Source organism: Sinohyriopsis cumingii, chromosome 1 (genome assembly GCF_028554795.1).
Source record: "Sinohyriopsis cumingii isolate HCF-2022 chromosome 1, ASM2855479v2, whole genome shotgun sequence".
Classification (NCBI taxonomy): domain Eukaryota; kingdom Metazoa; phylum Mollusca; class Bivalvia; order Unionida; family Unionidae; genus Sinohyriopsis; species Sinohyriopsis cumingii.
Genome location: NC_142961.1, coordinates 158,465,670 through 158,590,352, shown reverse-complemented (window position 1 = coordinate 158,590,352; position 124,683 = coordinate 158,465,670). Strand labels below are relative to the sequence as shown.

Below are 124,683 nucleotides of genomic sequence, written 5' to 3'. Positions count from 1 at the left end.
TGATTGAATATACAAAAAAGTGAAATTCACGAATAATAATGTAATGACAATTCAGTCCAATAATTAAAATTTCCCAAGTATTCTCCTTCCACTCGACCCTGTGATAGCATATTGCATCATTTGATTAGTAGTGTGAGCTAGCTTTCCACCTGTCCTATTCCTCCAATTCCTTCTCCTCCTCCTGAGTTTCTCTAAATTCATTCTCCTCATCGACTTCTCTATATTCCTTTTCCTCCTCCTTCACTTTCTCCTCCAGACTAATTTCCTCCTCCTCCACCTTCTATCCACCTTTTCTCCACCGGCTAGACTTTGTCGACTTCGACTTCTCTGCTAGTCTCACTTCCGTCTTCCCTCTTAGAGACTCGGGACTCGGGACCCGAAAAGCTTCCTATGAAAACACAAGGACGGTGCACAATATCTTCCTTAGCTCTCACATCTCACACTACACCCAACCTATCATAAGATAACGGATATCACATTTCATCGGTCACGCATTCATTTACATCGAAATACTCATACATTCTTGTATGATAAAACAACGTCGTAATAAAGCACGTATCAGTTACTTCGTATACATACATCAATAAATTGCGTCACATCAGTACATATTCCTAATCCCATTATACTAAACAATAGCACAGCAATCAGACGCATTTCTTTACATTACAACTCATATAAAGTACACAAATATTCAAATATCCATGCTCTGGTACATCCATACATCCATACTAACTAATCTTACACACACTTCAACCATTTTCCAAATTCACAATTCAAGTATGTGTAAATTCTAACATATCACGTGAATAAATGCACTAGTTTACTACGAAGTAACCTAATAGCGAATAACAAAATTAATTCTGACCACAAGCTAACAATCTACATAATTTTCTATATAATACTCAAGCTCATTTCTCAAATAGGCATTTAAATTAAACACTACAAAGGTAATTGTACGTACTAAACGATCCTAGTAATTAAGTATACATACTACACATAGTTACAATTACAATGCCGTAATATTCTGCAAAAACTGAGCAAATAAATTAATGATCTTTACGAAGCTTTATCTTTACTTAGAATCTCCTCTTTAAGTTTTACCGCCAAATTACTAGTGGCGTCCTCGGAGTAACCCTATATTGCTCAGCAATCTTCCTAGGCGAGACTAAATTTTCGCTTGCTAGTTAGAAGTTATAATTTGAATCGAAATTGTTATCACAATTCCAACTGGATGTTGATTTGACCCGAGCCAATCAAACTTAGCGGACAATGACCTTCTCGATGTCTGTTCACGTGGGAATGGATCTAGAACACGCCCCGTTTCCCCCCTCGCGGGATCCTCTGATCTTTGGGTTTAATACATTGGCGGGATGTCGCGCTATCTAACGTCTGTGCCAATTCAGGATGCCGGATCTTCTCTCTGGTCACAATAACCTTGCATTAGATATTAACTCTAGCCTACGGAAATGTTTAGACATCAACCCATGGCTCGTAATAATGCCTTAGTTTATACACGACTTACGAACTGGGTCTGAGTACGTGACAAAGGTCTTTGACGTATTCTCGGATCGTACTGTTTTTGTTATGGTTTTCATTGGGGGTGGGTGTAGTTCTTGCTGGTGTGGGATCTAGACTGCAATTTTCATACATTCGTTTCACAAATATTCGAAGATAATGCACACCATCAACATATTTTGTTTCAAGTGTGACATTATAATTTGAAAGCATTTGTTGTCGTAAAATTTCAATAAAATCTATCGAAACTATCGGAGTACTCGTTAGATTAAATTTATATTTGTAGAAATTTAGCTTACATATACCGAAATTTTAACTGTGTTGTAAATTTCAAGTGATCTGTCTAACTTTGTGGCTAGCTGCTTAAGAGTTTGCCCCATGAAAAACTAGTACCGTAAATTAAATAGGTATCCGATATATAAAAACAATTGTTTGTGATATTACACGCTTTAATTGATGTAATGTAAACAATTTCCAGTCAGTACAAGTGAAAACAAATCTGTATTATAACTCTTTTCATCATTTGGCCACTGAAGAATTTAACACATTATCAACATCAACACGATATTCTTTCTTCTATTATCTCTTTTATCACTGTAAAGGATGTTATTCTTCAGTACTACCTGTGCTAATCTACGTGAGTTTGTCCCACATTCTCTGGGAGAAAATGTGCATTGATTCTTTGTGTTTTCATATTATTCCACGCATCGCAGTCGTCGAAATATGCATATCTGTTTCTTGAACCTTGCTTGTTAATGTACATCTCCTTATTCAACACAATGAAAACGTTTTCGTTTTTCCAAGTTGGTATATTTTCTTACGGAGGAATCTCTCCAACGATAATATCTGGTATGTCCGAGAGAGTATTTGGATTTAAACATGCGTGTAAACGTATTGCTGTTTCTGCATGCAAATAAGACTGTATTAATTTTTGCCAATTAAAACAGACATTAATAAGATTCCTAATTGTTTTTTCTTTCTTTCTTTCCTCTTCTGATTAATGACTAACAGGAAATGGTAAACATATTTTACAGTCCATTCAATACTGTGTAATCTAACTTACCTCCTGCAATCTGGGAACTGCACTGTGATAGTTGTACAAGCCTACATCAGAAACTGATTTAGGACAGTGAGGACAATGCCACCCCACCCCCACCCCCAACATAATTTCTATACCACTGAAGAAGTTCTGTGAAATATTCATGGAAAAATAGAGGGTTGTTTTCAAAATGAAATTTATTTTTAAATAATCTGCTCGAATTATAAACTGCTTTAAACAATCTAAAAACATTTTCTCTCTCTCCCCCCCCCCCCCCCCCGGGCGGGCTCAGTGCTATTGTACCTTTGGAACCTCGCTAAGGCCACAACTGCCTCCATCAGCATCCAGAATGCACTTATTACACTTCCCCGAAAAAGACCTGTCACTGTTCGTCAGGCCATTGCACGAAGCGACCATTTCTTAGAAGCATCAGATTATACTGAACCTGACAGGCGATTTTCTTACAAGACTTCACATGGACATGATTCCACCCTGGCTCTTTTACCAACTCTGCCAGGCATGCTTATGCTTACACAATTTTATATTAGTCTTTAGCTTGGAAAACTAACTAAATTTATCGTTGAAAAATAACAAAAAAATTATTATATCGCACAGATTTCGTCTATACAACGACTGACAAATATTACTTAGAAAGCTACTATGAAACGTCTATGACGGTTCAGTTTATAGTCTGATTACAATTATAAAGAATTCCGAAGCTTGTAAATGATTAGTATTTGATCACCTCCTTTGCGGACTTAAAAAGCAAAGTATTATCAAAGTGTTAACGTTATTAGTATTTGATCAATTGTTTAGCCATCTTAATTTGACGGCCACTCACCTCTAATCATTTTACGTTAAACTCTGGCTTTCCTGAAGTGTGAGTACCTGCATACAGTTAATTGGATAATTATCTCTTTCATGTAATGGTTCATTACAGAGGAGTTTGAAATTGTTAAACAGTATATAAAAGCACGATTGGGAAAGCATTATAAATAAAGGGGAAATCTAATCGAAGATTAATAAACATTATATATATGCATTGCATAATAAAAATTGTGAAACTGTCATTGTACTTCCACTTTGTTAATTGAGTTAAAGACAGCGAGTGTTTGCTCTGCTACCTGTGATTATGACACGCGTTAATCGGAATACAGGAACACTTTACTACCAGATACGATACATTTTATATCAACAATAAATATTTTCCAGTATTGTAAGTTTAAAAAAGCTTCTGCCCTTCCATGGCCGCTATGTTAAGTCAAACATATATTAAAAAAGAATGATCAGAAGGTAGACGAAACAAACGTCTCTTATTCTTATTCTTATATATTTATTTATATAAATTGTGTATCAACAGCAAATATTTTAAATATTGCAAGTATTTCCCTGTCTTTACCGGTCTTTGCGTGTCCTACTCCTTCTCTCAACATTTACCGTAAGTAAATATTTTTAGAAAAATTGACACGATGATATTTAATGGAGAGAGAGAGAGAGAGAGAGAGAGAGAGAGAGAGAACAATTAAGGTTTAAGAAAATTCAAGTTCCACATGCCCGAATCTTTAATTATATAAAGAAAGAACAACACATTAACAAAGCAAACATTTCTAATTCTTATATATTTATTTAACTTTTTTTTAACTCAACAGCAAATATTTTCCAGTAATGTAAGAATATAAAGTTTTTGTGCCGTCTTTGCTATGTGTTTGCTCTGTCTTCGTGGCATTTTTTGTATTGTTTCCCTCATCACTTATCATATTTAAATATTGTTAGACTGTTACAAGAGGAGATTTTATGGTCAGTAAGAAAAGGGCGAGTAGAACTAACTCAATATGTGAACATTTTAATTATCTAAAGAAAAGAACGATAACGATCAACACATTAATAAAATCAAATATTTCGAAGTCTTGTATAATTATTTATATAAATTTTATATCAACTGTAAATATTTTCCAGTATTGCACCGTCTTTACGTTTTTTTATTTTTCTAGTACTTACTGTATGTATATATAAAATAAAATAAAAAAAAGGAATATAAAACAAACATTTATAATTTTTACATATATATTATAAATCATGTATCAACATTCAATATTCTTTGCCCGTCATGGACTATCTTTGCGCGCATTTGTCTCTCTTTGCGCGTCTCTGCTTTGTTTAGCACGACCGTTTAACAACAACAACGATGGAGGTTTTGGGAGTTGTTGAAGACGAAGAGGAGTATATCGACGGGCTTAATTTACCACAAGCCGGAAAGAAAGCGAAAGAACATGATATTGATATAAAAAGAGTAAAAAGCGTGGACGAAATTAGGTTTCTATTGAAGTACAAATTGCTTTGCCAGGACAAACCTCGAGAAAATGTAAGGGAGCTAAAAGTTTAGCATTGCCCTGAACGCTGTATTATCGCAGTAGTTAATGTTCTCATCGGTACACATTAAAACTGTTTTGCTGCTTATTTATAATTTTTAAAGTTTAAAAGACTTTCCCTCTTTCTATTTCTATAAAAAAATCGTTGTCAATAGAAGATCGTAAATGTAAATAAAACGGCATATGTGCTTAGTCCTACAATGTAAGACGTAGTTATGTAAGGGGTGCATAGAAACACCGAAACGCCGGAACGCAATAGAAACACCGAAACGCTCTTCAATTATATCGTATATACCAAAGTGTATATTGGTTGTAAATGTATAATTCATATCTGTGACATTTAATATTAGTTATATAATAAATTAATATATACTTTCTTTTCTTTTGATACAACATCAAATTAAAAAGAAGCTGGAAACTGCGCATTTCGGAGACGGTTCGTAAAGGAACAAAATTTAATATTAACATCGTGTATTGCAATTTATACACGAGTTTAATGCTTTAGCTATTAATAATAAACACATTAATATTGATTTCTTAAGTTGATTATTATATTGTGGTTATTAATAATTACATTTTTCTTATTATATATATATATATATATATATATATATATATAGAGAGAGAGAGAGAGAGAGAGAGAGAGAGAGAGTGTTAGTTGGAATATGAAAATGCTTTGTTAGATTTATGAGAAAGTATCCTTATCATGAATATTTTATTAAACACTAATAGTGTCCAACAAAACCTACATATTAAAAAGCATGTCTTCCACGTGCTACAAGAAATGACTGTTTCATAAATCCTATTATTATGTTCACTTTCTTCCACTAATCACGGAAATTCAACCTTTAAAAATCAGCCAGCAATCATTCTTGCCTTTCTGCATTTAAATAAAGATTATTTAGCCAGTACCCATTGGAGTTCAATAAACTATCATACGAATTTAATCCGCTAATAATGCGGACTTGTACTGCACATCGTTTTACTCAAATACACTTGAATATACTCAAAAAATGTATCCATTAAGTATATCTTTGGTGGTATGTTTTTTTCTTCAGTAATTGATGAATATAAATCGGCCACTTTCCCTGTTGTAGACCCTTAGTGTCATTTGAATTCTGGTCCTACTAAACACCGTTAGACAAAGTCTGTATAATTTTTTATTATTTGTATATATTTGCATGCATCTATACATTTATGTAAAGAAATTGATGTTCGTTACGCTTAATGTAAAAAAGTAGTGAATTGAAATTATACATCTTTTTTTACATTATACATTTTTATTACAACTGTGCAAAAATTAACTATTAAAGAAATTTGACGGGAACTACGCAGCATTAAAACATCAACCATCTTATAGAAAGCGGGTCGTGTGTGGACGGTTTAATGGACAGGGATGTTGCCATTGTTGAGTCTACTGGACAGTATGCTACATTACATACTAGCCCCATTATATGATCGGTCTTTTCTTTCGGTCCATGATTTCAATGGTAGTAAGGTTGACTTTTAATATTAAAAATGAGTCTTTGAGTGTGATTGAGTGTAACTCAATATATTTGAGTGTATTGGAATGAAAAGACACACACGGCCTCCTATACATTATTATAAAAATAATGAAAATGCAATGAAAATAGTGTTATTATTTATGTTGATTGATTTTTTTTATAAGAATATAGTTTAATTTTGTTTATTGCTTGAATTAAAGAAGCAGTTGTTGATAACTTCGTTTGAGGAAAATATTTTCTTGTACAAATGGAGACCATAACTTGTAATGCAAACTACAGTTTGAAACTTAACTTCATTGAAAACATTTACTAAAATGAAGACTAATAACATAGTAAATAAAATTATTTAAATCTTCTTACCTTGATAAAGCCGCTCCTGCATCAAAGTCATCACCTTCAAATTCACCGGATTTGCAGAGGAATTGTAGTGATTTTAAAGACCAAGATTTTAGTTCTTGTTGAGACATATCAATACATCTCCTATGGTACCATGTACAACAATCTGAGCACTGAATGATATCATGGTCACATTCCAATTTACACTTGCCACAGGGAAATTCAGCCATCTATCTTGATTCACTAATGAACATAGCCAACTTACCAAAGATTTACGGAATTTAAACACTTTTATATGAAGAAACATGCCATTGTCATCAATTCATATTCAGAAATAGCACATACATGTGCCCCGATTGCAAAGTAAACATGCCAATAGGGCCATATTATCCCCTGCAATTGCATCTGGATATGCCTGCATATCAGGACACTGGAAATGTGTTTGGGAGAGGTGATTAGTGTAAAGAAAAGACCGGTACCAAAAAGAAAATAGCGTAGGTTACTGAATATGAGAAAGTTAAAAGAAGGCAAATACTAATTGTGAAAGAAAACATTTGAAGTAAAGTGAATCATTAGTATCTCAGTTATAAATTTATAAAAACTCTGGTTCAGCAGGCCTTAATCATTTTGGCCTTTTGTGCTTACGAATACCAAATGGTCATTGATTGCGTTTATTAGGAAAATGTATTGATTGCTGTATAGTAACTATGAATTTTATAATCAAAACTTAATGAATAATGTAAATAATTCAACGATGTTCATTTTTAGTGCATTATAAATGTAAACAATAATAATCTGCACACCTTTATTCATAATTTCCAAGTCGGCGTTTCTCTAGTGTAGATCAAAAAATGTACAAAAAAGCTGGGTAGGCAAGAATGTTGAAACAGTGTTACAACTCGAGATTAAATATGTGGCTATCAGAAAGTCTCATAAGATCAGAAGCTTTTATTGGATATTCAAAAAATAAAACAATCACATGCAGATCTTAAATTACATGCATAAAGACAAGTCCAATTATGGAATTGAGAACTGTTAACGAAATGTAACATCTGTAAGAAAACTACATGAAAGCAATCGAACTTTCTTTCTACTGTTGGTCCAAAAACCATAATGTGAGATCTATGAATAATGTGCATTCATCAGACAGCATACATTTTCTCTGTGCAAAAAAACTCATTTAGACAGGTTTGATATTTTAAACACCAGTTATTTATGTTGAAACAATATGGCCAAGTGTTCATCATATAAGTAAGTAATTAAAGGTATTTATTTTCAGTATCCACATCTTTAGATGACATGTGAAATTTTTTCAGTACAAACAGTAATTAGAAAGATACATAAATTATCCATGTAGAAGTTACTCAAAATATCAGAAAACTGAAAATAATAGTTCATTAAATGATATATGGATTTGAAATAAAAGTATAAACGATGATGGATAAAACATTATGAGTGAAGGGAAGAAAGCGGCACAAGTATCACATATCTCAAGTTTACCGATTATTGCTTTGGGTAGTTCAGTCAGGAGTGTCTCAGTAATCGCTACAAAAAATGTTAAAATCATATGACACATCAAGCTGTGTTGAGACTGGATGCATGTGAAAGCGATGCAATTGCAGACTTGTATTCGCATCTCAAATGGGATTATCAGATTGTTGTTACGTAATAAATACTAATTATACAAACAATAGGTAAAGGAAGTTTGAAATTCACAATGTGATCGCTGATTCTTTCCTGGTACCGACACTGCAATCTGTATAATCTGCAAAGCTCTGATGTTTTTGCTATTTGTGGTTCACTGGAATCTTAGTGTAAATCTTCACTGACCAGTGCTTCATTTTTTGCAGCTTAATGTTTTGGCAGTATATGCAAATAATGCCATTGACAAAGAAGTGAATACATGTGGGTATTGACGAAAAGCTGTCATGAAAGGAACACTGCTTGTACTTTTTATTATTATTATCATTGAACAATTGATATGGAAATTGTAACCACTCTGAATCACGGGACCAAAAATTGTTTGTGATGTAAATTCCAAAATAAATACAGGAATGATTTGACATGCCATTTTTGCATCTTTGTATTTAGATCACTAAAATAATTGTTCGCGCATATTTCTTGATAGTTACACTTACACTGTATGGCTATTTAAATTGCTGATTTTCACGAAGTTCATTCAGCCCGGCATTATTAAAAAATCATTACTAATATATATTTATTAGTAATAGATTAAGTATTAAACTTATGTAAAAATTGTATTAGACACTATTAATAGTAAATGTTATTTTGTTTATAAAAATTGTCGCAAATTTCACAATTTCCAGCTATGGTATATACGATAATGCGTTTCGATGTTTCTATTGCCTTCTGGCGTTCCGTCATTTCGGTGCATTCCGGTGTTTCTATGCACTAACATGTAAGACTGTGATGCTGATATTTATGTTGCGGGTGTCAAGGTCTTACAGCCTAACTAATGGTGCTGTGTAGCGTGTTTTGATGTCGACTAACATCATTACGAAAGTCATATTTTCAGGAATATTTCAAACAACTGACAACTAAAATAAGGACACTTTTCTACACAGTAAAGTCATAATGTTTTAGTCAGACTTTACTTACTCTGATGTCTTTTCTCTAATATATTCAAATTCTCAAAAAAATGGACCTACTTTCAAGTTTCGTTGGCCTACATTCCAGTTGGCTGGAAAGCAATGAAAGCTGGGAATGCCAAAATTGGGTTAAATTTAAATATCATTCTTTAACGAAACGAATAAAAAATATATTTTGCCTATTAGAACTGTAAGCAATGGTTTGTTTCGTTCAAAAAACTTAACCCCAATATGTACCTACTTGAACTTGCTTTGGCATTCCTCGACTACTGTTGCATTGCAACAAATTCAGATGTATGTCAACGGAATATGAAAATGCATCCATCTGCTAGTATCATATTTTCATTCCACCAGGATAAAGACAGCACAATAAGTATATTAATTACACATAAATTAGTGGAAGTTTGTCGATATTGGCTACCAAGTGTTTGAGATGTTCCTGAAACTTTGATTACTCATTCCGATGTCAACAACATCGGAACACGCTATACAAGGCTGTTATTTGGATAGTAAGACATAGCACCTAAACAAAATCAAATAAGGTTGTCTATTTTTTTTGCCACTGCTAGTGGATTAAGTACTGTCTATTATTTTTCTTTGTCCCTTTGAAATTGTGTTCCCAAGAATTTAAAGGACAAGGGGACACAATGCCCCCTGTCCCTGTGACCCTATATGCAACACTGACATTAAGAATTTTGATCTTATCCTGGGGGTAGGGCTTAGCATATATATGTATGTGAACTGGAACTAGATATGGCCATCCCTTGGATACTGCAGAAATATCTAGGATACCCTGTAGCCATTGATACAGTTGCATGGCAAGAAAAATTAAATTCATATTTGTGAATATTCAGTGAAACTCTGGACTGAGGTTAAGAGGTCAATTTGGAAGATGGCCAAAAATGTTAATATTTTTGGTTTCAGATGGTCAGTGTATGTGTTTTTTATGATCATCATAAAGCGTATACATTTGCTGTCATAATCAAGCACTCATCACTGGACTTATTAATAGTAATTCCTATTGTCTTTCATTGGTTTTCCTTTAATTAAAAATGTCACTACATAATGAGGGATCGATTATATATCAATGAACCCTTACACACGCTACATAATCGATGAATGCTGATTGCATAATGGTTTTAAGTCTATAATTGGGAAGTAATCAAGGTGATTTGAACTGAAAATGGCTTAATTGTGGGTTGGTCACAATGGGGATGATTGAATTACATCTAAAATAATATAAAATAATCTGGGCTGCAAAAAGTAGTTGTAGTTATAGTGTGGCATCGTTTTAGATTTTACTATACTTCAGGAAAGCAAATGCTAATCTGTCATCATAGTATTATATCACAGTGCTTAGAATTATATAGTTGTCATTTATGAGGATTTGTGCATGTTATTTCAGTTGTATTTTATGTAGTCGATGTCATCAGGGGAGATTAGCTTACAAGATAAGTCCATCTGCAAACTGTCTAATGTATAATGTACCAGTAGATTTGGGTCTCTGCCCTTTGTTAGGAGTAATCAGTTGGACAAATATGGCAGACTCTGATTTGCAGGATCATGAAAATGTAGGAGGATTGTGAAAGGGATGATTGTACATGCAACTCGGGGAAACAGCTTCTAATCCACTTCCCTGTCCATCCTTATATAAAAATCAACGATTTGTCTGTCATTATTTGACCCATCCTTATATATGAATCCACAGTTTGTCTGTCATTATTTGACCCATCCTTATATATGAATTCACAGTTTGACAGTCATTATTTAACCCATCCTTATATATGAATTCACAGTTTGACAGTCATTATTTGACCCATCCTTATATATGAATTCACAGTTTGACAGTCATTATTTGACCCATCCTTATATATGAATTCACAGTTTGACAGTCATTATTTGACCCATCCTTATATATGAATTCACAGTTTGACAGTCATTATTTGACCCATCCTTATATATGAATTCACAATTAGTCTGTCGTTATTTGACCCATCCTTATATATGAATTCAGTTTGACAGTCATTATAACTAATATTACTCACTTCACGTTAAAATGTTGCCAATCTAAAAAGCTCTTTAAAATATTCTTTTTCAGATCGAGATAACTTTGTCAAGATTTGCTGAAGTTAATAAGCAGACTAGTAATGGTCTCTGTGATATTTTTGAAGACACACAGAGGAAAGCAGAGAAGCTGGTTATAATGAAAGATCCAGTAGTGGAGGAAATAAATATTAACATTCCAAACTTCTGTGAGCAGATACAACAACACAGGGAGCGTCTGAAACATTCTAAATGTCCCATCTTAGTCCTAGGTCCTGCATTTATTTTGTGTAATGTACACTTAGCTATATATATATATATATATATATATATATTAAAGACCCAGATCTACTGCTACAGAACATCCTAGTAGATAGGGATCAATACTATATGTTGTATTATTGGTTTCAAACAAATGGCATAGACCCTATAATCTGGTTGTCTTATAATTTTTTTTTGACACACTGAAAAGATCAAAATATTAGAAAAGCTACCCCCCCACCAGACTAGGGTTCCAGAAACAAAAATCTTGACCACACTTATCACTGCATAAGATAAATTGTGTATTGATTACATGGATTAAAACAAATTTCATATTTGCTTATATCATTAAGATCTCGGACACATTCAGTAGTGAGTGAGATTTCTCCTTATTAATGGGGTTTAACAACTTCATTTCTGATCATTGCTTTTATCAGAATTGGTAAATAAGGTTGTATCATTGAGACATATATTGATTTATTATAAGCGAAATCTACACATAAAAAAGAGGTGATCTTACATATGATTGGCTGGCTTTCTTTACACTTCAGGGTCTGTATTTCTGACCTGATCTTAATTGCCAGGTAGCTTATATCATCAGGATGTTGGATAATTGTTATTTTGTGTGAAAATATATGCATTGATTTTGCATCAGATATGCTGAGCTTTGTACCATGCTACAAACTGTATGGACTGCTCCGGTGGCCTGGTGGTTAGAATGTCGTATCAGAGACATCTAAAAATGGTATTTACAGCTGCCTCACAAGGTGCTCAGCATTAAGAGGCTAGTGTTAGGACTTATTGGCTTTGTGTCAGGATAATATTACTGGGTGGGATATGATCCTACATGTCTGTGGCATGATGCCCCAGTGCTAGACATAACTATAAACTCCCACACTGCAGACATAGCGATATGACTGATTCTTTTTAAAGCTACGTTAAAAATCCAAATCATACACACACACACTCACTATCAGACTTAGTAAATTATAAAAACAAGGTTTATATATTAGTAAGGTATTTAATGACTTTGATTATGAGCAAGAGACATTATATCAGGATATAGCAAAATAAGTAAATTCAACATCATCAAATAAAGAACAGGACATTATATATGGGGTCCCTCATGTGTCCATGATTGGGCAACTTCTTTTCTCATTTAGCTCACCTCTGTGAAGTAGATTTATACTATATTATTATATGCTCATTTTTTTCCATGTTAACTTTACATTGTCAGAATTGTGCAGTATTACCCGATATTGAACCCACGCACCAATACACTTATAGCATTCACGTTCATAAAGGAACTACTTTCTACTGTAAACAAACAATGGATGCAGACGCCAGCACTTTTGATTTGTAAATAAATCATGTACACTCATGTAGAGGCGCTTTACGTTGTGGTTGTTTAAATTTGTTTCTGAATGAACTCAAACAGATGTTTTGTGGACTGCCAAATACCAGCTGCTTTGGCACATTCCACGTTGATACAAAGTTTCGGATTTAGGCTAGCTACAGTAAGTATATAACAGATGCAAGATAAGGTCCTTACAAATAATATACAAGTGACAAGTCATATATTGTCTTCTTTAGCTGGTGATAAGAATGGCAAAAAAAATGTACTTACAGTTTTACATCCTGAATTTCCTCAAAATGTACTTTCTTTGTTCTACAAATCCGAATTACATGAGCCATGTCATTGGTTCTCAGTCTGGATTATACCTTTTGAAATTGTACTGTAATTTCGATGATAAGTGCAATTACATCCTCCTTACTGCACTCAAAATGAAATAAGCATTAAATTCCATAGCGTCTTTTTGATAATTGCAATTGAAAGACTTCATGTTTTTCCCACATTATGATTTCAGACATTCAATGACAGAAACAGAAACACATTTGCAGATGTCAACATGCTTCTCCCTAGCTTCTTCACTCCAGTGTATTTCATGTCGAACTGTCACATACAAATCCAGTCCATAATCACAAAATTTCCAAGAATTGAGAAAAATACCAAAATCTATTCATTCCAGATCAAATGGAAAAGTTGTTGCAATGCATATTCATTCACAATATGACTCCAAATTTCAATTTTAACTAGACACGCCTTTTTCTTTCGAAAGTTATGTCGAGCATGCGACTAAGTTCAAATTTATCTGGGCGGAGTTATGTGTGCAGTAATAAAGTTGTGTAATGATAAATATGCGCTTGTATATTTAGTTTGGAATACGGCATACATTCATTTACGTTGTTTCTTGTAGTGTATTTTGTTTATATAATTAAGCCTTAGGTAGAATAAAAAAATGAGCATATAATAAAAAGGTTACTGCATTTGTATGGGAAAATATGATCTCGTTTTGTCAGGAGGATATACTGCACTCCTAAGGTTGTGCAGTATTCCATCCAAAAAACTTGTTCATATTTTCCCATACAAATGCAGTAACCTATAAGTACTACCCCCAGCATCGTTATCAACACATTTACTATCATACACACATTCAGCCTCAATGAATGTCAACCATTCTTTCTTCTTAGGTCATAGGCAACAGTTTATGATGGATTTCATATCACCTACCCTATGGGTAGATGGTTGAGGGGGATAATTTTGCACATGTACATAATTTATAAACTTTTGCATTTAGCTCAAGGTTTTTACCCTTTTATATCAATATATTGTGAATCAGGAATCATGAACTGTGATGAGTACTACACCCTTGTCACAAAAGTGAGTTGCTGTCACCAATATTTATAAAACTTGGTGAGTGGATGCATCTTGAGGAATCATTCAGACATATCAGTAGTTTACCTTGTCCCATAGTTTATGCTTTAATGACTTAGCTTATTTTTGTGTTTTAAGTTTGTTTCTCGAGCTGTGTTCATGCAAAAATCATCAACTAGATGATTTTATGCATATCCATTAGTAACACAAATACAATGAAAGAAGGTCACAGTGACCTATATTTAACATTTTACTGATTTTAGTGTGTGTGTGTTTCACGTGTGAACAAATATTTGTTTGCACTTGTAAATACATACTGATATCACGAGATTCATGAAACTTGGTGTAACCATTGATGACAAACTATCATGGTGTGAACATCAGTAAATGCATGGCTGCTCAGTTATGTGAATATCGGCTTAATGAATCTTAGTATTTTAGTTAAGTTCTCAATTAAATTTCACCCCACCAACACCCAAGAATTGAACAATACAAAAAGTGTTTTCTTATTCACGAGTGTTCTCTAATCACCCTTTCTTTAAAGTCAACTCTTTGGCTAAACAGTTTTAAGAGTGCATTGTGTTCTTTGCTGTTATATAACATAACATAATGCTCAGTCAAGGTAGAAAAAAAGAAGAAAAAAGAAATAGCAATAACTCTGCCTTTCTGTTGTGTGTGTGTGTTACCAAACAATTAGTATACATGTTGTATATGTTGTAAATACTGTAAATTAACTATTAGGGGGTCACAAGGAGAGATTAGCATTTATTGAATGCTGAATATGTTACCTTCATTAAATAAAGTTATTGTCATTGATGTTATTATTATTATTATTATAAAGTTTTGGAGATAATTTGCTTCAGCTGTGTTATTTCAATACTGCATAAGCCTGCTTAGTGACATGAGCAATTGCTAAATTATGTTAGCCAGAGGAGCAGTTCCATGCCCACTTCAGCCTCTTGTTTAACCTTTCTTTTTGTACCTTATAGGAGAGACTGGAGCTGGAAAGAGTTCTTTCATCAACCTGCTTCTGGGACAAAACATTCTACCTTGCTCCCTTTTGAGCAACACCCACATTATTTGTCAAATTATGTACAATTCTGGAGCAAATCAAGCCTACGCATTTATTCATTCTGCAGGAAGTTCTGATCCAATGAAGGTGGTACAAGAAGTAGATGATGTAAATATGGACGCTTTCTGCTCAAAGCTGGCTGATTTTATTGAGTCTATTGATACGAATACTGGAAAACCAATATACAATAAAGCGGACATTTATCTGAATAATGATCTCTTAAAGGTATGTATTTTTTATAGCTCTAATGGTCATAGACCAGAAGAACTTATGGGATAGTGTGTTGTCTGTCTGTCTGTCTGTTGGCACAAGTTTGTTATTGCTACTTCTCCTAAATTATTTGGAGAATTGCATTGAAACTTTACACACATATTCATCCCATGCTTTTGTTGGCCCTTTTTGTAATTGGTGCTGCTCAGGCATCTGATGTTGCTGGTACTGCAGCCATCTTGAAAATCATGTTATCATTACTCCTTATGAATGGTCTTTTCACTAAAAGACATTTTCTGCTGAAATTTTTTCTGATCTGACACCCAGTCTGACCACCATGGTGGCCATCTTGAAAATCTTGTTATTATTGAAAGTCATATTGAATCAGACATGATTTTAACCAGAAGACTTCTTTTGATGTCTGTTTGGGCCTTGATAAAATGGTAACAAACTGATGTCTTATATGGCCACCATAGGTGATATCTTGAAATTCTTTTTGCTATTGATGAATGGATGATGAAATCAGTATTGGGTTTTCATTTGAAGACTTTTTCTGAAGTCTAGTTTGTTCAGAATGAAAATGGTGCTGCTTCCGCAATCATTATGGCTGCCAATGTGAATGGATGGTTGTATCAACATGGGGCTTTTGCTAAGACATCTTATGATGTCTAGTTGGTTTATTTACAAATGGTACCACTCATACATGCAATATCATACATACCAACCATTACTCATTTGGCATAATCATTATGCCTGTATATGGATTTTGTTTTTTCGTTATATTTAAAAAATTAAGCAATAAAATTTGTTTGTCATTCTTGTTGTCATCTCTTTAATCTCACACATATAAATTTGAGAATATTCTAAAAAAAGAAGACGGCTGCATTTGAATTGTGTAAGAGTACTTTTGTCCGTTGTAGATTTTCATCTACTTTCATTATTAACTATTTATAGCAGCTGTATATGAAATTTCCAAGAACACAGATGGGTTCATCGGGTTGAAAACAAGTTCATTATATTTTGATAATATATCTAGTTACTGAACCAGTATATATTTTAAAAAAATGGTGCCAGATGTTAAGCTAAACAGGATTTATCAATGTGACTGATAGATGTCATTTGACTGAAAAATGTTTGAAGATAGATTTTTAAACTTCAAAACATGTGGGTCAGAAAAAGGACATATCAGTACAGTAGTCCCCCTCTTGAACGGCCCCTGACCAGCGGCCACCCGCTCCTTACGGCCAGAATCCGTTGGCACCGATGAGTTTGTGTTTAAAAGTATCCCTCGCGAAAGGCCACCCAGCTAACACTACCAGCGGCCAGCTTAATAGTGCAATAATATAGAATTTATCCCTCAGAAGTGGCCGCATTTTATTTGAATATGTATCCAGAACCATTATTTTATTCATAACGTGTGTTAAGTAATCCGATTTCTGTTTCCCAATGTCAGGTTTTTGTTACTGAAAGAAGTGTTGAATAAAGTACGTGTACGAGTAAGGTTAATATTATATCATTTACACCTCACGAGAAGCCAAATGTATTCCATAAAAACCAAGAAAGATTCAAATTTTAATCCATACAAAAGGGTAAGTACACGTAATCCAATTAGCCTAACTGCTGTGTTGTCATAAGATGTCCGGTTTAGTCACTCTGATAATTGTTAAGATTACAATTATTGAACAGTAGTAACGGCTGAGAAGTGGCAGTATCGATGTACAATACCCAAGTCAGCAGGAAAATGGTTTGATAGCCTTTATGGCTTCCCTTAGTAAGATGTTGAGCTTGTTCACTTTGATAATTAGTGGCTATTACTACTGATAATAATTGTCAAAATTACGAATCCTAACGGCTGCAAGGTCAAATCTGCGTGATGTTAATGGTACATATTGAAGCCGTTTTGGCTTCTCTCACTTAGTGTAAAGAAATATATAAAAACAATAGGGTACCAGACTGCGACTAACAAATCGCATGACAGGATTACTTCCTTTAAAAACACACGGCAATTTGTTTAGATGCATACAAAATTGTTTTATCAGTATTGTAGTTGGCAACATGAATAACTTACTGCAAAAAGATCAACATGTCATCGAGGAAAAGAATAATTCTCAGCTTAGAAGAGAAAGTGAAAGTAATTCAACTGACGGGTGGGGGTGTCGAGGATCCTTGCAGAAAACTAATGTCGGGAAGACTCGGATAAACAGTATCGTGAAAGATAATGAAACAATTCTGCAGAAGTGGGAAGGTGAAATGGATGGAGAAGGGAAGATTGTTTGAGCCAGGAGACGTTTGTATCCTGATTTGAATGACAAGAAAAAGCGACAGTTTTGTCAGTTGAATTGGGATATGACGACTTTACCGCAAGTAATGGATGGTTGCACATATTTCAAGTGTGACACAGTATTAAGTGTTCTGTCATTAGTGGAGAATCAGCTGATGTTAATAATGAAGTTGTCGAAGATTGGAACAAAAGACTAAATGATATATGCAGGGGATATGACAGCAAGGATATTTATGATTGTGACGAGACTGGTTTGTTTTTTAGACTGTTACCAACAAAGTGACATGATGTGATCTGTAACATAATTATAAAGACAGTTTTAAAAATATATCAATGGTTATTCATAGCATTCTTTTGAAAATGAAGACACAGTTTGTTTTACATTTATTTCACAACATGCGTGTAATTTTTTTAAATGAAAATATTAAATGTTTTAGAATTAAATGTACTTGTGACTTTCTTCATATGTATTTACTATTTGCATTTGGACCAGCCAGGCACCAAAGAACTCTTCTGATTAAAACCCAATGTCAGTATGACCATCCACTGAAGAAAAGTATCAAATTAAAACAATTTGAAGACACCAGATCAGCACCATTTTAATTTAGGACACCCTCATTATAAGGCCACTTCCCTGCTGCATTAGGGGTGACCTTATAAGAGGTGGACTACTGTAGTGCTTTTCAAATTTAAAAAGAAAAAATATTATTGCTATGTAATACAATACTCATATTGAGTACATAGTCATTGCGACTAAGAATTTTAAGCAGGTTCAGGTTCAGGTTAGTAGCAAAAGGTTTCCAGTAATTATGGCATGTAATGTAGGTTGCACTTTTGGTACTCAGATTACACTTCTCTGACACTTTATGTATTAGTAACAATTATGCTTACACCATTCAGTGGGTTGGCATGTATGCAGTATGACCACCACATCTTCAATACCTTGTTATCACTATTTCTCCTGAAAGACTTCTTACGATGTCTAGTTGGTCCTAAATATAAATTGTGCCAGTCACGCTTCCAGTATGGCTGTAATAACGGCCATCTAGAGAATCTTGTTGATGCCATTTCTCCTCGATGACTAGTCATATTGACATGATGCATTTACCAGAAGACTTTTTGCGATATCTAGTTGGTCAAAAATGGAAATGGTGTGAATATGATATCCAGTATAGCCCTTTGGTGGCCTTTTTGAAATACTTGCTTCTCTAAAATGGAAAGTTGTATCCACATGGGGTTTTGGACCAAAAGACTTATAATAACGTTATGTTTGTCCTAAATTAAAATGGTGCTGATCTGGTGTCTTCAAATTGTTATTGATACTTTTCTTCATTGGACGGTCATATTGACATTGGGTTTTAATCAGAAGAGTTCTTTGGTGCCTGGTTGGTCCAAAATGAAAATTATGCAATATCATCATCAGATGACTTCTTGTGATACCTGGTTGGCTCTAAATGAAAAAGGCTGCATGTTGTATATACATCTAATACAGCTGCCATGAGGACTGACTTGAAAATATTGCTGTTAATATACTTCCTAAATGGATGGTCATATTGCCATGGAGTTTTCAGCAAAAGACTTATAATGATGTCTGCTTGGTCCTAAATGAAAATGGAGCCAAGATTTTATCCAGTATATCCACCACAGCAGCTAATTTGAAAATCTCATTATCAGTGAAGAATATCAGAGATAGTTTCAGCACTTGGCAGTTAAAAGGAAGAAGTGGTCTTATCTTGAATTCCAGGAAATTCTTTTTGCCCAGTAGAGCATCAGTTCTGTCGATGGACTCTTGTTTTTTCATGGGTTTCATCTTCTGTTGTTTACATACCTTCGGGTAATTTCTTTGTTAAATACTACCTCACTTGTAACAAGTTATGAATCATAGTCTAGGCTTACAACTATTGTTAAAAATTAAGAAAATGAAGTTGCAGGAATATTGTATGGTTCATTCAAAGTACCAGTAATTACTGTAAAAACTGGAGGTCTCATGCAACTATCAGTAACTTTTGAGATATTTGATACCAAAGTTTTGAGTACATTTAGTTGAGAAGGGAGGTTAATTAAACCATTTATGTTTTTCAAATATCAGAATGGAATATAAAAGTATTTACTTGTTTGAAAATGTTTTGTGATATATTACAACTCTATGGTCTTAAACTAAGTAACAGAAAAAGAGTGAAAACCAACAAGTTTTGTAAAATTAAACAAATAATTTATGTCCCTAGAATACAAGGTGAAAATTTTAAAGAACTTACAGTAATGCAAATTAAATCCCAGATAGTTGAAACCAGTCCTAATGAATAAAGGTTTATTTAAATTCTGTTGGTATTCAAAATTGGATTCAATGCTGAAGATGTTGATGTGCCTGTGGTGGCCAATGACATGGTGTTGTCACAACAGTCTTTTGATGAATCACAATAATATAATCCAAGATGTCCTTGTTGGAGTTCACAATAATTCCAAGTTAATGTCTCTGTCCAAGAATATTATTTGAGAGCACTTTGTAGTTCCAGTGAATAAATAATCTGAATAAATAATTTCAACCAAATCAAATACAGTACTGTAAACAGCAGTACAAATGATTAAGCAAGATCATACAGCACAAATAAATAATTTCTAGATAAACAAGATTATAAAGCCCTCTATTTGACCTAGGTCACAATTTGCATTTTCTGAAAATACTATGACTTAATGGAATTCTTCCATTCTAGAACATTCTGTTACTAAAATTATAATATGGAATATGGTAAACATCGCACAGACTTAGTATTTTTGTGGGGGGAATTTCAAAAACCTTGACCCACACCCAAATAAATATGTTTACTTTTATTGATAATGATCTTAATATTAAACCTACACTCCTATTAAAATATTAGCTATCTATTACCTGCTTACCAAATAAGAATTACTGGTCAGGTAGGGAACTTGATTTTGGAGAAGGTCAAGCACAAAATACAGTTATAACTTATAATAATAGAGAGAAACTAACAAATATAAATTAAATATACATGGTAGATAGAGATATTGTATTGCTAGTGTGGCGCAAATTTAATCCACCTATTTTCAGTACATAGTCATTTGTAATTCAAGACCAGAAAATTTCAGTAAATTCTGAATATCAGTATCTAAGTCATATATTTATCATTTGTGTAAATGGTAAATACAGTAGACATCCATGCCAGGCCAGAGTTTTTTCATCTTTTGTCTCATTAGATAATTACATGTACATGTGGAAAATGCAAACATACTTTAATGCATTGCTGTTGGACCAAATAGTGGCACTTGAAAAGGTATAGAAAAAATCTGGCTTGGATCTATAGATTAAAACAGCCACTATCATATTCCATTTGTTTGACATAAATCCATTTCCAGATAACAAAACTGATTAGACTTCAATTAACTGAGATGCCAGCATCTTGTACACCCAACATTCAGAATATTACTGGATGGCCTAGAGACTTCCTTAAGTTTTACCTGTATGCCAGATAATATACTGCTGTTTTCCTAATTGTACTGAAAAGCAACTTATTTCTGCCAACTTTCTGTGTGTGTGTGAGATTTGGATTTTTAACATAGCTTTAAGAATTGTCCAGTCATATTTATGACATCATTACTATTTCATTGTGACTCCTAATTGATTTACATTTTCCAGCAAAGCATGTCATTTCTTCATTGTCACTGTTATCATGCAAACCTAGTATGGACATTAAAGGATATCAAAGAGTACAAGGTACAGTGTGATTGCACTGTAGCACGCTCCATTATAACACAAATTCGGATAGTTCATATGCATGTTTTTTTTCTTGTATGCGAACAAATTTGTTCTTCTTAAAAGTACGAAAATTAATGTGTAAAATGTTTACAATCATTTTGAGGAAGAGATCGTGTATGAATTCTAATATACGGCAATCTCATTGTGGCTCCTGAAATTTTGTATACATGTATTTTTCTCATACGTGAAAAAAATAGTTTTCTTCTTAAAAGCATGTTTTTCCCCTTATTGGAGACAAAATATACCATCTGGCTATTTTTTTGTTTGGGGTGGGGGACAACATTGTTTGTTGTTTAAATCTTGGGTTCGGAGTGGAGAAATTTAAATGTACCATGAAAGGAAGCTGACTTGGATATAAAATTCTCTGGAATCTATCTGTTGTTATGTAAATGAAATACTTTGTTCATATTGAAAAACCATCTTAACCGTGTGCATCGTTATGTGATAGTCCACTTATGCTGTCATCTGGCTTGAGTACTAGTATGTTGTGATACACTCAAATAGTCATGCTACCGGACTAGCTACAATCAACCAACCTTTGAAAGCAGGAACAGAACAACTACAATTCACCAAATGATGGCTGGTTTTTTTTTTTTAAGTAGCTAGAAAAATGTAGTTTTGTTGAAACTTCAAAGAAAACTGATCACCTTTGAAGCACTGATCATTCTGTATAAATATTAAGCAAATGAAAAAAACTCAGTTTTATTTAAGTTTTACAGTGCCACCAGAATAACAAATGGACAGTTGTTTGGTTCTCCAAAGTTCTGTAGTGGTGACTTGATAACACATGCACCTTCACCAATGTAAGCTGACTATGATCTTTATTAAAAATAAGCACCTTCCGTCACAGGAAGTCAGCACCATACTTAAATAAATGCAATGGTATTGGATGGATTGTTGCATATTCCAACATGACCAGAAAACATTTATTATGTTGTGAAAGTTTTCTTTTTGCAGAAAGAGTATGTATGCTTATGATTGCTCCCATTGGCAGCATAAAATGCAAATTCAATTTTCAATCTTTTGAAACCATAGATGTCTGGCCATCAAGTTACTTTTTAATTTGTTCACATGGTTTCATTTCCCTTTGAATAGCTTCGTCGATTGGGTAGCATCGGCATGATGATAGCTGTTTCCAGCTGATCAGAATCTAGGTTATTTTCAGTAAATGTACATGTAAAATGTGAACAACTATAGCCACATGCTAATGGCAACAATACTGTAGTGAATTGTTTAGTGACACATGTATGTTGACAATGGGATATACTTCAAATGAGGAGTACCATTTTTTATATACTTGTATGTGTTACTTGTGTTTTCTAATGGGATGTGACTGATATATTAGTTTTGTAATGTGATCTATACTCTTATTCATAGATTTTTTATATACATGTACAGTACTTAACACACTATAGACTGTGCTACACATTGTCAACATTCAAGTGTATTTCAGCCTGTTTTTTTCTTCATTAAATCAAAAGCTGTATTTTTGCGCCCACTTTCATTAACCATCTAGCTCACACTGGCATCTAGTTTTGGTATATGCATCATTTTCTTAGCTAACTGATTTGGTTGGTTATAAATGGTTTGATCTATAACACAGTCGGGTCCTGTAAGCTAAATTCCAAAATTTCAAACTTTTCAGCTTATAGTAACAACAATAATATTTGCATAAATTCTCAAACAAGCAAGGTTTGATGTAACTGGCACTGCTCACAAGTAACGAAAATGCAAAGGATCTTTCTGTATAGTAAGATGACAAGCTCGTATGAAAAACATTTAGGAGTCACACTTGATGACACTCATAATGGAGCAAACAAACTAACTCTGCATGTAGCAGGACTGCATTCAGATTATTTAATTTGAAAAGAAATGTTCGTTTTTAAAACCAAAATCAAGAATTTCTTCATACAGTTGTTTCATTTTGATTATTGTTCCAATATTTGGCAAGACTGTTCATCTTGTCATTTCAAACTCATTGAAGGCCTGCAAAAGAATGTGTCTAGAACTTCTTTGGATGAAGAATGTTCAACACTCAGTCACACATTTTAAAAAAAAACAATGACTCAGTCTCATGTTCAAAACAGCCTGGCACCATATTTTCTGAGTTCTTTTACTCCATTTTCAGAAGTGTATTGTTGAATCATGTGCTCATTTACTAGAAAATCAACTAAGTATCCCAAAACATAAGATGGAGCTATTTTGATGGAATTTTACGTTTGTATTTTCAGGAGGAATAGCTTACTTAATGATATTAAATTGTGTTCAACCCTTGCTGCTTTTAACCGCAAATATTAAACATTCTTTCTCACCCAAAATAATATTGTATACATATAGCTGTTTTTTGTTGTTGATTTTTTTATGAACTGCTTAATTTTATTGGATTCAAACACATATTTAATGTAGTGTATCTTTTGTTCATAATATGAATACTGTTCAGTTTATTACATCTTCACTCTGTATGAAAATAAAATCTAGAGTAATAGTAGTAGTTGTAGTAGTTTGTAGTGGTGGTAGTTGTTGTAACAATAGTAAAGGCAAAAGCCTTGTCAGATCTCCAGGAAGACAAACTACTTCTGCCAAAAATATAAAGCATGATGCAATTGACAGAGATAAAGATATGATGAACATTACTTGTATAAAATATGGTAATCAGGCAGACTAAAATACAGATATTCTTGGTTTGCTAGATTCATCTATATCGGGGATTGATGTATGTTGTCAGATTTTTAAGAGTATACTTATATAGATACAAAAAAGTTAAACTTGATAACATTTTCAGATGGGGTAATATTTGATACTATTTTCAGATAGGGTAATATTTGATACCATTTTCAGATAGGGTAACATTTGATACCATTTTTTAGATGGGGTAATATTTGATACCATTTTTTTCGATGGGGTAATATTACAAGAAAGATGTATCTTTGTCTTCATATTCTAATCTCTTATTTAGTATTCAGTAAATATTTAGATATCTTTCATGGAGTCAGAAAAGTGGAGTTACAGGTTAAATTACTTTTTTTTAATGTTGTGCCTCTTTTATTTATTATTATTTCAGTAGATATATTTCTAGTCTGTTTTACTACAAATAAACACACATATAATCATTCCGATCCTTTAAATTCTAATATCTTGCTACACTCACCTGTTCTTAGAACTTGTTTTCTTGTGTGAGGTTGTGGAGAAATTCATTTTTTCTTCCCACTTTATTTCTGTTTCACACACAATAACTAGATCATTTAAAGTGCATTTTCTGAATGTTGAAAACATAGTGCCATTTAAAGATGTGTTCCAGTATTAATTTGTTTATAATGATGTTTGCTATAATGCAGAAATTTCTTGGATGTACATATATATGTATATTTCTTTTGCGTGGTCATGACAGGCTGGAAATATATTTTACTAAACATTTTATATTTTCTTTCATTTAAATATAACAAACTTAGGCTTTTCTTTATATGTGTGGCAACTACTTTTTTGCACATTATATTTTTCATTTCATTTTCACAGAATCAAGAAGACTTTTTAAAAATGCAAGTGTAATAGTACAAGGGAAAAGTCTCACTGTAGTAAAACCTGTCATGAGATATCACTTGTCTTGAGAGACCATTATAGATTGGGCAGAAGGGACAGTCTTTCAAGACAGCTCTCCTGTACTTGTTTTGGGAGAAGTATAATTGATTTTTATAAACGCTAGTTTATGGGTTGTGGGCTTTCATTGCATCTTTAACACATTGTTGGCTGTAGCATTCCCAGGAGTGGGAGCTAGGTGTCCTTTCAAAAGGATACAGTGAGGCAGCTAACCCTGGCTGGCTTGGGCGGGTATTAAACCCATGACCCTTGGATTGCAAGTCTGACACTTTAGTAACTGAGCCTAATTGATTTCCTTGTACTTGTTGGTCACTGATGATCTAGTTGTGTGTCATTATGATAATGTGCTGAACCATACCATAGTTGGATAGCCTATCATGTACACTGACAGGATCACATGGTAGCATCCAGCTGTACTTCTGAGGTCATGCATTCCATGAGGAATGATTGTGTCTCACTGGTTCATTATTTCTGATGCAATATTGTAAAACCTGTTGGTTCTATTAAACCCAAAAGTTTTTGGGATCAAAAGAGAATGTGTTTACTTATTATTTCTTGGAATGACTAAAAATAATTAATATTTTTGACCATTTTTGCTACTCTTCACCTCGTCCTAGAACTTGTTATATTTTATCAGATTGTGGAGAAATTCATTTTTTCTTCACACTTTATTTCTGTTTCACACACATTCACTAGATCATTCAAAGTGCACAATTTCTTGGTCACAACAAGTTCTTGGTGACAGTCCAGAATATTAAATTAACCAAATTCAAGAATTCTGAACTGAAGTACTTGTTGATAGTAAACCTGATAAGTGGCTAAACTAAGAAAAACATGTGAATAAATAGGTCACCTAAATGCACTGATTTATCATCAGTGTTTGGTGTAACATGGTCATGCATACAGCATGATTACATTTAAATGTGGAACACTAACTAAAAGATTCTTTTCTCAATCCATGAAATAAGAAAAAAAAAAGACATTTGAACATGGTGCGTTCATAACCGTTTTTCCCAATTTTCACAGTTATGACGTTTTGGTTTTGAAATCTCAGAATATTGGTATGGTACTTGTTATATCCGAACATTAGTATAATTGGATCAGGTGCACATATAGTGTTACCCTTTTCCATCTGTCTAGTTCAGTTTTTTATTCAGGTCAGTTTCTTAGGCACAAATGGGACCTACATGTTTTGGTGAACACATTTCTACTTTTTTGTTTTTGTTTTACAGAGTGGCCTTGTAATTGTGGACAGTCCAGGAATAGGGGATACACAGGAGATGACAGATTTAGTGTTGGACTTCATCTTAGAGGCGTATACGTTTATCTACCTTATTAATAGTACTAATGCTGGTGGTGTTCAACAACGGGTTGGTAAAAGTATGGTTTAACAAAATTTGTTTATTGTGTGTGTGTTTATGTCTTTGGGTTTAAATATATGGAGAGACCCACCAAAACTGATTGCTTACTTTTGGAAAACCTGACTTTCGTTTACATTTCCATTTTGCTCCAAATGAGCAATAGTGGGAGGCAGTGATAGATGATGACAAATATTGTAGAAAATGGGGCCATTAAATTGGGCCTGTTTTTTCCCATCGGTCAATCCTTCCATCCATATGACTATCCCACTTTCATTCCAAAAAACAACCCCTTTAACTATTATTGGATTCCATTGTTTGCAAAGAATTATTCTTTTATTGAATTTCATCCAAATGTTATAGGTAACTTAATATTGATAAGGCTTTAGCTGGATTCGATTGTAAGCTTTCTTTGTGAATTTGTAGACCCTGATTTTTAGACCCACCTACCATATATGCTTGTTTAGAAGATTGGTCCATCTGCAAACAATGTAGACCCTGATTTTCCATCCCTTAATGTGCTGGCAAATCAGGGTCTGTGTTGTTTGTTTTACTTTTTAAACTGCAGAGACCTTGATCTGTAGTCATTATGTGATGATATGACTGGGTCTGTGCTGTTTGCATTTGGACTAGATGTTGTTTTCATTTCAGCCCAATTAATTTCAACCGAATTTCAGTATTCAAGAAAATTTTACATCAAGCTTTGTATTAATAATGACTTAGAATTTGATTTTTAGATTTCTAAATGATTTAGAGGCACTTAGGCCACGGACTGTTTTATACTGAGGTGTGATGTGATTTGGATTTTTAACATAGCTTTAACAATTGTTCAGTCATACTGCTATGATGTCTGCAGTGTGGCAGTTTATTATGTTGTCTAGCACTGGGGGGCATCATGCTGCAAATATGTAGCATAATGTCCGACCCAGTCATATTTCCCTGACACAGGCTTACCAGTCCTAAAACTAACCTTTTAGTGCTGAGTGCCAAGCGAGGCAGCTGTTAGTACCATTTTTATAAGTCTTTGGTATGACTTGGCCGGGGGATCAAACCTGCAACCTTCCTCATCTGAGGTGGGCGCTGTAACCACTAGACCAACGGAGTGGTTTATCTTCATGAGACTGCACCATGGCTTGATTGTTGGTATTTTACATCATAAATATTGTCTTCAGGTCCATTTCAGATATAATGTTACTCATTTATTATCACTGTTGTAACCAGGTATCCATAAATTTTCTGTTGAGCAACCAGACATTTTGAATTAATTTTAGGCACACATGAATGTACTGTTTACAGTATATAGTATGTTCTTTGAAAACTGTTTTAATCCCTGCATAGGTGTCATCAAGTGGTAACAGAAAACCATATGTTTTACCCCAGTAATTTTGCTATTGGTATCCAGAATTAAGGACCTTGAAAGGTTAAAGACTTTCTTTCATCAAGGGAGCTTCAGGTGCCACTAAGAAGGTAGGGAGGTCTTGTTAACCAGTGTTAAAATACAGACTGTTATTGAAAGTCACTCTTCTCTCATTACTTTGTCTCTATTTGTATCAATATTGAAGGAGTGGTGACTCACCACAACTCTTTCAGTGACTCAGACCCAGTCATTACTTAGAACATTACCCAGTTGACACAGAATATTATCCAGTTGGCGATGCAAGACATGATCCAGTTGGATACCAAGAATATGATCCAGTTAGTGTCTCGTGATGTGACATATTCAAAGACAAGAGCAATGCATGAGAGTTGGGAAATGACTTAGATGGGAACCAAACAGTGAGTGGAACTGAGAATATGACAAATCCAAATGAGGATGAGATCTGTCACATTGCCATTTGTCAGACAGATACAGCAAAGCTTCACTCCAACATAAATTCCTATCCCAAACATCCGCAGATGGCAAAACTGAGTATAGTATGGCTGAGCAATTGAATTCTACTGCAGTATATCCCTATCACCTGTCATGATGTTGCCACACCAAATTTGACATTGATACAGATATCTGTTTTATTTTCCCTTCCACTTCTGACATACCCAGATGAACAAGATTTATTGTCATAATATTCAACGTCATAACGCATCCTACAATTTTGACTGACTGTAATGAGTGATCAGAGGGTCTGTGTGATATTTACCAAACTGTTGCTTCAGTGGCATAGTGGTTAGAGCAGCCACCTCGGATGTGGGAGGTTGGGGGTTTTGAATCCCGTCAGAGTCATATCAGAGACTTCTGAAAATGGTACTAACAGCTGCCTTTCTAGGCCCTCAGCATTAAGAGTTTAGTGTTAGGACTGGTCGGCCTGGTGTCAGGATAATGTGACTGGGTGCGCAACCGGGCATTTTGAATTAGTTTTAGGCACAAACATAATGAATACATTAAAAATCATGTAGCCATTGAATCTATAATGTATGTTTGCATGAATAATCCATGCACACTGTACTGCACTGGTTGGCAAGTCATTGTCATGTGACAAACACTTAAGTTCTATCCCATGGAAGTAAACACTGTCGTGTGTGGCTTTAAGAAGCTTATTGCAGAAGGACCCAGAGTGGGGTGTATCTCTGAGGATCAGCAGTGTAAAAAGCCATCAACATGTTGCTTTTTGGTAATGTAGGTCAAAAGTGCAGCAAAACGTGACTTTGTATGATGTTATGTTTCAGTGAATTTGCCATAATGTCTCTGTTGGTCTAGGTCATCTTCACTTACTAAGGTTCTGATATGTTAACCCAATCTACGCCTTGGATGAATTGATAATATATTTCAGTGCTTTGTCCAAACAACATCAACTGGATTTTGATTTCATGAGTTGTCTCCCATATGTTATAATGCCAGTTAACCAATATGTAACAGCGTTGCATTGTACATTGGCCAAAAATGGTGGAGGCAATTGTCCTTAGAAAGATACTCGGTTGGTTTAGCATTGAAAGTATGATTATATACAAGATAGAACAACATGATTTTGATTGGATGTGGTGGCTTGCTGCTGCATTTAATAAATTCACAGACCTGAAGCACTGAAATATCTGATCTATCCGCCAAGGTATAGATAGGATTAACACATTGGAACCTTGGCTAGCAAAGATGGGTCTTGGTATGAAGAGAGCTTAGGATGCTTTATCTAACAGTGTCACTATCTTCCTTTCCTTAGCTGTATTTCCACTTTCACTGAATTTGCATAATCATTACAGGCATCATGAATCACTTATGCAGATTTCCAAATTTTTTTAGATCTAGTCATTACAGCATGGGTTTTTTATGATGCTTTTGGCTACTGTCATACTACAGCCAGTTGAATAGCTTCTTCTTTTTTGTAGTAAAAGTTGTAACCTTCTTAGTTGGGTTGCTGTTTTTGTAATTTTTATGCATGTGCGTACTATGGTGAGTAGTGCTCTTTCAGTCGTAAAACTGAGAATAATAATTATAATTGCTTGATTTAGGATTACATATGCCTACCAATAAAACAAAAAAGTTATAAAATAACAAACATCTTTATTGAGAAATTGATCTTTGAAATTTACTGTACAATTGTTCACTAAAGGATTAAATCACCTTTCTCTACCCCCATTTAACCACTTAACTGTGAGCAGTATGGCCTTCAGGCAGTTGAGCTATTACAAGCTTAGTCGGTGAAACCTCTTTTGATTGTCCATCAAAGTGTGAACTAGATCTGTCAGTTTTGAATTATGTTGTTGTTGTTGTATGGTTTAACGCCATTTTTCAGCACACGATAGGCTATACATGGCGGCCAGTATTAATGGTGGAGGAAGAACCCAGGAAAACCCCAGAAAGAACCACCGACCCACAAGAAGCTACTGGCAAGCTTACTCACATACCCACATTGGCCAAATCGGAGACTCGAACCCATGCAGATAGAGGTGAGATGGTAATGATCCGTAATGGAGAGCGCTTTAAACCACTCGGCCACTCGGGGCCTCTTTAAATTAAGTTTAGTCAGTGATATTATTTTCTGTTCAACAAGAAACAACCTTTGAAATTTACGTCATCAAATTATTTTTTTGACACTTTCATGGATCAGCAATCAAAGACAATTTGATATAATGATATTTTTAATGTTCCATGAATGGTATCTTTCTGCTCAGAACATGTATCAGTCAAAATCTTTGAACTGCAAATCGTGTCTGCAAATTCAGGATGTTATGAATGTTACGTAACATTTTCCTCAACAAAACTCCACTCATCTGCTTCTAATGAAAAATAAGGGACATCAGTTCCTGGAATTTACTAGTATTTCTATCTGAAACATCCTGGTGATCAAGGCACTAATTTTAATTCTGGATAAGTTGAAAACAGCATTTGTTATTACATCACAGTTATCTTTTACAAAACAATTTCCTGTGATACACAGTACACACTCATGTTTGGACTTGAATTTTTAGAGATTAGTTTGGTTCATTATGGCTCAGTAACACAAGTAACTTACCTAGTGATCTGTCAGTTAGAGTAATGTGCTTTGTCAAAAGACATGACTGGCTAATTTGGGCTGATCCAGTGGTAGGATTTGAATACACTCCCATTTGGTCGTGAGTCCACTGTGGCCTAACAGTGCTGATCCAGTGGTAGGATTTGAATACACTCACATTTGGTCATGAGTCCACTGTGGCCTATTTGCGCTGATCCAGTGGTAGGATTTGAATACACTCCCATTTGGTCATGAGTCCACTGTGGCCAATCTGGGCTGATCCAGTGTTAGGATTTGAATACACTCCCATTTGGTCATGAGTCCACTGTGGCCTATCTGGGCTGATCCATTGGTAGGATTTGAATACACTCCCATTTGGTCATGAGTCCACTGTGGCCAATCTGGGCTGATCCAATGGTAGGATTTGAATACACTCCCATTTGGTCATGAGTCCACTGTGGCCAATCTGGGCTGATCCAATGGTAGGATTTGAATACACTCCCATTTGGTCATGAGTCCACTGTGGCCAATCTGGGCTGATCCAGTGTTAGGATTTGAATACACTCCCTTTTGGTCATGAGTCCACTGTGGCCAATCTGGGCTGATCCAGTGGTAGGATTTGAATACACTCCCATTTGGTCATGAGTCCACTGTGGCCTATCTGGGATGATTCAATGGTAGGATTTAAATACACTCCCATTTGGTCATGAGTCCATCAAGTCAACCATAGAACCTCCACAGCTCCTGCCTTTAGAGACATTGTGAAGAAAAATAAATTTATTAATTAACTCATATACACAATAGTTTGTAGCTTTTTTATACATATTTTTAAAATCTTTATCAAGTCCCATTTGGAAAAGAGGTAAAGCAATAACTTTTCTGCCATGATCATTGTCAGCATGGAGGGGGCATGTCATGTTATCAGTGTTCCCTCAGCTACCCAGGATGCATGTAGGCAGATATAAAATCAAACAAAATAAAGACAGTGATCAGTAAAATTCTACACTGTGTATTTATTAGCAAGATCAGTAGAGTTTTTTCCATTATTGATACTTGCTGAAGGAAGGACCCTAAGACTGTCCCAAAACACACTCATCAACCCAGGATACATGTATATAATTAAAATAACTTAATGAAATATGCAAGTTTTGGTGCATTCTCTCTCTCTTTCTTTCTCTCTCTCTCTTTGATCATAGATAATTCTATCTAATGCCATGCTAATACTCTAGTAGCCCAATATGACAACGGATGGCAGCATGAGTTGGACAACAAAGACAACACGGATGAAACTTAGTATTTGCATTATTGCAAAGTCAATCTGTATGAAAACAGCGGTTGGAATGATGTAATGTAGCAAGTTTATAAATAGAATATAAAATAATAGCTGACATAGCATTTGCCATACAACAAACTACAGAATCAATTCAGTAGTTGGCAAATTGCAAGATACAGTTATGCAGAAGGAAAGTAGATCTAAGCACTTGCAAGCAGCTTTGAGAGTAAATCTGATTTTACAGGATTTGCTCATGGATAACTTTGAGAGTAAATATGATTTTACAGGATTTGCTCAGATCTTACAGTCTTTTACTCAGGAAATATTACCAATATGGAATTGGACATGTGGCTGGATGCAAGATCTGGCTACATTTAATAAGAGATTGATGATATCTGAGTTTGAATTTATATTAATATTCAGCTCAATATTTTTCCAGCTTCAGGACCTGATGCAGAAGGTGTATAGGAAGGCCCTTGAGGAACAGAAAATATACAGATCAGAATGTGCCCTTTTCATCTGTAACAAATGGGATGAGGTAGTTATAGGATCTGTATTATACATAACTCTACTAGTACTAGTCGAGGCTTGATAATAAACCTATTTCATCCCTTTGTACAAACTTCTAGCACATACCTGAGATGTCAAGAAAGATTTTACTAAACCCATCCTCATTTTAAATGACATGGAAGCCATCCTGTATATAACTTGTTCTTATTTATTTGTGTAATCTAATTCTCTACTCTGCATTCATGCAGACTTATTTCAACCCAAACAGTGCTGATTTTATTTGTATAATCTAATTCTCAACTCTGCACTCATGCATATTTATTTCAACCCAAACTGTGCTGATTTTCAGTTCATTTGATATTAAGCACAGTGATTGCTGGTTGTCAGTTAGGTTGTTTAAGGCAGCATGATTGATTGCCTGTTGTCAATTCAAGCGATATTAGCCAGCATGGTTGCCAGCTGTCAGTTTAGATGTTATTAGCCAGTATGATATCTTGTCAATTAAGGTGGTGTAAGGCAGGAAAGTTGCCAGTTTTCAGTTCAAGTGTTGTACTAGCCAGTACAATTGCCAGTTGTCAGTTCAGAATAAATTAGCCAGTACGATTGCCTGTTGTCAATTAAAGTGATATTAGCCAGTGCCAGTATGATATCCTGTTGTCAATTAAGCTGATATAAGGCAGGATAGTTGCCAGTTTTCAGTTCAAGTGATATTAGCCAGCATGATTACCAGTTGTCAATTCATGTAATATTAGCCAATATGAATGCCTGTTGTCAATTCTGGGGACACTGTCCAGTGTGATTGCCTGTTGTCAATTCAGTTGATATTAGCTGGTTTGATTGCCTGTTGTCAATTCAGGTGACACTAACCAGTATGATTGCCTGTTGTCAATTCAGTTTATATTAGCTGGTTTGATTACCTGTCATCAATTCAGATAACACTATCCTGTATGATTGCCTGTTGTCAATTTAGTTGATATTAGCTGGTTTGATTGCCTTTTGTCACTTTAGTTGATATTAGCTGGTTTGATTGCCTGTTGTCAATTTAGGTGACACTAACCAGTATGATTGCCTGTTGTCAATTTAGTTGATATTAGCTGGTTTGATTGCCTGTTGTCAATTCAGGTGACACTAACCAGTATGATTGCCTGTTGTCAATTTAGTTGATATTAGCTGGTTTGATTGCCTGTTGTCAATTTAGGTGGTATTAGGAATTTTGGGTTTATTACTTTTTGAAATGGGTATCCCATTCTAATTAGAATTAGATTTGCTTAATTCTGCTTACTTTGCAGACTGCTCATCTTTTCCTACATTAAAACTACATTTCAATATTTTGCTATAAAAACAATGAACCATACTTGTAGACTATTCCAACTACCAAAAAACTTGTCTTTTGCGTATTATATGTGGAGTCAAAATTCAAACAAGTGTTTCTGCTGGTCACAAATTTGTCATAATCTTTAATATTGATGACATAAAAATTCTTATTCAAGGTAGTTATGTGTAATAACTCTTATTCTTCAGCATACATCTCGATGACTATACCTAATGCAAACATGTTGGGTTGTTTGATTTACCTTACATTACCTATTTGCCTAATGGGTTTTTCAACAGCAATGTTCTAAGGACTTGACATGGCATCATCCTAGTTATTCTCAGCCAGTTAATTGATCTATGCAGTGGTGGTTGCTGATCTCTGACCATGTTACCTTTTAGTTGACTCAATGATAATCAACTATATTCCCTGCACTGAGGATAGTTTTACTTGAGCTGAAAACTGGACTGTTTATTTTTTATACAGACTACATGCTTAAGATATGCATGTGCTGGTAAAAAAAATGTTTTCTTCCCCATAAGATTATTTAAAATATTGTGTTTTGAAACATGACCTTATCAGGGAGTTTGGGGTCAAAAATAGTGCTTTTCATGTGACATAGTCTTGTGGCAGGTACAGTCAAACCACTTATCTCAACCTTGGTTATCTCATGCACCTATGCATGTTGAGCATTTTGGTCCGGTTCCAAAAAAATTCCTTCATTGTTATGCTAATTTTTAGCCCCTAGTCTTGACCCCTGTGTTGAGAATATGTTTTGGTTTGAAGTAAAATGTGGACCCACTTATTTCAATGAAGTGCAACTTTTAATGTCCATTTCGAGAAAGTTTTACAAGAAATGATCATCAAAAACAATTGATTTTCACACTCAATTTTGGTCAGTTACATTTTGCTACTAGTCACAAGTCAACAGTGACAAAGAACAATTCTTTAAGAAAGTACAGTCCTACATGTACATGTATTTAAATTGGCCTAGATTTGGTCTTCATGAGAAAAATATTGTTTGGCTGAGGCTGCCATGAGGATGAGGCTATTGATAAAAAAAATAAAAATGTGAACAAATCATAAACTTCTTTGTGAGATGTCTTTCAATTAAGCTGATGGCCAGATATCAGTTAAATAATATATGTAGTTAGATTCATGGCAGCTGTAGATACATGTATATCATATATTTCTTTCCCATTGGCAATGACATAAGCAAATCCATTTCGCATACATTAGGGTGGTTAGGTTTAGATAAATTTGTATATTTTATTTCTTCGGGGGTAATGGAATTTTATTTATTGAGGAATATTAAAACTATGATATGTTCACTGCAAAATATAAATCGGCTGTGGAATTAAAGAGAAAACAGAGCACATATTGTACCTTTATTTCAGAAAGTGCACATACTTGTATGCATACATGTATACACATACATGTACACACAAGTAATTTATTAACAACACTTTTCTTTTTGTATTGTCTGCTATGTACAGCTGGAGTCTGAATTCTGAATTATGTCGGTAAAGTTATGAAATCACAACACTTGTTACTAAAGTAAAACTGAATACTTATAAAGCAATAATTAATCTTAAAACTACGACTTGTTCGTTGGCATGTTCCAGTAAACCTAAGAGGTCTAAGAGAAAGGAATAAAGGTCAAGTTACTGTAATGGTGTAGTACACTGTTACAGTAACTTAAGTGTTGTAAAAATTGTGACTTGTTACTTAATCTCATTTAAAATACCCCCAATTTTTTTTTCTACAACCTGGCATGACTGAATTATTATTTTTATTGTGCATTAGAAATGGCATGTTTTTTTAAAAACAAAACTCCTCATTATTTGTACTTCAGATGCATAATCATTGTTCTACAGTAGATTTGTCAACTAAACTCTGATATCTCGGGACCCAGTTATGTAGATATAATCGAGATGGCCAGGTTTGACTGTATGTTTAAACTGATAAAAAATGTATCGAAACTCAAAGTTTTATTTAAAAAAACAATTTATGTTTTCTTTAAAGCATTTAATAGAATTACAAACAGAAAATAGTTGGTAGCTTTTGCATTGTCAAATATCATCACTACACGCATAAACGTAAATGTGCCACTCACATTATTAAAAAAAAATGAGCTAAACAAAAAGATACACAAAGTTTCTGTCTTTAAAATCTATAGAATACAGTCTTAATTAGATACAGTCTTTTGCTGAGCTCAATAGTTTAGTAGGGAGTTAGAAGGTAATGCAGATTTCAGCTGTGTTCATCATTCCACTCAGGATGGTATTGTTATTCTAATTTCCCCAAAGATCTTCTTTAATGTTTAACAGCATAGAAAACTATCTTTCTGCATCAGCATTACTTTGAGGAAGTGTCCATCATGCAGGTTTGAAAATGACAGCTTGTGCTCAGCACTTTTGTTCTTCAACATGCATTTATTTGATTTTTTGTAATTTCATCGATTTGGGAATTTCCTCAGTACTTATGCAAATTTGCCTGATGGTCTCTGCTACAGTGTTGTTCAAAGGACTTAACACTTACCTGTGTCAGTGATTTAAATAATCTGTGGAAATAATAAATCTTGTGACTTTTTTTTCATTTTTGCATTCACAAGTTTTCTCTCATGAAATTAGTTTCATGCATTTCATTTAAAATTGGTACTGATGTGAAATACTACACTTCTATGTCTCTTTGATATACCTAACTTGAAACAGATTGGGATATTACACTTTGTGTACTTAACACATGTAAATTTTCCTAATGGGCTTTTTTCCTCAGCTGTGTTCAGAGGACTGGTGACACAAAATCACTCTTGATGTCAATCAAGTAATTTGCATTTTTTGGGTTGTTTATCTGTGATTGCCTTGATGACAATCAACTATATAAAATTCCCCTTATGACAAATTTCCATGTGCATTAAGGATGACTGTTTACTATTTATACAGACTCCAGTTTAGGGTCAGGACAGGTCTCTGTCTTGTCTTTTTCACATGATTATTGAAATGCTTTGAGAGGGGGAGGCTGGTGGTCAGGAGTAAAAACTAGTGACAACATGTTCTAGCAGGTATGCATTCAATGAAGTTGCCATGAATTAGACTTAACAAAATAGAAATAGAAAGTGCAGTGGCATTGATAATGCTACAGTCACTAAAAAACTTAGCTTGCTAACATAGTACGTTTGTTGCGAATTTTGCATAATATTACATAACCAAAGGGGTGCGTTACCTAATTTGTTCATAGGGAAGTTGTACAGAAAAAAGACTTGTACCTGTCATGAAGGCGTTGGATAAAAATTATGATCTTTAGTTATCTCCCTTGAAGGTGACACAGAAATTGAAAATAGCAATTTACTTACCCTTTCACAATCAGTATATACTCATAAGTCTTATCTATCTTCAAAATGATCGACTGTCCAATAATTTGATTGCAGAACTGTGTCTGTACAGTTTGTTAGAACTAATCAAAAAAGCAAACAACATAGACTCAGATCTGCTGGTACATTTTGCAAAAGCAGATCAGGAACTGTTGTTTACAGTTCAGGTGGACTTGGAAGTGAGTATTGATGTTATATGTTACAGGTGCCAGTCAAAGAGAGACAAAAGGTGTGGGAGGATACAATAGACAAGTTAAAGAAATGCTGGCCCAATTTTGAGGTCACCCAGGTGTACAAGATGTCAACAAAAGAGGCCTTGCATATGCAGGAGAATAAAAAGTGCATCACACCACGATTTGCAAAAGTAATGGATAGTATTGGCAACCTGTTACCTCTAGGGCAAGACATTCTTGTTATGAGGAGTTACAGGTATGTTTTAACATAAATCCTCATTCAAAATACACATCATTTAAAGTCTATTAACTCTCGATAAACCCAGCCCCTTCTATAACAAAACTTTGACAGAGTTTTCTTTAAGAAATATTTTTTTTTCAGTGGTAAGCCCACACTCCGTGTTTCAAAACATTAACAGGGACAGTGTTATAATAGGATCATCATTGTAAAATGGAGATGGGTTGGGAAGTGGATTTTCCTTTATGCTGAAATATTTTGTTAATCGAGGACAGAATCTTTTTACTTGATGATATAAAATATATGGACAGACAAGGAAGTCAAAATATTTGGGAGTGGGGGGAGGCTTTCCAGCAAAGGAGGAGCAGAACATAATTATTAAAAAAAATTCTTTATCCCCTTCCCTTATTTGTTAATTGTTTAGTCTGTCAAATCTGTCAAGTAACAGTATTGTCATGATAAAAAATGATTTGTAACTACCGAAATTCCTGATGTGATTATCTTTGATTATGTTTGGATAAAACATGAATTCTACCCAAATGCACCTTTTAACAGAGGAGAGGGAGAGTAATATGAATGCTTGTCAGAGGGCCATTCAAGGGGGCAAACACTGTAATATGAAATTAAACATTCTCTGATCTATATTAGATTTTGAGTATTGTTTTGGAACTGTTAAATGAAATAAAATGAATTAGACTAATTAGATGAGAAAGAAATAGAACTGCAGTGGTATTGATAGAGCTACAGTCATTAAAAATACTTAGCTTGATAAACTAGCTGGTTTTTTGAAATTATTTTTATATTACGTAAAGGCAGGAAGTTTTATTTAGATATTTTAATCAGTAATTAGTATCTTATCACTGTTTTTTTCCATCAAATACGTTATCCAATCACACTACATTAGGAATATTACCCATCTACCTCGTGAATGCAGCCCTACTAAAAGACAGTGTCTTATTCTGTTCATCCTGAAGGGCAGGAACTTTTGTCCATTACCTCCCCTTGAAACATAGTTTACTTGAAAATTTGCTATCCCTAAATCTGAAATTCCTGTAAATTAAAGTGACTGTTAGAACCAATCAATTGTATTACCTCCAACTTTTAATTAAAAATTCCACCCTCTTCCCACTCCAGACTACAAGTTAGCAAGTACAGTGCTTATACTGTTGCATGTAGAAAAAATAATTTTCTTCCATTTGTAACTTGCAACTTGTTCAGTGTTACTAATGTTCATGTAGAAAACTTTACATTTTTGTGGATTTTTATTGATTGCAGCTGTGTTTTCATTTGAATCATGATGGAAGTGCCTTCATTTTGATGTTCTTCAGACATGAAAGCCATCATATCAGTTGTAGTACTTGAAGTTGTCACTTGTCATAAAACCACATTGCCTAAAATAAAATGCATCTGTATTTACTGAGCCAGACTAAAAAACACGCTGTTCTCTTGCCATGAAGGACCAAATATTTTACATACCAAATATTATATTGCGATTAAGTCAAATCCAGCTGCATCTGCACAGAGATCTGGAGTCACATAATGTGCCAGCAATTCTAGGTCTTTGAAGGAGTAATCAGTAGAACATAATATGCTGGCAGATCAGTTTGTATGTTGTTTGCATTTGGACTTGACTTGCATGCAATAAATAGGCTGCTGTAAGTTGAGCTGTTGAAGACCCTTCTATTTCAAGAGAAATCTCCAGCTCAAATTTTGTAAATATCCTAACTGCTTGGGTCATTACAGGACTCTGCATCATTACTGTCAACAATTAGTTCATTAATTTTGCCACAGAAGTCATCTTTGTTCCTTTTCATGCTTTTCTAATTCCATATTTCAGTGTTAATTTCTCAAAGTTAAAATTTACTGCTGAAATTAAGCTATGACAGTGCAATAACTCATTACAAATTTCTTGCAAGGAAAGTAATTGGCCAAGTTTTGTCAAATAGTGCATGCTGTTTTTTTGTGATAATGGTTGATTCTGTCATCAGTATTTCATACTGCTGTCAAATATTCAAATTCATGGTGGTACTTCCCAGGGTTTTTCTGGGTTCTTCCTCCTTCAGATATACTAGTTGTTATGTATAGCCTATCATATGCCGAAAATTGGCATTAAACCCACACAACAACTCTTGGTTTCTATCCTTCTTTACTACACAAAGCACCTATTGAATCCATTTATAATAATAAAATACTCATTAAAACTGTACGATCCAATGATCTGAGAAACATGAAAGTTCAAGTTGAAGAAAAAAGACTATAATCAGTTTGCCTTGTTTAACATTGAATAATTTTGGTAGCTATTTATCTATGAGAATAACCAACATAATGTATGGATTATGAAAGCATTGTAGTATCTACTGTTAGACACTGTTCTTCACTAAACAGATATATTAGTATGAAAGTAATTACCATGTCTTAATCAAATGTTTTTCTATGAATAAAAAGGGTACATTGTTATCAGTAATTGTATTTAATACATTTAACTAATTGCTGAATAAAAAAATCAGATCTTTCCCACTTTCTTGAAACCCATTTTAATAACATATATCCAAAGTAGTATATTGTCAGGTATGGAGATAATCCACTCAACATTAATTAGCTTAAATGTAGTTATGGTAGATCTTCTAAAATCACTCGAGACCTTATATAATAGTTCATCTCCACTGTCCTTGAATTCATTTAACTGAGCAATATCAAATACCACTTGTGAAGGCATAATTGAGTTACTTCATAGAGAATTGGTTGACAGATAAATCTGGGGTTTCATGCATTTGTCTGGTATACAGGTACGATGCCAGTTTTCTTTGATGATACAGCAGCTTCTCACTGTGATGCTCTTTAAAGATATCATTGAGAACTACTACTGTCTATTCAGTGACGAAGGGGCAGTGAGTCACATGCAGAGCTTACGTGGTACCAGAATCAAGTTAGCATACAGAGAACTGCTTAGGATCAGGCAGATCCATAATGGTAGATTTTGTTTTGACCACTGTGTCAGTGATATTATGATAGCCAAGAGAGCAAAGCTTAACTTCACCCAAAAAATTTATTTATTTATTGAAAAGATTGAAGTTTTGTTTTGGTTTGAGTTGATAGCTTGCCTAATCAAACCAATTACTGCAGTATGGGTTGATTTGACAGTTTGCCTAATCAACCCAATCACTGCAACAGGGATTGAGTTGATAGCTTGCCTAATCAACCCTATTACTTCAACATGGATTGAATTGATAGCTTGCCTAATCAACCCAATTACTATTATTTGTTAGTCATGAATGGATGAATATCACAGTATAATCATTCATAGAGATACATCATCCCACAAACCTGTAAAATCATTCATAGAGATACATCATCCCACAAACCTGTATAATCATTCATATAGATACATCATCCCACAAACCTGTAGAAGTATTCATAGAGATACATCATCCCACAAACCTGTATAATCATTCATAGAGATACATCATCCCACAAACCTGTAAAATAAATTTTTAATGAGAAGTTCACAGAGTATCCACAAATATAACATTTTTTTTTTAACCAGACCATAATATTTGATTCTCACAGATTTAAAGGCTGTTTTCTGCAAAATAACTTCAGTTCTCTATCATTTACAGTTAAAAATATTTTAGGATAGGAAGAAGCCTATAGATCTTGGTTTCGAAAGGTCAGTGGTCAGTGCCACTGTGACAGAAAGAAGAATAGTAGTTTCTGCTCAGAAAGTTTCAGTTATTTAAATAGAGAAATATTAAACGTGGATGGCATCTTATATGCAGTTTGTGGTACTCATGTTCTATGGTTGAGCTTTAGATGTCTCTGTAGAAATCATTCTTAGTTTCTTTAACAACCATTCCTCTTAATCAGAATTACATGGCTTATTGTGTTTTATTTGGCTCATAGGTTAGTATAAGCCAGATGAGTGATCCCATGCCTGTTTGGCCCAGGGGAAAGAAAATCACATCCCCACTGTTTGGACTTAAGACTATGACTGCTAGCTTTACATTTTATCTGTCTCACCTGATGCTATCCACTTGTCCATTGGTGGCTTTAGAACAAAACTTGCATACTGTTTGTTTTAGTTGCAGTGTGCTACACAGTCAGTGCACTTCTTATTCAAATTATTTAATTTACTATTATTTGCTGCAAACCAGATTAGAAATGTACGGAATGTTTTATACCTTTGTTATATTATGTGACCTTTATCCAAGTGGTGATCTTTTCCTTTTTCACTGATTTAGTTTTACAATATGGAGAGTGTTTGTGTGCTCTACAGACAAAACTTTTGTTTATGTAGTACACTTCTTCACGAGTTGAAGTACATTATTTTGGTACCACAAGATGAAATTTATCTGGCATTTACTCAGGAAAAGAAAATTTTCTATTTGATTATATACTAAACATGCTTTTTTGAATTAAAGCTTAGAAGATTAAACTTGCTTGTTAGCACAACACCCCAGCCCCCTTTGTGTAAATTCACCTCACTTTTTGTAGCTTGATTATATAAATATCAGTGACTGAAGAAAATGGTAGGATTTGGATGACCTAATCTGTCACAGTAAATTAAATTTTGGTCATTTTTATAAACTATTTGATCATATGTGACCGCAAAGCAAGCCCGATTCAGCAATGAATCACAGTGGGTTTAACACTTGTGTGGATGAAGTTACGGAAACTAACTTCTATGAGACACAGATGGTGCTGAGTAAAATTTCTTCAGCAAAAGTTAATTTCCATGTCTGAAACATATTTGTTTTAGATCACATAGTGTTTGTTTTTGTTGCTGCAGATATCATTTCTATAGGAACAGACAATCAAGCATCTCATGGTATGATGGGAATTCTTATATTTTCACATATGAAAGTATAAGGATACATGTGAAAATATAGGAAGGAAAAAATTTGAAACTTGTATAGCGGATTAGTTTATATATTTCACATTTATGTAAACAATAAAATACCTGTATTTATACTCTATTTAGAACTGGTACAATGTTATTGTAAATAAAAAATAAATGATTCTTCAGGTTTGGAAGTGAAAATGTCCAGAAAACTGATATATGGAAAACCTGTGTTGCACAGTTGTTTAAAAATGTGTCTTGTACAGTTATTTAAATAAAAACTGAATAAAACACTCTCAATGTTGTGAATAAAATGTCTTTTGGACTTTAACATTACTTACATTACAATAAGAACAATAGGAATATCTCAGTCAAGAATTGTCTGATGCTGGGTATATAATGGTTTTAGTTGGTTTTAGTTTTTCTAGTATTAGATGGCATTATCAAAAATATTTTGTCATTCTAATCAATAGACATAAAACATTATGACCAAAGAATTTCATCTGCTATGTTGTCTATATAGTGGACAACATGGTGACCGGTCACACTGAAGTACTAGGTTTGAATCCTCCTGAGTACTTAATTTTTTAAGAACTTTTTTAATGTGCTTTTTTTACTTGAAACAATAGAAGAATTGTGTTGCTACTGATATTTTTTTTCAAATACACACAAAATAAAAGAGGTAAACAGTTGACATTACTGCAAGAAGTCTGTTAGATCAATCTGTTTTACACTTTGGCCAATATGTCTGAGTATAAAATGAATAGAAAATTTGCTTGTTCTGAGTGAATATTGGATGTTTTTCACCTAATGGGTGAAGATCATGAGTTTTTGACCTACTTGATGAAATATATGCTATTTACTTGATAAAAGCACACTTCACTGTATGAGAATATTTCTTTTTTATTATAGATTCCTCACTGTATGAGAATATTTCATTTTTATTATAGATTCCTCACTGTATGAGAATATTTCATTTTTATTATAGATTCCTCACTGTATGAGAATATTTCATTTTTATTATAGATTCACTGTATGAGAATTTTTCTTTTTTATTATAGATTCCTCACTGTATGAGAATTATTCATTTTTATTATAGATTCACTGTATGAGAATATTTCTTTTTATTATAGATTCCTCACTGTATGAGAATATTTCTTTTTTATTATAGATTCCTCACTGTATGAGAATATTTCATTTTTATTATAGATTCACTGTATTAGAATATTTCATTTTTATTATAGATTCACTGTATTAGAATATTTCTTTTTTATTATAGATTCCTCACTGTATGGGAATATTTTATTTTTATTATAGATTCCTCACTGTATGGGAATATTTCATTTTTATTATAGATTCCTCACTGTATGAGAATATTTTATTTTTATTATAGATTCCTCACTGTATAGGAATATTTCTTTTTTATTATAGATTCCTCACTGTATAGGAATATTTCATTTTTATTATAGATTCCTCCTTCATTTTGTGGACAAGTGCATCCATATATTTGACTCCCATTTGCATCAAGTGCATTTGAGTCTAGATGAGTGGAAGAAACAGTATACAGACACAAGAGAGAGGCTTAGATTTCTTGTCTCAGATATTGACTCCTTCTTTGATGCACAAGAGAAGGATTTATCCAAGAAGATAGGACACACTGCTAATGACCTCAGAGAGTATCTTCATGAGAAGAAAACATTGGATACACTTTGCAGGTAGAGCATTTGTGATACGTGATCTTCCTACTTTCAGACAATTTAAAAATTGCCATCCATATGTGCTGACAAGTAAAACCTAACATGTAACTTTGTATCCCACTCCCTATAATTGGATGAGTTTTACTTTTGGTTAGTTTTGCAATGTGGCATTGTGTTGAGCTTGCATTATCCAATGTATATGTCTGTCCACATTGATATCTTCAACTTCTCAAAAGCTGCAGGTCAAGTTTAAGTCTGACATGGTTGGAATGTTCCTTTGGAGATGCTCTACCAACATTCTGTCCAGGATTGTGACTGTTTTGGCTTCCATAGCAACCAAAGTGGAAAACTTGTTTTTGACTTTTTATCCAGAATGATGTTGTCCATCCATTGTTCATCAGTTTGTTACCAAAGACTTGAGGTCTTCATTAGATATATATATGTACCAAACTTTGTAGATGGCTTGGAAGTGGGATAAAGACTTGAGGTCTTCATTAGATATATATATGTACCAAACTTTGTAGATGGCTTGGAAGTGGGATAAAGAAGAAGGTTATTGATTTGGGGGTAAAAATGTCAAGATCAAGAAAAGAAAAAATTCTGAACGGTAACTGTAGTTCACACCATCTGCATTTACCAAACTTTGTTAATGACTTGCACTTGGAGTAAGGAAGAAACCTATTAATTTGTGGGTCATAAGGACAGAGGTCAGGGTCACTGGCACTGGAAGAAAGCAAATGGCTTCAGCACTGTAAGATCAGTTCTACTTCGAGGGCCTGGAAACACATTGTGGATGGCATGCACTTGGGAAAGGAAGAAGCCTTTCAGTTTTGGGTCAAAAGGTCACTGACAGAAGAAAAATGATTTCTGCACAGAAATTTAAGTTCTCGACCATTTACCTTAAGCATAATTTGTGGATGACGTACATGTTAGTTAAGCAAGAATCTTATTGATTTTAATGTGAAAAGGTCATATGTCAAGGTAAGTGACTGAAATATGAAAAATGGTTTTTGCATAATAAGTTTAGTTCTAGATAATGTGCCATAACCAAAGTGTGTGTTGGGCTTCCATTTGAGGTATGAAGAGACCTATTGGCTTTGAGGTATAAAGGTAAGAAATCAAGGTTATTGTGGCTCAGAGAAAAATTGGCTTTGCAGAGTTATGTTTGTTTATAAGTAAGTTCTTTGACTAAACTTTGTGGATGGTTTGCTCTTAGGATAATACAAAACTTAATGATTTTGGATTTCTAAAGGTCAGAGGTCACAGTCATGTAAGTCTAACAAGAAAATAATAGATGCCACACGTTGAGTTTAGTTCTGTACCACATACCTTGACTGTGTTTCAGCCTGGATGCACCCTTGTGGGGCTTGCACAAATAGATGTGAAGTCCAGTCTCCAGTAAAGAAATTGAATACAAAGTGGCACAAGAAAATGAATAAGTTGCATATATTTTACCTTTATTACGATACAAATGCACCAACAACCATTTAATGTCCAAATGTCTTTTGCTTGTTTTATGCAAAAAACAAAATACATCAAGCAGCCATTTTGACTTGCACTGGACACTGTGCTTGAACTGTCTGAATTTTCGCATTGTCCTAATCCCATAAATGTCAAAACTTGGAATCGTCCAGCAATAATCATAAACTTATTACTTATAAATAATTATATATCCCATAATATTTCTTCGTTGAGAGGTTAGGAATCAGGACACATTACCAAACTGTAATAGTCTCAATGAAAATATAAAACAAATTGAAGAGGGTGAAATGACTTCCAAACCCGTTTTATTAACATTTTCACATTTTCGACTAAAAGAAAAATGTGTAGTCTCTGCAGTTTTCCTAAGCGTATACTTCAGTCACATGATAAGCCTTGAATAGAGTGCCATTTATCATTTGTAAGGCAGCAAAGTGTTGCTAGGAGGCAATATGATATTAGATAACTGATTTATCATTAGCTCAGTATCACACTCCTATTGTAAAAGTGATAAAAATGACCACAGATATGATGACCCTACTGATCAAGCCAGTAAAACCTCAAAAATGCAGGCAGAAAGTGAAACTTCCAAATAAGAATTGGATTCCAAAATGGCAGAAACAGGAAACAAAAATATTACAGCTTCAAGAAATTGTTTGAAATCAGAAATTTAGAAAAGACTGATGACTATAATGTTGGATGGGCTCACAATTTTAAATTTAGACTGCTGTTTTAGTGTGTTTGGAGGCATCAAAGAAGAGAACATTACCATCAGGAATGATACTTACTTGGTATTTCATGCAAATAACATGTAAAGAAGACTGTGTCCATATCTCATTTTAATAACTCTAGCCCATTACCTCCCTTGCCACCTATAACTGACGCGAGTTTTAAGCTTTTGGTTGTGAATTGACAACATTGTTCACTTAACTTGTGCTACTTTTCATCCCATCCATTGAGGGTTTTGTAATTTTCAGATGTATTTAGGATTATTTTATTCATTATTTTTTTAAGTTTGACCATAAGTATGTGAATTTGTTCACCTAGGTAGAATTAGTTTCTGCATCGTCTAACCACTTGGCTTTACGAATCATCATTGTAATAAAACCTGTTAAAGTTCATGTTTGTGCACACAGTTATTTTATCACAATATAGTGGGTGTCTCTGGCATTTGTATTACAGTTACCTATGCAATCCTTTATTGTTTCTTTTCTAACTTTGTGGTTTCATAATCAGCGATGATGAACATGTAAGATAAATGCAACAATGCAAGCCAGTGAAAAATCTTATGACTCGTGTCTTGTATATTTGAAGTGTAAATTGTTGCCTACATAATGTATGTGCGCCAGTTGGTTTGAGAATACATTATGGTTAACATTTCTAAGGAAAATTGCAAGAAACAGAGAGACATGGAAGATCAAAGAACCAAGAGTACTGATGTTTTGAACAATCCCATTATGCTTAATCTTTGACCAGCCTTGGTATGGGGGGACACCATTACGTTTGGAGAATTTCGATACTTTGGGGAAGTTTCCACCCTGTTCTAGTCAGCTGGGATGTGCAAGTCCCCTGCATGTCTGAGCATAGCCTTTAGGCATGCAAGTCTTCTGGCACAAGGGGTTCACAAATGATGTGAATTACCATTTTCATGCCTTCCATCATTGTTTTAGTCAAGAATTTTGATACTTTGGCAGAGATTCCACCAAATCATTAGGCAGCCCAGGTTGCATAAGTCACCCCTCATGTCTGAGCATGGTCTTTGGACTTGTAAGATCAGGCATATAGGGTTTATAAATGATTTGAATGAGCTGTGCTGTCTAGCAGCACATCAGTTTTGATGCCGTCTCAGTTGCTGAGTGTACCATCCAGCCATCCAGCTCTTGATCCATACTCTCTAGCCACACCTGTTTTGATGCCAGATCATCAACTGACCATACCGTCCAGCCATCCAGCTCTTGATCCATACTCTCTAGCCACACCTGTTTTGATGCCAGATCATCAACTGACCATACTGTCCAGCCATCCAGCTCTTGATCCATACTCTCTAGCCACACCTGTTTTGATGCCAGATCATCAACTGACCATACTGTCCAGCCATCCAGCTCTTGATCCATACTCTCTAGGCACACCTGTTTTGATGACAGATCGTCTACTGACCATACCGTCCAGCCATCCAGCTCTTGATCCATACTCTCTAGCCACACCTGTTTTGATGCCAGATCATCAACTGACCATACTGTCCAGCCATCCAGCTCTTGATCCATACTCTCTAGCCACACCTGTTTTGATGCCAGATCATCTACTGACCATACCATCCAGCCATCCAGCTCTTGATCCTTGCTCTTTAGCCACACTTGTTTTGATGCCAGATCATCTACTGACCATACCATCCAGCCATCTAGCTCTTGAACCTTACTCCCTAGCCATACCTGTTTCGATGCCAGATCATCTACTGACCATACCATCCAGCCATCCAGCTCTTGATCCTTACTCCCTAGCCACACCTGTTTTGATGCCAGATCATCTACTGACCATACTGTCCAGCCATCCAGCACTTGATCCATAACATTTATCTGCACCCTAGTTTGATGCCATATCAGCTGCTACTGTACTGTCCAGAAATTAAGCTCTCGATCCATACTGTTCAGTGACTGCATGGATATTGTTAAATATTGTCCTATGCCTTGTCAAGTTGAGGCATGGAACATTGACATTACTTGGGATTTTTTGGATACATCCATCTCTCTGCCTAACATTACCATTACTCCAGCAGCACAGCCATTGACACTGCTGTCAGTACCCCCAACACTGGCTGTTTGTTTTTGACAAGCCATTCATACTGATTCAACAACATCATCTTCCTGAGAGCCATATACTCATTGTTGGACACTACCGTGACAGTCTTAGAGACATTGGCCAGGCCTTCTCTGTGCCTTCAGGAATGTATTATCTAGGTATGGATCTTGATACTGACCAGGCCAACCAGCACACTGAGTGTGGGGATAAACCTGATGATGGTTCATGATCAGATCCCACCATGGAGCAGACTGAGTATAGTTTTACGGTGGCAATAGAATTTATGGGGTGTTGCCAACCTCAGAATGTCTGCCACCCCCACACCCCCATTCTACACTAGCATGCATAGTCAAGACCTCAGTCTTCTTTGATGAATAGGAAATCAGCCTTTCCTTCCATCTTCCTTGCAGTAAGGAACTGTATGATATTGCTGCCTTTCCTTCCATCTTCCTTGCACCACTCCGGTGGCCTAGTGGTTAGAGCATCCGCCTTGGATGAGGGAGGTCGTGGGGTTCAATCCCCAGCCGAGTCATACCAGAGACTTAAAAAATGGTACTAGCAGCTGCCTTGCTTGGCGTTCAGCATTAAGAGGTTAGTGTTAGGACTGGTCGGTCTGGTGTCAGGATAATGTGACTGGGTGGGACATCATGCTACATGTCTGCGGCATGATGCCCCAGTGCTAGACATCACTATAAACTGCCACATTGCAGACATCGTAGCGATATGACTGAAAAATTGTTAAAGCTACGTTAAAAATCAATATCACATCACATCCATCTTCCTTGCAGTCAGGAAATGTATGATATTGCTGCCTTTCCTTCCATCTTCCTTGCAGTCAGGAACTGTATGATATTGCTGAGAGTCTATCTGCCAAGACCAGTGACTTAGGCAAATACAAAGTTTTTTCCTTTTCTGAGAGTCGGCTTTCAGCATTCTTTGAAATCTTGCTGGTGTAAGACCTTATCTGCTGCATTCACAGATCTTCGGCATTAGACAGAAACTACACTGTGGTCAGTCTTACTTCGCCAGCTTGTATACATTGGATGAAGACATTCTGCATACCACTTTGAAGCCTATTTGCAATATAGTGGCCACATCTTCATTATTAGAATTGGCATTTCAGGCTTGCAGACAGAACCGGCAATGCACATCCTGCTGTGACCCTGCAAACCTCCATTTGGATTGCCTGTGCTGTTCATTGGCAAGATAGAGGATTTTCAGAGGCAGGCAGTCCAAGAACTGCCCCTCCATTTCATTGCACAGCAACCATAACCTTATACATCATCTTCAATTCACCCTCAATGACATGATGACCAGAGATAAGGAGATATGGGATCATTCAAAACGCAGCCCTAAAGCTAGCAGTGATCCCAATCCTATACATGAAGTCAGTCTGCTAATCAGTTATGGAGGCAGTTGTATTGAGGGGATAGGAAACAAAGTTTCTCTACCCCTATGCCTCCCCTCTCTCACCATTGACCCATGTCCCTGACCACCCAGAGACAACTATCTGGTAGGTGTCTGACTCTTGTTTTTCCAAAACAGCATTGATTAATCTCTTTACACCAAGTGAGTGGGCAATCCACATTGTCTCAGAGGTGCTTTGTTTATAATTTTGCCACCCGTCCTCCCAATTTGTCCTCCATTCTTGATGGAAGTACCATCAGACTCAGTAAAGGACACACTTTTGTAGCAAGAGATCTGGATGCTTATCAAGATGCTGTGGGGATTGTTTGGAATCCACAATCTCTAGAGTTTTCAACCAAGCCTTTTCTGGCTAGGACAGCCAATGGCATTCAAGCTGGAGATGGGATGACCAGTCTGCCCCTCCATCCATCTGAACGAATTAATCTGACAGATGCATGTTTTCATGTTTCTGTCCATCAACCCTGATGGAACTTTCTGTGGTTTACATACTGAGGAAATTGTTGTTAGTTTCATGCCCTCAGTCCATGCACCATGATGAAACTACACCACTGTATCATATCCATGTTCCATATGACTTCATCTATTTCCATGGTGGCAAATTTGGATTACATCCTCCAGAACAGATGATTGATTTCATTCTGATTAAAAGAAAGAATGATTTCATTTCCATTTTACATTGTCCAGATGTTCTGATTAATTGGGAAGTCCCACCTTTGTCCATCCCATCAGTTCATCCATCTGGGTATTGATTTTCTCACCCACTTCAACCTGGTATGTCTTCCTACTTCAGGTGGTCTGAATCATCATCCTCATTGAGTCCATTTCCAACACTAAGTGGTTTACAACCAGGGATTTTCTGCAACTCCTCTGGTAGTTTTATGTAGCAACAAATCTTATCCCACAGAGTTGCCTCTACATGAGCTCTTTGCAGATGACCTTACTATCTCAGGGGCATCCCTCTTCCATGCTGCTTGATTACAGGATCAGTGTAATGAGTGAGATAGTATCATTCCTGGACCAGTGGTGCAACTAAGAATGTGACCATGCATGCAAACTCAAGCACCTGTGGTTAAGGAATCCATCTGTTACTGGACTTTAACACTATCAGTGACCAGTGAGGTCCAGAGTTCACACATCTCCACATCAGTCTCTTGGAGATGAAAGCTGTCATCAAAACCTTTCTTTTTTGGAGAAACCATCTCCAGAACAAGATGCTGATCATCATGTCAGACAACTCGGCAGTGATGATATACCTCCTCAAACAGGGTGGTGCCAAATCAACCCAATTCTACATTGAGTTCTGGGTATTCCAACACTGGTGCGCACAACATAATGTAAACAGACATATTTCTAGCAGACACATTGTCTTGGCTGATTCTCTTTCAAGGAGGGAACAGATTCTCCATACAGAATGGTCCCTCCATCCGTCAGTCTTTCATCAGATTTGCCAGCTATGAGGGAATCCAATCATTGATCTTTTTACAACCAGGTGGAATCACAAACTGTCCACCTTTGTTTCCGGGCAATACTGGATTCCAAGGCTTGGTCCATCAACACTCTTTCTCTCAAATGGGATAGTTTGTGAACCTTTGCCTATCCATGCCACCATAGAGGAATTGAGGGGCCAGAAGTGAAAAATGATTCTAATTGCCCCTCTCTGCCAGGACAAATCCTGGATCAATCCAGGAATAACCCAGCCAGGCCAAATCTTCTCAAACAGTCTCTTACCCACATGATCCATCCTTGCCTGGACCATCTTCTTCATTTGTATCTCTTGGCTGTAGAGTCTTGCAGCAGAAACAGTTCAACTCTTCAGTCATGGAAAGGACTGCACAAGCTAGAAGGCCCTCCTCATTTAAGGCTTAAAAGGGGAAGTGGCACATTTTCAGGGACTGCTGCAAAGTCAGAAGCATTGTTACTTTGAGTGTCTCAGTACCATAAGCCAGTGTCTTTTTTTCTGTGCATGTTCGAGGAGAAAAAGTAGACTCTGATTACTATTAATGACATGTTCCATCGTCGTGGCAGGGAGGATCTTAGTCATATGACTTGTTGTCCAACTTTGACTTGCATCAGTTACATTGTTTCCTATAGTGGAATCTGTTCTGGATTCTGAATTGACTGAATTCAAACAAATTCAAGCCTTTGGCCAGGATATCGCTGAAGCACAATACATACAATATTTTTTTCCTGATTGTGTTTGCTTCAGCATGCAATGAATTACATGTCCTTTCTGTTGACCCAGCTTACCCTCAGTTTCACTCAGATGGCTTTGCAGTCCTTATGATGCAACCTGATTTTATTGCCAAGAATTGCTTGCCCTCAGTGGGCATTAGAAATCATCATATGACCTCTCTCCTAAATTCACATTACCCAAGAGGCTTTCAGATAGGACCTGTACATTTGCAGGGACTTGATCTGAAGCAGACTGAACCAGTTTATGGAGCTCGAAGATGCCTTTTTCTCCCAGTTAAACCTGGGAAAGAGGACATATAATCCCTCAAGCCCTCTCATCATGGTTGTAGTGGGTAATACACATGGTATATTCTGACATATCGTTAGAACAGAATAGACTCATGAAGATTTTGTCGAGGCAGTTGGTTGGCATGCACAGTTAAATTTCCCAAGTTTTATCTATAATAATAATAATAATAATAATCATCATCATCATCAACACTTTATTTAATGAGGGTAACTCAATTAGTTATAAAACAGAACTAATCTACCTTGAGGTTCTCTACAAGACTTGACTCTACAGCAACAAATTGGATCTCGTAGACCCAGTCTCAGTCGCACAAGTGTCCACAAGACCAGTTTGATGTCAGCACAACCTCCAGACAGGCACCCTGTACAGCTTTTGCTGGATTTGCTTGGAAATTTTATGTAGTAAGCAGATCTTGTTATTTCTCCTGCCCAGACTTTAAACATCGCTTCTGGTTGTCCTGCTTGTAGGTGAAGAGATTGGTTGAACCTTTATAGTGAGAAATCCAATCTTCTCTCAGAGGTTAACCAAGGTAGGATTCTCAATATTCCCTATCACCTATTTTCCTAACGTTAATGTGATTGGGGAACATATTCGAAGAAGAAAACAAATTTTCTTAGCCGGTTTCAATCTGACTTGGAAAGAATATTTGCTGGAATGTGCTGTATCAATATTTTGTCCTGGGTGCCCTTCCCCCTCACCTTCCTGTCCCCCTCTCCCCACCACTCATAATACATTTTACTCAGCAGACAGGGTGGGAAACCTTTGTATGACTTCTTCTATGGAATGACTGAGAAAATTTCAGTCAAACTGTGGGGGAATTTTTGTTGCAACATGCTCTGTCAGTATATTGTTATGGGTGGCTCTATTAGCAGTAGTGTAGCTTCCATCATGTTGACAGTGGCTCCCATAGTGATAATGTTGCTTGCTTAGCAGCATTCAGAGTGTCGTCACATAGGCCTGTCACTGTTGTATTTGTCACACCATCCATGTATTTGGGAAAACATAAATACTTCTAGCAAATAGCATATTCTTTGTTTGAACACTATAGTTTAACAGAGGCATTATGCAATGAAAAGTCTAACCAGATAAAAATGTTTATTTAAAAACAAATACTATTTCTATTTGAATCTACAGTTTTGGACTGTGCAGGCTTGATAAATTTGTAGATTCTGTCCAAAGTGAAAGCTTAAAAATTATCAGTTTATACTAAAATCCCCTTCATGTGTACAGTCTAACGTTGCCAGATGTTTCCGAACCCAACAATGGTTTCTTACTCTTTTGAGTCGCCACTTGACTGTATCAACCACTCTGTGTGTGCAAATTAGGCATTCATTTTCATAAGGAAGACATGATTTAGGTAAAGACTTGTCATGTGAATTGATAAACCTGTCTTATATCACTTATATTTACCTTAATCAAGTCCGTCTACCCATGTAACTTACAGCTGGATAATCTCTATTGTATTTATTAACAATTTTAATTAAATCATAGCATTACTTATAAAATTCTTGTAAATTTACAAGGTAAATTGTTGCTGTTATACCCCCAATACTTTTTTGAATGCGTTGTTTCATTCGAAAAGATAATTAAGGAACCAGTTTTACTATTGAGCAGTTTTTATCGGTGTTTATTGCATGATGATAATTTGGGGATCCTGTTCATGTTGATAATGTGTAAAGTTAAAACCACTAATTTGTTGTCTGTAAAGTAATTAAAATGGCACTGAATCATTAGGATGATTGTAGTATGGAAAAGTCTGCATAAATTCTCTTATACAAATGCTTTCTTGTCCAATTAAAATGAATGAAAAGTCGGCATAAATTCTCTTACACAAATGCTTTCTTGTCCAATTAAAATGAATGAAAAGTCAGCATAAATTCTCTTACACAAATGCTTTCTTGTCCAATTAAGATGAATGAAAAGTCTGCATAAATTCTCTTACACAAAAGCTTTCTTGTCCAATTAAAATGAATGAAAAGTCTGCATAAATTCTCTTACACAAATGCTTTCTTGTCCAATTAAAATGAATGAAAAGTCGGCATAAATTCTCGTACACAAATGCTTTCTTGTCCAATTAAAATGAATGGGTGGTCAAAATGTTATAATGTACATGACAGATCTTCGTTACATATGCATCCATATTTGGGATGAAAATTTTAATGACATTTAGTCAGTAGGTTGCTCACTTTAATACAAATTTTATTAGATATTTTGTTGATTCAGAATTTCAAGGAATGCTATGCCAAATTCTGTATGAACATAGTACTAAGTAAAAATAAACAAGTGTGACCTGTCAGTCAGTGGATTGACACTTTATGTTTCGCCAAGGTCTTTTGCTTCTGAGACAGCATACTCCAACACAAGCAGCTGAGTTAGCAACCACCTTACTGCATACTGTATGTGTATATCAGCAAAAACATACTATATAAAAAAACAGAGAAATCATTAAGAAATATATGAATGTAACCCTCTTCCACTCCAATCTTTTTCATTGTAAATTTTACAGTGAATTTTTAGGAAATTAAGCCAAATGCCTGAAAAATTGCCACAGATTTTTTTATTCCTAAAAATTTGAAAAATATAGATTGAAGCTTTTAAAAAAATAAAATCCATTAAAGTAATAATGACAGCAGAAAACAGTAATTACAATACATGTACCAATAATAATAATAATAATATAATAATAGGAATTGGTGTACAATATTTGTTCAAAAACCAAGTTTAACAGTTCAGCCTGCATTCAAAGGTAAGGTGTATTTATATATTACTTGGTCTTTACTCATGTGGCTGCTGAAGACAGTTTGGACTGTACTAGATTTGTGTTTTACTTGATGATTGGATGATAAATGAGAAGATATCAAAATGGGATAAGTTCTGCCAGTCAGAAAGCTTGGCACAAAATGTGTGTTATTGACCACTTTGAGACTGCAAACTCATGTTTTGCTTAGTATTTTCTCAGATTTTCTCATTTTTGTGTTGGGACCTATGACTCCTGTGAACACTCTGCAGTTTACATTTGAATTAGGTTCTTCTCCCCTACAGTATTTTTAGCCCATTTTCAAAGATTTTTCCTTAGCAACCCAGTGCAGGACCTGTATTTGACTTTTTCTGTAGCACAGCCTAGCTAATTTCAGTCAAACCTGGTGGGATTGTTTCATAAGACATTGTCTATAAAAAATTATGTCCAACACGGCTCTTATCAGTGGTGTGACTTCAGCAGTAAAATTGTGAAAAATCTTTTTTCAACTTGTTTCTCAGAATGGAGTAGCCAGTTTGGTTGAACCTGCTATGTTTGTTTCTCACATGCTGTATTTGGGTTATGTGCAGGATGGCTGTGCTAGTAACATGACTTCCATGGCAACCAGTTGGAGAACACCAATGATGCTTATCTCCCATCAAATATGACTAGATGTTACTGATATCTTAAGAACAACTTTTGAAAACTGCCTTTCTTTGTCAGATCATATGTGATAGCTAGAGCCTTGTATGAACACCTTGCACATTCATACAAAAAAATTCCAAATCACCATGTGAAGCCACTGTGGCACAGTGGTTATTGTGCCAGATTCATCATCAAAGAGGTGCAGGTGCTAATTCGTCCATTGGACCAGCCTGAGTGAGCTACCATGATGTGTCTTTGGGCAAGGTATTTCACTTCAATTTCCTCGGCACTAAATAACCTACTTGTGTTGCTGTGTTGTAAAGCATTAAAAAAAAAACCAAATCAAAGCACAAGCTTGTCAGCTTAAGTTATTCAGATTAAATGCACTGTTAAACTGCAAGTCAAATACTGCTAGTTTTTACCAGATAGTCTGAATTTATGCTGACATGGGTGTCTTTCAGGCCAATGAACGTACTTTATTATCTCACTAGTTCAATGTATGCCAAGTGATTGATATTCTGGCATATTGTGCCCTTTGTTTTTACTTAGAAATGTCTGTTGTGGACAACCTCCCACCACCTCACCAGCCCCAGAGATTTTTTTTAAAAACTTCAGTTGTTAGTTCATGTGGCCATTACTTGTCATATGTGAGATTCTGCTAAGCACAACCATCTATCAGATTTTGGTTTTCTTATGTTGAGACCAGATACCTCAAACTTTGTGGATGGCTTGCACTTGAGTTAGGAAGATCTGCTTATGGGGTGGGTGGGTTTAAAGGTAAAAAATTACTTCAAAAATGGTTTTCACACAATAACTTTAGACCTATACCAGATATTGATTGTTGAAATTTTGGTCAAATGGTTCAAGGTCAAGGTCACTATTCCAAATAAACAGTTTCAAACAAACATATTTAGATTTGGATTATATATGCTGACCACATTATGTAGATAGTCTATATTTGGGGTAGGTGATAAAACATGCAAGTTTTGGGATCCAAAGGTCACAAGTGAAGATCACTGTAACAGAAAGAAAACAAAATGATTCCAGTACAGTAAATTTAGGTCTGGATTGTATACCTTGACCAAACTTTGGGATTGGCTTGCAATTGGCTAATAATGAAATATATTGATTTTGGGGTCAAAAGGTTAAAGGTCATCAGGTCATGGTCAGAGTGACTCAAAAATGAATTTTGCACAGAAATGTTAGTTCTAGATTAAGTTTCTTTACCATAGTGTGTGGATAGCTTCTCTTGATGTAAGAAAGACACCTATTGAATTTTGGGTCCAAATATCAAAGTTTAAGATCACAGTTGGTTGTGTAAGAAAAGCAGAATTTCTGTACAGTATATTTAGTTTCATACCACATACCTTAATGAAACATTGGGGGTGTTTTGCTTAAGGGGCATTTGAAACCAACTGCTGTGAGACATTCATTGTGGATTCAGATACCATGGACACTCAGTAGACAATTTGGAGAAAGCTTATGAAGTATGTCATATTGAACAAACTATTCAAAGTAGGTCTGAGTAGCCACCTACCTAACTTTGCCTCCTATTTTTTGGAATGCTATAAATGTAAGAGTTATGTTAGGCAGCATTCTTTCAAAAAGTGCTCTTCAGGAGATGGGTGTACCTCATGTCAGCATGTTGTCAGTCACCCAAATTCATCCTCACTTCAAAGCAGCAAAACTCAATGTTGGAAATTATGCATAATCACCAGGTTGGTCATCAACACCTCCAAGAGTATATGTCATCTTCGGCAGTTTGAAAAGTCTTCAAGAAATCCTCTCCTTTTCAGAGTAAATTTGATCAAAGAGTTTGCATACTGTTGAACTTCAGCTACAGATGAGCTCAGAGTTCAGAAAAGGATCAGAAAACAAATTTTGAAACATATGGCTATTGTATGTGTTTATCTTGATTACATTGAATTAATGGTGACAATTCTTGGTCTAGATAATTGTCTTATTACTTATTTTCAACCATAAAGTAACTTTGCTTCAGCGTATTCATACATGCCTACCATTACACTTTTGGTATAGTCATTACACATTTTTTTCACCAAATTATGGATTACGCCTTTCTGGTACTTAAAAAAATATTATAATAATAATAAAGCAAAAAAAACTTGTTTTTGTCATTTTTATTATCATCTTGTTAATTCCACTGATATAAATTTGAGAATATTCTTTAAAAGGTGACTGCTGCACAAAAACAGCATAAAAGTACTTTCATTATTTGCTCTTTATACATGTGACAACTGTATATATGACCCATTTCTAAGAAAACAGATGGGTTTCTTCAAATGTTAACTTTGCCTCACAGATTCGTTTATTGATAAGTTCAGGAAGTTGTGAAGCAGATGTTAAGTGAAACGCTTTACAGGTGTGTGTTGTGGATGTTATGTGATGAAAAATGTTAGAGCAGATGGATCTTTTCAAAACATGACAGATTAGAAAGAAAACAACAAATCATCACCACTTTACAAACTTTAAAAGTATAAGAGAATAATGTAATACAGCAATCTGAGCACCTGACCTCATCACAGATTTCCAGTTCATGAAATTTACACCTGACCTCATTGCAGATTTCCAGTTCATGAAATTTACACCTGACCTCATTGCAGATTTCCAGTTCATGAAATTTACACCTGACCTCATTGCAGATTTCCAGTTCATGAAATTTACACATGTAGAATAGGTGCTGAATATAAATAGTTTTTCAGTATATTTTGTGCTTGTATTCTCTTTCTAATTCATATGGATTTTGCTCTTTGTGACAAGAATTTTGACAGGCTGCAGAACCAGGAAAGTAGTAAAAATGTATCTTATTCATATATGCTGTATGAGATTCACGCATGTGCTATAGAGATGACACTTTTTACGCCCAAATTACGCTTTTTTCCACCAATAATTGTGATAATTACGCTTATAGCTCTGGGGGGATTAGCACATATTCATGTTAGATATGTCTGGAACAAACGTCAATGAGTCTTGGTTTAATAAGAGTCATGGCAAATATAGATTGGGGAGCAGACCAGAACTTCATGCTTGGTTCTACAGGTCATTAATAAATTCTGAATTTAACTATGGCTTGATTGTGTACAAATTAGCCAGTGAAAACAACTCCAGATGCTTGATCCAATGCACCAGTAGGGTGGCAAGACATTCTGAATCCCCCTCCCATAAAACCTAATTATGGGGTCACCTCCCAATAAAAAGATATGTTTGATGGGAATTTTGGGCCTCCATTGGGCTGGACCCCCTACACACACAGCTGCAGGGGATGCTTGGGCATTTGATATCCACTACAATACACAGCCAGGGACTTGGACTTTGTCCAGGTACATTTAGAACTTCCCCATCAAAAAACCTCTATGTTGAGGCAAAGAAATGGTCACTTTATCTCAAGAGAACAAAACTGTCTTTTCATTATGCTACCAGATTATCTTCTAATCTTTCAGCCCAAATGCCACTTAGAATAAGGAAAAATCAGCATTGGAAATTCTGCACAATCACCTTCTTGGTTGTAAACACCTCAAAAATATCTTTGGCAATTTAAAAAGTCCTCAAGAAATCATTTCCATTTCCGTTTCAGTGTAAATTCATTGAAATAGGGCCAATTGCCATAACAATATGTGCCTGTTTACAGACAAGTTGAAAGATGGACATGATGTTGGAGCTGCCATTGTAACATGGTCACAAGCTCATTATCAATATAAGGTCTCTGTTACTGTAGAAATTACAGCCATACTTTGGAATACATTGAAAACTCTCAAATAAACAAACTCCCTTTCCATATTAAAAGCTTTCCAAGTTATAATTTGACAACCAGCTAAAAGTGACAGATATTACAGAAACATGATGTGATTATACAGTCTGCAAAATGTATTATGTGCTGGCTGCTTCAGCAGTGTTAGAATTAATGGTAATGAGAGGGCAGATAAAACAGATAATGCTGCCCATCATTCACCCATTTCTGAATGGAAGATTTTGTATAATGACTTCAAATATTGTATAAATCAGCATATTCTTCATTTCTCTTTCAAATACGTCCCCCAATCACATTAACTTTAGGGATATAAGCCTGCTACCTCTCAAATCCAGCCCTACTAAAAGACGAAAATTCGTCTTTTCGGTCTATCTCATATAGACCAAAGGGCAATAACTCTTGCCCCTTACCTCCCCTTGCCACCGCCAGGTGTCACTAGCTTTTAAGCTTTGCTTGTACTGATAACATGTACATTATACCTCCAAACAATCCAAGCCATCTTAGTGTTAAATTGGACCATCTGAAGTTAAATTTGGATTTATTGTGTTGGACAATCATTCTTCTACAGGTTGTATACATTATTTTAACAATTTTTTTCAAAATTGAGTGACTTTGTCACCCTTACGGATTTCGTTTACTGAAGACCATGTTACACACGCTATCGCGGAACTCGTATTGTCAATTAAGAGTTAACGCAACACTGACTAATTTCGCTTACTCCGTTAGTAACGGTTGTGGTATTAGCGAATTAATAACATGCTGAATTGATAATTTGTGCTTTGTTTTCTTTTCTTGTGTCGTTTCAGTAGAAATGTCAACCAAATGCATGAAATGCAAAAAGTTCAAAGCAAAAGAAGACAATCATGACTCTTGTATTGTATATACTAAGTGTACATCATCTATACCATGCAGCGTGTGTAATACTTGGACAGAGCAAACATGGGCTAATGTAGTCCAGAAGGCAGCAAAAGGGAGGGATAGACAGAATAAGTCGAAGAAAGATAGCATTGACGTCCTCGGTATACATCCGAAGACAGCCTCCATTGCGAGCCTTGTGGGGGACGTTGGGGTCCCCCACTCCACCTAAAGTTCGTCGTTTGCAACCGTCAATCACAGTAACATCAGCGGCAATGGAGGAAAATAATGTTGACAGGGTACAACAGACCAACTTTGTACAGATGCGTCGTTTGTTCCAGGAAACGACGACGCAGCTATTGACATCAGGCCAGATATTACCCTTATTTCCCTCGCTTGCTTCCACAGCCTTTTCTGACTCTTTGGGGGAATGTTCCCCCAATTTTAGGCTGCTCAGTGGGTGTAAGTCCCCCCGCATGTCCGAGCATGGCCTTTGGGCCTGTAAGTCAGGACGCATGGGGTTTTTACCGGATCCATCGGATCCATTTCTTTATACAACCTCTACATCACCGGCCGTCTGGCTGTCCCAGCATGGGGACCCTATTGCTAAAACGGTCCGACCAAACATGACTTATGGGGATTTTAGTGATAAATCCGTCCGTCAAGCTGTACCGCTGGCAACATACCAATTCTATGGCGGAGATTTTAGTGAGAAATCTGTCCGTCCAGCCTGGCCATTGGAGCAACCGGTACCGGTGATAGCAGGACCGTCGCCAACATTCAGACCGACCACAAGCCAGACAAACCAGCCGGCAGGGCCGTCCATCCATATATTCACAGCTTATCCACAAGGGAGAGTTAGGATGACGGAATCGCGTCATCTATGCCACCTGGTATGCTCTATTCAGAAATGCAAGCTATTACAGAACACAACTTGGCACACAGTGAGGGTGACGAAACTCCTGCAAATCAGCTGTACACAGATCCAACCATGGAACGGACTGAGTTTGGCTTCAAGGAGGCAGTGGAAGAAATTTATAGGGTGTTGGCAACTTCAGAATGCCCTCCACCTCCTACCGCCACTCAAGACTACAAAGTTAAGACGTCTGTAGATCTTGACGGGGAGGAAGAGATGCCGTCCTTCCGGCTCCTTCCCCAGTTGGCAAAAATTAAGGAGATCAGTGATCGTCTATCAGGACGAATAGGTGATCCGGGGAATGCTAAGGCATTATTTTCAGAAAGCCAAGTACCAGCGACATTCTCGTGTTGCTGGTACAAAACTCATTCAGATACCTTCAGTACAGATCTTCCGGCCCTGGACAAAAATATGGCAGCAGTTCAAAGCTAGTCCGGAACATAGTCGCTATGTCTTCAATGTTAGACTTGGCTTCATTAGCCATCTTAACAACTCGCAGAAAAATCCGACGATGACCACGCTTGGGAAGCGATGGCCCAGATTGCTAGAGTTATTAACAGGACAGCTCACCATTCCATGGCTAATGCATTGACTGCTTCTGCCAACTTAGACCTGATATGACGTGACGCATGTCTGCGATCCACATCGCTCAAGCCCCATCATACTCTGGCTTTACAGATGACTCCGTTTGGGTCACCTTTACTCTTTGGAGGAAAAATTGAAGAAGTTTGGAAGCAGGCATCTCAGGAACTGCCCCTCCAACTTGCCGCCCAACCCTCGCAGGCGTTTAGAAAAAATCAGCCCCTGCCACAGCGGAGGGATGATTGGCTGACCAGGGACAAGGGATCCTTACAATCAATGTGCAGTATAGATCCCAACCAAATGCCAGGAGACAACAGTCTAATCAAGCTAGGAGGCAACCATACAGAGGTGGTAAGAAACAAAGTTTCTCCGTCTTCAAGCCTCCTAACTCTAAAAATTGACATACCCTCTCCACCACCCGCGGACAGCCTACCTGTGGGCGGCCGCATCCTGCAATTTCAGGACCACTGGACCACCTTTTTTCCTCAGAACGATTGGGTGATCCAGGTCATTTCGGAGGGACTTCAGATTTCATTTATCCAACCCCCTCCCCTGTCCTCCTCTCCCCTCTTCACGGACGTACCGTCCGATCGGGAGAAGGATACCTTTCTACAACAGGAGATACAGTTGCTCATAAAAAAACGGGCAGTGGAGATTGTGAAAAAACCACAATTGTCGGGGTTTTATTCCAGGCTGTTTCTTATCCAGAAGACCAAAGGCAAGTTGAGGCCGATCATCGACCTGAGTCGCCTCAACCAATACATTTTACCACCGAAATTCAAGATGGAAACGGTGAGATCAATCCGTCTTTCCATCTGGCGGGATGAGTATGCTGTCAGTCTAGATATGACCGACGCATATTTTCATGTCCCTATCCACCCCGCGTCACGGAAATTATTCCGATTCGCTTACCGCGACGCGGTTTATCAGTTCCAGGTCCTACCCTTTGGCCTCAACATCAGCCCTTGGGCTTTTACCAAGGTTATGGATTGCGTCGTCACCCTGTTCCGTTCGACTTCATCTACAGGGACGGCAGTGTACTTGGACGACATCCTGCAGAAACATATGGTAAGTTCTATTCTGCTCAAAGGCAGAAACAATCTTTTAGCACTTTTAGATCATCTAGGCTTTCTCGTGAACTGGGAAAAGTCCGATCTCCGTCCATCCCAGCGTTTTGTCCATCTGGGTATGGAGTTTCTCACCGATCTGAATCTGGTACAGCTTCCTCGCACTCACGTAATCCGGATCGTCGAACTCGTCAAGTCCATTTCCAACAGGACGTGGATTTCAGTGAGAGAATTATTGCAACTCCTTGGATTATTCAATGCGGCAGTGGACTTAATCCCGCTTGGCCATCTTTTTATGCGTCCCTTACAAATGACGTTACTGGCACAATGGTGCCCCTTTTCAAGTGTCCCCAATCAAACAATAATGATCACGCCTGAGATACGATCGTTCCTGCGTCAGTGGCACAACCCTGGTTGGCTGTCCATGAGGATTCCTCTGGAGATGCCCCAAGCGAAGATAACGGTATGTACCAATGCCAGTACCTACGGTTGGGGTGCCCACCTGTTGCCGGACTTCACTACAGTCAGTGGCACGTGGGAGCCAGGGGAGAGGCCTCTCCACATCAACCTTTTAGAAATGAGGGCTGTCATCAATGCCTTTCATTTCTGGAAGGATCAACTCTCAGGAAAAACTGTCATCATTATGTCAGACAATTCTGTGGTGGTGACTTACCTCCTCAAACAAGGGGGCACCAAATCACCAGACCTGTGCATTCTGATCTGGCAGTTTCTATGTTGGTGCGACAACCTCCACATCAACGTACAAATCAGACACATTCCTGGCAGACTCAATGTCTTGGCCGACACTCTATCAAGGAAAGGTCAAGTCATTCACGTGGAATGGTCACTCCATTAATCAGTCTTTCTTCGGATTTGCACACTTTGGGGGCGTCCGATGATCGATCTTTTTGCGACAAGGTGGAATCGAAAGTTGCCCACCTTCGTCTCTCCAGTTCCAGACCCAGAGGCTTGGGCCGTGGACGCTTTGTCAATCAGCTGGGAGGGGTTGTGGGCACTCACCTACCCTCCCACGGTTTTGGTACCGAAAATAATCCAGAGGTTAAGGGGTCAGAACTGTTAGATGATTCTGATTGCCCCTCTCAGATGGAACAAGTCCTGGGTCACCGATCTACTCGATCTAGCGATAGATCTACCCAGAAAGATTCCAACCAGCCCAAATCTTCTTAAACAACCGCAGTCACAGGTGTTCCACCCCTGCCCGGACCGTCTTCTTCTTCACGCTTAAGACTCTTGTCCGGGCAGCCTTGCGAGACAAACAATTTAAACCTTCGATTGTGGAGAGAATCTCAAGAGCAAGAAGGCCCTCCACTCTGAAGGCTTACGAGGGAAAGTGGCATGTTTTCAGGACTGGTGCCATATCAATAACATTGTCCCTTTGAGTGTCTCAATCCCTCAACTGGCCGACTTTTTTCTCTGGCTTTTCGAGGAGAAACAGTTGGCCCCAATTACTATCAAAGGCTACCGCTCCATGATATCAGACATATTCTGCCATCATGGTAGATGTGATATTGGGCATAACAAAGATCTATTAGATCTTTTAGCCAATTTTGATTTCAATCGACCAAAATCCCTCACCCTGTTTCCAAAAGGGAATCTGTCCTGGGTTTTAATATGGCTCAATTCAGACAAATTTGAAGCTTTAGCCCACACTTCGTTAAAGCTACTATCATACAAAACATGTTTCTTGATAGCCTTAGCTTCAGCATGCAGGGTGAGTGAGTTACATGCCCTTTCCAGTGACCCGATCTTTCTTCAGTTCAGATCAGATGGTTCAGTGCTCCTCCTGACGCAAACAGGTTTTGTAGCCAAAAATAGGTTACCATCCATTGGCAATCAAAGAATCATCATTCACTCACTCTCTTCCATAGATAAGTCAAGAGCAGCAGCGATGCAAGATCCTGTTTGTGCATTCAAGCACTTTTAAAATGCACAGAGGCGTGTCGGGACACACGTAAGCGCCTCTTTCTTCCGGTCAAAGCTGGTAAACGGGATATCACCCCTCAAGCCCTTGCTTCATGGCTGAAGTGGGTTATACGCTCAGTGTACTCTGAGGTCTCACAAGATAGAGTCGCCTCATGAAGATTACGGCTCATGAGATTAGAGCAATCTCGGCGAGCCTGGCATTCGAATGCAATGTTTCGATCCGAGATATAATAGAAGCTGTTGGCTGGCATGCAGAGTCAACCTTCTCCAGTTTTTATCTCAGAGATTTGGCTTCGCAGAGGCAAACCTTGAATCTGGTAGGTCCGTTGACCACCAGACCCATTTAAAACAATCAGCACAGCCTATCAGCTTCGCTGGATTCGCCAGTGAAATTTCGTAGGTAAGAAGATTTCAATAACTATCTTCTTAACCATATATAGGGGTCACATATAACGGGACCCTAGGCTGTATTGCTGATGAAATTAGGAGAACGGGTTATCGTTCAAATGGGGAATCCAGCCATCATTCCTTAGAAGGTACCCAGAGTGGAGGTAGGATGCTCAGTATTCCCTCCTCCTGTTACTTATTCTCCTAATGTTAATGTGATTGGGGAACGTATTTGAAGGAGAAAGCAAATTTTTAGTAAATTGTGTTTCTCCGAGAATACTTACCCGATCACATTACTTAAAAACCCTCCCAACCTCCCCACTATGCGAGCATCCTCATATAATATATATCGCTCAGCTTAAAAAACTAGTAACACCTGGCGGTGGCAAGGGGAGGTAAGGGGCAAGAGTTATTGCCCTTTGGTCTATATGAGATAGACCGAAAAGACGAATTTTCGTCTCTTAGTAGGGCTGGATTCGAGAGGTAGCAGGCTTATATCCCTAACGTTAATGTGATCGGGTAAGTATTCTCGGAGAAACACAATTTACTAAAAATTTGCTATTTAGCAAAAAATGTAGAATTAAGACTCGAAAAACAGGCTTCAGAACATCAAACACACTAATAGAGAGTGGCATCCCTTATATAGAGCAAATTAGAGTTGGGTGGTTTATGTGTTTGTAAAACATTGCAAAACTGGTTAGCATGTTATAGATTGCAGCTAAAGGAGACCAGTACAACTCTCAGAGAAACTACATCTGGAATGAGTCAAGTAATGGTACATATAGCAAGTTTATGAGATTCTTCAGTCTCATGTTTGAGCAAGTAGGTCTTGGTTCCATTGATTCACAAAATGAAGCCCATTGTTCTTTCTTCATAGGTGTGCTTGATAGTGGTAGGTATATGTAGATATTGGGACTTAACCCAGGATACCAAGTGGAAAATGTGAAAAGTATCAGCTGGGAAATTCAGCTCACGCATAATTGGAAACAGTAGAGCAATCAGCATCATATAAAAAGGTCTTTGATTCAAACCCTGGTCTGGTCACAAAGCTTTTCCCAGTTACACATATATTAAGGGATGTAAATATCTGTTAAAAATCTGCTTTAAAACAAAATAAAGTACCAGTCAAACCCCAAGTTGAATGAGCTGAAAGTTTGTAGTTAATTTTTTAAAATTCTATTTTATTTTAGTTTTGGGAGTGGAGATATTCCATCACTCTCTGCTGGCTGTGATGCTGCCAAATGGGAAGCAGTGACTGTAGAGGTACGTAACACAATATATGACAGGCTCATGAAATCCATTGAAGAATGGGAATCACAAGCTGGTCATTTTAGGCAGATTGGGAAGGAAATTGAGGAAAGTCTTAAGGCAGAGTTCCCGAAGTTTCAGTTTCAGTTGCTAAAAATTGAAAATGACCTAGCAGTGGGACGAAGAATGTCAGTGTCCTCAGATGACCAGGAACTGCAGATGTCAGAAAATGTAGAAGATGAACCCTTTATCCCAAGTTTTATCAGTCAGAAGTTTCTTGGTACAACACTAGGTACAAAGATTGCAGTTGGAATCGGTCTGTCCCCAGTATTATTAGTGGGAGCTATAGTTCGCCTGCCAGTATGGGGAGCTAAGCTGCTGAAACGGGCTTTTGATCATCAGATTCTTGAAAGAAGCTTTTTAGAAGCTAAGAATGAAGAAGCAAGAAATTTAGTTGTGGAGAAATATGCACATAAAGTTGTAGAGTCTATGACTAATAGAGTGGACCTGGAAAAAGTTATTGTAGAAGACTTGGAGCCAATTTTCAAGTATCTTAGTACCATGAAATCTCAAATGAAAGATCAAATAAACATTGACAGAGATGCATTGAAGAGGTTGAATGAAGAAAAGCGAGATAAAGATGAGATTGTAGATCTCTATGAACCACTAAAACAAATGTTGGTACTTCAGAAAGACCATTTAAGACAGTTTCAAACCCTCCATCTGCCGAGGCGGGAAGGGCATCAAGAGATATTATTGAAAAATTTGCATATATTTGATACAGTTATATGTTCAGGACTAATGGCAGAAATATTATGTGGAGAGATATGTGATCAAAATTGTTTGAGTGATGTCAGTGTTCGCAGGGTCAGACGGATGCCATCCCCAAATACCATTTCAAAATTCTTGGACACAGAGGTAGCTTACAGGTAGGTTTGATAACATAGCGTTTTCGTCACTCCTTTTACTTAAACCTGTTTTTGCCTTTTTGTCCAGAATGGCTTGGCTAATTATAACCAAGACCATGCTATGTTTGCTTCATAGGACATGCTCCATTAAAGTTTTGTTGATGGCTCCTTTAACAGTGGTGTGGCTTTCATAGCATCCATATGGAAAACCCAATGCCAAATTCTTTTCTACAATGGCTTAGCTAGCTTTTATCAAGTTTAGTAGAAATGTTTATTAGGATATGTTCTATCAAGATTTGTTCAAACTAATTCACCTATTAGTAGTGTGGCCTCCTCTGCATCTAGATGGAGAATTTAAAAAAAAAAATTCTTTAAAAGAGCTAAGTGAATTTAACCATTGAATGTTTCTTAGGATATGCTTTATCAAAACGATGTCCAGCATGGGTCATTTAACAGTTGAGTGGTTTTCCTAGCAACCATTGAAGAAACCTACTTTAAGAATTGCTGATCCAGTTGTTTAAATTTGGTGAGAATGTTTCCTATGATATATTGCAGAACAATATTGTTAGGGTGGCAATCACATGGAAAACCTTTTTTTTTTCTTCTTCTATAGAGCATTTTAGCCAGTTTGATGAAAATTAGTAGGAATATCTATTAGAACATGCTCAAAGTTTTGTCTTCTTTGGCTCCCCTTGCAGTGGTGTGGCTTCCTTAGGTGGCACTCTACTTATGTTTTTGCATAGGGTTATATATTGAAGAAAAAAAGTATTTCTCAGGTTTTCCTCACTGGTTATACTGGCTATTTAAAAAGGACCTTATATATCTTAGGTATTTAATAGTAAAAGAACTTTCAGTTCCTTTATTTTGGTGTATGATTGATGGGTGTAGTTTGGGTTATAGAGGATACTGCTTGGCCTTACTTCAGATGTTAACCTATGAAACAGCTGCTTGCTCTGCTTAAGTCATTTTTACTTTCTGGACATCAGAGGTAAATTGTTTGAAAAAAGAGCTTATAACTTTCATATGTTTTATATATTTGTAATTTATTCATTACACTTTCAGAAGCTGGTATTTTACAATCTTACATAATTCAATTTCCCTATGTACTTTAGGCTAATTGAGGCTGAATTTTCAAGCACATTGGAGCAGTTTTTTGGTTAACTGTGTGTTTAGATCATGTACAGTTTTCAAAAGTGCAATATCCAAAGAAGTTTCAGCCACTATCCATGAAAGTAACATAGAGGTATGCCAGTGTGCATGTTGCAAATGCAAACAACCTTGCCGTACACTTTTCACTCTCTCAGAAGTTCATATCTGTAGAGCACCCCTGTAGCAAGCAGGTGGAAAACGTCTTTTAAATTTCTACTCTAGAATGGCCAAGCCAGTTTTCATAAAACTTGATAGGAATGTTTCTTAGGACATACTCTGTCAAAGTTATATCTGGGTTGGCTCCACTAGCAGGGGTGTGGCTTCCATAGCTGCTGGGTGGAAAATGTTCACTGATGCTCATGTGACATCAGATTTGGCCAATTTTCTCTCCAAAACTGCCTTATCATATCGGACCAGGTATGATAGATGGAGTCCTAGCATAATTACCTTCAATATTTATCATCTAGTTCAGCTGAAGTCACACAGAATGGAAATGCAGTTAACATATCAAATTACCACCAGTTTCTACTTGATAAGTTGAAATTAACCTGACATGGGCATCTTTCAACCAAAGGCATCTACTATGCCTTTAGGGTGGCCACTTGTTCTCTTTTATACCATACAGTCTAGTTTTCAGCTGGTCTGTCCACTGCTGAATGTAATCATTTATGCCTGTGTGCCAAAGACTGTCTAGTATTCTTGAGTTGTCACTGTCCACCCTGCTCATTGCTACACTTACCTTTTTAGATCAGTGTTTAACAGGTGAGTGATATTAGGCCCATTTTGACCTCTAACCTCACAGTTTCCATAGTGATTGAAAAGACTGACTGGTGATCCATATGGACATTCAACACACCTCTCAAATTGTAGGTTTATTGCTATCTAGCATGCTTTGTAGCATAACTAACTACCCATGAATACATGGTATGCACAAAAATATGCTGAAGTGCCAGATATGATCCTCATGCAGTTTAGCAGAACTTAGTTATAAAGCTAACATGCTTACCTAACCAGTCCTGATATAGTGGATGAGTAAAGGGCAAACCAATTTTTAGCTCTCCTTATCATAGACATGAGGAATTTATGGCTTTTGTCCATTGTAATTTGCCCATCCATCCATTAGCACAAATCTTTTATCCCTAATCCTAATAAAACAAACTTCATTAATGGCCATGAAACATTACACACATACTCACAACATAGCCTAGTCAGTCCTAAATGAAAATGACACTGCTTGGACATTTAGTATGGCCACCACAGCAGCCATGATGAAAATCTTGTAGCCTACTCCTTCTGAACTGAATATAATATTGACATAGGATTTCAAAGGCACAACTTGTTTAGTTGGTTCTAATGAAAATGGTGCTGTTCAGAAATCCAATATGTCCAACAGAACCATCTTGAAAATCTTGTTACCACTACTTCTGGAATGTATATTGACTTGATGTTTTCACCACAAGACTTCATATGATGTCTAATTTGTCTTAAATGAAAAAAGGGCTGCTTGGTCATCCAGTATGCTTGCTACAATGTCCATTGTGAAAATCTAGTTATTATTATTCACTGCAAGATTTTGTAGAATGTCTAGTTGGACCTAAATGAAAAGGATGCCATTCAGACAGGCAACAGGGTCATTGTGCAGCCATCTTGTCAATCTTGTTCTTGCTACTCATCTTCAATAAATGGAATTTAGTTTAAAGACTTTATATGAAGCCTAAATGAAAATGGTGTCAATCTGACATAAAATATAACTACCATGACATCCGTATTGAAATCTTGTTTTCACTTCCTCACAGGAATGCAGTCAAAGCACTTCACTTTCTTTCATGAATGCTTAGTTTGAATGGAAGACTTCTTATAATGTCTAGTCAGTGAAAATGGTAACATCTCACAACTGATATAACCACCTTGGCATCCAGCTTGAAAGCTTTGTTATCACTGATCCTGAAAATCCATCTTGAAAGCTTTGTTATCACTGATCCTGATAAATGTACAAACCACCATTTAACACCCTCCTTCTTTTCCCCTCTGTATGTTTGTTTGTGTGTGTATATATCTGAATTAAAATTGTACAATATTATTATTTTATTAACCTTATAAAATGTAAATGAAAAAGTCTCATCATGGATTCTTGGTCTTTCTTTTTGGACAGTAGAGCATTAGACCCCTTGGAGGGACTCTTGTTTAAAACATACATCATGATGATCACTTGTATAACATTTTATCTTAAAGTGCCCAAATGTGACTCCATTACTATTCATTTTTTTAAATAAGTTTTTATTTTTGTATTATTAAAAAATAACAACTTTACTCTTTGGAAATGTTTTAGAGTGCTTGAGCTTGATACAGAAGATGAAGTTAAATTCATTGTGATTGAGATGGAAGGAGAGGAAACATGAAAGTTTTGGCAAGCAACTTAGATTATACTTGTTAATTAGTATACAACTCTTAAATTGAAATGCAGAGACATGAACTCGTCAGTGTATCCAACAGTGTAAAGGCTGTTCATACTAATAATATCCTAGAATGTACCTTGTAACAAACATATTTTTGTTCTTTATAAGTGAATTTGTTTAAAAGTAGATTCCAACATTTGGTTAAAGAGACACAGTTAGTCACACTAACCTGACAGTCCTTATTTGCTGGAGTTTCTAGTGCAAACCTTTTTTCTTTTGGATGTTAATATGTTGGTAAGGGTGGCTATGACTTTGCACCTGAATGTAGTTGGCATCTGTGGTGATAATTTTACACCCAAATGTGGATGTCAGTTTGGGTGATAATGTTGTACCTGAATGCGGATGTCAGGTATGGTGTTGATGTTGTACCTGAATGTGGATGTCAGGTGTGGTGATAATGTTGTACCTGTATGCAGATGTCAGGTGTGGTGATAATGTTGTACCTGAATGTGGATGTCAGGTGTGGTGATAATTTTGTACCTGAATGTGGAAGTCAGCTGTGGTGATAATGTCGTACCTGTATGCGGATGTCAGGTGTGGTGATAATGTTGTACCTGTATGTGGATGTCAGGTGTGGTGATAATGTTGTACCTGAATATGGATGTCAGGTGTGGTAATAATTTTGTTTTTGAATGTGGGTTGCATGAGTGTTGATAATTTTGCACCTCCATTTGGATGGCTAATGTAGCAATAATTTTGCACCTTAATGTGGATGGCAGGGGTGGAGTAATTTTGCACCTGAATGTGGGTATCAGGTGTGGTGACATTTGTGTACATATATGTGGATGGCAGGTGTGGTGACATTTGTGCACATGTATGTGGATGGCAGGTGTGGTGACATTTGTGCATATATATGTGGATGGCAAGTGTGGTGACACTTGTGCACATGTATGTGGATGGCAGGTGTGGTGACATTTGTGCACATGTATGTGGATGTCAGGTGTGGTGACATTTGTGCACATGTATGTGGATGGCAGGTTTGGTGACATTTGTGCACATTTATGTGGATGGCAGGTGTGGTGACATTTGTGCACATGTATGTGGATGGCAGGTGTGGTGACATTTGTGCACATGTATGTTGATGGCAGGTGTGGTGACATTTGTGCACATGTATGTGGATGGCAGGTGTGGTGACATTTGTGCACATGTATGTGGATGGCAGGTGTGGTGATAGTTTTGCACATGTGGATGGCAGGTGTGGTGACATTTGTGCACATGTATGTGGATGGCAGGTGTGGTGACATTTGTGCACATGTATGTGGATGGCAGGTGTGGTGATAGTTTCGCACATGTGGATGGCAGGTGTGGTGACATTTGTGCACATGTATGTGGATGGCAGGTGTGGTGACATTTGTGCACATGTATGTGGATGGCAGTTGTGGTGATATTTGTGCACATGTATGTGGATGGCAGGTTTGGTGACATTTGTGCACATGTATGTGGATGGCAGATGTGGTGATAGTTTTGCACATGTATGTGGATGGTTGTTGTTGTTGTTGTTGTTGTGGGGTTTAACGCCATTTTTCAGCACGATAGGCTATACATGGCGGGCAGTATTAATGGTGGAGGAAGAACCCGGAAAACCCTGGAAAGAACCACCGACCCATGAGAAGCTACTGGCAAGCTTTCTCATATGCCCACATTGGTGTATGTGGATGGCAGATGTGGTGATAGTTTTGCACATGTATGTGGATGGCAGATGTGGTGATAGTTTTGCACATGTATATGGATGGCATGGATGGCAGGTGTGGTGATAATTTTTGATTAGGTAATTACTGACCAGACTAAATCTTGCATATTTAACTCATTTTGTATTGGTATTGATGAAATCAATGCCAGTCTGAGTTGTTTATTAAGTTATTTCATAAAGTTGTTTATTATTATTATTATTATTATTATTATTAAGAAATGAGTCTCATAATTGTAAATATTTTGGTTCTTTCTAATTCAGTAATATAAAATTCCTAACATTATTATTTCAGCCAGAAGTAAAATCCTTTCAAAACATTAAGTTAGTTTCAGTTTGTATTCTGTTACAATTTGCACTTAATATTTTGATTTTAATTGATTATTTAGGTGAAGAAATGCAAGGTTCTGGTTACATTGGTATAGAAAATTAGAGTAGGTAGGTTGGTACAGACTCTTTTTTGGTCTGGACAGATTTAAATGAAGCATAAACTAGAAAATATGCATCATTATTATCCTGAATTTATCTTTGATCATAATTACATCCCTCTGTTCATTTTTTCTCCTGATTTTGTCTTCTTTTTTCCATGGTACCCCCATCTCCCAGCATAAATTAGCAAGAAAACATGGGATCAGTTGCGTAGCCAGAACAACATGCATTTTTATTTAGCCTTAGTTAGATGTTACATGTACAGACTGTTGGGTGATGGAAAAAGTGAGATGAAGACAATATTGTTATTGATTTTGTTATCTTTTTCCTTTTTATTTCACTTTGGTCTCTCAGTCCTTCAATTTCCTGTTGAAAAATGCGCAAGAATTTCTTAGAAGTAAAGAAATTATGATTCCCAAGACATTCCTTGAAATTTAGGTTCTTGTCACTGATATTCTCATTTAATTAAGAACAAACTGGACATGCAAGCCATGGCGAAGTCTTGATTAATACACTTATGTTGTTACCGTTTATTTTATGCCTGCCATAAAGAAGTGTATAGAGCTGTATTTTCTCTTTCATTCCATCAATATTTGCATCCTTCAGTATCATTATATATGGTATCTTTTTCATTTCAGCACAATAACTATAGTTTTATATCCGTTTCCTTTAAAAAACCGTATGGCTTGGACTTACAATAAAGAAATAACCTATTAATTTTGTGGTCAAGGTCACTGTGACTAAAAGAAGAAACTTTTTATGTATAATAGCTTTAGTTTTAATTCCTTTACCAAAGTTTTTGGAGAGCATGCATTAAAGGTTAGTAAGAGGTCTTTTGCTTTGGGATCAAAAGGCTAAAGGTCATTGCTTATGACTTAAAGAAGAAAAGGTTTTGCAGAATAAGTTATGTTCTAGAGAAAGCTCTTGGACCAAACATGGTGGATGGCTTGTAAATATTAGCATAAGAAAGATACCTTTAGAATTTCGGATCTAAAGGTTGCAGGTTAAATCTGATAAGAAAAATAAAGGTTTCTGCACATTAAGTTTTGTTCATGACCATATGCCTTGACAAAGGGTCAAGTTCACAGAGACCTTCTGATCAGATAATAATAATAATGATGAGGACTTTGTATAGTGCCTAATCTTTAGAAGCTCTAAGTGCTTTACAACATTAGACAACACCTATAAGATAAAAACATATAATAATATTATTACAAAAACAAACACTGTGAAATTAGAAAACATTAAACATGCTGAGAATATTTAAAGTAAGAAACATCATCAGGTCATCATGATATAACTACAGCTGCATGCCTGCTATTGCAGTATATTCGGGCCAAGTTTGGTTGGTAAAACTTTTCTTGTGCAGAGCTTGTGTTTTGAGGAGTGTAATCGTTCTCATACACTTTAAATTGCTTCCAGGATAGAGATCCATTGCTCTCCCGAATCTTATTTTTCAAAACAAAGATTTCCAGGTGTTTTTTGACCGATCTCAATTTTCATCCTAGATTTCATGGCAGTTACCTTTCACAAATACTGACATGCTTACAGGTTACACCATCTTTTTGATATATGATGCCATGTGCTGTAAACGATGATATCTTAACTATTTGAGAAAAATGAATAACTCTCTTCAACACTGCCCAGCTTTTGTACCTTATCATCAAATAATTGCGAATCACACAACATAAACAAGAATATAATTGATTCTAATTCAGCAAGAAAGCTTGATTACCAAACCTTTTTTTTCAGCATAATGAATATTTACAGTTATGCCCGTTTACAGTAATATGCTAAAGAAGTTATGCACCTGTTTAAATATACTAAATTTGCATTGTCATGAAATATTTTAAAATATTGAAACATTATTTTTTCTCAGATACATTAAACAGGATAGCATTGTACGGTGTAAGTGGTTGGCCAGAGGTGAGGGGGCAGCATATCAGGTGTTGGAACCACTGAAGAGTAGCCTCTATGTTTACAGCCAGCACATGAAGGAGGCAATAAGACAACATCCTTTTGAAAACTGCTGGCCACTGGTCAAGCAGGTGGTTGATGGCCTTATTTACCTGCATGACCGAAACAATGTACTATATGACCTGTCACTGGACACTGTGGCTGTAAGTAATGAAAGATTGATATTAGTAGTTTAGTTGATTGTTTCTTTTGTCCCATTCCTCAGCAGTATTTGCTTGGCTGCTGGTTTTGACCCAACCCAGCTCTTATGCACTAAAAATCATCAGCAAGATCTCACTTATATGAGGATACTGATTCTTGATTTTGTCATAAAAAAATATGATAGGCTGTTAAATTTGAAAGTTAACTCACCTCAATTCCAAAATTAACTCCCCTCAATTCCAAGGATAACTATTCTTATTTGTCACTAAAGAAGTTTAAGGCTGGATCATTTTCTGCATGGCATCCACTCCAGTATTGAAACCGTTTTTAATCATAGAATTATTTTAGGTTATGATTTGTTGTTAAAAAAAAACAACTTTTCTTTAAATCTGTAGAGGGAAAGTTACCAGCATTTTTGTTCTATCTCCAGCATTTTTAGCTTGCCCCACCAAAGTAGAGGAGAGCTAGTGTACTACCCATTCCTCTCCACCCTATTAAACACCCACACAAAAATCATATATACAAGAAAAGCTGTACTGTATCTCAATATTTCTTTCTTCCTAGATACTAGGCAGTAGTTTGGAGTGGGTTTCAAGGCACCTACCCACCAGGGGAGGGTGGCAAGGATGCTAAGTTGGTATATGTACATTATTTGTACATTCTTTGTCATGTTTTTTTAAATTTATTTACCTCATGATTGTACAAGATTTTGTACTCTGTGTATTTGTGGTTATAACTGGAATCTTCAAATTTTATGAGGTGATGATCTTGATGAAAATACTACATCCTCATCTCAAAAGTAGGTCACTTTTGCCTACATTTCATTCATTTTGGTTAAATTTTGTGTTTTAAATCAAGTTCTCAAGCACAGTTCATGCTGGAATAATCAGGGTAAATGATTGTATACATCTCTGTTAATATCACAACCTTACAACAAGGTTACCATGTCCTGCCATTTTAATTCTACCAGCTTAGGTTAAGTATGTACATAACAGCTTATGACCACTTACGTTTTTTGCATAGTGTGTAGATACAGCTAATGACCACTTAAGTTTTTTTGCATAGTGTGTAGATACAGCTAATGACCACTTAAGTTTTTTTGCATAGTGTATAGATACAGCTAATGACCACTTAAGTTTTTTTGCATAGTGTGTACATACAGCTTATGACCACTTAAGTTTTTTTGCATAGTGTGTACATGCAGCTTATGACCACTTAAGTTATTTTGCATAGTGTGTACATTCAGCTTATGACCACTTAAGTTTTTTTGCATAGTGTGTACATACAGCTTATGACCACTTAAGTTATTCTGCATAGTGTGTACATATAGCTTATGACCACTTAAGTTATTTTGCATAGTGTGTACATACAGTAGAATGATATAACTTTGTGCAAATATTCATCTTGATAAGTATGACACCTTCATTGCAAAGGTTAGTCATTATGGCTCTTATTGTATGTTTCACTGACTTTGGTTAAATTTTGCTTGAAGTTCATTTTTCATGCACTGTTCATAAAAGACTTGGCGATGATAAGCATCTCTGTTAGTACCACACACTAATAAAAGGTCATTGTGACTCACATTTCACATTTTACAATATTGGTTGAATGACCACGTAGGTTTTTGGTATGCTATGTACATGCTATCCTGTCTAAAATTATGAAACCAGACAAGGAGATGCATCTTGACATGTACTACATCCTTTTTGTAAAAGCAGGTCACTCTGAGCCATAGTTTATGTTTTACTGACCAAGGTTAGATTTTATGTTCTTTTTGACCAACATTTCACAGACTTTTTTGTGTTAAATTTATATTACAAGCACAGTTCATATACTGTAATATTTTTACTAGATTTCCTTTGTATCACAACCTTATAACAATAGGTTACTCATCTTGCATTCACACTTTACTAGCTTATGGTAAGTTTACACATTTAGTTTCATGCCAAATAGTATGTTTTGCATGTTGTGTATATACAATGCCACTTATTTTAAAAACCTGTGATTTCCACCCATTAAAACATATACAGTCCTTACATTACTTTATTTGTATTTGTATTCTATGAAAAAAATCACATGGGAGCAGTAGGTGATTCAACTCACCCAAACTAAATTCTCTCCTCTCCTCCCCCCACCCCCAGCAGTTTCATGGGTGACTTGGTTTAAAATAATACTTGTGATAAATTTGAATTGATGGAAGACGTTATTTTTTTTCCTTTCTACTTCCATTAACAATATGTCCAAATGGTTTGATTGAGCGTCCTAGTACTGCTCTATCATACAAGCAAAAACAATCCATTATTTCCACAGGAGTTAATGGTTTAAGTTTCTCCTCCACCAAGTCTCTCCTGAAACAGAGACAGTGGGTTACATAGTCCTTGCTTCAAGTAGAGAGGGCAGGATGAAGATGTCCTTTCTGTCCTCAATGAATCAAAGAGATATTGATGCAGTGCAGGCAGCTGTGGTACCCTCTTCCTTTGAGTCCCTGCCTCTTTTCACCCTTTGGTTAAAGAGGCAGAGGAGGAGAATCCTTGTCATTCACTAAAGCAGTAAATGAGGTTTATGGTGACTCCAAAATTCTTTCCAGTTGGGATAAATTTTCTTCGGCACGCTCTCAATCAGATCTTATCCTCCTCCCTCACTCAGCTATAATATGATTTAGCAAGGGCCAAGCTTTTCTGCATAGCATAATGTATGGTCTTTTCCTCTACATTATGTGCTTCTTGTGGGATCATCAGCTTCCCACAAAAATGACAAGTTCATCTATTCAACAGCACCAGCTATTACTGATATTAAAATGTATTTTTTTTTTTGGGGGGGGCGTAAAACCAATTTTAATAATGTAATACTTAGCTGCTGCTGTTGCCAGATTCCCTCCACCCCACCCACTTTGATGTCCCTCTAAGTTAGGTTGCTCTCTCAAAATAAATGACGGGTGCCCAGAACACATACCCAATATATGTTGGGTTCTCCAGCAGGGGTGAGCCAGTGTTCTGGAAGCTTCTGGGTCATCATAATGGGAGGACAAATTTTCATCATCCAGTTAGGGGTATTTTCCTCCTAGAAAAGTACAAGCTATATAATAGCAACAGGAAAGTATTAAATTGATAAATTAGTTTTACCACCCACCCACCACAAAAGAACTATATTTTGCAGAAAAACTAAAGTTAGTTCCATTTCTGATCTGTGTGGATGGCACTTAGGGTAATAAAGAAACCTTTAGATTCTTTGGTGTCATTGTTTATATTCAGGGTAAGCTAGTCCAAGTCATGTTAAGTCTAAAAGAAAATAAGGTTTCTGCACACTGTCAGGAAGTTAGTTCAAGACTACATACCTTGAATGAAAAATCCAGGTCACTGAGATTCATTGGTCAGTAATCTGATACATACCTGTTCCAAGATTAACAAGCATTCTGCTTATTGGACTGGCACAATCAGTCTTAATTATGACAGAAACGTTGTGAATGCATGCCACTACTTGGCAACAGATGTGGCCTTGAGCAAAATTAAACATGTTTCAACATTTTCTGCAAAATATGAAGATGTTTATGATTAATAAATTCAACCTATCCACATTGACATTCAGATTGATCATTACCTGAATGAAACAGTTGTGTCTTGCATGGATTCGAACCTCTCAAAGACATTTTTCTCCCATAAAAAAAAGTGATGTACACAATTGCTGGAATAAGTGTAACATTCTTACGGCATTTATTCTATACAAGTCTCTGCAGATAACTAGCTTTGAGCACTATCCCCCCCCCCCCCCCCCCGCTGCAACTATAAGAAAAATGTCCTCTTGGTTAATTTTGTCAACCCATGTTAGTGGAAAGTGATACATATTAGTCTGTTATCGGTGGCATCAACAGTTTTATTACGAGTTAAGGTTTTCATTCTTGCACACAATTTTACCTTGGGGTCAAGGGCTCTGTCATAGAAAATCCAGTTTAGCCCAGTACTTTAAGTGCTTAGTTGTTGTTGTTGTTGGGTTTAACGCCATTTTTCAGCACACGATAGGCTATGTATGGTGGCCAGTATTAATGGTGGAGGAAGAACCCGGGAAAACCCTGGGAAGAACCACCGACCCACGAAAAGCTACTGGCAAGCTTTCTCACATACCCACATTGGCTGAATCCTAGACTCGAACCCTCGCAGACAGAGGTGAGATGGGAGTGATCCGTAATGGAGAGCGCTTTAGACCACTCAGCCACTTGGGGCCCCGAAGTGCTTAGTACTTTATAATACTATTATAATATATAATGTTTATTAAAAAAGACCCACCTTCCGACCCTAATTTTAAAACCAGTGCAATAGGAAACAGACAAATCATTCTATGCATGAGCACAAACCCCTACAACATTGAGCACAAAGTCACAGCAATGGAAACTTAGCATTAAGGTTATGATTACAGTTTTTTCAGTTGCTTATATTTTATAAACCTCTTGAAGGAATTTCTTCATACGTGGGGATGAATCATTATGAAGTTAATATATATAATTATGTGATAATACTTGCTTGTTCCTTTGACTCTGAGGTCAAAGTCACAATCACAGTAAATTAGCATTAAACTTTTTTATTGGCTTATATTTCCTGAACCTGTTGGTGCATTTTCTTCATACTTGCTTACAATGAGTCATATATGATGCTAAGATAATTTATTCATTGACATGCACTATCATGTTTTTAGTCCTGAGATCAAGGTCACAGTCATAGCCAAATTTGCACTAAGGTTTTCGTTCGTTTTTTCATTGCTTGTGTTATTTTTCATTTGCTTATATATCTTAACGCCTTCATGGAATTTGTTCATACTTTGGATGAATCATTATTAAGCTACAATTCATTCTGTGACACATTCACTAAACCTTTTGACCTTGGGGTCAAGGTCACATGATTTACAGCAACACTTTTATTTTGGGCTGAACATGCAGGCCCTGGCCTTCTTGTTCATGTAGGATGCCCATGTAAATAAAGACAGTAATTTTAAATCCAGATGGAAAAATTCGGCTTCCAGGGGTTGATAATAACTTTTGAAGCAGAGTTGAAGAACATGGATTTTAAATAAATTATTTCAAGAATTCTGCTTTTTATCAGCATGTTATAGCACCTTATCTTCACTAGCCATGGTTCCAATATATTAACCCTATCTACTCCTTTATGGGTCAATCAGATATTTCTTTGCTTCAGGTGTATTTCATTGGATTAGGTGGCATATAAAAAATCATGTTCAAATTTAAGCACTGTTCCTACATGATCGAGACAAGTGGAGCACACAACTGGAATAGACTCACAAATAATCAGTTTTTCATTTGTATAAATACATTTTTTCACCCAAATATGCCTTTAATGGTTTCTCTCTAGTTCATAGTCTTACTTTCGATGCTAAACTTGCAAAGTATCCTTTTGAAGTCAATTACCGCTATCATTTTCGGCCAATGTACAATGCACTGCTGCTATACACAGTTGGTTAGTTGGCATTACATGGTAAGGAAGGCAACTCCTGAAATCCAATAGATTTTGCTAGGACAAACCACTTAAATATCTGACTGATCGACCAAGGTGTAGATAAGAGTTAACTATCAGAACCATGGCCAGCAAAGATGATAGAAGCTCTGCCTTGAAGTACTAAAAAAAATATTTTTTTGTTCTTGATTTATAGCTTTATTCAGTACAGCTTAAGGACCAGAACAGTGTTTGATGGGCCTGCATCCATCATCCATTAGCAATTGTCTGTTTCAGTACTCAGTCGAAATTATTCATTATGTTTACACTTTGCCTCCCAGGAGTTCTAAAAGTTTATTGGTACATTTGTCACCTGCCAGATTTTGCATGTTTAATACTAAACAGTGGAAAGTTATTTTTTCTGGAAGTAGTTATTCACATAATTTACATGTACTGAAAGAGCCAAACTGTTGAAAAAAAGTAAAACGTTGCTAATTTAAATTTGTTCATAGAAAATCATAATCTGATTAATCTTCAATTATTTTGATTAAATGTCATGCCAGTAACAAAATATTTTAGAGACCACATTCATTTGATGATTGCAGGTTAACACGTGTGGAAAGGTAGTGATCACCAACATCAGCGCAGATGTAAAAGTGGACATTAAGCGAGATATGATGTCAAAACAATTCAACATCTCCAAATACTGCTGCATATGTCCTGAATTGCTGGCAAGTACACCAGTACGGTACCAGAACATCCATGACCTATACAGCCTAGGAGTCCTAATGTGGGAGATCTGGACCTGTATGCGTGTATACGAGCAGGACAGCACAATGCCTATAGATCATTCCCTAAATTGGGGACCAATGGGTTCTACTCCACATGACAGCAGCTCCGGTGAGGAAGAAGAGAGTATGTCAGATTCTGATAAAAATCTGCCAGATATAGACTACCTCAAATCCTTGATTACCAAGTTCCAGCCTCGGAGAGATCCCTGGTTTATTGGAGATGTTTATTTAGCTGAGGATGCCAGGCGTGCTAGATGGTGGAACATTATTGAGGACTGTATTGCAATGAAGTCATCACCAAAGTCTTTGGTGAAGAGAATGGAGCATTTGTAGTGTCTTGCATGCCACTGAGCCAGAACTATTTCTAGCTGATCTGCCTGTACAGAATGTTGTTTTTTATGTTTCTGTACATTTTCCATGAACCCACCATGAATGAGACAGGTACACATATAGTGTTAGGTTTACCGGTCCACCATGTAAGATACTGCTGGAATTATTGTGGTGCAACTTTAACCTGCATCTTTTCTTGTAGTTTTGAATCTTTGCAGACATTAGGTTTTAAATGTGTGTACTATATGTATTCTATAATCAATGCTAGAAATTAATGCTGGCCTATATCTATTCTTTAATATAATAATGCTGGCCTATATCTATTCCATAATATAATCAGTGTAGGAAATTAAAGCTATCATATATCTGTTCTGTAATATAATCAGTGCTAGAAATTAATACTGGCCTATATCTATTATGTAATATAATCATTGCTAGAAATTAATGCTGGCCTATATCTATTCTATAATATAACCATTGCTAGAAATTAATGCTGGCCTATATCTATGCTGTATTATAATCATTGCTAGAAATTAATGCTGGCCTATATCTATTCTGTAATATAATCATTGCTAGAAATTAATGCTGGCCTATATCTATGCTGTATTATAATCATTGCTAGAAATTAATGCTGGCCTATATCTATTCTGTAATATAATCAGTGCTAGAAATTAATGCTGGCCTATATCTATGCTGTAATATAATCTTTGCTAGAAATTAATGCTGGCCTATATCTATGCTGTAATATAATCATTGCTAGAAATTAATGCTGGCCCATATCTATTCTGTAATCAGGGTTTGAAATTAATGCTGGCCTATATGTATTCTATACTCATGGCTTAAAATTAATGCTAGCCTATGTGTATTCTATACACAGGGCTAGAAATGAATGCTTTGCCTATATGTATTCTGTAATCATGACTAAAATTTAATGCTAGCCTATATCAGCCTGGTGCTCTGGACCAAGGCATTAATTTCATTCTGAACTAGTCTGGTACACTGGACCAATGCATTAATTTCATTCCAAACTAGCCTGGTGTTCTTTACCAATGCATTATTTCATTCCAAACCAGTCTGGTGCTCTGTACCAATGCATTAATTTCATTCCAAACTAGCCTAGTGTTCTTGACCAATGCATTATTTCATTCCAATCCAGCCTGGTGCTCTGTACCAATGCATTAATTTCATTCCAAACCAGTCTGGTACTCTGTACCAATGCATTCATTTCATTCCAAACCAGTCTGGTGCTCTGTACCGATGCATTAATTTCATTCCAGACTAGCCTGTTGTTCTTGACCAATGCATTATTTCATTCCAAACCAGCCTGGTGCTCTGTACCAATGCATTAATTTCATTCCAAACCAGTCTGGCGCTCTGTACCAATACATTAATTTCATTCCAAACCAGTCTGGTGCTCTGTACCAATGCATTAATTTCATTCCAAACTAGCCTGTTGTTCTTGACCAATGCATTATTTCATTCCAGACTAGCCTGGTGCTCTGTACCAATGCATTAATTTCATTCCAAACTAGCCTAGTGTTCTTGACCAATGCATTATTTCATTCCAGACTAGCCTGGTGCTCTGTACCAATGCATTATTTCATTCCAAACCAGTCTGGTGTTCTGTACCAATGCATTAATTTCATTCCAAACCAGCCTGGTGCTCTGTACCAATGCATTATTTCATTCCAAACCAGTCTGGTGTTCTGTACCAATGCATTAATTTCATTCCAGACTAGCCTGGTGCTCTGTACCAATGCATTAATTTCATTCCAAACCAGCCTGGTGCTCTGTACCAATGCATTATTTCATTCCAAACCAGCCTGGTGCTCTGTACCAATGCATTATTTCATTCCAAACCAGCCTGGTGCTCTGTACCAATGCATTATTTCATTCCAAACCAGCCTGGTGCTCTGTACCAATGCATTATTTCATTCCAAACCAGCCTGGTGCTCTGTACCAATGCATTAATTTCATTCCAGACTAGCCTGGTGCTCTGTACCAATGCATTAATTTCATTCCAAACTAGCCTGGTGCTCTGTACCAATGCATTAATTTCATTCCAGACTAGTCTGGTGCTCTGTACCAATGCATTAATTTCATTCCAGACTAGCCTGTTGTTCTTGACCAATGCATTAATTTCATTCCAGACTAGCCTGGTGCTCTGTACCAATGCATTAATTTCATTCCAGACTAGCCTGGTGCTCTGTACCAATGCATTAATTTCATTCCAAACCAGCCTGGTGCTCTGTACCAATGCATTAATTTCATTCCAAACCAGCCTGGTGCTCTGTACCAATGCATTAATTTCATTCCAAACCAGTCTGGTGCTCTGTACCAATGCATTAATTTCATTCCAAACCAGCCTGGTGCTCTGTACCAATGCATTAATTTCATTCCAAACCAGTCTGGTACACTGTACCAATGCACTACCGGGTAGTTTCAATACTGGTGATATAAAATGATAATGGGTATTAGGCTAGTGCCATAAATTAATCACTGTAAAAAGGTGATGTTTGTTCATTCAGTGAAAACTGAAGAATTAGACCAAATAACAGATTTGTAAATCATTGTTGTTATCAAACATTGACTATATTGTGATCTGACAACTGGAAAGATGTAGCAATTTTTCTAAGGTGCACAGGCAGGACCCAAACATTAGAAATCAGACTGCAAGAGCAAGGGTGATCATAACTATGATCAAAAGAGCAAGAAAGCACATACAAATCTAAAGAAAAAGAATGGAAATGACTAAAATATAAAAGTACATGGTACAGTGAAATATAGGCAGGATCAACAAAATTGGTATTATGGTGAATCTGTGGATCATTGGGGAAAAAGAATAATTTTAATCACAGACATCAATTCTTGGGTGCAAGACTAGTCCCATACATTTTGATGAATTACCTCAAGCGTTGTGGTCTTGACAAATCCCACACATTTTGATGAACTTCCTGAAACCCAGTCAACTCTTTTGACATCAGGCAATTATGTGCATATTCTTCTGTCTTCATTTTCAAATGTGTCTTTCCAGAGTTGTGCCCCTTTTTGTGTGTGTGTGCGTGTGCGTGTATATATATATATATATATCCCCTATCTTCATGTTCAAATGTGTCTTTCCAGAGTTGTGCCCCTTTTTGTGTGTGTGTGTGCGTGTATATATATATATATATATATATATATATATATATATATATATATATATATATATATATCCCCTAATCCAGGCTACAAGATTTTTGGGTTCTCCGGTGTAGTTTTTGATTAGAAAGAATAATACAAGTCTGTATAGAATAAATATTGAAAGTATTTATTTGTAAATTACCTTAAATATAAGAACAGTTGAATATGTAATTACTGAATGTCAATACAATTAAATACACATAACCATTTAAGATTTAACAACAGACTTGTGCAAACCAGACATAAATGGGAGACAAAGGTGATTGACTTCTGTTGTGGAAGGTGCAGTGTAGTTTCAAAGGTAATTGCACCTTCTCCACTTCTCTCTGATTGGATTGAAGAATACATTTGAACTGATTTATCCCATTTATAATTTAAGTCTTATGTCATTGTAATGTTGCCCTCTTAGTAAGAGGGGTGGTTAACTGAATTTGGCTGGCGTTATCTAGAGGATGACCTCCCTCGATATTATAGCCCAGTGGGAGTGAAAGAAGAATGGAATTTCGACAGAAAACTGAGCGAGAATACTGGGGAGAAATAAGCAATATGAGCCCCCTTTTGACAAGAAAATAGCAAATTTAATCAGAACAAATTAATAACAGCAATTCCAATTCAAGTTAGATTATATAAATAGAATTTAACAGGTGTGTCTAAATCGGATTTATTTCATCATCATAACGAGAGGTGAAAAGAACGCAATGTCCACAATTGATTGTATCACCTTCCTTCCCTTTGACTGTTTATCAACGTCTCCTACTTCATCCTTCCAAAGCTCTATGCTTTGCCCCTTCATGGACTTCCTGGTCCTTTTCTTCTGATCTCGTCCTTCTTTCTTTCCCTGGACTTCTGTCTTCAGACTGTCTCGTCTTTCTCTCAGAAAGCTGTTCTTAAAGGACAAAATTACCCCATAATTCTGTATACCCCACTCTATAGAGGTACATACAATTCACTTACGATATTCAGAGCATGTTGCTATCCACACACTGCGTAAATTCTGACTTAGTACAGTAGGACATTGACCTCGCTTCCAGCGGCAAGTCTTATATTACCACATGAGCGTCTGTCGAATATTACTGTATTATTTTACATATGCTACTTCATTTTTGATTACTATTGCATGAAATTCACAAAATGTAATTCACAGCAATCCTTAACCTATAAGATTATCCAAACATTACAAAATCAGATATAATTAGGTAAGTATCGTTAATTCATGATATCTGTATCGTCCTAACAAACAAAGGAAGTTATTTCATATAACCCTATGAAATCCTACACATACGAACATTTGGATCGCATGCAGTCAATTCTACCAATGAACTAATAACTGTAAAATTAAAAGGTAATTTGCATAACAATTCTAGCATCAACACATTTCCATAAAATTGAATAAATGATGCATAATATGGAAATCTAGTCATAGCAACCACATTTGAATAGAACAAACAATCAAATAATAGAATATTACGTGAAACTAAATTTGTGTACCTTATTGCAGTTCTCTTTCAGAACTTGTGCATCCTAGCACTAAAACCTGTCTTTCTTTTTATAAGAAGACCACCTGGTCCCTTTCTTGTTTCACGAGGAAAGCTCTTAAGTTTCCTCTTTTAGGAAATTTTCAGACTAAAGATTTTAAACTAAGGTCGTCACTTTAAAGTCTGATTGCTCTAAAGTGTACACCCTAATTTATTCTGCCCAATTGTAGGCAGTGGTCCCTAATTTTTCCCAAAGAAATCATTACTTTCATCAGGTTTAGACAGCTCAGAATCTGTTAACGACAGTGCATGAAATTTCCTATTGAAAAAAAAATGATAAGTGGACATAGGTTCCTACCAAGAGGTTAGAGTTGATAGCTCAAATGTTTACTTTCTAAGGACCATGTTAAGATACCCGGTCAATTTCACTGAGTTGGAATGCTGTCCCTTTAAAGTTTACTCTGACATGGGGGGGGGGAGATAAATGAAGAAAGGTCGAAGTGACCCTTCACAAAGACTTTTCTCACTTAAATGCAATAAAATTTTAATGCTCAATGCATCCAACTTTAAAGTTTGCTGCAATTCAAAGAATGCATATCAGATTTCATAAGGTACTAACCAGTGCAACTTTGACTATGGTTATCTAACATGAGATATTATAAAATAGATGAAATGAGTACAATGTCACCCAGTTCTTTACTTATGTCTCTTCTGAACACTGGACAAGATTACAGTGAAACTCTCTATTACACATAGATGGTGCTTTTTATAGAAAAAGGTCATGGGACCAATAGCCAATCAGATTGCATAGCACTTGCTTACCAAGAGTGCACATGGCAAATTAGTATGTATTGGCAGTGAGTGTACAGGAAAACATTGGAATTGTGGAATGAATTGACAATGTCCTGTCTAAATTATACATGATACTAGGTAATTTAATCATACTTTCATTACTAACAATGTAAAATATGCACAAAATACCCTATGCACAGTACATACAGAATCTCTTTATCCTATCCTTATCATGAGACAGAATGTCCCAATAAACAATGCAGGTAACAACATTCATTTGCTAAAACACTGAAAGACATGCGTTATACAAGTACATTATACATACCACTATATATAAAGCACGTTTTTCGTCTATAAATTATGCATAGTAATTACATTGTTAATTCAATGGGTAACTTAAGTAATGTTCCTTTTATATATATATATATATATATATATATATATATATATATATATATATATATCCAAAACGATCATTATTGTGGATGAAACTTGTCCCACAGCTTTTAATGAATTGCATGAAACCATTACTGAAATCCGGTGAACATGTGCATATGGTTCTGCTTGAACGATTTTTAGTTGCACTTCTTGGTCCATTTTTCATGTATACATGCAATTTGCCAGAGATGTTGCTCATTTTTGCACTTGTACTGCTAAAATGGGCAATTTCAGGCTTATTTTTTATTCAGAGGTAGTTTATAGTTCAAGGTAGTTTATGGTATCACGGTACCAATTGTTTTTATATATACCTCAATGCTAATGTTCTGTGAAATAAATATACTTTCTGTCCTACTTGGGCATGCATGTCACACACTGCCATATAGAACAATGCTAGATTGTCAATTTGACAATGACATAACCAGGTACTCCATTGCATTTAAGAGAGATAACTCTACTGGAACTAGACAGGGGTAAGAGTTATCTAGTCACAACAAGCACATTTTCAGCCATGTGTACCATATTTTAAAAAAATCATAAAAAATACAAAATATGATCTAGATAGAAATTAACACAAACTCACATGTTGCCAAGAGGCTCAACATTTTTTTAAGCCAAACCGAAAGTACAACTCTTACATAATGCACCAATCACAGCTAGTGTTGTTCTTTAATTCTGAATACAATGTTCCATACACCTTAAGCTCCGCCCACCTGGACTTGCGCAATTGGTACCGTTATACCTATAGCAAACCTTAATTTTTCCAATAATCTGTGAAATAGTTCGGGACTGTATAAGTAACAAATATACTTAGTCTCACTTGTGAAAAACAATTTGATGAGGTACTAGCCTATGTCTTATATGAATGTGTATAGAAATGTCATTGAGCTGTTTGAACTATTGTTTTCATACTTTTGCTTCACCATCAAAATCATCTTTTGAAATAAAATGAATTCTTTCAACTATGAGTTGTATCTTATTCATATCAGCACTTATTGAACTTCACATAGGTGATATGGGATAAATCACATTATGTCATATTATGTAATAACTAGGTCAAAGGTCAATGTACCAAATAGTATGTACCTGTCCTACTTCAAAATGTACAATTCACCTAAAAGAAAGGAATTTATATTTGTTTGGTAGGTGCAGAACTTAACATCAGGGACCGGTGGACATGACCCAATCTTATTATAAAGTATAAGCTTTGACCACTTTACACTATCTGCAGATACAAGAGGTCACTAACCACCAGTCCTCACACAAAGGTCCACCTACCCATCCTCTTTGTAACACAAATAGTAAGCTTTCCTCCTTTGTAATGTGAATAAAATTGTTTCAATAAGCCAATTAGTCACCAAATATAGTAAATCACAGCTTATAAGTGGTTATGTTGGATTAGGGGGTGAAATTAGGGGAATAAAATACAGAAAAATGCCAAATATAAACACTAAGTTTAGCACATCAAATGGAGTTAAAAACAGGAGGAAAGTGTTTATCTAAAAGGGAGAGGTAGCTTATGATAAAGGAATTAAAGGAGGCAAAATCAGCAATGCGAGAAATGAGAAGTGAAAGTTTGATGACCTTACCTTGGACAAATATATGGGGCAGGGCCCAACAGGTCCAAGGACAGCCCAAAGGCAACTGTGCTATAACATCCCTTACAGGTACCCAAATTTCAAGTGAAGTTGTGTTCATTTCCATCTAATATAAAAGGGTGAATAATTTAGATAATATAGATACATATAAAGTATATTTCTTCTACATAAGAATTTAATAATAATTGGCATAAGATAGAGAGAAACTTATCTCAGATCCAAGCAGAACATACCTTATCAGTTTTTAAACTTGTAAACTTTACTGTGAGAAATTATTAAATTGCTTCTACTTACATTTGCATCAAGATTGAGGGCTAATATAATACTTCACAAATCTTCTCTTTATTTTCATAACCAGTCACTGAAAATGTGAGATTTTATTTCCTTGAAATGTTATGACTGGTGTAAGGGAGATAACTGAATGATATACATAAGGTGTGGTAACCTCTAATACAGTATCCATGTAATATAGATGAGTTCATCAACAACCTGTATTAACTTCATTGCAATTAAATTATCTCAAAATACATTACTGATAAAGTGAGAACCTAACATTTAGACTCCTATATTTAGTGGAGACCTCAAGAGTCATGTAATTTTAATTTCTAAGATGACGCAGCTCTTTCATATCACATAGTTCATATTTTCTACAATGCCGGCATGTAGAGTGCAGCCTTCCATAACCATGCAGATATCATCTCATGCCAATTTGGATTCTTGCGATGGGATGCAAAGTTTCAAGAACAGTGTGGATTTGAATGGAATGAATACGCACTGTGTGACTAAAATGGTTATCATTCTGTAATGTTGGACCAAACATGGAAATTCCACAAGAGCAGCTTGACAGAAAGAAATAGGATTAATTGAAAGTCAATAGTAGATTATAATTGGGCTTATACAAGTGCCAATGGGAAATGATGACTTAAGGAAACTGTTCTTGTTTGTTGGTATTCACTGCTACTTCAACAAAAGGGAATGCAAGAGAACTGAACTAACTACATGAACAATTTCAAAGCAGGAAAGTGTAAAAAAAAATGGACAATTAGAGCAGGACAATTCAAATCAAAGTGTGAAGGAATACCATATCCTTAATAAATTACCTAAAAATTACTCATGCCAGAACATCCCACATGGTACAAGTGATCTCTCTACAAGTGTACTTGGAGTGTTCTCTATCCTGGTTTATGGCATGCCTTACAAGAACAAGAAAGCTGTTTTTGTACACATGATTTTTCATCTTTTGCAGGTAAAATGGCCAATATTTGGCCAAAATCAACTATATTATGTTTCCATAACTTATTTTGTTGCATGCATTCCAATCTAGGAGGTAACAGCACATACATAAAGGCATCAGGTAACACAAGTCTATATCTATCATAGCTATAGTTATCAAAAGTCCCCATCCAAAGCCAACTTGTGCTATTTTCTGAAGATTTCATACATTTTATTCTTAAAGAACTTTCAATATTTGACCAAAACTGTTCAGCACACATTTGTTTTCCTACATCAAACTAGTATAGTTCATAAATGCCGCCCACATGTATGCGTTTCTATGGATACACTGTGAGGCTATTCTTTCCTTTAGGTATCACGGTACCAATTGTTTTTCCATATACCTCAATGCTAATGTTCTGTGAAATAAATATACTTTCTGTCCTACTTGGGCATGCATGTCACACACTGCCATATAGAACAATGCTAGATTGTCAATTTGACAATGACATAACCAGGTACTCCATTGCATTTAAGAGAGATAACTCTACTGGAACTAGACAGGGGTAAGAGTTATCTAGTCACAACAAGCACATTTTCAGCCATGTGTACCATATTTTAAAAAAATCATAAAAAATACAAAATATGATCTAGATAGAAATTAACACAAACTCACATGTTGCCAAGAGGCTCAACATTTTTTTAAGCCAAACCGAAAGTACAACTCTTACATAATGCACCAATCACAGCTAGTGTTGTTCTTTAATTCTGAATACAATGTTCCATACACCTTAAGCTCCGCCCACCTGGACTTGCGCAATTGGTACCGTTATACCTATAAAGCACTTTTCAAACAGACACATTTCAATTTATTTTTTTATTCAGAGGTAGTTTATAGCACTACTAAAATCAGCACATTTCAAGCTATTGTTTTCTCAGAGTGCACTCCAAGTTGTTTCTTGAATATAATGAGGTTGTTCACGCAAATGGGCTTTATTTTTTTAGGTTTGGGATCAGTATTCTAAATGAAGATCAAAATATTAGCTAGATATATCAATTGTTTGTAGTAATGCATTTGCATTTCCCTTGAAACTGTTAAAGTCAAGGATATTCTATTTTAATCATGCCATGTTTGAGTAATGATTTGTAGCTATAGGTGTTGCTGTTTGCAAACAACTCAGACATCGAGGATATAAATTAATTTTTTAATCTGATCAAAATTGGATCAGAATATGTGTGGATTGTGCTCATTTCTAAATGCATCCACGATCTTGTTGATATAAACCCATTTTGCAAGTTGGATCAAAATCAGATTAGAAATATGGCTTCCAAAGTGGTAGCCAATCAGGTACGAAATTATACAAAGATCTTGTTCTTTATCAAACTCATCTGATATAAACTTATCTTCCCAGTTTTATCCAAATGAGACCACAAATATGGCCTCCAGAATAGTCACATGGTTAGTCAATCAAGTACAAGATCACCCAGTTAATATGCATGGGCCTCACTCATCTGAGATTTTGACGATAAATACCGATATTCCAAGTTTTTTTGAAATCATATCAGAAATATGGATTCCGAAGTGGCAAAAACCAATTGTTGACAGGTGCATAACAAACAACGGACACAGTCATACTATAAGCTCAATTGACCTTAATTGCCAGGTGACCTAAATATAGGATGAGATGCATTTGCTACACCTGCCAATGCGAATTTTGATATATTTAGCTCATTTTTAGGATTTTTCAAAATACATTTTTTAACCATTTGTGGTTATTTACAGCATCACTTGGAAAATTACATTAGTGCTATTCAATTTAAAGATGCATGGTACCCAGACAAGGTACTTTTAAAAAAAATATATGCCAGGGTACTCGGATTGACCAAGGAGTGCATATGAAAACAATACACAATTTGAAATTGAATTTATGGGCGACTATTTTACACTAAAAGTGCCTTGCCTGGATCCCATGTATATTTTACTGGAATAGCCCTTAATGAGAGCAAGTACTTTTTGATACTCAGAATATTGTACAGATGATTTACATTTATTTTCTTCTAATTGACATTTATTTTGACAGTGGAATTAAATTTTGAAAGGTTATATTATTCAAGCTCTTCAAAGTATTTTTTTTAAAAATCCTGATGGAATAAAAGTGTTCTATGTTACATAACCATGACTGCAGTTTTCTATTGTTATTATTACTGAACTTGTATTTATGGATTTAATGTATTTTGTTTTGTTTTCTAAATGCATGATGAAAGTATCATTGTTACATATATGCATAAGATATAATTTTTGTTTGTGCAATCTATGAATTTATTTGATTATTTTATATATGTACTGATTGTTGAAAAACGCAAATAAATCTATGAAAATAAATATTTTGGTTTAAACATAGCTTGTTGTCTAGGTTTTAATTAAGTTTTGTTCTTAAAGTGTATGTGGATATTAACCTGGAGTTCCATTCTTAACAAAAATAAATTTCACATTCAGCAAAATTTTAGAATTAGCAGATAATGAATATAATAATAATAATAATAATAATAATAAAAATGAGGACTTTGTATAGCGCCTAATCTTTAGAAGCTCTAAACGTTTTACAACATTAGACAACATCTATAAGATAAAAGACATATAATGATATGATTACAAAAACAAACACCATGAAATTAGAAAACATAAAGAACATGCTGAGAAAGATAGGAAACATTATTAGGTCTTTAAGTTTGTTCTTGCAGTCAAAATAAGTGAGTTTTGAGAGCACTCTTGAATGGGATCACTGTGTCTTTGTGTCTAAATTCAGTGGGCAATTCATTCCACGTTGTTGGGCCCTGGTATGCAAAAGAACACTGTCCGTAAGACTTTGTTTTCATAGTGGGAATAATGAGTATACGATTGTCAGAAGAGGAGCATAAGTATCTTGCTGGTGTGTACACATGGGTGAGGTCAGATAGGTATGATGGACAAGAGTGAAACATAGCACAGAGAACAAATTTTGTGTTTGATTCTGGATCGAATGGATAGCCAGTGTAGGGTACAGAGCAGCGGGGAGGTGTGCTCTGATCGTGGTACTCTAAGTATGATCCGAGCAGCTGTGTTTTGAAGTTTCTGGAGTAGATATTGTGATGAACCAGACAGAATTGAGTTACAATAGTCCAGTCTTGAAAGTACTAATGAACACACGAGTGTGGAAATGTTTCATGTCAATGTTTTATGACTACAAATAAGTGTAACAGTTATAGAAAGTGACCCGAATGTAAAAGAGATGCATGATCACTGGAGAATGAAAAGTAGGTCACCACATGTGCTGAATGAAATGTATGATGTATGAATCTGTACAAATTTTATTACTGGGTTCCCAAAAGGCCTTAATATTAAAAGCATGATTTAAAATTATAAAGAATTTTAATGCAAGAATTTATAAATTTGGTATACATGAGGATTAATTAAAAATGTTAAACTGCACTGTGACTTCACCGATTCATTGTCATTAAGGACTCCTGTATCTTTCTGATTCAATTGCACATATTATATTGTTATGATAATGCATATTTTCCATTTCTTTAAAACCATTTGTGACTGAAGAAGCATATGGCAAATGCAAAACTAGTTGCACAAATTTATCAGCATTTTTGTGTTGTTGTTTATTTCGATTTTGAGAAACTGATCTTAAAATAAATATATAATTTAGTGCAAGGAAGCTAAAATTATAATAATACCCAAAATAAAATTGTGCAGGAAGACTATGCACTCTATGGCCCAAATACAAATAAATGGATGCATAATGCTTTTTGTTGCTGTAAATTGTTTGACAATTATTGATCCAAGATAAGTGTTCAGCAATAAAAGATGCGACTGTATACACCCATAAAGGATCATTATGAATGCTAGTTTTTGCACAACTTCCAGTAGTATAAAGTAAAACCTGTTTTGTGAGACCAGTGCTATGAAAGAACACCTGTCTTGAGAGACCAGGTTCTCCATGCACAGATTTAATGGTTATAAAGTGTTATGACCTGTCATGAGACCACTTGTCTTGATGGACCATTATTTTTTGGCAGGAGGGGTGGTCTTTCAAGACGAGTTCTACTGTATTTGATTGGTACATTATGACATTAGGTACTATCTGACATCAGGATGCTCAGTGTAAACTTTGGTTGTAATTTGTGCGGTAGTTTTTGACGAGATATCATTTATTGGTTGTTTAATTTTTACTAATGATAGACATATAATAGTGGACTATTGATCTGCATTACCTGCTCAGTTTAAAAGGTCGCGAGGTCAGAATGCATCCTTTAGAATTGGTTTTAAGTGATGGTGGGAGGGCTGGTTGAAGGGTAGTTGAAAAGAATATATTAACAGATGGATGATGGATGGACTGGGCGTGCTAAGTTTGGAGCAAATCGTAAGTTCACATTGTGGCCCAGCAAGTTAATAAAAAGTTCCAGAAGTAATAAATGTCTCACCTCTTTACTGACAGATTTTGTTGTTGATTTTTGTGTGTGTGTGTTAACAATCTTTACCCTGCTCGAGTCGTTGGGAGTGGGGGCAAAACAATTCTTGATGTCAAATATGAAATTACCACAATACAAAATCTTGAACCTAAAACTTTAGCCAAGGTTTTCAAGTGATCACGACCATGACTACGAGTCACAGGATGGGTAGGGGTGAGTGGATATGAAAGGGCAGTGCTCCTTGATTTTGCAGTCCACTTGTGAGCATACTAAACAAACTAAAAAACTTGGCCATTATTTCCAACATTGCTTCTGCTAGAGTAACAGAAGTTGCCTAAACTAATGCAGGTGAATTAAAACAACTGGATTTAATGTAGGAACGTATCTAATGAAAACCTTTATGGGGAGATAATAGCTAGCCCCTAAACTGAAGAGAAATAGGTGGATTATGATGGATTACCCATGTTTGATACAGTCCTAACAATACAATAATTATATGAATACTCTAAGGAACTACACGTCTCACCTGATCATCTGCTTGATGCGTATATTTTCCTTTTCAAAAGACCATGAACTTGTCTGAAGGACCAAAGGAGTGTAGGGGTTACATATTTTAAACAGCAGATCATCATGATCTATGGTCCAAACATCCACGCATAACAAATTTCCCTCTTAGGATCTGGGACTTAAAAATATGCGGAAAACTTCAACCAAAGCTTGTTTAAAGTTATTAAAAGACCCTGACATAGGGTCAAAAAAAGGACAGTAGAGCATGGATATATAAGGTTTCTATCTTCAGTACAAGTATGATGGCTACCCCTTTTAAAAACAAAACTAAAAAGTTCAAAATCATTCAACAAAAACTCAAACCTAGAATTTGAAATGATCTTGACTTTATGCGTGGGAAGGAATGGATAAGAAAAGTGGTGCTTCCTCATTATGTAGTCCAAGTATGATAGCTACACCAGAATCTGGAATTTGTGATCATAAATGAAAACTTTACCAGGTCTTAAAATGACCATGACCTTGCCTTGGGGCAAGAGGAAGGGTAGATACAAATGAATAAGCAATGCTTCCAGATTCTACAGTCAATGTGTGATAGCTATGCCTCCCTTAGTTTCAAACCTATGGCAATAAAAACCAGCTTTGACAAAACCTTTTCACCATTGTTCATGCTGTCACATGAATGAGTGATATCATGGTTTCCCAAAGTTAAAGTTAGAAAGACAACAAAGATGAACTTTATTCATTGTCGTTTTATTAACCAACTATTTATATTTTAATTTCATAAAAAAATGTCTTTCTTTATCCTGGCCATTTTAAAGAATTTCCCCAACAAGCAACTGCAAATCCAATTTGAACTTCTAGAAGTTGGTCACAAGATCATCAATAAGGGTTGGAAGGTGGAATAACATCAGCAGGTGGTGCTGGCATATATGGTCTGCCTTGCTTTTTACGCTCTTTATTCATTTCTTCATATCGCTTTAACTGAAAGTTTGAAAGATAAAATTCTATTAGCACTTTCAACAACATGTATACAGAACCACAATGATCTCTCTACAACTAATTCTGTAACTGTCTGATGCACCTTGTCTGCCGATAAAATTAGAAACTAGGGCTGTCATGTTTACATACAAAAGTCCACTGAAGTTGATGCTCAAATGGGTGACAAGAATTATCAGCATACATAATGCAAACACTTCTGTCCTTTCATTCCTTTTAACTGCTGAGCAGTTCTGCATCCCGAGTATAGGATTGCTGGTATTTTTGGCAGTATATCCCCCAATTTTTCACACCTGTGCATACAATGAAAACAATCATTTGTTTCTTTCAAATTCTGTGTTTCCTCCAAAGCTGTTGGATAGGGTGACAGTGTCCCTTGCTCAAAAGATTCTAGGTAAAACATGGGCTGAATACTGATAGTGTCTCCGATATTTTTGAGGAACTGTAACTTTTGGTAACAAAAATATTTTCTTAAATGTCAGAGGTAACATGTTCACACGATGACAGTAAGTGCAATGCAAAATTCTCTGTCATGGCCTTTGACTTTAAGCCTGATGTCATGGCCTTTGACTTTAAGCCTGATGTCATGGCCTTTGACTTTAAGCCCGATGTCATGGCTAGAATGTCATTAAATGTGGGTCAAAATACAAGTGTATCAAAACACTAAGTCTGTATAAATCTAAAATGAATATTTGGGGAGAAGGCCACTGCAAAAAGGAAGTTATTTAAGTGGAATCATTTAAGAAACTCTTAAAATATATCCACAAACTGGGTAAAATGATAAATACCCATTCACACTTGTGTCATCATGGTCACAAGTTTGTACAGCTAACACATGCTGTCAAGACATTTGACTACAAAATTAATGTCAGAGTGCCATCACAACTTTTTAATTAGCATTCAACTAAATACAAAGTCTTGTCAAATTCACTTGTACATGTACATGTCACTGTGCTTCTAAACTCATAATTTCAAAATGTTGGTTGATTATGAATGATAATTTATACTGTTGTGGACTGTGCAACAAATTTTCTTAAAATTTGTTAACCACAATAAACACCCACTTAAAGACCACAACAGCAATCTATGGAAGGATTTTACTGCAGAACTTGACATCTTTAAACTACTAATGCAGGAATTTTGCAAATGACAGGTCATTCATGATATGTAATTTTACAGCACGATTATAGGTGCTGTTCTTATTACACATTAATACCATGTACTGAATCTCATCACAAATTCAATAAGAAAAATTATGAGTGAAAGTTGCATGCTCCGAATTCAGTGATATCAATCTATAGTTTAAATAAAAAAGATAAAATATATTGCTGGTATATAAATTCCAATTCCTCAAATGTATCAGACCATGTGCATTTGCAGGAAATTGGTGTGGTGGTGGTAGGATAGCCAAAATCATAGGATCAGGTCAATGCTTCACAATGGTTTTTTGAAAATACTGTCAGTCCTACTCCCACCCCTGGGGCATCCATGAGAGAGTAAGTAATTTTTTTTTATATAATCCTATGGTTTGCATACAGTCTATCTTGTTTCCACAGAGATATTTCTTTGCTGGGAAGCTAACCATTTTCTGTAAGACGTGAAGATCAGGGAAACTTGAGAAAAATGTGAATATGTATGTGTGCATTCATACACTTGTTTCTTTTGTAACATATCTATCACTTAAGAAAAAATTTAAATGTGAGAGCTACAGGAAATGATATAGCTACAGGAAATGATCTAAGTCCCAAGCTTACACAAAAAATTCTCACCCTTAAAACTCAAAATTTTTATTTCTCAATGGTCAGTGATTTGAAATCAGCCAATCGAATGCCATCATTCTGAGCCAAGTATGATCTTGAATGTTAAGTTTTTTAAATCATGAAGAGACAGCAAATTAACATGAAAATATTAACTTAAAGATTTCCCTTTCTTCCTTGAGCAAGTCATTAATTATTAGTTCTCCTTATTAAACAGTTTTTTAAAAAAAATAAGTTGAACAAGTAATTATTCACACAGTAGCACGAATTTTCCCAACAGATTAAAGATATGGTAACCAAGATCTTGCATTCTGAGAGATCATCGACTCCAAGCACAATATCTATCAGACACTATCATTAATGTGACTGTACATATTTAATTCCAGGCAATTTATTCTGCACTACTTGAAAAAGAGACACCAAACCTTGTGGTATTGTTAGTTAGTAGATGCATATAATAACTTTTTAATTTTATTCTGTGGCCACATTTGGATTAAATCAATGTTGATATATGCACGAAAAATATCTGCATTATCATATGACCCTGATAACTTTTCCTTACTTGCAAATGCATGCCACTTTCCTCTCTAGTTCTGTGGTTATACTGAAAATAATATATTACCAATTGCTGCTGCAGAAACCAAACTAGTACTAAGATGACTTTCAACTAAAGTTTTCCGTACAACTTGACCACTCATTAAGTCATGATGGGAAAAGGGACAATTAGGACACTTCAAAGTTATGACCAGTGTAAAGTGAAAAATAGGGACAATTAGGACACATCAAAGTTATGACCATTGTCAAGTGAAAAATAGGGACAATTAGGACACATCAAAGTTATGACCAGTGTCAAGTGAAAAATAGGGACAATTAGGACACATCAAAGTTATGACCAGTGTCAAGTGAAAAATAGGCTGATGCATGTTATTTGGATCCATTTCATTCTCTTGAAAACCAAATAAGATAGTACACTGTATGATTTAAATAATCATGGTTTTTATCAGTTTATGTTAACTTTGTGAGTGATTATTTAACAATTTACACATCAATAAATAATAAATAACAAGCATGATCATTTAATCTTTATAATTCCAAATCACTTTCTTTTTGTCATCATATCAGCAGACTTCATTAACAAAGTGTTCACGTTTGGGTAGCTGGATGTTTTCTTTCATTAGCCTCTTCACTGTGAGAGAATACCTAGTTCCATCTTTGACTGGTCGACTTTTATGTAGTAGTATACAGGGTAGAGTGTCAGAGCATGTCATGCCAGCTGTCTATGGAGCTAGTTATCTTTTATGTAGTAGTACAGGGTAGAGTGTCAGAGCATGTCATGCCAGCTCTCTACGGAGCTAGTTATCTTTTATGCAGTAGTACTGGGTAGAGTGTCAGAGCATGTCATGCCAGCTGTCTACGGAGCTAGTTATCTTTTATATAGTAGTACAGGGTAGAGTGTCAGAGCATGTCATGCCAGCTGTCTACGGAGCTAGTTATCTTTTATGTAGTAGTACTGGGTAGAGTGTCAGAGCATGTCATGCCAGCTGTCTACGGAGCTAGTTATCTTTTATGTAGTAGTACTGGGTAGAGTGTCAGAGCATGTCATGCCAGCTGTCTATGGAGCTAGTTATCTTTTATGTAGTAGTACTGGGTAGAGTGTCAGAGCATGTCATGCCAGGTGTCTAAGGAGTTAGTTATCTTTTATGTAGAACATGCCATCTAAGGAGCTAGTCATGATCAAATTTTTAATTTAGAAAAAAGGTTAATGCAGTTTAAATCAGGCTATTCCAGTTTTTAACCTGGCATACAGAATGTGTTGTTATAGCATTTGTTCTTGCTTTCTGCGCATTTCGATCTTTCAAAAGCAAATTTATGTCCATTTTTTGTGAAATCCCTTGCTCGTCATAAGACCCTGACCTTTAATAACAACCGCTGGAAAATGTTACCAAGGGGAAATGCAATAATTTCTGAAGACCGGCTTGTGAAGCCTGGCATATTGCCTTCTTTGGCAAACAGGGTGAGTATTGGAGTGCAGGAATGTCTGTGCAATTACATTGTTTTAACTTCTAATGGGTGATTTTAATCTGTGGATTGTCAATTTTGATCAGAAGTCATGGGGTGGGGTGGGGCAGGCTGTTATTTATATGGTTTAACACATTGACAAAACTTAATATAAAATGACCTAAAAACAGGGATCCAAAAACAGTCCACAGCATTTACCGATGTGTGAAAAATTTCAGATCAGCATCACATGACCAAATACATCCAATCAAACTGAAGAAAACACAGTCAATTCATAAAAATTAGAATTATAAACTTGTACTACCAGTATACCTGTTTTATACTATTCATGGTAGAGAATAATATGTGAAGGATACAAATATGGCTATAACTGCACTCACAGTATAATTCAATACCATTAGATATTATTTGAATCATCTATGTCTTTTGCCTGTGAGGTAAAAAAAAAAAGGCACTAATTGGAAATATAATATCTGCTCTTTAATCAGTGCTCAAAAAATGTGATAGCCAGACACCCACAGGCCCCTCTAACTTCAGATTGAGCCCATCCTGCATTCTAAAAGAGGTGCCCATCAGGCTTATCAAACAAATAACCAAATTTGTAAGAGAAAACTTTGATCTCTCTGAAGAAAAGTGGATTTGTTGTTGTTGTTCTAGGGTTTAACGCCATTTTTCAGCACAAGAGAGGCTATACATGGCAGCCAGTATAACTGGTGGAGGAAGAACCCTGGAAAACCCAGGGATGAACCACTGACAAACGAGAAGCTACTGACAGGCTTTCCCATGTACCCACACTAGCCGAGCCTTGGACTTGAACCCACGCAGACAGAGGTGAGATGGCAGTGATCCGGAATGGTGAGCGCTTTACACCACTCGAGGCCCCAAAGAAAAGTGGAAATGTATTTTAAATACATTGACATGCTGCCATAACAGTGCAATCTGATTAAAGTCAGATCGCCACTGTCCTACATGAAGCGGTGGTCTGATTTTAATCCAATTGTAATGTGGCATGTCAAGACAAAAAGGACAATTTTGTACTCCTAAACCCACTGACATGGTCATTTTTTGAGAAAACAATTTTCAGTAATCTTCGAAAAATGAAGAAGAAAAAAACACCATTAGTATATGCCCATTACATATAGCACATAGCAACAGTAAACAGTCATGACTGGAGTTGATATAAAACTATTTTATACTATCCTTTGGGCAGTAATTAAAAGGCGAAGAGGTCAGGTGTAAACCACCATTTTATATATTATTTAACTGGCTGACAATAGCTAGTGAGGTGTTGTTTGAAGACTGCTGTAGGTGAGTCCATTGTGCTAATTTGCAATGGCATGTACTTTCAGAACATGGTACAACCCAATATAGGTATATCAAAGCGATGCTAGATGTATGTAGCAGAACAAAACTTATTATGTTTCATTGCTCTGAATGAAAATGTTTAAACCATATGTATTATTGATTTTTGACAAGATTGTGAACAGTGACAATGTTTCTTTGAATTCCGATCTAACTGCATATATAACATGCCAAGTTTGATCATTTCAATTGTCAGAATATTGTTCAAGTGGGATTCATATTTTATAGCTGATTAAGGAAGCAATTATCTATCAACAGTACAAGCTATGTCAAACAAAAACTGGTTCACAGATTTGTTTTGTGAAACAGGCCAGCAAAAGATAAAAGGTGGGAGAGAGGCTATTAATTTGTTGCACATACTGCATTAACATACTGACATACATCAACTTAGAGTTTGGACCATGATTGGCTCAGAGAATCCAGCAGAGAAATTTTAACACCAGGACAATCCAGTCTCTAGTGAGTATAGTGATGAACAGTATAGACCAGAGGTGAGCAAACTTTCCAGTGCAAGTGCCGCATACACAAATTTACACCTTGATGCGGTTCGCATAGTTCATTAAGTAAAATAATTAATATTTGAAATAGCAAAAAACAAAAGGTTTTTGTAAATAACATCATAATTAATTTTCAGTGTTAATATGTTGTTAATATTTGAAAACTTAAACTTCAAAAGAAGCACATTTATTTGATAAAAAGAGTAACATAAACTGAGTCAGTGCGAATGATGACTTGTTCCTAGGCCACATGAAAACCCTTAGTGGGCCGCATGAAAGCCCTTGGCGGGCTGCATGCGGCCCATGGGCCGTAGTTTGCCCACCTCTGCTATAGCCACTTGCATTACCTTCAAACACCCTACTGAATTTATATTTGAATTCTAGCAACTGCAACGATGAGTGACATAATACTGAAAAAGGGGAACTTTTGGGCACATGGAAATTGGAGTCTGGACATGTGGAATTTCAGTCTGGGCTTGAATTTTTTTAAGTCACTAGCCATAAGCCTGTGTCTAAAACTAATTTTCTTAGAGCTGATGGATCAAGAATTCTTAGGAAATGATGTCCTGCTGGCTCTATTACTGTACATTCCTAAAACCCCGATCTAATATTAGTCCTCTTAATAATGTACGTCTCAAGTCAAAATGTAGCTACTACAAAAGATGAAAGTCAAGCTAAAATACCTGTTTCCATCCTTTAGCACATTCTATCAGATCATGGTACTGCTTCCAGCAAATTTCCTTGGCATTGGTTTTGCTTACTCGCATAGCACAGTCATAGAAATCCAACTCATAACCAGCACATTTTGTTGACTGATAATTAAACCAACCCAAAGTGAATTTGGTTAGTGGTGAGTAAATGACCGGTTCTATATTTGGCTCCATTATGACAAAACAGGAAATAAAACCTGAAAAACAAGAAGGCATATATATATATATATATATATATATATATATATATAAACAGCAGCAGCCACTCATGGGAAAAGCCAACTAGGGTTTTCTAGCAGGTGACCTCAGTATACAAACTGACTTTCAAATTTGTTTTTTTAAACAAACACCTTGTACCAGATTATTATTATTATTATTATTATTATTTCAAAATATTCAGTTTAGTGTTCTATCCATCAAAATCATAAAATAAAAGTATATTTTGTTCTTTCCAAAAATTAAGTTCCACACAAATTCCTGCTCACTATAATTCATCCTATAAATTCAATTCCCACTGACAATTACAAAAAAAAAATATTTAAAAATAACCTAACCACCCCACAAAAACAATAGTGGTGTTACTTTGTTTTGTGCAGCATTACAAAATATTACTTTTACAACCAATTGACATATGACTCTGAAGGACAGGAATGACTTTTTTTTTTCTGACAGCTTGAACAAATTGACTAAAGAACAAATGTTTACACTTCAAACAATATCTCAATTAATAAGCTGCTGAGGTCAAAAGATAGCTTAGGTCGAAGGTCTATGAGGAAGTGAAAGAAAATCTCAATGTGGCTAACATTAATAACACATGCATAAAAACTCTGATTCCCTTATAAATATAACAATGATAAATACTGTATCTAATGAAGTTAACTCTGTTACGGTAGTATAAAATACTAATCTTTCACAAGGCCCTCAAAATTAACAAACGTTGTTACTGTTGTAAAGCCTTACAACTTTCTCACGTGGCCTCTCCAACTTACTCGGCTAGCAAATGACAAATGGGAGGAGCTTTAAACAAAGACTGCTTGGGAGACTGCTGAGAATGCAGGGGAAGGTCCCATAGGACAGCTTAGGGTGCACATTTTTCTTGACCTGTTTTGACAGACCCATAACCACTGCCAAGGACTAGCATTACTGGTCCCCCAATCCTGTGAGATGAGGCCTTTGAATAGTATCTCCACCTGAAGCAGTGCAAACCTTAAAAGGTACTTGCAGTTGTTCAGCAAGACGTTAGACATCTCCAAGGCAGTATCTATGTGGAGGTTCAGAAACTCCACCTGCAGAGTGTGCCATTGACATAACATAAAGAGAGATCAGCATGAAAGGAAATAATCACTAGAATGCACCAGGACCTCCTTGGTTTTCAAAGGAGGCATGCCCAAATAATATGCCCCATTTGTGATGCTTCAGAGTCCACGGGGTCAGGGATCAAGAGAATGAACTCAAAAGCTGGAGGAAGCATCTCTCTCCAGATAGGAAGACATTTAAATAGGGTTGCTGTTATCCTAAAGCCAGTCATGAAAGTGAAGTGTGTTTGTGTGATGGGACTAACCCAACTAACTGTTCTCCTAGGTGAATAGCTGATACCTTCTAGCCTGTCTATGTGGTGAGTGGTGGGTCCACCTCCTTTTTTGTTGGAGTAATGTATCAAGTAATGGACAAGTGGATGAGAGTAGCAGCCAGAGATCATAGGTCAGGTATGGAATGAGCAGGGCTCTTTTCTGAATGTCATAATAATCAGAAGAGTTATGGACTCTTCATTCATGGAACACAGGATTCCTGAGCCTATTTCATAGAGTCCATGGAATAATAGAGCAAGTCTGTAACTTTCAAGAGGATAGAAGGAAAATGAAAATGGGCAAGTTCATTATTTTATCACATATCTGCAAATTCTTAGTTTCATAACATGATCACATAAGTTTCTCTCATTAGATCACATTTGTGAGAAACTATTTTTCAGTAATAGTCCAAAAGCCTTTATAACATACTGCCACTCAACCATATGTAATACTAGTTTTTCAAATAAGTTAGTGTTTACTTTTTCCCTGTTCTCTGGCTTGACAAATGTATGACATTTTTGTTAATGACATCTACAAGTGCAGGAAACTCCTCTATTATTCTGATTAATTTATGCACTGCTTTATTGTAGGGAACAATTTTTGCAGTCATCATTTTTCATACCAATTTCTGGTCTTACCATGTTTTACAATCAAAGTCATAATTTATTATCTATTTGAATCACGTAAGTGCTTCATTAACAGGATCGACGTGCTACATTGTAGGACTAATAGTGAACTCTGATAAAGAGTCAAGATGATATGTATTACCCACCCACCCGCCCCGGTTAGTCCACAGGGGTGGGTAGTCCTACAATGTCAGAAGTCAAACCTGATGTGTAAACCTAGTGCATAGGTGGGTTGAGGAACATGATCAACTAAAATGTGTGATTAATGATGAGAATTTGGTCGTCTGGCTAGTAGCTGCATTAAATCACAAATATTGCAATTGCAGCATTTTCTCGCATAAATTTTCTGTTCTGTTTTAGTAAACACAGGGATAGAAGATAAAACTTCATTAATACGCAAACCTTTCTTGTTTCGCCCAATGAGAAACGGATGTTTGTGACCTTCACAATTTTTAGTCTGGTTTTCAAGTAATTTTAGGTTCGTTAAAGTGGCATTGAACCAGACGGATGGCTGGCGAGTTCATTTGGAACGTCTTCGTCTAGGTACAACTGGATAGTTTCGTATTTTGACACCCCCTAATTTTTAAGGTAGAGGGCATGAACCTAATTATCACAAACTTAGCATTTATAAATTCACATATAAGCTAAATATGTAATGTGATTTAGATCTACTTTGAGTTAGGCTTGGAAATGGGTTGTCTTGTTGGTGACTGCCTGTCACAGTTAGATGAGCAGTGGAAATCAAATGCGTAACTGATGCTGCAAATAAGCAGCCAACTTGGCTTACGTATTTACGTGTGTCTGTTACAGAGGTAAATATCTAAAAATCTAGATGGTTGAGGGGTGATGAAAAGTATGCTAATTTGTTACAGTACTAGTGAACTTTATTCATGCATAAGGCACATACTGATTCTTTTAGCTGCCTTGTCGCAGGAAAATATTCAAAATAGCTATTTCCTGTCAAAATAAATGTAAAATTTAGGGGTTGGTGGCAGTGATGGTTCAGTATAAAAACCACCAGTTGCATCAGGAATTAACATGATTGCTGTAGTCAAAATCTCACATTTTTGCTTTCTACAAAACTCTTTAGTGTGCTTTTATTTGTATCTTCAGTGTAAAATTATTCTCATTTTTATGCAATAGGTCATTGTTGGATGAAAAATCACTAGATAAAGTGTCCAGTGAGAACCTAGAGTAGGAGGCGATCGTAAAGACTGGTACTTATTGTAGATGGATATACATGTATATAATTACGGGTGGTAGATGCATATTGCCAGGAACTAGGCTAGTAATCGTAGTGATACTTATGATTCCCAGCCACTTTGTAGCGTCCGTTCATATATTCTCTACATTTGTTTCTCAGTACTCACCTTTCCACTGTGTGACAATCAATGCAGATCATATGTTAATTTAAAATACACAAATCTAAGAATTCCTTAAAACGGGACGCTATAACCAAATGTGCATACTCTAAATTTATTACATTACCACCGCCTTTAAAAAGATCACTCGACCTCGAGTGACACAAACGTCACACTTCTGTGGTCTAATCAAAATTGATTGTTTTCCCCAAAATCAGCCACCCAATCGATTAATGATTCCCAAAGATGATTAAAACAAAACTCTGAATCAATGGACTTGTTCCTAATAGCCTCTCACTCAACATCCATAAGTAAACTCTTTTTGTTTTTTGTTTCTTTTTCTGTTTGAATCCACTTTGTTGTTGTTTTGGGGCTTAACGCCATTTTTCAGCACACGATAGGCTATACATGGCGGCCAGTATTAATGGTGGAGGAAGAACCCGGGAAAACCCCGGAAAGAACCACCGACCCACGAGAAGCTACTGGCAAGCTTTCTCACATACCCACATTGGCTGAATCCTAGACTCGAACCGCCGCAGACAGAGGTGAGATGGCAGTGATCCGTAACGGAGAGCGCTTTAGACCACTTGGCCACTCGGGGCCCCTTGAATCCACTGCTTGCTTATAAGTAACATAACGGTGAAGAATAAACACACAAATCTAAGAATTCCTTAAAACGGGACGCTATAACCAAATGTGCATACTCTAATGAACTAATTCTACAGCGTCCAAACATAGCCATAAAATAAAACGTACTCCCAAAAGCAAACGTTTAGAACACCATCATATAAACAATTCACTATAATGTGGTGTGCAATGTCATTACTTCATGCTGCTAATTAACTGACATGTTTTCCAAATGGACACTTTTCCATCCAAGCAGACAAATCAAAACTACGCATGATGGAAACCACACCGAATCATTATGATTGTCAGGATGGCGGTGAACAATTTTTAACACACACTGTACGAAGCAATTCTCAACTGGCAAGTCTTTAGCAGTTCAGTGACAAGAAAACACAGGGCCCTTCCTGTGTACAACGAGGTTAGAGAATGCGTTTTTCAGAGAAGAACACGCCTCTTACGAACCTCAAATACAAGTCAACCATGACTTCAACGCCAAACTGGCGCGATACACATTGTCATCCACCGAACGCACGTGACACTGCCTTTTCCATCATCTATTCACCACTTGTACTAACTCTACAGTGACAGAAAAAAACCAGTCCACTAATCTCCAAACAATCATCATAAAATCACCCTCTTCTCTTCATAATGTAGCTTTGCTTCACACCAAGCACAAACCGAACAAATAGATCTAATTTACCAAACTATGGATTCAAGCAGCAAACAACTTCTACAACTATTTTGAATTAACTCTCCACACGATCAACACATACATCTTATCCATAGGAACATAATAAAGAAAAAAATTGGACATCTGTCATCACATAATTAATTTACTAGAATCACACTATTTACACAGCCGACGGGCGCAGATTATTATGATTTTAACTGCGTGGCCTTGTATTTCAAACCCGTTATGACAATTTGTCAGTACCCAACCAATTTAATAATCACGGGGACACGATTATTACACACCCATTCGTTTATCACCGGTCAGTGCTATAAGTTTATGAAATAACTGTACTCAGTTTAAAAACATGTCTGTAACTTGTCACAACACTGTGACACTTCCTCGTCCAGCCCTTCTTTGTTCCATTAGTTTAGTTCTTTGAGCCGTAATTGGATATGGCAATACTTCTTCCTCCTCCTCGGTATCATCATCACTAACGTGTATATCTTCGTGGCTATCGGTGTGTGTACCTTCACTTTCTGGTCGCACAAAGCATGGTTTTAGTCTATTGAAGTGAACAATCTGAGTCGCCTTATGATTGCTTCTTGCGATCAGGTATGTAACATCCGTTATTTTCTTAACAATCCGCCATGGTCCAGTCCATTTGACCTGTAATTTAGGTGACTTCCCTTTCTTTCGTAGCGTATGGTGCAACCACACTAGGTCACCATCACTAAAAGATTGACCATGAACCTTGAGATCATAAGCGACTTTCTGATGCCGAATAGCGGTGCATATTTTTTTTTCGGGCTTCCTCGTTGGCTTCCCACATTGCTTCTCTATAATCCGACACAAATCGAGGCAGATTCTTTCGGGCCTCGTCTGGTGTTTTGCCAACTAGAAGATCCGTGGGGAGAATCACTTCTCGGCCCAGCATTAGCTTGTTCGGGGTGAATCCGGAGGAAGTGTGCTCAGATGCACGATATGCCATGCTCTTAAGAGAAAGGCATTGGTCCCAATTTTCTGGTTTATCATCCACGTATGCTGCTAACATCTGGCATAAAGTTCTGTTATACCGTTCCACCATCCCACTACATTGTGGATGATAGGGAGACGTTCGCGTCTTCTTAATCCCTAATATTACACACAGCGCTTTGAATACGGCACTTTCAAACTGCCGGCCTTGGTCAGATAACAGCACACGAGGCACGCCAAATCTACAGATAAAATTATCCAGCAACGCTCTTGCGACCGTAGTGGCTTCAATATTAGGTAGAGGCACCGCCTCAATCCACTTAGTGAAGTGATCTCCAATTACAAGGATGTATGCATTTCCTTCTTTCGTTTTCGTAAGAGGTCCCAAAATATCTAGGGCTACCAGCTCTCCTGCTTCCCCAGCCGTTATGCCCTGAAGTTTCGCTCGGCGCATCTGTTTGGAACTTTTGTTCTGAGCGCAGACGGAGCACGTCGCACAGTAGTCACGAATATCATCCCTCATACCGGGCCAATAGTAACGTTGACGCACTTTACTGAGAGTTTTGTCAACACCTAAATGTCCCCCGGCGGCTCCATCATGACATTGTTTTAGGACTTCTCGCCGCCAACTGTATGGTACGACGATGTATCTTTTAACTGGCTTGCCGGCACGATCTAGCCAAACTCGCACAAGCATGTCGTCTGACATCTCTAATAATTTGTATGCCCCCATAAAGCCTTAACGTCTGCACTATTCCCAGATATTTCTTCCCAAGCAGGGCGTTTCTGTGCCTCAACCCAACTAATGACTCGTGATAAAGTAGCATCTTGTCTCTGTATCTCTCCGAAATGTATCCCACTGTCTAGCCGTATAGCGGAAAACCCCACGGTACGTTTGCTACAGTATTTGCACCCGTTGCACGGCAAGCGACTCAAACCATCAGCATTGGCATGTCGAGTTCCAGGGCGATGTTCTATCACAAAATCATATTCTGACAACTGCTCCAGCCAACGAGCCAACTGTCCCTCCGGCTCTTTGAAGCTCATGAGCCATCGCAGGCTACTGTGGTCAGTGCGTACCTTGAAATTTCTGCCATAAAGGTAGGTCTTAAAATGGCGAATGAAATGTACGACGGCCAACAGCTCACGACGAGTGACACAATACTGGCGTTCGGTCCTGTCCAGTCACCGACTAGCGTAAGCTACTACTCTTTCTTTCCCATCTATGTTCTGGGACAGGACAGCACCTATGGCTTCACCACTTGCATCTGTGTCAAGTATAAAGGGGCTATTGAAATCCGGTACAGACAGCACTGGTGCAGAGGCAAGCGCTTTGCGTAGTTTTTCGAATGCCGCCTGGTGTTCCTCTGTCCAACGGAAAACAGAATTCTTTGTCGTTAGTTGGTGTAAGGGAGCTGCAATTTCAGCAAAGTGACCTACGTACCGCCTATAATAACTGCAAAACCCAAGGAACCTCCGCACTGCGGTTACTGATTTCGGAGTGGGCCATTTCAAAACAGCAGCTACTTTCTCAGGATCAGTGGCAACTCCGGCCGCTGAAATAGTATGACCCAGATACCGAACCTCTCGTGCACAGAGTGTACATTTGCTGGGTTTCAACTTTAGGCCGGCTCCTAAAAGACAGGTAAAGACCCGTGCTTGTCTTTCTAGCAATTGTTCGAACGTGCTTTCGAAAACTATCACGTCGTCGAGATAAATCAGACAAACTTCATATTGCAGCCCGGCTAGGACGGCTTCCATTAGTCGCTCAAAGGTCCCTGGCGCGTTGCATAAACCGAACGACATGACGTTAAATTGATAGAGACCCCTTCGCGTTGCAAACGCTGTCTTGGGCCGATCAGCCTGCTCAATTTCAACTTGCCAGTACCCCGACATCAAATCTAATGTCGAGAACCAGCTCATACAAGACAGCGAATCCAGACTATCATCGATTCTAGGAAGAGGATACGCATCCTTCTCTGTAACTGCATTTAGCGCCCTATAGTCCACGCAAAACCTCTTCCTCCCATCTTTTTTTTGTCACCAATACCACAGGGGCAGCCCAGGGGCTTATGGACGGTTCTATGACCTTTTTTTCAGCATGTCGTCCACTTGTCTGTCAATCCCCTGTCGTAGCTGGAACGGTAATCTTCTAGGTGGTACTCGAATTGGCGCGGCATTCCCTGTCTTGACAGCGTGCTTGATAAGGTTTGTTCTGCTCAAGTCGTCATCATCTTTAGCAAACACTGTGCGAAAGGCGCTTAACTGTCTGCTTAGGGCGGCTGCTTGATCTGAATTCAAATGGACGCTTGACCTCTCAAATAATTCAGACAAATACAACGGTAGACTGCTGTTCGAATTCTGTCTGGAACAATCGACATTTTGTGTAGATATGGCTGCACTGGCTTCAGCACAACAACACCAGCCTGCAAGTTCACCGCCTCTTTAGTCGGGTTTAGCAACCGTATTGGCACTGTTCCGTCTACAGTCTTGAGGACGGCTCGTGCGACAAGAATTTTTGTTTCATGTCTAAATGATGATAGAGGCTCAAGCACTGACTCGGTAGCTAGCTTTCCACAGCCGGCATTTGCCATCCAACCTCGCGTGATAATTTCCTTCTCACCTGGGACAATGATGTTTTCAGCCAAGGTGATACGGTGACAGCCTAAAGACCCCGCAAAGTAGCACGGGAGCTTTAGTCCCTGCATTTGCAGTGTACACTGTGTTATGCTAATGTCACATTTATGCAGACGGAAAAAATCTAACCCAAGTATTCCATCAGGCCTAATGTCAGCAACGACGAAAACATGTCGCCTTCTGACGCCTTTCCAAGCAATCAAAAATTCAGCCTGACCATAAGTTTCAATTTTGTTACTGGATGCACTGATTAGTTGGCTATCCACAGTGCTGAGTTTTGGCTTTCGATGACATAGTGCTTCATACCGCCTTTTGCTGATAATGGAAACGGCAGCACAGGTGTCTGCCAGCAAAGCGAGCTCCACCCCATTAACAAGACATTGTGTGTACAGTTCCGGTTCTTCGTTTAAGTAACGTACAGGATTGGAAATATCTGTACTGCTTATCTTTTTAGAGTCCCCTTTTTGTTGGCCTATTTTTCTCCACTGTTCGTTGTATTTGTTGAGAGGCTTAGTACATTCGCTTTGGTAATGACCCCATCTGTTACAATTCAAACACTGAACCCCTGATCGCCTTAACTCGCGTTGCCTACATTCCGCCTGGTGCCAACGATCTAATGTTTCCTGCTGTTGTTTATTCAACTTCTTATTTTGTTCCACTAATGTTTCTATCTTTGCCTCAAGTTGTTCTATTGTAGTTTTATAGGTACTCTCCTTACACCTGTCTGCAGACTCCTCATAATCCTTACTAGCAGAACTTACTGGCTTCTGCCTTGCACCAGCACGCAGGAAAGCCTCCCATTCGACCCCTACCCTGATGGCTTCTTGCAAGCTGCTAGGGCGATGACGCCAAATTTCAAGCTTCAGATTGTCATCCTGTACCGCCCCTAAGAAGTGGTCTTTTGCCAGCCTATCGCGAATATCAGGTGGGCAACAGGGATATGCTAACGAAACCAGTCTTTGTATTGTCTGACCTAATTCAGGGAGTGTTTCCCCCCTTCTCCTAAAACAGCTTCGGAGCTGTGGCTTGTAGTACTCATCTTGGTTACGAGGCGCAAAGCGAGTTTCCAAGGAAGCTTTCAACTTCTCAAATTCCACTTGACCGGGCTGGACTTGGAGATCTGTTAAGACTTGGAGAGCATCTTTCCTTAAACACGCAGCTAAGCGCAACCCTTTTTCAGCTTCACTCCAATCGTTAATCATTGCGCAGTGTTCGAAATGTGTCATGTAGTCTAGGAAAGGTTGCGAACCATCGTAAGTGTCTGCTTTAACTCTTGTTTTTGTTCGAGTTGGAGACAGAGGGGCACTACACTCTGTTTTTCCCGTGTCATCTCCCTTGGTTACACGTGAGCCTGACGTCACTTTTCCATTGTTTATCTCACCGTGGCTCCTGACCGATTTTCTCTCAACAAATTATCTATGGTTGTTCCTAATTTTTCGAACTTTTCTGTGATGAGGGTATCTATAGTCTCTAGCAGACTATCAGTGGGCGGACTTAACTGTGTCTTCGATATTGGATACGTAACTCGATTGTAACCGTCAGACCTCACGTTCTCAGGCGTACCCTCCTTAAAGTTTCGAACTTCAGATCATCCGACTTGCCACCAAATGCACGGGCATCGCCTTCAGCATTATTGGCCTCGCACGGAGTCGAGGTCACAAGAAACTGGACGTTACTGTCTACGTCCACATGTTTTATCTGCCTCTCTATAGTAGGCGACAAGGGCGATAACAGTCGCCAGTGAACAGACTGTGGCAAAGGCGTATCAATTAAAGAGGTAGGCGTACCTCTGCCAGTAGCCATTATAATAACTTATAATAATTCCCTATTAGCCTGTCGCGATGAACTTTAAAAGAAACTTTCCAACTACCAATTGCTATTTAGAACAGGCTTAGAAGTATTTGTTGTTGTTGTTGTTGTTGTTATTGTTTTACCAAAACCGTTACGAAATGTTAATAAATTCAATATTAAACTCATCGACTTAACACAATACGGCGAGGGGGGAGGTGTCAAATAACTTTTTTTTTTTAAACCAATTAATGGTCGCTAGTCACAAGTACGCAGACCAATGTGTGTACTTTTCAATTCACTGAGAAAGTAGGCGGTCTGTCAAAACAGAAATAAATGAGGTTTTACTAATACGAAAATAGAGCGAGATGGACGATTATTTTGGTCCAATCTGTGTTTATGCTATTTCGGGGGGGGGGGGGTATCAAACACGTGATCTTACGCACGGTTCTTCTCTTATTATTTAATAATTATACAGCCAAATTCATGAATCGGGAATGCACAGAATTTCATGGCCAAATAAATTATGATAACGTTAGACCATTTCAGCTTAGTTATCTCGGGAATAATCAGTCGTTTTGCCCAATTCTATATCCACGTCTCAGCAATGTGACACGATGCTTGTGACTGACCCGCGTTCGTTTATCCGAGAGCCATCTCCAGTTTCACTTGCTTGGCTGCATCACTGCTGACATTACATCCTAGATAAAATATTCCGTCTCGACTGGACATGTGTACTCAAATTAAACAAATTTCTTAAGAGCAAATAAATCTAACTACTTTCGCAGACTAAATATTGCGAAATAATGAAAATAATTTTTAAAAGCGTTGTATCATTTATATCTATTTTTAATATTTATTATTATTATTTTTTTTTATTTATATAGGACACGTCTTTCTTTCAAAATTGCGAAGGAATAGTCTGTTCTATACATAGTAAAAAAAACTAATCACGTTCAACACATCACATAACTATTCACATATCCCATCGCTAGCCACCAGAAATTTTCTTGTTACACGCACACGGGTATTTACTTGACCGAGCGGTTGTCAAACCCTGGCGCGATTCTCGCTAGAAGTCATAAGTTTCCCCGACTTTCCAAAGACTTCCATACAACCTCAGTTGTAAATCAGAAAGCCCGACGTGTCCATTGTATACCTAAATTTTCCTCCAATTAATGCAAGACCACAGATAAACCAAACTGTCAACTATCTATCAACCGTACATCTGCGTGTTTTGGCTTCATTATGTTTCCGTACCACCAACCGTTTACGCCTTAGAACATATATGAGTACTCCCTAACAATGGGAACTATTTTAACTCCGCCACCTTAGGCCAGTCAATGTATGCTTTCCAGGCATATTTCGCCGATATAACTGCACCATATTCGCCCGCATGGCGACATAAACGGTCTCTGCCAAGTCCCTTTTTATTTATGCCCTTGTGTAATTTACCGGTTTAATACCGTAAGTGCTGTCCTTGCAGTCACGCTACCAATGTATACCACTAGATTTTAATATGTACTATTTTACGACAGGGACATTCATTCGGTTTTGGTCGGAATTCACTACTAGTGAACCAGAACATCATGGAAACACACTAACACTTCACTCCGTGACGTTTGCTCCTATTAATTAACTCATTAGTTCGGGCCAGGAATATTTCCATGGCGCCGAATTCCAATAATCAAACAAGTAATCACACAAATCTAGGAATTACTTAAAACGGGGCACTACAACCACGTGCACATACTCTAAATTTACTACAATAGTATCTACAAAATTATACATCCGCTTGTATTTTGCCAGTATAACGGTTCTGTCTCAGCTGTTGTTCAATTTTTATTATTTTTTCGCGTTGATCGCCTTGAGGATCAAAGCCGTTTTTACGGTCCACCACAGTTTTTCTGTAAACAAGGTAACTGCTAAGTACAATTGCTCGACAGGTAGATCTTGTCCGGACGCATTGCGGCCAGGTGCAACACACACACAAATGCACATCAAATGTTTTTCCTTCACGAGTACAACTGTCATGAAATCATAGAAAATATTTTCCCGAGGAATATTTATAAATCCAGCGAATTGTCTCACGCATCCTGGTTTACCCAGAAATATACCTATACACCTTCAACGATCGTCTTTATCCAAGAACTATTAAACAGACATTATGTTCTTTGCTGAATATCAGCCTGGGTTTTTCTTTGGCCAGGCCGGTCAAGTTGTTTATATCTATACATTCTGTACATTTTATACATGAATGTAAATTATGGTGATTATCTTTAGTTGAAATTTCATAGGTGCGTAAGTTCTATCTTAAGATATTAAATGTGCAAAATTGCATAGGATCTATAAATAAATTCTTATGTAAGTGTTTATATATACTAATAATAAAGTTGTTAGTAAATATGTTGACAAGTTTCGGGCTTATTCCCATTAGACAGGTCTGTCATGTGGTATATTAGAAGAATGAAGTTATTTCCCACTGGATGGGTTAAATCATATGAGTTCTTTTACGTTGTTGGAGATTTGCGATTTGTCACTTAGGAGTAGTGACAATATATGTATTTTACCATTTCATCTGTATAGAAGTTACAAGGACTGGGCTATTTTCTCATTATTTATTGTCTTATTGTAACATCGAGTCTGCAGACGTATTTTATGTTGTATTTAGATATTATTTTAAGAGGAATCATTAGTTTGGATCATTGAGTTGTTACGTGTCTATGGTAAAAAAATTTAAGTAACAGAAAGAAGCAAAACCAACAAGTGTTTTTTAAAAGATAACAAATAATTTAATTATCAACGTTATAAATAAAAATGTGAGAAGAACTTGCAGTATTATGAAGTGAATACAAAATAATCCTGAAAAAGTTATAAGTCCAAAAGACTGTAAAGTTCCGTATAAATTTCAGAACCTGAAATGTACTGTTCCTCCAAGAATCGTGACGTTGTCAAATTTTCGTTCTCAATAACTCGTTTGAATAATTCACAATAGTTCCAAACTAATATTACCCGGCTGCGGAGTTCAATCGCCTGAGAACCCTTGATTTCAAGTCCCTTCCGTATAATGACGCATCGGAATCGATTTAATGATATTTTCATCGCATTTAAAACAAAATGGGCCGATGAAAGTGTTTCCATAACCATCAACGATGAGGTCTCAGCTGAAGACCTTATCCACAAGTTTGCCCTTGAGGCGAAGAGGACAGACTAAGACCTTTTCTTCTTTTTATAGATCATGCGAGTGAGATGCGTTGTAACTGACACTCAATGGTCAAGAGGACAGCCGACGACTTTTTCTTCTTTTTATAGATCATGCAAGTGAGATGCGTTGTAACTGACACTCAGTGGCCAAGAGGACAGCCGACGACTTTTTCTTCTTTTTATAGATCATGCGAGTGAGATGCGTTGTAACTACCACTCAATGGCCAAGAGGACAGACGACGACTTTTTCTTCTTTTTATAGATCATGCGAGTGAGATGCGTTGTAACTACCACTCAATGGCCAAGAGGACAGACGAAGACCTTTTCTTCTTTTTATAGATCATGCGAGTGAGATGCGTTGTAACTACCACTCAATGGCCAAGAGGACAGACGAAGACCTTTTCTTCTTTTTATAGATCATGCGAGTGAGATGCGTTGTAACTGACACTCAATGGCCAAGAGGACAGCCGACGACTTTTTCTTCTTTTTATAGATCATGCGAGTGAGATGCGTTGTAACTACCACTCAATGGCCAAGAGGACAGACGAAGACCTTTTCTTCTTTTTATAGATCATGCGAGTGAGATGCGTTGTAACTACCACTCAATGGCCAAGAGGACAGCCGACGACTTTTTCTTCTTTTTATAGATCATGCGAGTGAGATGCGTTGTAACTACCACTCAATGGCCAAGAGGACAGACGAAGACCTTTTCTTCTTTTTATAGATCATGCGAGTGAGATGCGTTGTAACTGACACTCAATGGCCAAGAGGACAGCCGACGACTTTTTCTTCTTTTTATAGATCATGCGAGTGAGATGCGTTGTAACTGACACTCAATGGCCAAGAGGACAGACGACGACCTTTTCTTCTTTTTATAGATCATGCGAGTGAGATGCGTTGTAACCACCACTCAATGGCCAAGCATCTTATTCAGTTCCACCCTGATGCAATTCCGACTGCCCCTAAAGCAACTGATTTTGCGACCGCGGCAGCTGCAGCTACCAGTAGTGCCTGAATCGCCGAGAGAAATGGAAATATTCCACCAGTCTTTTGCATTTGCGGCACCTCTGACTTGGAGAACTTTAACGCTAGTGCGGTGTTATTTTGTTTGGCCATCACGAGTTGATGAAATTGCGTCCGAGACATCTCCAGTTAACCTGCCGGTGTAAATTTCAATGTGACTCCATACTCATTTCTCAATGCTCTCTTTATCTTTGCAAACTGCTTTGGGTTTAGACCAAACTTAACTTCGTGGTATGACATTAGTTTTAATCTTGTTGTTCAATTACTAGATTTTGAAAACAATTACAAGTTTGTGAAGCCATTACGGGTTTTCCATTGGCGCGTCATTGACCATCATCCGTCCATCTGTGCCCTCCGACAACAGCATCTTATCAGAAAGAATCACAGCAATACGTATATATCCGCCGAAAGGGACATCAGCTACACGTGCATGAAAATGCATGTCTTCCACAGACTGCTTAACCAGGTCTAGATGCGCGAGATGAAAGTAAGAAATCAGTTACGAGGTGGTGAAGTCATGCTGTGAAATCCGAAGACCCGTTACAAGGTTTTCATGACAGTGCCTATATGATCACAACATGTGCTGTGCACGTGTTGACATGTCCGTTTGTGAAGTCAAGCAACATTCCTTACGAGGGTTTCTGATGACCATTTAACCACAAAGAAACATCAGACAGTCCTAACCGGTAAAATATTATTGTAGTAGTGCGCTGTTTGTCGTTCGCTCAAGCCATATTATCAAAGGCAACAAATACGTGCCATGGTACGCTGAGACCTTGTTGGATAGTTATTTGCCTTAATACTGTTAAACGCTTTGTTGCTGGAGTCTGATGTGAGCTTGAGAAATAACAGGACTGACTTGCCCCTGAACCCATGAATGACAACAAACACGTTTCTTCAGCAATCGAAGGATTTTTATTTTCACAGGCACATATAATGCCAATTTCGACAACACGACGATACCATCATCGACGCTGGCGTCATGCCAAATTGCATCACTGCAGTTGCCCTTAAGTATAACCTGACTGCGCTTGGCTCTGGAAATGGCATTTCAGACATTTCTACCAAACCCAATAATGTGATTGAAAGGAATCGCACACAAAATGTCAATGCAGGTCCATGAAGTTGATCTCGAAGCTGCTTAGATCCAAAGTTGTAATTTTCATTGATGCAGTTACAGCGAGCATTACTGCATCTCCTGTCGTGTTTCTGACATTTCCAGCATTTCCAGTCATATACGTCAGATGGTCTGCATTGTTGGATTCACCATAGATGAGCCAGCGGAACTCGCATAACACTGGTCAACAGTGAAATCATTACTGACTTGAAAAGGCCCTAATCTGTAGTATTTTGGTGTGCCGAACACGAATATAACCGTGAAAAATTTGTATTGGCTCTCGTTTTGAAGATATTCATATACCTCATTTTCTATGTTTCACTGTGTAAATTTCTCCAGTAAGACTGCAGCAACATCCGGAATAATGATGTAACATTGCATAATACCATCATGCTCACATCATCCACAGTTGATTGCATCATTTTCTGATGCAATGCAATACTAATGCCATGCGGCTGCTGAAGTAAGTTGACGTCAGCAGTGTACTATACATGTGTAGGCCTATTATACTAATGCCAGGCGGCTGCTGAAGCTGACGTAAGCAGTGTACTATATAAAGCCCAATCAGATAGGTTCAGCATTTAAAATATTTTAGACGTTGTGCGAGACAGTTCAAGCTACTGTTACATAAAACTTATTATTTTATCCATTTACGTACAATAAAGAACAGTAATGCCTCGAAAGTGTGTTAATACCGCGGACAATTTTTGCTATATTTGTGGGGAAGTGACATTTGCCAACCAGAAGAAAAGTATCAATTCTCAAGTGAAGAAGGCATATCATCTTTACTTCGGATGCAAGGTTGGTGACCAAGACAAGCCTTGGGCTCCGCATATATGCTGTGCTACATGTACAACACAGCTTTCACAGTGGTTGAATTGCAAAAGGTCATCAATGCCGTTTGCAGTCCCAATGGTGTGGAGAGAGCCAAGCAACCACCTAAATGACTGTTACTTCTGCTTGGTTCCTCCTCTTTCCGGCGGAATAACAAAGCGAAAGAAGTCGAGAATAGTCTACCCAAACATTCCGTCTGCATTGAGACCAGTTCCACATGGTGAGGGACTTCCTATTCCAGAACCTCCAGCAGAATATTCTCTTGATTCATCTGACGAAGACAAAGGTGAGTCGACCTGTTCTTCTCCTGGTCCATCAGCATGCAGTGATCCAGATTTTCACTGTGGTGCATCATCAACCCCACACAGAATAACACAGGAAGAACTAAATGACCTGATTCGTGATTTGGACTTATCAAAGAACAAGGCAGAATTGCTAGGATCAAGACTCCAACAATGGAATCTTCTAGAAGAAGATGTCACAATTACTGCATATCGAAAGCGCCACCAGCAATTGGAGCCTTTCTTCAGAAAGGAAAGTAATCTGATATTCTGTTCCGATATTGAGGGCCTCATGAATGCTTTAAAAATCACTCATGACCCACAAGAATGGAGACTATTTGTGGACTCTTCGAAACTGAGTCTCAAGGCTGTGCTTTTGCACAATGGAAACATTCTTCCATCTATTCCAGTAGCGTATGCTGTCCACATGAAAGAGACATACAATAACTTAAGGCAGCTACTGAATTCCATTGAGTATAACAAGTACAGCTGGCACCTCTGTGGTGATTTGAAGGTAGTTGCCCTTTTAATGGGACTGCAGCAAGGATATACAAAATACATGTGTTTCTTATGCGAGTGGGATAGCCGAGCAAGGGAAATGCACTACATGAGGAAGGAATGGACTCACAGGCAGAATGTAGCCATTGGAGAGAAGAATATCCAACACCCAGCTCTGGTTGAGGCTCAGAAAATCTTGCTACCACCCCTTCACATCAAACTAGGTTTGATGAAGAACTTCGTGAAAGCCATTGACCGGACTTTGCCAGCATTCCGATACCTGCATGAAAAATTCCCTCGACTCAGCGAAGCAAAGATTAAAGAGGGAGTTTTTGTGGGTCCTCAGATTCGAGAGTTTTTCAAAGATGACCGGTTCAACAACTTGCTGGAAGGTGACGCGAAACAAGCATGGAATGCTTTTCGCCTAGTTTCTACAAACTTCCTCGGAAATGTTAGGGCAGAAAACTATAAGGAACTAGTAGAAGACATGTTGATGAAGTATAAGAAACTTGGCTGCAATATGTCTCTAAAGATTCACTTCCTTCATTCCCATTTGGATTTCTTTCCTAGCAACTGTGGTATTGTTAGTGATGAACACGGCGAACGTTTTCATCAAGATATCGCAACAATGGAACAAAGATACCAGGGAAAATGGTCCACTACAATGCTGGCTGACTACTGCTGGACACTCCTCAGAGATGCTCCCGAACAGCTGTACAAGAGACAGGCGAAGAAATCTAAGATGTAGTCAATGACTTGACTTTTTATAGGTAGGCTATTACAGTTGACCTTTTACTATTGGAATGCATTTCGTTATGTAAACATTAATTTCTTGCAGATTACAAAAAAACTAGAGCCAATTTTGCAATTTGACTGTCATATTCGTGTTCAGCACATAAAAATTGATAAGAATTGACTAATTTTATTTCAGTAACATGACTTTTGTAAAAATTTGTTGTCCAGTGTAATCAGTACTGTATCTGGCGAGTCACATAATAGTCGTAACAATGTCATCTTTGTTCAGACATGGCTTCATTTTCTTTTCCATCGATGAGATAACGTGCGCTTCTGATCAATGCCATGGTGCCGTTGTTGAAAAATCCAATCTTGGTACCGGTGTCGTCATTGTTATCGTTGTCGGCACTTAAAGATTTCCCTCGATTTTTAAGAAGGCACCACGTTGAAGAAAATACCGAAACGTATCATGCACTTGTAATTCTAGTTTGTCTTTTTTTTATGAGGACCCTTTGCCGGGTACGAATAATACTGAAAATCTTTAATATACCAAAACAGAAGCATCAGTGTCTAACGAAGTATCGGGGGCGTCTTTTGAATCGAGCCATAGCGAGACTATATACCGCATCGGTTCGTCTAATTTTGTGAGACGACTTTGGCATTCAGGCACGTCCTCAACCGTAATCCATTCTCCACTCCAATCATCGGATCGATCCTGACAATCCGTTCTCCACTCCAATCATCGGATCGATCCTGATTTGCCTCAACTCAGCTAGACATTATTGAGCGGCTTCATTGATGCTTTTGCTCCCCGTCGCGAACATTTTTGGAACTCCGTAGAGAATCCCTGGACAACATCACCCTGACTATTTCCGTAATCTGTCGCGTAAATGGGTTTTTTCGCGTTTATGTCACCCATATGTCTCACACGTACGCATATGAGGCGAGGATTTCTGCATGGAATATACCCTGGCGCCGCTAGAGTAATCGATATCGGATAATCCAGGAGAACGTTCGGGGGTGAACCCAAACAAGTCACCGAGATTTCGACAAACAAACGGGTATCACATATTGTTCACGTGCACGTTGTCGTTGGTGCCATCATGTAACGCGAAAAAGTGAGATCTACAATATTCGTAGTGGCATGTTTTGTCAGCAAGCTCACCCTTTCCAAGACAAACACCACTGCATATATTGCGTCATCGTGACACCTGTTTCGTTATATATACATGATTGTATTTTTAATAGAAGTAATCATCTATGTTCACGACTGATGGTGAACCTAACTTAAGGCAAATTCGGTCCTTTATTTCAGGCGATACTTTGTGTCTCAGAGTATACGTCAATGTTCATGCGATAAAGAACCGTAAAATACTTTTCAACCATAATAGAAATGGTAACAATTAGGTTAGCATCTCGTAAAGGAGCTTTCTCACTAGGAAACAGAAAAAGTATGTTAGTATCAAATAGCTTCTCCTGCTCGAATAGTTTTCTTTAAGTCAATATTTAATCAGATCATTTCTCACTAGCCACTGCCAAAATATATTATACAACTCGTAAATGACCAATCTTGTCTGCTGGTATCCAATAATAACAAACGCACCGCAGTCGTGGTATACTGACTCCATGGTTTATGTGTCTTTGTACTTAAATCTCTCTTCACAATCTCGTCATACACGTTTTTCTGCGCTTCCCCCACTCGACGTATAATTTCCTGATATATATGGTAATCGTGGAGATCTTCGATGTCTTCATTATCTCCGTTGAATATTTCACTGTCTTCGCTGGAAATTTTCACTGTTATCAAGATCATTAACGATCACTTGCAACTGCAACTAGCAACTTTAAGTTTTCTTGCACGACATCGTACGCTGACCTTTCTGTTGATTTTTTTGTTATACTCATTGCCGAGTTTTCGCCATGCACGTTCTAAGACGATACCCAACCCGTATGATTTTTCAGTAAACTCCAGAGACATGTTTGAACAATTACACCGATCTTTTGAACCTCTTTAACAAACCGATATGACGCATTTTCAGGCTGCATAGCGATTAAATGTTTTCTGTGAGTGCACAAAGAACCATTTGTCGGCCAATTTAAATTCCGCATTATTCACGGATTCGAATTCTTTGACGATAATGCGCTTGGGATGTTCTTGACATCGTTTTATAATACTCACTGTGATTTTTTGAAGAATATTCTCACATAAAAGGAAGCTATCGCTGCTTGGGTTGGGGTTGTACATAGTATTTTTATGATATTTATAGATACGCAGAACCAGAAATTTCTTAGATTACCCAGTTCTCAACAGCGGCAGCCTAACTTATTCTATGCCACTTCCATCCAGAATCGGTTTCGTTTTCGCGCGAGGCATTCACAGTCACTGCGACCAACTTAAACGGACTCGTGCAGTGGTCACGGTGATTCATTCGTGTGTGCCGCACGGGCAAAGTCGGGGTAGGGTGGGGTTAGAAGAGTTGACCCTGATTAGTAACCACGGTCTTCAGGGCCCATTACCACACTACTAAGTTTAACATTGTGGAACACTCTGGAGACCGATGGGAATTTGATATAAAAAATGTATATAGGTTTAATATTTTGGACATTCTGGCGATTTATGGGAATTTATTGCTAGAAAAGTCCATAGGATTAACAATGGGGGACGGTATGGGTTTATGGGAATTTAACACTATGGGTTGGTATGGTGGTCTAAGGAAATGTTACATTGTTTGAGGGTATGGGAGCAATGGAATTAAACGTGGGGATACCTTGGAACCAGATGGAAATTTAACATTGGAGGGCACTCTGGGGTTCTGTGGGAATTTAACATGGCCTGCCATTTTAAGAAATAAAATGAACCAATAGAATGGCAAGGAGAATTTAAAATAGGCTGCCACTGTAAGGGACGGGAATGAATCTCATTATCTTCGCTAGCCAAGTGTCGTCGATCCACATCACGCATATTTAGGCAAATGATACATTGTTTTGAGTCAATGCTCCCTTGAGGGCTAACAAGCCCTTGTCCATGGCAAGCAAAATCATTTAACCAATGAGAAAGCTCGTTAATGATGTGTTAAGTATTCATGAAGGCGATTTTCTCGATAACCACATGCATGGACTCGGAATAAAAGGTTGCTCAAGATGTTTGATTGTGAGAAACTTAGTTAGCATGCATGGTTGTGTACCGATGCCTCTGTGATTATTTTTAACAATCTCACTATTTAAATGATAGAAGGTGTTTGGTTGTGTCGGTTTCTTTCACTGCTTCCAGTCAGATAGCGGAGCAGTAGATGTCATTTTAATTATGCCACGGGTTGATGTGGAACGAAGTGGATCGACTACCTTTGGCTAGCAAAGATGAGGTCTAAGGTGGATTTAACATTTTGTGTCATTATGGGGATCTAACATACTTAATGACAAAAGACAATCCAACGCATCCTTATTAACCTGATGATGTAAAGTCAAAAGGGCGCACGTAGATTCAACGTGGACAGTTCTCGTGACCAGGTGAAATTCAAAATGGTGGCTAAAATGAGGTTTTATATAACACTCTGTACCGTCGTTGCTAAGTAAACTCCTCTGC

At 36.8% G+C, this 124,683-nt stretch overlaps 2 protein-coding genes and 1 long non-coding RNA gene across 4 annotated transcripts; 1 reads left to right on the top strand and 2 right to left on the bottom strand.

Moving 5' to 3' along the window:
• Positions 1-4,728: 4,728 nt before the first annotated feature.
• Positions 4,729-85,306, top strand: LOC149808224 (uncharacterized). Of its 2 annotated transcripts, XM_089975109.1 has the most exons (10): positions 4,729-4,916; positions 11,472-11,688; positions 15,383-15,690; positions 26,555-26,692; positions 32,814-32,912; positions 37,775-37,998; positions 44,287-44,532; positions 66,789-67,775; positions 75,355-75,595; positions 81,637-85,306. In XM_089975109.1, the coding sequence occupies exons 1-10, from the start codon at positions 4,740-4,742 to the stop codon at positions 82,153-82,155; spliced, it is 3,156 nt and encodes a 1,051-aa protein (XP_089831235.1). In that variant the 5' UTR covers positions 4,729-4,739; the 3' UTR covers positions 82,156-85,306. The 2 variants fall into 2 exon arrangements, with proteins under 2 accessions (XP_089831235.1, XP_089831244.1); XM_089975118.1 differs by lacking the exon at positions 4,729-4,916 and having other exon boundaries at positions 11,488-11,625.
• Positions 85,307-85,891: 585 nt separating this feature from the next.
• On the bottom strand, positions 85,892-90,126 carry LOC149808223 (uncharacterized). Its single transcript, XR_016424280.1, has 2 exons — positions 89,630-90,126; positions 85,892-86,221 (listed from the first exon to the last, which is right to left on the bottom strand). It is a non-coding gene; the product is annotated as an uncharacterized LOC149808223 (long non-coding RNA).
• Positions 90,127-96,549: 6,423 nt separating this feature from the next.
• LOC149808222 (uncharacterized) lies at positions 96,550-104,870 on the bottom strand. Its single transcript, XM_089975096.1, has 3 exons — positions 104,753-104,870; positions 103,130-103,353; positions 96,550-96,796 (listed from the first exon to the last, which is right to left on the bottom strand). The coding sequence occupies exons 1-3, from the start codon at positions 104,853-104,855 to the stop codon at positions 96,695-96,697; spliced, it is 429 nt and encodes a 142-aa protein (XP_089831222.1). The 5' UTR covers positions 104,856-104,870; the 3' UTR covers positions 96,550-96,694.
• Positions 104,871-124,683: the final 19,813 nt, after the last annotated feature.

Coding starts and splice junctions, on each gene's coding strand:
- LOC149808224 (XM_089975109.1), top strand. CDS start 4,740: ATGGAGGTTTTGGGAGTTGTTGAAGACGAAGAGGAGTATATCGACGGG. Junction 44,533..66,788: donor ACATTGGATACACTTTGCAG/GTAGAGCATTTG, acceptor ATTTTATTTTAG/TTTTGGGAGTGGAGATATTC. Junction 67,776..75,354: donor GACACAGAGGTAGCTTACAG/GTAGGTTTGATA, acceptor ATTTTTTCTCAG/ATACATTAAACAGGATAGCA.
- LOC149808222 (XM_089975096.1), bottom strand. CDS start 104,855: ATGATCTCTGGCTGCTACTCTCATCCACTTGTCCATTACTTGATACAT. Junction 103,354..104,752: donor CCACATAGACAGGCTAGAAG/GTATCAGCTATT, acceptor CTTGTTTTTCAG/GTTTTATTTCCTGTTTTGTC. Junction 96,797..103,129: donor GTGCTAAAGGATGGAAACAG/GTATTTTAGCTT, acceptor TCAAACTTTCAG/TTAAAGCGATATGAAGAAAT.